The 144,179-nt window shown below is 43.2% G+C and overlaps 1 protein-coding gene across 1 annotated transcript; it reads right to left on the reverse strand.

Moving 5' to 3' along the window:
• Positions 1–19,123: 19,123 nt before the first annotated feature.
• Positions 19,124–82,570, reverse strand: LOC142652546 (immunoglobulin kappa light chain-like). Its single transcript, XM_075828194.1, has 6 exons — positions 82,531–82,570; positions 82,137–82,434; positions 22,462–22,531; positions 20,618–20,924; positions 20,073–20,132; positions 19,124–19,418 (listed from the first exon to the last, which is right to left on the reverse strand). The coding sequence occupies exons 1-6, from the start codon at positions 82,568–82,570 to the stop codon at positions 19,297–19,299; spliced, it is 897 nt and encodes a 298-aa protein (XP_075684309.1). The 3' UTR covers positions 19,124–19,296.
• Between the last annotated feature and the right edge of the window lie 61,609 nt (positions 82,571–144,179).

Raw genomic sequence — 144,179 nt, forward strand, 5'->3', positions numbered from 1 at the left:
CAGAAGTATTAAACTGGTGACAGAGCCTCTTTAAGGAGAGGTGCAGCTTTTAAGTAGCTACAGTAAATGTATATCTGAGTAGCAGGAACCATAAAGAAGTCTTTTTTTTTTTTTTTAAAGGGATTGGATAAATTGTGTATTGAACAAAAACTGTTCAACGCATCTGATATATACAGAGTTCTACAGAGCCCTGATACGGCAGACATAGGAGTTTATGGGGCCCTACTGTGCTGCTGTATGTAATTAATTTCATACAGAGACATACAGAGGTTATTTCATATCAGTCAGACAGAAAAAAATCTTTCAACAGATTGTCAAAAGGCTTCATGCATGCTGCTATATTACAGATCTGTGTTTTATGGATCTGTAATTCACTGCTAGACTGCATTGATTCTAGAGGAAAGCAGGTAATACATACTTGTTCATGCCACTTTGACTTGTGTATGAGCCCTAAAATTGAGTTGTGCTCAATAATCCCAACCAGGGGCGTAGCTAAAGGCTCATGGGCCCCGATGCAAAAATTCTTACTGGCCCCCCCCCCCCAAACTTCTCATGGCCGACGGTCCGCAGCTTTCAGCTGCATCGCTGGGTCTCCTAAGTGACCCAACAATGCAGCACTAGCAGCCGGGGGCGTCACTAAGGCTGGGTTCACACACCCTATTTACGGACGTAATTCGGGCGTTTTAGCATTGAATTACGTCCGAAAATGCGGCTCAAAAGCGTTGGCAAACATCTGCCCATTCATTTGAATGGGTCTTACGATGTTCTGTGCCGACGGTAATTTTTTTTTACGCGCCGCTGTCAAAAGGCGGCGCGTAAAAAAGACGCCCGCATCAAAGAAGTGCCTGTCACTTCTTCAGACGTAAATGGAGCCGTTTTCCATGGACTCCATAGAAAAACAGCTCCAATTACGTCCGTAATGGACGCAGCGTAAGACGCCTGCACATGCCATTACGGCTGAAATTACGGTGCTGTTTTCTCCTGAAAACAGCACCGTAATTTCAGCCGTAACAGACGCTGCCATGTGAACATACCCTCAGGGCTTAAAATGTCAGGGAAATAGCCCCAATACATATGTGTCCGCCCAAAAAAAAGTGTGTATATGAGACAGCATAGCATATCTATAGCACTACGACCCTATAAACTATGGATAGGATTAGATACAGTGGCTCAGCAGACAGTATCACACATGATAGGATTAGATACAGTGGCTCAGAAGGCAGTATCACACATGATAGGATTAGATACAGTGGCCCAGCAGACAGTATCACACATGATAGGATTAGATACAGTGGCTCAGCAGACAGTACCACACATGATAGGATTAGATACAGTGGCTCAGAAGGCAGTATCACACAAGATATGATTAGATACAGGGCCCAGCAGACAGTATCACACATGATTGGATTAGATACACAGCTCAGCAGACAGTATCACACATGATTGGATTAGATACAGGGCCCAGCTCGCTGACATTGCGTCTCCAGCGTTGGACCCAGGAAAGGTAAGAATAATAATTTTGCTTCTTTATGTGTTACTGATTATTTTTGTGTGTTTGTGTTTTTTTACAGGTTCGGTTGTTGGACTTCGGATTTGAGGACTTCAATGACGGCGTTTTTTTTATTCTCAATAAAATGGATAATGAGGGTTGTGTTTTTTTATTTCAATAAAATATTTTTTCTATGTGCTTGTATCTTTTTAAACTTTATTATCACCGCCTTAGTAATGGCCGCTGGCTGATTGACAACCTCCATTACTAAGGCGAGGCTTAATGTTAGCAGGTGCAGAGGCTACACTAACCCCCATTATTACCCCGGTACCCACCGCCACCAGGAGTACTGGGAAGAGCCGGGTACGAACCAGTACCCGTCCATCTGTAGTGACGGGCAGGCACCGGGGTGGCCGCAGGCTGGTAGTATTAGGCTGGGGAAGGCCAAAAACAGTGGCCCTTCCCACCCTTGTAATGCTGCCTGCTGCTCCTGTGTTGTATCTGGCTGGTTATGAAAATTGGGGGGGACCCCACATCGTTCTTTCCAATTATTTTTTATTTTATTTTATTTTAAATGACGTGGGGTCCCCCCCATTTTTCATAACCAGCCAGATACAATAAAGCAGCAGCAGCCTAGCATCACCAGGGTAGGAAGGGCCACTGTTTTTGGCCTTTCCCCTCCTGATAATACCAGCCTGCGGCCACCCCAGTGGCCGACCATCACTACAGATGGTCAGGTACTGGATGGTACCCGGCTCTTCCCAGCACCCCTGGTGGCGGTGGGTACCGGGGTAATAAAGGGGGTTAGTGTTAGCCTCTGCATCGGCTAACATTAAGCCCCGCCTTAGCAATGGATGCTGTCAATCAGCCGGCGGCCATTACTAAGGCGGTAGTAATATAGTTTAAAAAAAACCACAAAGACATAGAATAAATATTTTATTGAAATAAAAAATAAACCCACACAGCCCTCATGAACCATTTTATTGATAATAAAAAAAAAGCTGTCATCGAAGTAGTCCTGGAATCCGACGTAGTCCAACGACCGAACCTGTAAGAAAACACACAAAAATGATTAGTAACACGTGTGTTAGGCTTAGATACAGGGCCCATGTGTGATATTGTCTGTGGGACCCTGTATCTAAGCCTACCACAACGTAGGCTTAGATACAGGGTCCAGCAGACAGTTATCTTATACAGTATAAGATTACTGTGTGCTGGGGCCCTGTATCTAAACCTACAGTGTGGTAGGCTTATATACAGGGCCCATCAGACAGGATCACACATGGGCCATGTATCTAAGCCTACCATGTGATTGGCTTAGATACAGGGCCCAGCAGACGGGATCACGCATGGGCCATGTATCTAGGCCTACCATGAGATTGGCTTAGATACAGGGCCCAGCAGACAGGATCACACAATCTGTGATCCTGTCTCATGGGCCCCCTAAGCCTGCTACATCGTAGGCTTAGGGGTTGTACAGTCCCTAAACATTGATGGCCTATCTTCAGGATAGGCCATCAATAGCTGATGTGTCTCTCGGGACCCGCAAATCAGCTGTTTTGAAGGGGCCGCAGCACTCGTACGAGAGCTGCTTCCCCTTCATTTCACTACTTGCTCACACTGTGAATCGCCGACACGGATTCACAGTGTGGCCGGAATGAACTGACAGGAATGAAGGGGAGCAGCTCTCGTACGAGTGCTGCGGCCCCTTCAAAACAGCTGATTGGCGGGTCCCGGGAGTCGGACCCCTCCAGTCAGGGCTAACCTTACCTTCCTCTTCGGCCGCGGTGGGAGTTCTGTCGTCTTGATGCTGTGCGCGGCGCATAGCGCTGTGACGTCATGCGCTGTGCACAGCGCTTGACGTCAGGACCTCCGCTGCGATCCGGAACCAGTAAGGTAAGTAAAGTATGTTACTATAGTAACAGGGGCCCGCGGCCCGGGTTACTATAGTAACTTTTTACTGATGTGGTGCGGGGGGCTGTGGGCCCCCCTGGCTTCGGGGCCCGGTCACAATTGCGACCGCTGCGACCCCTATAGCTACGCCAGTGATCCCAACCCATTGCAATCAAGCGTAAATGATTCCTTCATAAAAACCCTTAGCCCCCATAACCCTGCTGAAAGTAAAGAAGCACTCCATTTCAAGCAATTGAAAAGTTCCTATCCCCCCCAGTCCACACCGGGAAATGGTCCTTGGCTGTTCACTAACCACCTCTCTAACTTCCGTAGTGAAATCCCAGCTCATCAAAACCACAGATCATTGGTCAAACCACTCCATCAGCCACAATCAAAGACAATATATTGAATCCAACAACTGCATAAAATTACACAGTATGTGTATAAGTCCAGTAGTGCACAGCTTAACACAGTACCAGGGCAGAGAGGGAGGAAGATGAATGATGCACCTCCCTGTCCTACCAAGCAGGCAACGATATGTGGAGCAGCAGTCATCAGAAATTTCTGCTGCACACTCTGCCAATCTTGACATTGTTGATAGCCTACCAATGAGAGACTCTTAACAGTGTAATTTTGCGTTGCAGGATTGCATACCCGATCCCGTGGCACAGGGAGTTCTGGTATCGTTATTACTATTATCCGACCACAACCTAAGGTTGACTGAAAGTCCTGTAGGAGACAGGGATAAATGTTAAATATATGCAACTGCCAGGCACCCCGGCTGTTTCTATCAATGTGTCACCCTAGGCATTGGACCATTTTGGCCTCCTTGTAAAGAGTGATGTGTGTGGCGGCAGTTCAATGGGCCACCAGAGCTGCACCCAGATATTTAACTTTGGTGGTCCATGGGCTGTGTGACAAGAACCTATTCCCATATTCCCAACATCAGCATATGCTTGATATGCTTTTATGGTGATTTGGTGTGGAAATAAATGTGATGCAAGCAATGTATGGTCTGATTCATTACCTTACATTGACAGTACTAGTCATTGGTTGACAATGGTAACTCACAGAGGAAAAGCAGGAATAGTAGTACAGTAGTTAGAGAGGGACAGTAGTACTATTACTAGCATACCTCCCAACTTTTGAATTCAGAAAAGAGGGCCATTTTTAAGCCATGCCCCCTAATCACGCCCAATATCCCGCATAAGCACATCAAATAACGACCAGATCCTTCTTCAAATAACAAGAGCATATTCTCACTGTGGATCTCTAGATTTACAAAAAAAAAAACTATGGATATCACCATTTTCAGGTTATGTCGTCTTTATGTTACTTTTCCTAACTTGGGTACAACATTTGCTCATCATGGCAGCAGCAGCTGCAGAACAAACCAAAAAGCTGAGGACAATGAAAGTCAAGAGGGAGACCCTGTGGTGGATAACTTTTCAATTGACAGGTAGCTGAGTTACATTATGGGGACATTTTTTTTCCAGTTGTGTAACTCTGCTACCGGTCATGGGAAAAATCATCCGCCAGAGGGAAAAATGTTTCCCCATGGCGAAGTACCACAAAGAAACACCTGGGAATCAGTCATGATGGGGAAACATTATTCCCTGTGGTGGATGACTTTTCAGCTAACAGGTAGCAGAGTTACATGAAGTGGAATTATTTTTCATTGATGTCTAGTTTCTATTGCAGCGCAGGGAAGGAGACAGAAGTCGCTGGAGGTGAGAAGTTTTTTTACTCTTCATATTATTAACTTTATTTTTTATGTTTTGCAGGTTCCGTTGGACTATTTGGACTACGTCGTAGATTCGTTGGACTACTGCAATGATCTACGGTTTTTGTTTAAATAAAATGGTTAGCGAGGATTGTTTGGGGGAGTTTTTATTTCAATAAAAATTATTTTCTCATGTCTCTGTTTTTTTTAAATACTTTATTAGCTCCCTGGTAATGGCATTTGTCTGATTGACAGCGTCCATTACTGAGGTGCGGCTTAGTGTGAGCCGGTAAAAAGGCTGCAACTATCCCCCCATTATTACCCATGTACCCAGTGCCACCAGGGGTGCTGGGAAGAGCTGGGTACGATCCAGTACCCGACTATCTGTAGTGATGGACTGGCACAGGGGCGGCTGCAGGCTGGTATTATGAGGCTGGGAAAGGCCAAAAACAGTGGCTGTGTTGTATTTGGCTGGTTATGAAAATAGGGGGGACACAATGTCATTTTCTTCATTTTTTTATTTTAAAAACTATGTGGGGTCCTAAATATAATATTGCCATACACTGCACCTCTAATTATAATAGCACCAAACACTGTGTTCCACACACCGTGCCCCCTATAGCTAGTGCCCCCCATAGAGCCCCCTGTAGATAGTGCCCTACATAGATCCTCCTGTAGATAGTGACCTCCATAGAGCCCCTGTAGATAGTGCCTCCCCCCATTTTTCATAACCAGCCATTACAGCAGCCTAGCATTATCAGGTTGGTGAGGGCCACGGTTTTTGGCCCTTTCCAGCTTTATAATACAAGCCTGCTGCCGCTCCAGTGCATGCCCACCACTGCAGATGGTCGGGAACTGGATCGTACCTGGCTTTTTCCAGCCCCCTTGTAAATAGCGCCACACAACCCCCCTTGTAAATAGCGCCACACACAGCCCCCTTGTAAATAGCACCACAGCCCCCCTAGTAAATAGCGAAACACAGCCCCCCCTTGTAAATAGCGCCACACAGCCCCCCTTGTAAAAAGCGCTACAAAGCCCCCCTTGTAAATAGCACCACACAGCCCCCCTTGTAAATAGCACTACACAGCCCCCTTGTAAATAATGCCACACACACCCCCTGTAGATAGTGCCACACACAGCCCCCCCTTGTAAATTGTGCCACACAACCCCCCTTGTACATAGTGCCACACAACCCCCCTCCCCCTTGTACATAGTGCCACACAACCCTTTTCCCCCCATTTACCCCAGTCAGAGTGCCGCTGCAAGACCCCCTGCTTCCTGACACTGATCACTGCTGCTTGTCCGGCATTCAGAGCGCCTGTCAGCAGGGATCAGCGTCAGCTGCTCTGCGTCCCCTCTCTCTTCTCTACCTCCGAGTTGCGCCCGGGGCACCGCCGCGCCCAGCGGGACATTTTTAAAACCGCCCAGGAGTGTGGGACAGCGGTGAGAAACCGGGACGGTCCCGCCGGATCCGGGATGGTTGGGAGCTATGCTACTAGAATTTATAGCACTACATGTCTGCTCTGTCTCTGTGAGTTGAGAGGAATGAAAGATGGGTATTATTACTACTAGTACTTTAATCTGCTCTGTCTCTGTGCGTACCTCTCTAACTTACAGAGACAGAGCAGGAAGATAGTGTACTAGTACATATCCGGAGTCATGCCATATGTCAAAAAATATCATCATTGGTGTTTAGTACCAAAGCCGACTTTACTCACGGAGGTGGGTGCTGCTATGATGTGCTCTGCTTGGCTTTGCACTGCTGTGCCCTCGTGGGCTGGCTGCTCTAGCTTTCTTCCTCCTGCTGGCTCCAAATGCATAAAGTAAGAGGAAAATCTGGAGCCATCAGGAAACTTGAAACCTGTGCCACCTTGCTCTGCCTCTCTGAGGGGGGCGGCGGCGTCACTGAAACCAGCCGCCGCCATCCCCCCCCTTCACTATAATTGTACCTGCGTCTATAAGACTCAGATACAATTAAAAGCATAAACGATGAACAGCCGGTTACGTTTCGTGCCCGGCCATTCAGTGCCTTTCAACGACTGAAGTTGCGCGATTACTTTTTTGCATCATTGAAAGAAGCTGATTGACAGGGTAAGTAATTCTGCCCTGCCAATCAGCGCCTTTCATAGATGCAAGCGGCATGGTCATCGTGCCGCTTGCGTCTATGAAAGGCGCTGATTAGCAGAGCAGAATGACTTGCCCTGTCAATCAGCACCCTTCAACGACGCAAACAAGGCGATGATGTCACCGTGCCGTGTGCGTCGTATAACCCTAACTGACCTGCTCAGAAGAGAGCAGGTCTGCATTGCCAACGGACGGCGCACGAACGGGATTAAGTTGAGTATGTAAAGTTGTTTTTTTTATCCTAATAAAAATGTGAGTGGCAATATCTACAGGGGGGGCTCTATTTACATACGTCGGCTCTATCTACAGGGGGGCTTTATACAGGGGTGGGCTATATGTGGAGCACTATAGGGGCGCTATATGTGAGGCACTATATACATTGGTGTGCTATATGTGGAGCACTATTTATAGGGGGGATATATGTAGGGCACTATCTACAGGGGTGGGCTATATGTTGGATATTATATAAAGGGGTGGGCTATATCTACAGGGGGGCTATATACAGGGGTGGGCTATATATGGAGCACTAAAGGGGAACTATATGTGAGGCACTATATACAGGGTTGTGCTATATGTGGACCACTATTTATAGGGGGGATATATGTAGGGCACTATCTACAGGGGTGGGCTATATGTTGGATATTATATAAAGGGGTGGGCTATATCTACAGGGGGGCTATATACAGGGGTGGGCATTATATGGAGCACTAAAGGGGAACTATATGTGAGGCACTATATACAGGGGTGGGCTATATGTCGAGCACTATTTATAGGGGGAGATATATGTAGGGCACTATCTACAGGGGTGGGCTTTATTTTGGACACTATCTACAGGGGTGGGCTATATGTGGAGCACTATCTACACGGGGAGCTATATGTGGGGCACTATATACAGGGGGCTATATGTGGGGCACTATATACAGGGGGCTATATGTGGGCCACTATCTACAGGGGTGGGCTATGTGTGGGGCACTATCTACAGGGGGGGTGACCTTCCATGAATCCTTTCCATGGTGAAGAAAAACTCCTTCACAACATCTACCTAAGTGAAGAACACTCTCCTGGAAGTAGGTGTATCAGTATCTAAGTCTACCATAAAGAGAAGACTTCATGAGAGCAAATACAAAAAAATCTAAAAAAAGCCAGCCCAGTTCTGGAACAGCATTATTTGGACAGATGAAACTAAGATCAACCTGTACCAGAATGATGGGAGGAAGAAAGTATGGAAAAGGCTTGGAATGGCTCATGATCCAAAGCACACCACATCGTCTGCAAAAAATGGTGGAGGCAGTGTGATGGCATAGGTATGCGTTGCTGCCAAAGGTACTGGGTCACTAGTGTTTATTGATGATGTGACTGAAGTCAGAAGCAGCCGGATGAATTCTTAAATGTTCAGGGATATACTTTCTGCTCAGATTCAACCAAATGCAGCAAGGCTGACTGTACATTGCTTCACAGTACAGATGGACACTGACCCAACACATACTGTGAAAGCAACCCAGGAGTTTTTTAAGGAAAAGAAGTGGAATATTCTGCAATGGCAAAGTCAATCACTAGATCTCAACCCGATCGAGCTGCATTTCACTTGCTTAATAGAAAACTTAAGGCAGAAAGACCCACAAACAAGCAACAACTGAAGACAGCAGCAGTAAAGGCCTGGCAAAGCATCACAAAGGAGGAAACCCAGCGTTTGGTGATGTCCATGGGTTCCAGACTTCAGGCAGTCATTGCCTGCAAAGAATTCCCTACAAAGTATTAAAAAAACATTTTATTTACGGTAATGTTAATTTGTCCAATTACTTTTGAGCCCCTGAAATGAGGAGGCGGTGTAGAAAAATGGTTGCAATTCCTAAAAGTTTCACAGGATATTTTTGTTCAACCCCTTGAATTAAACCTGAAAGTCTACACTTCAATTGCATCTCCGTTGTTTCATTTCAAATCCAATGTGGTGGAATACAGAACCCAAATCATTACGATTGTGTCACTGTCCACATATTTCTACAAATGGTTTTATGCTCGAGTTACATAAAAAAAATTGGAAAAAAATGAGACCTCATTGATTGGTAGAGAAAACAAACATGACAAGGGGGAAGGAGATGTCGGGAATGAGGCTGGGGGGGAGCAGGATCGCCAAACTAAATCTTTGCCCCGGTGCAGGAGAACCTAGCTACGCCTCTGTCCCCTCTTTCTTTTTATGGACACTATGAACTGTCTTGCGTATGGAACAACAAAGTTTAAAGCACAATCAAATTTATTCTTTGTATTTTAAAATAATTATGTATACTGTGCATATTGAGCTGCCTTTTCCCCTGAAACCCCACAGCATTCTTTGCTAGGTTTATTTTGTGAAGTGTAGATTGTATACCATTCCCACTACCGTAATCCTGGTGCCTCTTATGCCACTTATCTCCCAGGAAAAAAAAAAGTGTTTATTGCTGGGCACAGTTAATAGACTTTAGGGAGATCTCATCAAAATTAAGTATTTACCAACAAATGTCTAATACATATGGTCAGCTTTACTATGCATGGTATATCACATATTTCATTCAAATTCAAGGCTATAATCACTCCTCTATCAGTTTAATTTAAAAATCTAAAATGATATTGAACCTCTTACCCATTCATAAATCTTACACATTCATAAAGCTTACATAGTCTTGGCATAAGACCCCACCTATAGACTTAAGAAATTCCACCCAGACTATGTGTAAATGTCATAAGGAATCAGGGAGTTCCACCTACCTTATTTAGTCTTGTTCAAAGGTACATAGTTTCTGGGAGCAATTGCTTAAATTCTTAGATAATGACACGGCAGCTTTAGTAGCACTCTACCCTAAAATGTACTTATTTCTCATAGACGCTACAGAATAACATATACCTAAATGATGGCACTGCTGAGCCTAATGGCTCATGCACACAGCCATATTACAGCTCCATTTTTCTTGTAGCCGTAATAGGGTGCCTAAGGATGTATTCATGCTGTGCGATTTGAAAACCACACGATTTGCCACGATTTTGCAAATCACGGTAAAAACGCATGCGTTTTTTTATGAGGTTTTTGGGTGCACGGCAAAAAACTGTCAAAAAAACACAGCAAAAATGCAGTGTGAATATTCCCTTATGCTACATGCTACATGTTGAGTATTTTATTGCATAAAATACTCACCAAAACTGAAGCAATACGCAGGAAAATCACAGGTAAAAATCTGCACCGGATTGTGCTTTTTTTTATGCATTTTCGGTGCGGTTTTTGTCTGGGTTCCCACAGTGCAGATTTGCTGCAGATTTTGGGGTTTCTGTCCCCTTGCTCTTGTGCTTTTAGGTTTTTGCTGCAGATTTTGCCTGCATTTTGTAAGCCGAAACCATCCAGGAGAGCAGATCTATAAGTCCTTTCTTTATATATTTCTTCTGTTTCGGTTCGGTTCCTGGTTTTGGCTTAAAAAAACGCATGCAAAATCTGCCTCAAATCGGCACTATGGGAACCCAACCTTTACGTTGTGATGCATTTTCCGGAGCATTTTCATGCTGCGAGTTTTGGTCAGATTTTCCACAGCACTAGGCAGATACAATTCGCAAGTGGAAACGCAAGATAAATTGACATGCTGCGAATTCTAAAAAACGCACCTCAGGTTAATTTCCGTCGCGAAAAATACTGCAGCGTGTAATTGACTATGCTGGTACTGTATTACACTGCGGATTTGCCGCTCGCAAGCCCGCTGGACAAAACTCACATAATACACATCATGTGCATTGAGCCTTAGGGCATGACCACACGTGGCGGATTTCCTCCGCAACTGTCCGCATCAATGCCGCACCTAATCCGGGTTGCGGATTACGGCTGCGGATCTGCACAAAATGTGCAGAAAATTGATGCGGACTAGCTGCTGCGGACTGCTTCCCTTCTCCCTATCAGTGCAGGATAGAGAGAAGGGACAGCACTTTCCCTAGTGAAAGTAAACGAATTTCATACTTACCGGCCGTTGTCTTGGTGACGCGTCCCTCTTTCGGCATCCAGCCCGACCTCCCTGGATGACGCGCCAGTCCATGTGACCGCTGCAGCCTGTGCTTGGCCTGTGATTGGCTGCAGCCGTCACTTAGACTGGAACGTCATCCTGGGAGGCCGGACTGGAGACAGAAGCAGGGAGTTCTCGGTAAGTATGAACTTATATTTTTTTACAGGTTGCTGTATATTGGGATCGGTAGTCACTGTCCCGGGTGCAGAAACAGTTACTGCCGATCGCTTAACTCTTTCAGCACCCTGGACAGTGACTATTTACAGACGTCTCCTAGCAACGCTCCCGTCATTACGGGAGCCCCATTGACTTCCTCAGTCTGGCTGTAGACCTAGAAATACATAGGTCCAGCCAGAATGAAGAAATGTCATGGCAAAAAAGCAAGACGCATCCGCAGCACACATAACATGTGCATGACAGCTGCGGACTTTATTGCGGAACTTAGAATCTCCATTGAAGTCAATGGAGAAATTCCGCCATGAGTCCGCCACTGCTCCGCAACAGACAGAGCATGCTGCGGACACAAAATTCCGCTCCGCAGCCTATGCTCCGCAGCGGAATGTTACGCATCGTCTAAACGAACACTTCTAAATAGAAGTGGAAGTCAATGCAGAAACGGCTCCGCTGCGGATTAACGCTGCGGAGTGTCCGCAGCGGAATTTAAGTGAAATTCCGCCACGTGTGAACCCAGCCTTAGAGGTGCAGGAGGCTCACGTTGTACCTATTATTTCTCCGATTTGGTAAAGAGTTTTGTTATGTCAGTTTTTACACGAATGTTCCAAATAAATTTGTGGCATGCCCCATTCACTTGTTTTTACCTATTTTTTTTTTGAATGTTCATGTAGGTGTTTTGATACAGTATAATTGTTACATTTACCTCTAATTCTTAAACAATGAAAACCCACAAAGTTTAACATTTCCTCATTTATTGTGAAAAGTAAATTTTGTGAATATTTATTAAGACAGTCTACACAAGGAATTTCTGTTCTTCAACCCTAAGAACAGTTTCCCTACTCCATTTTTACTGTGTCAAAGTGGCATTGAATAGTTTACTGCCTTCTGCTTATTTCGATGCTCTCTTTTATATTTTTTTGTATGGTCTCATTCACATCCTTTTAAGGTCTTTTACTTGTTTTTTCTTTGTCTTTTTTGGTACTACTTCTAAATACTGGTATTTTCATTTACTCAGATTAATACAATATTCCTGTGCGTCATTGTGTTTGCGTTATCATGTCTCTACACCTTTTTAGAATTGTATATGGTCAAGTGTTGTATGTCATTTTGAGTACTTGCTCTGTGCCAAATTCAATGAAATGAGTTAAAAAAAAATATTTGGACCAAAAGGTTATATAAGATTAGAAGATTAGCAACTAACTAGCTGTATTGTCCTAGATTATTGCATTGGTAACCAAAAAATAGGAAATGTTTGCTTTCTTGTAGGATTTAGCAGATAATATGACACGTAAAGAAAAACCCAATAACAATAGGAACAACAGAATGAAGTTGATGATATAGAACATACTTTAGTTCTTCAAAACTGGCGACTACGCATAAGGTATGGGAAATGACTAAAAAAAAATTCACGTGTATGTTGCTTATCCCGGTGGCTTCCCTAATATTATATTGTTGTAACCACCAACTGACGTGTTGGAAACCACATAATGTTTGCAGATGTTCAGAGTAGAAAATACATAAAGAAAATCTGTTTAAATTTAGGCAAAGGCACAGAGAAAAAAAAAATCATTGGCCCACATTTATTAATCAGTTTACACCAGTTTTGTGCATATACTGAGCCCAAAAACATTGCAAAAATGTGCAACTTTTCTCAGTGCTCGCCAGTTTTGAAAAGTTTTGAGAAATGTGGGCTGAGTTACTGTAAGGAGGTGTGGCCTACAACTTTTAAACAGATTTATGATTACTAAAGCTAGAAAATGGTGCACATTTTGGCGTAACTGCTATGCTATAAGCAGGCGTAGATTTTATTTTCTGACATTTGAACAGTACAAAATGTGCTAAATTTATTAAGGGACATGTGCAATTCACTCCAGCAATCTTTTTTTTAGACTGGCAGGTTCACCTCAGAATGTGATCGGGATACATTGGCATTTTTGGATGTAAAAATCTCAAGAGGAGAAGGTGGTAGGATACTGACGGACGTTTTCAGGAAACCAACTGCTACCAACAGCCTCCTGAGGTGGGAGAGTGCCCACCCATATGCCCTGAAAAAGGGTATACCGAAGGGACAATACTTCCGCCTCAGGAGGAATTGTTCCAATATGAAAACTTTATTGGTACAAGCAAGAGATTTGAGATACAGATTTCGACAATGGGGATACCCTGATAAAATTCTGAAAGCCACATTCAATAATGCAGTGATACAGGAGAGAAGTGATCTCCTGACACCCAAAAATTCCCAAAGGGAATATGATACGCATCATAAGGACCTATGATGGCTCTCATATGCAAGTAAGGGACATAATCAATAGGCACTGGAGTATCTTGATGGAGGATGAAGATCTTAAACTTACTCTCAGTAATAGACCGTAGATCACGTTCAGACGAAACAAAAGCCTGAGGGATAAACTAGTACATAGCCATTTTGTTGAAACAATGCTGGCTAAGCAGGAAACCTCTGGGGAACTATAGATGTGGGAACTGTCTTGCATGTGATTCTGTCTTGGCCTCTAAAATGTTTACCAGTGCGAGGACAGGTAAAGAATACCTCAATAAACACTTTATCAACTGCAAGTCTAGGGGGGTGATATACTTGGCAAAGTGCACATGCCCCAAGGACTACATAGGTAAAACTAAAAGAGAGTTTAGAAGACAAATTAGAGACCACTACAATGACATCCTTAATAGAAGGGATACCACAATATCACGACATGCATGGCAGACACATCGGGGAGACCCCAAAGCCATCAAATTCCAGAGTATTCAGTAAGTTGACTCCAGCCCAAGAGGGGGAGAATGGGACAAACAGCTGCTGCAGACTGATTCGAGATGGATACATAAAATGAGATCAGTCACCCCAGAAGGAATCAATGATAATGTAAACTTTGCATGTTTCTTATAGGGCTACTTAATGGTAATGTGAAAGATTACTAGTGAAGATCTCACTGGCTGTGAGTTTCATACAATAATTATCCAGAGAGTACAATTAATTAATGAGCTGAAATGTCATGATCAGCTTCTCAGAAGTGACAGATGTAATGTTTCCCCATTATTGATATAAAAATGATGATTGTTAATAGCAACACCGGAATAGGACAATATCATATCCTTGCCTACCATGTGACCTATTGGACTAATTTTATTTACATCGGAGTGTATTGAGCCAAGATGACAGAGAGATATCATCATATACCATGTTGCCGAAAACCGTTACTTGTTTGTCATAATGAATAGTACTAATTAGATAACACACGTGTACATACGTGATTTAAGTAAATTTCTTTGTTATTGCTTCATATTTAAGGATTAAACTAACTGTTAGAAAATATTGCTTGTGAACAGCTGTTCAGAACTAGCACAGTGACTGGTATAACTATAGGCCAATAGGGATAATGCATAAATATCCCACTGATGACGCTAATAGAATCGGCCCAATGAGATGCTGGGAATCAAGAAGGGGGGATGAAGCAAGTGAACCTACCAGGTGATTGGCTATCGGATGGCCGAACCTCCGGAAGGGGAGGGTGTAACTGACACACAAAAAGACGTGGAAATGAAGTGTTTGCTGCCACTGCCAAACACCAATGAGTCAGATCACATATACTCATGACGTCTCCCTGACGAACCCAGAATAGGGTGAAACGCGTAGGAGGGGGATTTGCACACTGCACTCAGAATTTATTTAGGCAGATTAGGGTATCCGGCTTTGAGCTGAATGCAGACCCAATAATAGATAGGACAGAACGTGAATGGGAGTGTACAACTGCGCTACATGACTGAGCATGCTAGGATCCAACACTGACCACAAAGCACAGGGATTTATACCGCTGCCTCTTTGACATTTATATGTTATGTATGTCAGTATATGTTTTGTAAAGAACATGTGATGTTCCATGTTTTATTCAAGCTTAATAAAAACTACGTTTTATAAATAAATCCTTCCTCTATATTATACTATATGATAATATAGAACATACTTTCACTCCAGCAATTCACTCCAGCAATCTTTTTTTTTTATACTGGCAGTATGACTACATATGAAACGCCAGTCTTAATGAATGTGGGCCATTGTCCTTATGCAGTGCCCGAGAAAGATTTTTGATATTTTATTTAAGTACTATTTTACCATTTCGTCTCACTAGACAACAGGGCTCTATGTTCAATAAAGTGTTAATTTTTATTAATTTCTTGGACTTCTGCACAGATCCCAAAATTGACCACCAAAGGTAATCTCTTCTGTGGATCTTTCACAGCGTCTACAATAAATAATGAAAGTATTATAAGTGGCCCAAGAGGCCACATTCCAAAATGATTCAGCTGACACAGGGAGCATTTAGAGTTTCTTGTGGATAAGGCTCTAGTGAGTAGCTTCCTGATCTGTTGAAGAAAAAGCCCTATAAATTGCTTCTTTAAACCTTCAGGTAATGGCTATAGTAGAAGCTTTTTTCCCCATTATTTGTACTGGAAAAATAAATCAGTATGTTTTTATCTTTTTTAAAGCTGATGGTCTTAGAATGGTGCAGAGAAATTGCATCAGGTCAAGTGAGCTCCAGTGAGAGTTATCTTCAGAAAAGTTAGGCTAGAGAACTAGAAAAGATACTTTTGTAGAACTAGTGGGATCAGGTTGCAAGATCTTAGGACAGAGTCTATATTAATCTCCGCACTAGAATATCCCTGGAGAACCTAAATATGAAAGAGACAGACAAAGCAGCAACCTTGTCTTTAATGGTAGAAGGACTAGAAACCTTCTGAAACCTTCTTACAAGAGAAGTAGGCTGTGTTAGACACCATACAGAAAATAAACTTTTATCTCTGGAAACAAACTTATTATAAGCAAGCTGTTTGTTTTGACATAAGGTATTTATTAGGCCTCAGAAAATCTCTTTAAAGCTAATGGGGCACTATCAACCTCCATGCTGTCAGTTTCACTTTGTGAAGGTTATGACGGGGTTGACTGTCCTTAGACACCAGATTCTGTCTGAAGGGGAGTACCCAAAACTGCCAATGACTCATCTGCATGAGTAGGGTAAGCCACACTCTCTTGAACCAATATGAAATTATGGCTAAGAGTGATCTGAACTTTCTTTACCTTTTTACAGCACTTATCATCATTGCTGGAAGAAAAATGAATGCTAGACTGAACGGCCACCGGATTGACATCACATCCACTGCCAGAGGACTGTTCTCCTTGTATAGGAAGAAGAATACTGCATGTTTTGCATTCCCCACCTCTGTGGAGCTCTTCCTAGTTTAGTGCACACTCCTCTGGAGTCATTAAGTCTCTGATCAACTTGTCAGCCAGGATAGTCTAGATTCTAGAATGGACTGTTACATGATTAACGGGTAGCACTTCACTGAGATTTATTTTTTTTACCGTGGGAGTACAAGATCTATTAGCTTCCCTCTGGGAGTTTTGTAAATTACGGTAGAGATTTTTTTTCTATTCCACTAGCTCATCCAGCTTAAATTGATATATTTGAATGACGCAAGTAGCCAATGGCACTAGTCTCTCACACTGTTGCTTGCCAGGCCTGATGCTTTGTCACTATAATCAGACAAGGAAAGTTACACTCATTCCAGTATGGCCATTGACTCTCTTGGTAGGCCTGCATCAAAGTCCTTTGGAACTTTCTTGCAGAGCATTGAGAGTATTTTAGGAAGGCAAATTCACTTTAGCCTGGGCCAAAGCTGCTGCCATGTTTGAGGGCATTTTCTCCATGTCTTTTCCTCATTTGTATTAGATTAGAAAATAAAAAAACACAAACTTGCAGCAGCACCCTGCGGGCACTAAGACGTCTGCAAACATTTAATACTTTCATTATTTTAAATAGTATTAATGTTATATTTACTATACTTATAAAAGTGAAGTTCTTAACACGCATTTGAAACAAATTGTGTGAGCCCACCTGCCATAACAAGGGGGCCTCATTCAGATGGGTCCCTATGCTAAACATTATGCCTGTACAGCAGTAGACTCTATTCATAACCATCCTTTGATGATACAATGGTGTGTATAGAGAGTTTGGCTATGGCCACATCTACCTTGGAGGGTACCTGCCAGTAAAATCCCTAAAATGACTCCATGGAAAACATGAGTTTGAACTGCTTCATTATAAGAGCCTGGTCCAGGATGCTCTATTCAGCAGATATCAAAGCTGAGAGGGTATCAATAGTCAATAATGGTTAATGATGTCTATCTGCCTTCAAATAAGTATGAGTATAGTCAGTAGATACTCTAATCACTCCAGATGGTATACACTATACGCACATTTTATAACCTCGTTCCTTTTGCAGTTAAGTCCGTGTTGGCATTCTTCCAGTGAGTCGTTCGCTCTCTATACCTCCCCACACTACAGATGCCTCTCAACCACAATGCCTCTCAACACACATGAGTGTATTAGACTATGATCCAAGTGTCCTGTGAATGTAGAATGGCAGACACAATTGCATGGGACCATATTTAAAGCAGGTATCCTCACTGTTTTTTGTTACTATACTCACAATATGAGTTCTTTGTAACAAGCTTGAAAAACATTAAAATTCCAAGGATTCACAGGTATTGCCCAACTACTTTCACCTCCCGGCTTTGTCAAGGGTCAAATCCCTTGCACACCATAAAAAGGTCTCCTGGCATTAGTCACTAGTTATTAGTACTTAACCCGGAAGTTAATGTCGAGAGGCCTTTTTATGGTATTCAAGAATCACATTGATTTGATCCCAGAAGGGGTTCTATTTCCCTCAAACACGTTGTATTTTAAAAACTATTGTTTTTTATTATGTTTTATTGTTCATATACAATAAATAACTTTTACCAAACATCCGATTGACTCGTGGAGGTTTTGCGCCTGAATGGTGTCACTTTCTTACAGTGGATTCTACCTGGTCTCCATTGCTTTTATGTAACTGAATGAGTCAAAGAGCTTCAGTGAGGTTTTTGATCAATAACATTCATTTAAGCGTGACAAAGAATTTAAATGTGAGGAAATACCCTTAAAACCCTATAAAGGAATCTGGACTTTGCTGCTGGGGAACCCTAGGTCGCTACCTCTAAAGCAGTCTCCCTTGGTGATTGCTGATGTAGACAGCTGTGGTACAAAAAGAGCAAAAGACAAGGCACGCGGAAGACAAGAACTCACGGTTGGTAAAGCATAAGGTCAGGGCAGGCAGAATAGGTTCGTAACAAGTAAGAGGTCATGGCAGGCGGCAGGAAAGGATGGTTAACGCTACAGGCAGAGGTCAATCACAGGAAATCCATACAATATATAGCATAGTGTATCACTAGCGAGCTAGGACGGAACCTAATTGCTCAGGTAATTTGTCCAGGAAAGGGAGGTACTTTCATACCCAGGGAAATCTTGGTGGATAATTTGGCGGGTACTGGCTCTTTATGGCAGGGAGAGTCAGCGCATGAGCACTAGGCATCAGAAAAGCAAGGTCAGGAGGTCAGCATCGGTGTCATGGAAGGTCCCCAGCAACAGGGACCAGAGGAGAGGAGCGGCACCGTTCAGGAACCAGAAGGCACCGGGATTCGATAAGTATACGGCAGCGGCAATGAGCGCTGGCTGTTACAATCATAGATAATACATTGACTAAACAATTATTCTGGTATTCCATAACATAAACTTTAATGTTCTGTTTCAGTAAGTAAAAGCCTTTTAAATGAATAAATAGCAGTAAAAAAAAATAAAAGCAGAAATTAAAGTCATGTAATAATATTTTTAACTACTTAGCACTTTATTATATCTTTGTGTAGCCAAATATTCTAATTTCATTAGCGTTAAGCCATATAGACATATGATACTACTGCATAATTCTAAAGCGCTCATTGAAAGCATGCATTTAAGGTTCAAAAGACATAATTTACTTCGAGAAAAATAATTTCATTTTGTGAATTTGTACTTAATAACAAGCAGGAATGGGCAGTACATGAAGCATTTTAAGAGTAATAACGAATAAGTAAGTTGTGCTGCTCGAATGATCATAGACATGACATTGACACCACCTGTAAAATTTAAGATATAAAATCCATTAATGTCTTCCAAAAGCTGAGTATTTAACAAAATACAATGTTGTACACAAAATAATTATATAGCATAATAAAAAGTGTAGAAAAATGAATAAAACATATTTTATTAAGAGAGTATTTAGTGGTAACTGTGGGACATAGTAAATGCATGTGCCAAACATTTCTATAAAATATGAAAATTTTATAATATAGACATACATAGGTATAAAGCATATGAATGTTTGTTCCTATTTTATCGATGAAAGTTTAACTGTGTGCAAAGTCAATTACCTTATCTTCAAAATTGCTACATGAATTGTCCTAGTCATGGTCATTTAGAAGAAATGTTCACGTATTTCTCCTCTATAAATTCACACTATTTTCCACTCAAATTATAGAATTATGTTAAAAAAAAATCTTCTGCATTAAAAAGCTTATTCAAAAAGTTTTCACTGTTAAAATTATTGTTGAATGTGATCAGAACATGGATCCATCTTCATATAAAAATATACCATTTTTTAATTTAGAAAATAAACAATTATCATATGATACTAAGAAATGAATATGTTAATTCTGTTATACTAAATAAAATGAATGAAGAAAACTTTGTAAAATGTAACCAAATTGGAACTGAAAATAAATATTGCTCACCTGCAGAATAAGTGCAATTGCCATTTTTTCTTTCATCCTCAATGGTATCCTTTAAAATTGCTGTGAAATAGATTCATAGTATGATCAAAGCAAATCCGTTGTGTAAAGGAGGAGCATGCTATACTTTATACACACACATATACAAATTATTATATTTTATGAAAAAAATTACAAAAGTACAAGTTATACAATTCATTATTTAAAAGAATAAGGCTATGTTCGTACGTTCAGGCAAATGCGGACGTGTATTTTATAAAGAATAAAAAGCCATAGATTAGCCCCATTGAATGACAGTGAGGCTAATGCTCGTGCAGATTGGACGGCACATCGGCGCCAAAAATCCAATTGTCAGCATCGGATTTCTGCAGAGTTCATATTCTAGGTGGTTGGAATGCTCATTGTGGACAATCAAGTCCAGAAAACATTACTAAATAAAAGAATGAAGCATGACCGGTATGTAAATTCTTATTTCCTCTGCAAAAATGACATCTAAATGTCTAAAACATAGCATTAATTTGTCATTCAAAAAAGTGCTATAAATTTACCTGTATCATACTCCGTTTCTTCCCATGGTTTCTCATTTCCCTGGTGTTTGTACATGCATTTATATATTTTGCCTAGATCAGATTTTTTTATTGTAATCCAGCTGTACAATGAGTACAAGTTACTGGATACATTGTGTATAATTTCTCCCTGCTCGGATTCCAGCTCCTCATTGCTTCCTACTACATTCCACACCACTTTAATCGCATCAGGGAAGAAATTCTGTAGACTGCACAGTAAAATTGCAGATCCCGTATCCTTCACAACTTCCTTAGATGTAGCTAAGATAATCACATCTGGTTTTCTTGCCTTCTCATCTGAAAAAAAAAAGGTTTTTGCAATAAGGGCAAATGTAAACATTTGCCCCAATTTATGGATATGTATACACTACTTTTCACTGATGGATTACCTTATCCAATTTATGGATATGTATATAATGTACTGTCACTGAAGCATAGTCTTTGGTAATTTTAGCACAATTATTTATTTATTCATTTAAATATTTTAGATACATGAAATATATACATGAAAGTGTTCAACCCGATCAGATCAAGAGACAGTATAGCTTAAAAATATGTACTAAAGAGAAAAATAAATGAGAAAAATGTGAAGTGAAGCTCTACCTTTAAGATTATATAAGAAATAACAAAAAAGCATAAATAGCAATTCCTTCATACAAAGGTATATTAGTACTGCTTTGAAAGAAGGACATTTTGAGCCAGTTTGAAGAATATAATGGAAAATATCATAAATAAAGCATAAATAGCAAAAAAAAAATTATATACAATGTTATCAATGCAGCCTAATAGGGAGGTTGTACATTTCCTGAAGCTCTGAATGTTATTAACCTGCTTCAAAATGGAGATTTTTGAAATTATAACGTTATATTATAATATTTAAAGTGGTTCCAAACTAAAGTCAGTTGTTCTGAATATAATATTACTCATTATGATGTTTCTATTAGAACAGTGCTTTTTTGTGCTGAATATCAGTAATTGCTAAATGGGTTTCCAGAAGGGTTATTTCCTTGTTAGATATGGAAATTGAATAAGAACATCTTTAGCATTCTACTTTTGGTTAAACATGAAGTCACGCAGAATAATCACGGTCGCAACTTGTTTCCTATAGAAAGAAAAGCTCCAAGCAACTTTACGATCATCGCAAAAAATCTGACAATGTCACTTGGTCAGAAGGTGCAGCTATTTTTCCACAAAAGAATATGAAGGTCACTGTAATCCTGCAATTTTACTACAAATCACATGTGATGTCATGGAGCTCTAACCTCCTTGTGAAATGGGCTTAAAAAAAAAAAAATGTTTTAAAAATCAAAAATTCAAAAATATTTTTTTTAGAAGTCAACATATAGTGATTGCTTACGATTGTCCAGCAATTACAAAAAAATCGAACCGATATGGTTTGCACATTATTATTGTGTGGTTATGTGGATATATATATATATATATATATATATATATATATATATATATATATATATATATATATATATATACTTTAATAAGGTTTTAATTTTTCTTCTTTATATTATTATCTTGTTATTTTCTTACTATTTAGACATTTTACAACACTGATGATTATCATATACATATTTGTCACCGGGAATAAAGTTAAATTAAATAATCCTGGGATCATGCAGAAAACAAGTCATTTTTAATTTCATTTAGTCAATTTATTACAAGAAAGTTATTAGAAATAGAAGAAGTAAGCGTAATGGATTATATTTCACTGTATAAATTGTTAGATGTGGCCTTAATATTGTTGTACACCATTTTTAGGAATATGGATGTGTTATCAATAAGGGAATGACACAAAATTGTGACTTGATCACTTTGTTTCTATACTTACCAATCACCAAAAGTTGAGTGCCTGCACCAAATTTCTTTATGTTGGCGTCCTTACACAGTGCTGATTTTCTTAGCAAAAACTTAGTGGTGTTATTGTATAATATATAAGAGTGTATGATAAGTTAAAGCCACTATCGGTTTTTAAAATCTTTTTAGTTAACGTATTTTGGATTATGATTAATATGTTATAATATAGTGTTGATGTATCATAATTAGAATAACAAAATAATTCAGTAATTATAGGGTTCTAGCAAAAGGGCATTCAATAATTTTTTATATAATGGATTCATACTAAATTATATATCGATGTCCAATCCATATTTAAGTAAATGATGGGTAATCAATTATGCTTTATACACACCCCTGTGTTACATTATAATAGGCGAGGCCAGAAGAAGCCAAAATGCAATATGGTTCTATAGTAAAATTAATTTAATCTAGCATTAACAGAACTCAATAGGCACTTTATAGTATATATTTTGAATTCCCAGTTTGACATAGAAAATTATAAAGAAAACTTACTTTTCAGGGTAGAGACCTTCTAGGACAGTAAAAATGCTAACATCAAATATACTATTAAAATACTGAATTTTTTTAATTGGTTATTGCCTAGTCATCTATTTCTGATCTTGATTCCCATTGTTTTGTCAGACTATCAGAATTTAGGAATTATTACAATTTAGATTAAAACTAATCTACTAGTTGCTTTGTTGCATTAGTTTAGAAAACTGGAAATTTGTAGGGCACACATAAAAAGATTTACATGCATTATAGATGTTTTATCAAGAACTATCTTTTATTAATTCTGAAATATATAACATTACATAAAAATAAAAAGCTATCAGCTGCAAATTAGAGAATAAATTCACTACAATCACTAACAAAAAGACAGAAAAAGGTGAATTATTTATAACATGTGCATTGGAATTGTACCAATTAGGGCACATTCAGACGTGGCGGAATTGCTGTGGAATTCCGCTGTGGACAGTCCGCAGTGGAAATCCTTAGCAGACAGTTTGTCCATTGGTTCCCACACCTTTTTAGTTATCTTCGTGCAGACGTTGCGGAAAACTCCGCTGTGGACCATAGGCTGCGGTACAGAATTTTCCCTCCACAGCATGCACTGTCTGTTGCGGAGAAGAAGCGGAATTTCACTGCGGATTTCAGCCTTTGCAATGCAAAAACTGAAATCTGTGGCAAGTCTGCTGTGATATCTGCAACGTCTGAATGTTTGTGCAGATTCGTTGCGTAATTGCCCCAAATCTGCACCGACATTTGCAGCGGAAAGACTCCGCCACGTCTGGACGTGCCCTTAGGGTGTAGTCACACACAGCAGATTTTGCTGGAGAGGTTCAATCTAGGCGGAAAACGCCCGACTTACATCCGTAAATAAGCCGTGTGAACATACCCTAACTAAACGCTCAACAAACTTCTGACATGTCATAGTGACATGTCAGAAGTTTTGATTGGTGGAGGTCTGAGCACTGAGACCCCCACCAATCGCTAAAACTAAGCAGCAGATGCGCTCGTGTGAACGCTCAGCCGCTTAATTTCTGTTTGTTTTTTTCTGGAAATCAATGTATTAGAGTACGGGCTCAATAGAAAAACTCTGAGTCCGCACTCCGATACATCGGCTTTCCGGAAAAAGCCGAACATGAAACTAAGCAGCTCAGCGCTCACACGAGCACTTCTGCCGCTTCGTTAAAGCGATTGGTGGGGGTCTCAGTGCTCAGGCCCCCACCAATTAAAACTTCTGACATGTCACTATGACATGTCAGAAGTTTGTTGAACGTTTAGTTACCTTTTAAGGTTAAAAAAAAACAAATGTAACGATCATCAGCGTAAAAACAGCAAAACTTGATTTGTGATATGGATAATCGATAGTGAAATGTAACATATAATGAAAAAAATAAGTCTTTAATTTGTAAATGTGGTTTACGAAATTTTAATATTTTAACTGGTGTAAAACTACATAATCTATCACAAAATGTTTTATTAATAACAAATACAATTAGTTAAATAAAATATACTGACAATTGATATTCCAATTGACTCTTTTTACCAATTACCAAGAATTGACTCTGCAGTTTATTATTTTTATAGTTGCAATGTGCATTATATAGTATTTGTTATTTAAATTGAGTATGTACGCACTTACCTGTTATGAAGAGCTTTGTGCCACTGCCAAATTGTTTAATAGGAACACTGTGCAATGTTCCCTTTACAATAAATGTCAGATAAGACTTCAATACCCCACCAGAAATTCAGTGTTTAATTTAAAAAAAAATTTTTTTTATTTTAAACTGGCAGATATTCATTCTGCTCCTTGTGCAGGTGCACTTGAATTTGAAGCAAGGCATGGAAGGAATATGAACAGAAATATGACTTCAAAGAAAGCCAAGAATCACTACGGAGTTCTTATAGTTTATTTTTTGTCTTTTGTTTTTTTTGCTTTGGTGGCTTTTAATTGCTGCTTTGACACAAAGAAAACACATTTGTTATATCTTTTTTTCAGTTGCTTACATAGAATACAGAGATCTGTACAGAGATTGTCAAATCAGCCCCCAATGTGGGGTTCACAAGCTAATCTCCCTATTTTACACACACAATGGGCCCAAATTCATAGTAAAGTCCCTTTTGGAAGGGCCAATGATCTGATGAACTAGCATTCATATGAGCAAACGACGACGCGTAAATTGACTGCCTCGGCAAAGAAGTGCAGGACACTTCTTTGCAACGTAATTTGAGCCGTTCTTTATTGAAGTCAATGAAGAGCAGCTCAAGATTTCCGAGCGTCAAAGACGCCTCGCATAATGCGAGGAGGAGCTTTTACGTCTGAAACGACGCAGCTGTTTTCTCCTGAAAACAGTCTGTCTTTTCAGACGTAAAAGCCACTTTTCGTGTGCACATACCCTAAGGCTGGGTTCACACGACCTATTTTCAGGCGTAAACGAGGCGTATTATGCCTCGATTTACGCCTGAAAATACGGCTCCAATACGTCGGCAAACATCTGCCCATTCATTTGAATGGGTTTGCCGACATACTGTGCCGACGACCTGTAATTTACCCATCGTCGTTTGACAGCTGTCAAACGACGACGCGTTAAATTGACTGCCTTGTCAAAGAAGTGGACGTTTTTGGAGCCATTTTCTCATAGACTCCAATGAAAACAGCTCCAAAAACGGACGTAAAAAACTTCACGAAAACGCTGCGAAAAACGCGAGTTGCTCAAAAAACGTCTGAAAATCAGGGGCTGTTTTCCCTTGAAAACAGCTCCGTATTTTCAGACGTAATTGCAGTTATCATGTGCACATACCCTTAGGCTGGGTTCAAACGACCTATTTTCAGACGTAAACGAGGCGTATTATGCCTCGTTTTACGTCTGAAAATAGGGCTACAATACGTCGGCAAACATCTGCCCATTCATTTGAATGGGTTTGCCGACGTACTGTGCAGACAACCTGTCATTTACGCGTCGTCGTTTGACAGCTGTCAAACGACGACGCGTAAATTGACTGCCTCGGCAAAGAAGTGCAGGACACTTCTTTGCAACGTAATTTGAGCCGTTCTTTATTGAAGTCAATGAAGAGCAGCTCAAGATTTCCGAGCGTCAAAGACGCCTCGCATAATACGAGGAGGAGCTTTTACGTCTGAAACGACGCAGCTGTTTTCTCCTGAAAACAGTCTGTCTTTTCAGACGTAAAAGCCACTTTTCGTGTGCACATACCCTAAGGCTGGGTTCACACGACCTATTTTCAGGCGTAAACGAGGCGTATTATGCCTCGATTTACGCCTGAAAATACGGCTCCAATACGTCGGCAAACATCTGCCCATTCATTTGAATGGGTTTGCCGACATACTGTGCCGACGACCTGTAATTTACCCATCGTCGTTTGACAGCTGTCAAACGACGACGCGTTAAATTGACTGCCTTGTCAAAGAAGTGGACGTTTTTGGAGCCATTTTCTCATAGACTCCAATGAAAACAGCTCCAAAAACGGACGTAAAAAACTTCACGAAAAAGCTGCGAAAAACGCGAGTTGCTCAAAAAACGTCTGAAAATCAGGGGCTGTTTTCCCTTGAAAACAGCTCCGTATTTTCAGACATAATTGCAGTTATCATGTGCACATACCCTTAGGCTGGGTTCAAACTACCTATTTTCAGACGTAAACGAGGCGTATTATGCCTCGTTTTACGTCTGAAAATAGGGCTACAATACGTCGGCAAACATCTGCCAATTCATTTGAATGGGTTTGCCGACGTACTGTGCAGACAACCTGTCATTAAGGGTATGTTCACACACACTAATTACGGACGTAATTCGGGCGTTTTTGCCCCGAATTACGTCCGAAAAATGCGCCTCCATAGCGTTGACAAACATCTGCCCATTGAAAGCAATGAGCAGATGTTTGTCTGTTCACACGAGGCGTATATTTACGTGCCGCTGTCAAATGACGGCGCGTAAATAGACGCCCGCGTCAAAGAAGTGACCTGTCACTTCTTTGGGCGTAATTGGAGCCGTTATTCATTGACCCCAATGAAAAGCAGCGCCAATTACGTCCGTAATGGACGCGGCGTTCAAGCGCCTGCACATGCCGTTACGGCTGAAATTACGGGGATGTTTCCTCCTGAAAACATCCCCGTAATTTCAGCCGTTACGGACGCTGCCGTGTGAACATACCCTAACGCGTCGTTGTTTGACAGCTGGCAAACGACGACGCGTAAAAATACAGCCTCGTCAAAAGAAGTGCAGGACACTTCTTTCAGACGTAATTTGAGCCGTTCTTCATTGAACTCAATGAAGCACAGCTCAAAATTTACGGCTGTCAGAGAAGCCTCGCAAAATGCGAGGAGGAGCTTTTACTTCTGAAACGAGGCAGCTGTTTTCTCCTGAAAACAGTCTGTCTTTTCAGACGTAAAAGCCTGCTACTATGTGCACATACCCTTAGGGTATGTTCACACGCAGAGTCAAAAACGTCTCAAAATACGGAGCTGTTTTAAAGAGAAAACAGCCCCTGATTTTCAGACGTTTTTTGAGCAACTTGCGTATTTCGCTGCGTTTTCCGCTGCGTTTTCGCAGCATTTTTTACGGCCGTTTTTGGAGCTGTTTTCATTGGAGTCTATGAGAAAACTGCTCCAGGAACGTCCCAAGAACTGTCCTGCACTTCTTTTGACGAGCCGTCATTTTACGCGCCATATTTTGACAGCAACGCGTAAAATGACAGCTCGTCTGCACAGAACATCGTAAGACCCATTGCAAGCAATGGGCAGATGTTTGCCGACGTATTGGAGCAGTTTTTTCAGACATAATTCGAGGCGTAAAACGCCTCCATTATGTCTGAAAATAGGTCATGTGAACCCAGCCTTAGGCCACTCCCTGCTCTCTTTCAAACATTCCATCCCAGTCTGGGTATAGACCTCGACACACACAGGTCCAGCCTTGATCCCGTGTGTTGCGCTCACTATACCCTGCACTCGAGGTGTCCCACAATTCTGGACGGTTATGTACCTGAAAAACAAATAGACAGTGCATATTGAAGTTTGATTTGTACTTATGAATAATGTTATATATGTTATATGTTTATCTTTGTTATAATGTTTACATACTGCAGATGCTGCTATTCAGACATCAGACATACAAATAAACTAGTGAAAACATGACATAAACATGTAAAGTTACTTACAAGTAGAGATGAGCGAACCGGGACAACCGAACCCGGTTTCGGTCCGAACATGGGGAAAAGTTCGGTTCGCAGCGAATCCGAACTTCACCGGGTTCGGCCGAACACGTTTTGACCGAACCCGGTCAAAAATATTATACAAATCGGCAGCCACTTGTCTCTATCAATCACTGATAGAGAAAAGAGGCTGCTGATTAAAAATAAAATAAAAAGCATTTCATACGTACCCGGTCGTTGTCTTGGTGACGAGTCCCTCTTCTTCCTCCAGTCCGACCTTCTTTCCTGACGCGGCAGCCTGTGATTGGCTGCAGAGGCCGCTGCAGCCTGTGATTGGCTGTAGAGGCCGCGGCAGCCTGTGATTGGCTGCAGCGGTCACATGGGCTGTAACGTCATCCAGGAATGTCGGGCCGGATGTCGAGAGGGACACGTCACCAAGGCAACGGCCGGGAGACCGGACTGGAGGAAGCAGAAAGTTCTCGGTAAGTATGAACGTCTTTTTTTTTTACAGGTTACTCTATATTCTGATCGGAATTCACTGTCCAAGGTGCTGAAACAGTTACTGCCAATCAGTTAACTCTTTCAGCACCCTGGACAGTGACTATTTACTGACGTCGCCTAGCAACGCTGCCGTAATGACGGGTGCACACATGTAGCCACCCGTCATTACGGGGCCTCATGCACACGACCGTAAAAACACCCGTTATTACGGGTCGTAATTACGACCCGAAATAGCGGGCCCATAGACTTCTGTTAGCCATGGGTACCTTCCCGTTTTCTCACGGGAAGGGGCCCGTGCCGTTAAAAAGATAGAACATGTTCTATTTTTTTTTATTTTACGGGCCGTGCTCCTATACTTTATAATGGGAGCACGGCTCGGAAAACGACCGGCTGCCCGTGGCCGGCCGTACCCGGCCGTGCTCATCTCCTGAAATACTCTGTGCTGCCTTAAACTCTGTGGACAGGTCAGGATCCTGTTTCTTTTAAATGCTGCTGGGGAACCCGCTCGATCCACTATATAAGGCTGCGCTACAGTGCTTGGGAATAAGTGACTGGGGCAGAAGAGGATGGAGGCGCAGCCTTATATAGTGGATCGAGCAGGTTCCTCAGCAGCATTTAAAATAAACAGGATCCTGACCACATCTTGTGCGGGGTGGGGACTTGCCAATCATGTGAAGGTGTTATTGAGGACAGGAGTGGAGGAGAGGTAACAGACTGAGAGCTACGTAATGGTAAGAGCAGAGTTCACAGCAGCACAGAATCTGCACGCTCCTCTCCTGAAATATTCTGTGCTGCTGTGAACTCTGCTCTTACCATTACGTAGCTCTCAGTCAGACGTTTTTAGTCTAGTGTGTGAACATACCCTCACTGGTCTGTTCTGTCCCTGTCTCTAGCAAACATTCTTAGAGCTTATTCTGACGAACGGGATATATGTCCGTGCAACGCACGTGATTTTCACGAGCGTTGCACGGACCTATATTAGTCTATGGGGCCGTGCAGACAGTTGCGTGATTTTTGCGCAGCGTGAGTCCGCAGCGCATAAGTCACGACATGTCCGTCCTTTGGGCGTATTTCGCACATCACGCTCCCATTGAAGTCAATGGGTGCGTGAAAATCACGCATGCCAAACGGAAGCACTTCCGTGGGAACTGCGTTTTTCACGCAAGACTTGTTAAGTCTATGTAAATGAGTTGAGAAAACTTGGCCAAACCAGCAGAAACCAGGAAGTTGCTTTTCACTTGTTGGGCACATGCTTGATCTGGACACCGACAACTGCTGGAATGCCTCGCGCTTGTGATGTGGAGAAGCTAATTTGCCTGGTCCAGGAGAGGCCACAGTTGTGGGACACGCGGGCAGAGGCCTACCACCACCGCACGGGCAAGGAGGTCGCTTGGGATGAGGTAACGCAGACACTCTTCAGCCATGAGTGGGCTAAAGCCAGCACACGAGACCGAAAGACTTTTGGTAAGTACATTACTTTATATATGCCATGTATAAAACACACATGCTGTAGTGTATCCATGTGTTAACATGTTCACAACGGCCAACATAGCGGCTGTGTCGCAGCATCATTGAGCTTCTGTATAATGTATCTTGGTGTGTAAGGGAATGGCAAAGTTTCCAACAAGTGCAGATTTCGGTTATGTCACCGGATGACAGTATTTATCTTGTTTGTGTTCCTTTGTACAGTTGATGATGTCAAAACCCGGTGGAGGAGCTGCCGGGATCAATTCCGGCAGGAATATGGCGCCAGAGGGCGAAGTGGTGACGGTGCCACCAAAAAGCGGAAATACATATACACCCAGCAGCTGATGTTCCTCAAGGACATTACGGATATGCGGCCGTAAGTAATCACTATTCCTTGAAGAAATGTCTGTGTTCACATGTCATTCAACCAGAACATTTTGTTTGTCCCTTGTGGCAATGTTACGAATAACTTGACATGTTTATTACAGATGCAGTGACGATCTGCTGGACACTGAAGAGGAGGCTGGCCATGAAGAGGCGCACGCGCCCCAAGGCCAAAATCTCCTGCTGCCCTTAACCCCAGAAGCGTCTGCTCCGGATCCAGCCCCACAGGCGGCCAGCCAATCCCAGGTGCCACGGGACGTACCGCCTGAAACGAGCGCAGCAGCCAGGCGCAGACGCAGTCCCATTGGTTCCGCAGGTGCCCAGGTGGACTCGACGGTACTCGAGTACCTGCGGCGCTGCGGCGAGTAGGACGGCTGTGACGCCTTTGGCCACAGCATCGCCCCGCTCCTCCGGCGAGTACCGGACCACCATATGACGCGCCTCCAAGGCACCATACTCAGCCTCATAGACTCGGCCACACCTCCAAACATTCCTCGCCACTGCTTCCAGGCAATTGAGCATTGGCGTGGATTGTCGGACCCGTCGGTGCCCTTCACTGCACCTGGCCCTTCCCAGCCTGCCACCCCCTTGCCACGCCAACACTACCACCGCCCAATGCCGGCCTGCATGTCACCTGTTCATGTGCCGGTGCGTGACAGGCTGTTACCTGCCTACAACTGACTTGTCGAAACATTTTAACACGGGCCACCTCTAAGCTACCACACTCAGCATAAGCACCACTTTGCTGTTGAGGAACATCCTCTGCAGGCCCATGGACAGCATAGTGGTGCTGAAATGGGCAGCTACAACTCGCCATCCCACCGATATCAGCAATTGTAGTGCTGTGGCCGCAGCATAGTTTGTGTTCATTATTTCGAAAAGAATGTTGCTGATGTATCCCCATTGTGCATCATGTTGGTGCGTTGTTTAGGGGGACTTGTTACATTTGTTGTATGTAGTGTTTTGTTGGCCCATGACACAATAAAGTGTTATTTTTGCCTCAAAAGTGTGTGTGTTTCCCTACATATTTGTGGTGTTACAATGTTTCCCGAACATGTCCATAGGTAACGATGCAACATGCTGGCCAGGGCCCAAGATAGTTGCATGCTGTAATAGGGGTTATTAGTGTATCTTTTTGGGTTTTGCGCGAATCCAAATAGCCTTCTCTGCAGCCGTGCAGTGCTATGATAATGGACGCATTTGTGTTTGTATTTGCGAACATTGTATTTGCCAATGTTCTTCACATATAATTACTTGTTTGCCAGCAAAACAATCCTGCGAAACCCCAAAAGATATAAGCTCGAAACCCACGTCAAGGGTCCTCATGTCTTGCGAGTCCCTAATATTAAAACCCCCCTAAATTTACTAACATTGCCCTCACTGATGATAAATTGGGGCAAGAATCTCCACGATGCCACCCTTCACAGAGAATCGTCCGGCCATGGCAGTGCTCCATCGGGGCTGTCAAAATATTAGTCAAAAATGTTGCGCACTCTGATACCAGATGTTAGTGCCCTTCCTAGTGGAATTTGTGGCAGAATGGTTGATGTGGTAGCATTTCTTAGAATATATTCTGCATCAAAACCTGCGTCATGTATGCGGCTGAAGTTGTGAAGAACGACCGACGCTTGTATGACACGGGTCACATTCTGCGCCGTCAGTTGCATTGTTGTGAGAAACACACGCCATTTGTTTGTCAAAATGCCAAACGCACATTCAACACATCTTCAAGCTCGGCTTAGCCGGTAATTGAAGATGCGCCTACGGTCATCCAATCCCCTTCTTGCAAATGGACGCATTACTTGGCTTGTGAGGCCAAAACCCTCATCTGCAACGATGACATATGGGACTGGTGGTCCTCATGAGCCAGGGAGGATGCTCGGTACCGGCACAGAAAGTTGATTGCTCATAAGACGATGGCCCATTCTGGATGAGCGAAATATGCGGGCATCAGCAGAGCTTCCATACGACCCAATATGTACTATTGTAAAACAATAATTACTGTCGGCCAAGGCCAACAAGACGATGGAAAAATACTGTTTGTAATTATAGTATCTAGAGCCAGAGTGGGGGGGCTTCTTCACACGAATGTGCTTCCCGTCTAGGGCACCAATACAATGCGGAAATTGAGTGGAGGTCAGAAAATTTTCGGAAATACTAAACCAGTGTTCTGCCGTGGGCTGAGGCATCACTATGGGCTTTAATCTCTGCCACAGCACGACACAGGTGCCTGTCACAATGCCAGAAATTGTGCTCACTCCCAGAAGGAATTCAAAATGTAATGAATGGTAGCTATTTCCTGTTGCAAGAAATCTACAGGGGTGAGAAAAAAGCACAGAAACAAATATACACTTTATGTAGGACTTGTCACCCACACACCATTCTGTAAGCACTAATTGTAGAAAACACACATACCTCAAGGTCACAAGGAGTCGCTCCTCGGGGGAAATGCAGCGCCGCATGTTTGTGTCCTGGTAGGTGATTCCTGTACGAATCAGCTCCATCAGAATATCAAACGTGGCCACAGACATGCAGCAAATTGACCGAAATTTCTCGGGGTGACGGCGGAGGTCATCATAGAGGGTATGAAAGTGCCCTTTGGAGGTGCGCTGTGCCACAAGAGGATGAACCCAAATCCTCCCTCCTCTCCGCGTTCCATCCTGTAGCATGCGACGGCGCTCACCAAATCGCCGAAAAACCATCTACGATATCAGCACACGCCCCAGCGGAGTCAACGACATATTTTGGCTTCGACGCCAACAAGCCAAGAAAAAACGCAGAAAGGCAGCAAAAACGCATGCCACATGCACCTACAACGCTCGCCAAAACATCGCGTTTTTTTTGCGCGCGAAAAACGCACACGCTCGTGTGAATCCGGCCTTAGGATAATAGACCTGCAGCAATCATGAACCAAACTAGGCTCAATTATGCATTTTTTTAGTGTATTTACATCCTCAGTGGTCCTTAACATTAGGGCTTATTCAGACGAACGTGATATAGGTCCGTGCAACGCGCGTGATTTTCACGCGTCTCGCACGGACCTATATTAGTCTATGGGGCAATGCAGACAGTCTGTGATTTTTGCGCAGCTTGAGTCCGCTGCGAAAAACTCACGAAATGTCAGTTCTTTGTGCGCATTTCGCGCATCACGCACCCATTGAAGTCAATGGGTGCGTGAAAATCACGCATGGCACACGGAAGCACTTCCGTGGGACGTGCGTGATTCGCGCAACAGCAGTCAAAAGTATGAATGAAAACAGAAAAGCACCACGTGCTTTTCTGTTTGCAAACATACTAACAGAGTGTCATAATGATGGCGGCTGCGCGAAACTCACGCAGCCACGCATCATACAGGGATGACACATGGAGCTGTTAAGTGCCTTTTCCGCACGCAAAACACTGCATTTTTTGCGCGAGCAAAACGCACACGCTCGTGTGAATCCGGCCTTAGACTGCTTTTTTCTTAGCAATACTTTAAATTAGTCTAGCATATTTAGCATAGAATTGAATGCAGCACACTTATTGATTTGTCCAGCATCATAGATTTCTGTGATAGCCATTGATATCAGCCTCACAGATAGAGCGTTGGAGTAGCGCTTTTAACTAGTAGACTCCATCCCCCTCATATGACCAGCGCCAATATTGACCAATCACAGCAATCCACGTCTTTCATTGGTCACTATCAATCAGCTGTTGCCGGCTTCTGGAGGGACAGTCGGCTTCCAGGGAGATCGGGACGTCAGCACATTCCCACATGCAGGATTTCTCACAATCTGATTTTCTGCAGCACATTAAGACCTCTCACAATGAAAGACGTGATCATAGGCTAAGCCAACCAGTATCATGCTAGCAGCAAATAAATAAAAAATGCAATTGCATATATACATTTCCAGTACAGTCATGAACATAAATACAAAACTAAGTAAACCTGTTATAAACAGAGATAACAATTGTCGATGGAACAGCATGTAGATTATAAACAGCAATGTAGAGATTACTAAGAAATAAGGGCAAGTAGCCTATCTGCAGGGGGTGGAGGTGGGATGCCAGTCCTAATCAGAAATAAACAAATTCTGTGCCAAATTATAACAAAGGCAGGCCCATAATATAACAGTAGTGTAATCACAGTGGCTATAGATCTCAAAGAGCACTGTTAATATTCTGTGCAAACAAGACGATGATAGTGGTTTAGAAGCCTCGCACAAGAGTGCAGTCAGTGAAAGAACTATAACGTTACTCAGTATATCAGTTGGGGGTAATACTAAAAAAAACATCCTTGGACAGAAGGAGTATACCTCACATCAGACATTTAACATACTGTATATGACCAGTCCAGGTGAGGATTCATGATGAGATATTTTATTACTTCGAAGACTTGGTTTTCCAAGCCGTTATCCATGGTTTAAGAGGTTGTAGTGGCATCTGAGATGACACTTCAGTTGGATTTGTCTCCAAGACACTCCAGGCCTGGTCCAGGTCCATCAGGACTTTAATGATAACTCTTCTCCCATCTTTAATAAGGGTTACCCCAAAGGGATACAGCCAGTGGCATAACTACCGCTGTAGCAGCTGTAGAGGCTGCTACGGGGGCCGCAGCATGAGGGGGCCTGTGCCGCCCGCCGGCAAGGGACCACCCCATGGCCAGAAGCTTCGCTAGCAGCCGCTATGGCTGCTACAGCATGACGCCACTGAAGGGGTTGTTCCTACAAAAGACATGCATCCTTATCCACAGGATAGGGGATACATGTGTGATCGCTGGCAGCGATAAGGAGAACGGGGGACCGAAAGTCCCCTGAAGTTCTCCATGACAAACCTCGGACTTCCGGGGTCTGTCGGTAGCTCCATAGAAATTAATTGTGCACCGGTGCACATGCGTGACCAGCGCTCCTTTCATTTTTATTGAACTGCGCAGACCCCTGCGCAGACGCCGGAAGTCCGAGGTTCGTCATGGAGAACTTCGTGGGGAATTTCGGTCCCCCGTTCTCCTTATCGCTGCCAGTGATCACACACGTATCCCCTATCCTGTGGATAGGGGATACATCTCTTTTGTAGGACAAACTATAGGCCGTTTTTGTTGGGGGGGTTGGGGGCTGTATGGCGTTACCTACAGGGGGGGTTTGGGGCTGTATGGCGTTATCTACAGGGGGGTTTGGGGCTGTATGGCATTAACTACAGGGGGCTGTATGGCGTTATCTACAGGGGGCTGTATGGCGTTATCTACAGGAGGGGCTGTATGGTGTTATCTACAGGGGAGGGCTGTATGGCATTATTTACAGGGGGAGGGCTGTATGGCGTTATCTACAGGGGAGGGCTATATGGCATTATCTACAGGGGTAGGGCTGTAAGGCGTTATCTACAGGGGGCTGTGTATGGCGCTATCTACAGGGGGGCTGTGTATGGCGCTATCTACAGGGGGCTGTACGATGCTATCTATAGGGGGTGCTGTGTGGCATTATCTAGAGGGGGAGGGCTGTATGGCGTTATCTACAGGGGGAGGGCTGTAAGGCATTATCTACAGGGGGCTGTATGGCATTATCTACAGGGGGCTGTATGACGTTATCTACAGGGGGCTGTATGGCATTATCTACAGGGGAAGGGCTGTATGGCATTATCTACAGGTGGGCTGTAAGGCGTTATCTACAGGGGGCTGTGTCTGGCACTATCTATAGGGGGCTGTATGGTGATATCTATAGGGGGCGCTGTGTGGTGGAATCTATAGGGAGTTACTATCTATGAGGGGGGGTTGTGTGATACACAGGGGAGGGGGGGGCCCATTCAAAAGTTTGCTATGGGGCCCAGTCTTTCCTAGTTACGCCCCTGGATACAGCCATCTTAAAGGGAATGTGTCGCGAATTAAACCTTTTTTTTTAAGTGTCGTTACTTATTTCTATTATATTTTTTACGTTCTTTGCTGTATTTTTTTTTCTTCCATATGGTGGAAAGTATTAAAAATTAAATAATAATTTGACATATTTTCCTATGTTGGCCACCAGGGGGAGCACTTCCCAGAATTACAGCAAAGTGAATAAGGCAAAGCAACCTGATTCACAGCTGCCGTAAATGTGGGAGGGAATCTCACCCCCCCCCTCATACAAGCCAGGAATAGGTGTCTTTAAATTGCTAAGCAGTGTCTGGCAGCCATTTTGGGTGTGATTCTGCAGCTGGCAGAAGTTATAGGACACACCAAAAGGCTAAGGATATGTTCACACGCTTACTAAACAAAGGGAAACCAGATCCTGATTTTCAGCCATTTTTTAATCAAACTCGCATTTTTGGCTGTGTTTTTTTACGGCCGTTTTTGGAATTGTTTGTCTATAAAGTCAATGAAAAATGGTTCCAAAAACGTCCCAAGAAGTGATGTGCACTTCATTTTGGCGGGCATCTTTTTACGTGCCACTTTTGGAAAACGACCACGTAAAAAACGCCCCGTCGGAACAGAACGCCGTATTTCCCATTGAAACCAATGGGCAGATGCTTGTAGGCGTTCTGCTTCCAATTTCTCAGCTGAAAACATTGCGTGTGAACATACCCTTACAATGATGAAAGTGAAGTGAATGACTTTTCAGTTGACAGGTTCACACGGCGTGTATTTGCCACTTTTTTTTTTTGCACATTTTACATGCCAAAAACCACATACAAAAATGCTTGATTACACTTGATTTTGTGTGTTTGGGGGGATTTGTGTGTGTGTGTGTGGGGGTGCTCGCCGCTGATTCTTCAAAACAGCTGATAAGCAGCTATGAAGTATCAGCGGCGCCCGTGCACGCACACACACACACACACACACAGCATTGCAGACACGGGAAAAGTCTTAAAGGGGTCGTCCAGGAAAACATGGCGCCGCACCTGTCCTCAGGTCGTGTGTGGTATTACAGCTCTGTCCTATTCACTTCAATGGAGGTGAACTGCAATACCAGACACAACCTGAGGACAGGTGCGGCGCTGTGTTTCCAATCCGGACACCCCCTTCTGTCCTGAGATGACCCTACGGGGGAGGCGGGTGTCAGAGCCACCCACCGCCATCACTGCAGACAGAACCACACAACTACGGCATGAGGGCAGGGCTTGTCCTGAGGGCACTGTCTCTTGTTATGGACAGATTTATAGTCACATGAACCCATCTGCATCAGAACCGCTAACCTAGGTCCGATCACATGACAGAGGGGGATCACCAAAAAACCTGTGCACCCTTTGCCCGTCCATCCAGCCCTTTCCTGGTTGCTGGTCTTCATGATGGCGCCTGCTATCTCCCTGCAAACAGCTTCTCTGCTGTGTGACTCTGACCTGCGTCTGCGCAGTACAGAGACAGAGAGCAGATACAATGGACGGGAGCCGTTCATTGAGTCCTATGCATTGTAGCTGCCGTATTCCATCTCTGTATGAATAGACATCCCGTCCTGTCTGGAAGGAATGTCTAGTCACGGTCTAAAGACTTCAGTAACGTTAGTATGTCAGTATAAGACAGCACATAGCGAACAACCCAGTGTCACTATGCGCCGTCTAAATCTCACATACAGAGATTTAAAAAAAATGGCAGCCCCCATAGAGAAGTAAAAGTATGCAGTGGCGTAACTATAGGGGTTGCAGCGCCCCCGTTGCCATACAGCATGTTTCCTAACTAAATCTTCTGTGCCGTGAAGCCGGCACTTCCTGGTTACGGTCACATGGTACACTTAGTGTACCATGTGACGGTGTTGTCATGTGACACGTCTTCCAGACAGAGCAGAAGAGTCGGTGCGGAGGACTCCAGGTAAGCTGCAGTGTAATGTAATGTATTGTGTTGTAATGTATTGTGTTGTGATGCCTTGTAATGTATTGTGTTGTATTGTGTTGTTTGCGGTGGAGAGGGGGGTGTTAAATCACAAACTGCACAATACAACACAATACAGTATAGTACACATGACTATGAGAGCGGGGCTGCGGCTGTGTAATACAGTCACTGCCCCGCTCCTGAGTCCTGACAAGTGTGCGCCGTCAGGATGATCCGATGCGGCCGGCGCTGCACTAATGATCTGCGGCACTGAAGACAGAACATGGTGGGCGCGCTACAAAACACCCCCATGTTCTGTCTTCGGTGCCTGCGCCGCCGCTCATTAGTGCAGCGCCGGCCGCATCTCCTCATGCTGACCGCACGTGCACTTCCTGTCAGGAGCGGGGCAACGGCTGTATTACACATCCGCAGCCCCGCTCTATAACGGTGGAGATCAGAGAAACCTCTTATCTCCGCTGCTATTCTCCTGAATGCTGCGATCAATGCTGACTGCAGCATTCAGGGGAAAATGAGAAGGGGGGATGCCCCTGGATCGCATCACAGGGAATTCCCTGTGACGCGATTGAGGGACATACCATATATGGGCAGACAGCCCAGGGTCCATTGAAGGACCCCAGGGCTGTCCTACCATATTTCCTGTTGTTAGGGCATACTGAGGTATGTCCTAACAACTGCCTGTGGACTATTCATACACAGGCTAATTTACTGGCATATAGATATAGGCCAGTACATTGAAGTTTAAAAATAAAGTAAAAACAAAGTAATGTTAAATAAAAAAAATACACATGCACCTTTTTTACAATAAACATTAAAATAAGTCTCAATACATAAAACATACACATAATCGGTATTGCCACGGCCGTAATTACCTGCACAACTTTTTTTTTGCATCATTTATGATGTGTACTCTGTAAAAAAATAAAATAAAAATTGCTTTCTATCACTTAGGCCCCATTCACATGACCGTGCCCGTAATCACGGCCCGCGATTGCGGGTACGGCCGGCCGGCGACTGCCACCCGCATTTTCGGGCCGTGCTCCCATACAAAATATGGGAGCACGGCCCGCAAAATGCAAAAGAACGGACATGTTCCATAATTTTCGGAACATTTCTACGGCACGGACACCCATCCATAGCGCTACGGAAATGTGTCCGCGCTCAATGAAAGTGAATGGGTCCATTTTTGCAGACCGCAATTGCGGTCCGCAAAAATGGAGGTTATTTACGGTCATGTGCATGGGGCCTAATTGTGAGGCGCAAGGTGCGATGATGAATTTAACCTCCATGTGCCTCACATTAATAGTAATTAACCCCATCATGTACCTTACATATTAACCCATTATGACTGAGAAACATGATGAGGTTAATTACTATTAATGTGAGGCACATTCAAAATTCATCACACCTCGTGCCTCACATTAGAAAACGAAATAACTTTTTTTTTTTTGTTACTGTTGGCAAAGTAAACGAAGTATCGGTATCGAAGTCCAAATTTTGCTATCGTGACATCCCTACACTGTGGGTCGCGTCCCCCTGGGAGTTCGTGAGTCACTCACCGAGGTCTAGGTTCCAATCAATGCTGGAGCAAGGAGCTGACATCTCCTTGATCCAGCATTCACTGTGCCCTGAGCGGCTCGACGCAGGCAGGCGGGATGTAGCGACATCATCGCGTCTGCCTGCGCTGAGTCACTCATAGCACACACCGGAGGAGGCGAAGGAACGGGGATAGGTAAGTAATTATGCTATTTTTATATTATGCACATATGGGGGCATTATATTGTAAGTGGAGCTGATATTGCGGGGGGTGGGAATTATACTGTATGGGGGGCTGCTATGGGGGGGGGGCATTATACGTTATGGGGCATTATACTGTGTGGGGGCAGCTATGGGTGCATTATACTGTGTGGGGGCATTATACTATGTGGGCTGTTGGGCAAGGCGTCTGGGCATAGGCGCGCGCAGGGGTCTGATGATGATGGTGGTGTTGGGGAGGGGTAGGGGGGCCCAAGCTGATTTCTTGCACCCGGGCCCATGAGCCTTTAGCTACGCCCCTGAAAGTATGAATACTTTCAAAAGTAGAAAGTGACAACACAAATAAATAAAATTTTTATGTAGGAGATAGGGCACTTATAATGTGATGACAGAGCCTCTTAAGGGGATCTTCTTGGCTTTCAGGAGATCTGTGAAGGGCTTCTTCAATCGCCTTTTGTTCAGTGTGGTTGCCTCCAGATCTTAAAAGAACAAAAATGAGAAATCAGGATGGTCTCTTACAGTTTTCAGTATGTCAGGCAGGTCTCCCTATCGTGGAGACGACCTCAAAGAACGGTGAAAGCATTCTTTGGAGATCTGTGTGTTCTTGTCTGTGCCTAATATTCTGTAAATATTTGTGTGGCAACTTGAGTCAATTTTTCATTTGCTACAGACTGGAAGTCCTTTAATCTTCACATTTTACGCATATTTTTCTGCGATTCTGATCTTCTAGCAGAAAAATAGCTCCTTTCACCGAGTTAGCGGGAGCCATGTAATTCTCCTCCACCATATTGAAATAAATCAGCGAGACCGAGCTGGATTCCAAAGCTTCTACTCTATGGCCTATTTGGCGAATGCCCACCTTGATTGCAAAGAGTTCCTTCACCACTGGTAATAAGGCTTGGTTTAATGTTGTCTTAATAATACATTGGGAGTGAGGAGTAAAATCTAGCAAGATACTGTTTACTGTCTGAGTCGTCAGCCACGTCTGAGTCAGGCTGGAGTTTTGGCACCATTTTAAGTGAGCGAGCAGGAGAGGCCTCCGGATTTTTCCATATAAATGAGTTCCAGCTGACCTCTTTTAGATTTAAGGGTCTATGGATATTCTCTGAGATTATATTTTGCAGGCTTCACCATTTTAGAGACAAAATAAGCCACTTGTTCAGCGAGAGCTCTGGATCATGCTTCCTTCATGTAGCACAGCCCTCAGGGACCCACAAAAAAGAGGTCGCTGTGAAGTGGCAAGTAGACTTATAGAGTTTGATCAGAATGTTAACAAAGAACCTCATGTTCATGTTAATAATTTCACTAAGCAGCAATAGATGAATGTATATGAAGTAGATGTTCGGTCCATGTATTTTTTCTACAGTTTTGCAGTCAAGTACATAACAACATAGCTTTAACATTTATATTTGGGCTAAAACAATGTGTTTCGAAGCAGCACTGGTTTCTTCTTCATAAAGTGGCAATGACATTCACAATATGTAGTGTACCTAATGGAATGTATATGTCCAGATATCCCAATAGATTTAAAGCACGTGACAAGAAAGCTATTGTATTTAAAGGATACAATCACTACCACCTTATGGCAGTAACTAGCTAATCCATCATAGAACATCGTGGTGGTGATTTCTACCGGCCAACATGACTAAGCTGCTTAACATCAGGACAACCACCAATTGATCAGGAAAAAATGTATTCACTCTAAGTAAACCTATTGATTCAGCTACTAATTCTGTTCCCTACCAGTCTCCAAAATGGTTAAAGATGAAAAATAAAAGGACATAGTTGCAAAATTATATGGATGATTCTTGATTCTTGAAGAGTGAACTGGTTGCTCGGTAGCAATCTAAAACTAGCAATACTGATCATCTACCTTGTATACAAGTGAGAGCACTAATTCTAAAAGTATAATATTTTATTTTTTATTATAGAGAAACAATTTGACACAATTTTTTTTATTTAACGAAACGTTAAATTCTTAAATACATAGGGGCGAATTTACTAACTTTTCTACGCCAGTTTCCTGCTGTATAAAAGGGAAAGTGGCTCAAAGGTCACAAAAAGTGCAACTTTTGAACCGTTTCCGCCCCCTCTTGTCACTTTTCTATACAGTGGGCAGAGCTTAGCGGAAGAGGCCAGGAGCCAACTGTGGCTGGACGTGTTCATCATCATTTACGCCAGAAACTGGCTCCTGGCTGATGTAGACTTCACACAGTGGCACAAGGACACCTCAAGATGCAACAAATTTTGTGCGTCTCTTAATAAATTTGTCACATCTTATTCCAGAAAGCTAAGACTGGCGTCTAAAATTAGTAATTCGTCCTCATAGTATTCTAAAAGTTGATTTTGTATATTCATATAAAAAGCATATTGAAAATGCGGCCAGTACTCAAAGAGAAATCCTGATTCTCCTGCCCCATTCACTACCAATTGACAGCTCACCTTGTATGCATACTCATAGAGGAAAAGTTGTTAATCACTCTGTGTGGGCAAGGGGAAGCAGAACTTACAGACTTTATGAGTCCTGACAGCAGTTAAAAAACTTTTTATGTGAGATATTGAAATAAATCATAGAAAACGGTATTTCCCCGAGCTCCGTGACACCCCCTATATACTATGTTGCCTTTGGATAGGGTAGTTTAGGAGTCCTGTCAGATACACTTCAGATTTATTTTAGGTGCAAAAAACTGTAACCATTTTTTTATTATGAAAGTTGCTTTGTACATGTGAAAATTTGTCTAAGAAAAAGTTTTAAAAAAAGAAAGTGTCTATCCCTAACTTTTGACAATGTTGAAAGCACATCATTTTGTAGAATTACCAGAATGTCATTGTACACAGCAACAAAATTTACATTAAGTATTTGGGAAGAACTTATTCTCCTTGCATCAACGAGACCTACAGTATGCTATAAAAAAAAAAAAAGAGAACAAGTTCCAAATCATAGCATTCCAATGGCAGTGTGCTATACAATAATCCAGCCAATGTCTGGCATTAGACAGAGTAATACCAGACTGAGTGGCTTCTTCATCATGGAAACCCAATCCATGAAGCCCTAACCCGATTTACTGTTAATTTATGTTGATAAGAATTGCATGGTTGAACTTGTCAGCAATGAGTGTGGTTAAGATGGTCAAACTCACTTATTTATTATATTTAAAAAATAACTATAACAAACTACTACATTCCCTACACATCCCAGTACATGCTCATCTCTTGAACTTGTCATGTATACAGCTTCTGCAAAAAATGGGAGTATGTGGTTTTAACAGTGAAAGACAAACATATCTTAACGGTTAAATTGCCTTTTATGTAGTGCCTAAAATTCTTGTTTTATCTGTTGACTGGATTGACACATTGCTATTTGGACAGACTTCCCGTGGCTTTGCATCAGTGTGCGCCATCAATGATCCAGGCCTACAATAATAAGTCTTTACTTGTTAATTGATTAATGTCCTATGTATATTTGTCCTGGTTCTATACTTTTCATTGTTAATTCCATCTTCATAAGAAGGTATTTTTAATCTAATATATAAAATTCTCTTCAATCCTTCATCTTGTTTCTGTAGATACCAATGAACAACATTTGCTCTTCTGACGATACAAGTTATACGAGCTGTGGCCTGTACGTCTGCATGCTTTCTTCGAGAAATCTGTTCATGTTCTATGCTTACTTGCGCCTGTGCATCTGTATAAAATAAGTCAATGATTAGGATAAGGATTTGTGAAACATTAATAAATTACTTCTGCTTTGCATCGTTATGCTGTCAACTTAAACATATAACACTATGTAAGATTACTATAAAGAGTACAGTTTAAAAAAGATCAATGAATATTACGCAGGTCTAGCATAATATTGAATGAAAATATTATTAGCACTCACGTGTTATAAAGATAAAGATCAAAACAGACAGATACAACATTTCTTTATCTTTTAAGAAATGTTCGCCCTCTGAACAGTCAAGCTGTGTATATTTCATACATTACATTGACATTATTTCCTGTCTATTGAAGGAATCCGTCTACTATTCAGACGCATCATTTAGCATGATCATCACTACACAACAGTGACATGGATTATTTGTAAACATAATAAACAAATTAACTAAATGAGAATCACCATTTACATTCTACACAACAAAAAGTATGTAAGGCCTCATGCAATTGCGGATAGTATAGAACACATTGTATCCAATAGGCCAGTGCACACGACCAGGGATTCCACGGTCTGTGCATTGCCAGTTGCCCGGACCGCAAAAAAATAGGACATGTAATCTTACGGACCGCAATTTAAGTCAATGCATATCTTGTGTGTGCACGGTCCGTGATTGTGGACGGCCCATGGATGACCATCCTTGGGCCGTCCGTATCATAATCATGGACTGTGCACACAGCTACGGTCGTGTTCATGAGACCTAAGAATTTTAGGTTGTCATGCAAATTTGTTTTAAAATTGGATCCAAAAAGTAATAGAATGTAAAGCATTCCTTTGTAGCAGTGTTCCTCAGTATTCCTAAACCAAGTACCACAAAATCAAATACATTTCAATCATTTACAATTGTAAATAAATTTACTTAGCCAACAGCAACTTACATTGTGATGTGTCTATTAATTTCATACTGCTTCTATAGTAAGTGGAGAGACATCAAGAATGACATTTTTGCTGGTGCTGCCATACTTCTATAACAGAGCCAGTCACAATGTCCGTAGACCAATGTCAGTCACAGTGCCATCCATAATGCATTTATAAGACCAACCACACATCCCATAGCCATTGTCCTACATATTTTAACATATACGAATGATGTAAGTGTTGGATACCTTTTGTTTCATAAGTAAATGCAGTCAAAACTGTGTTATGTGTTTACTCATGTTCATCATGTTTAACCCCTTCCCGCCGCAGCCATTTTAATTTTTTCATCCGCACGTTTCAAAATCCATAACTTTTTTATTTTTTTATCGATAAAGCAATATGACGGCTTGATTTTTGTGGAACGAGTTGTCGTTTTTCATTACACCATTTATTGTACCATATAATGTACAAGGAAACAGGAAATAAAATAGTGTGGTGAAATGGGGAAAAAACTGTGATTCCTCCATTTTTTTGGGGGTCACCGTTTGGTAAAAATGACATGTTAACTTTATTCTCTGGGTCAATTACTACTTTTACAAGGAAAAAAGTACAAAATAAAATTTTGTTTTGTGTCGCCATATTTTCACAGCCATATCTTTTTTACTTTTTCGTCGATTGACCTGTATGAGGGCTTACTTTTTTGTGGGGCGAGCTGTAGTCTCTATTGGTACTATTTTGGGGGTACATTAGACTTTTGTGTGGGAGATGAGGTGACTAAATACAGCGGTTCTGGAATAAAAATTTTTTTTTACGGCATTCACCGTGTGGATTAAATAAGGTTATATTGTGATAGTTCGAACTTTTATGGACATGGCGATACGACTTATGTTAATTTTAATATATATATATATTTTTATATATAGACAAAAATAGAAAGCTGCAGCACTCACAGCGAAAAGTTGTATGGGTGCAGAGAGAGAGAGAGAGAGAAAGAGAGAGAGAGTGAGAGAGAGAAAAAATAAATAAATATTTTTCCTCTTAAGTATTCTAAAAAAAGATACAAAATTTGTTTAACTGCATCTGTAAGGGCATGGCCAGACGTAGCGGATTTGCTCTGGAATTCCGCTGCGGACACTCCGCAGCGGAAATCCGCAGCGGACCCGTTTCTCCATTGCCTTCCACAGCCTTGTGGTTGGGTTCGTTTGCACGTTGCGGACAATTCCGCTGCGGAGCATAGGCTGCGGTGCGGAATTTGGTGTCCGCAGCATACAATGGTTGTTGCGGACGTGTGGCGGACTGGTTGCGGACTCATTGTGGAATTTCTCCATTGACTTCAATGGAGATTCAAAATTCCGCAATGAAGTCCGCAGACGTAATGTAGATGTTATGTGTGCTGCGGTGCATATTGGTTTTTTAACATGACATTTCTTCATTCTGGCTGGACCTATGTATTTCTAGGTCTACAGCCAGACTGAGGAAGTCAATGGGGCTACGTGTGTGCACCCATAATTACGGGTGACTACGTGTGTGCACCCTTAATTACGGGTGACTACGTGTGTGCACCCGTAATTACGGGAGCGTTGCTAGGCGACGTCAGTAAATAGTCACTGTCCAGGGTGCTGAAAGGGTTAAGCGATCGGCAGTAACTGTTTCTGCACCCTGGACAGTGACTACTGATCACAATATACATCAACCTGTAAAAAAAATAGAAGTTCATACTTACCGAGAACTCCCTGCTTCTTCCTCCAGTCCGGTTTCCCAGGATGACGTTTCAGTCTAAGTGACGGCTGCAGCCAATCACAGGCTGCAGCGGTCACATGGACTGCCGCGTCATCCAGGGAGGTTGGGCTGGATGCCGAAAGAGGGTCGCGTCACCAAGAGAACGGCCGGTAAGTATGAATTTATTTTACTTTCACTAGGGAAAGGGCTGTCCCTTCTCTCTATCCTGCACTGATAGAGAGAAGGGAAGTACTTTCACCTCAATATGCAGTGGCTAGTCCGCATCAATTTAATGCCCATTTTGGCATTGATGCGGACAGTTGCGGAAGAAATCCGCCATATCTGGGCATGCCCTTAAAGTCCCAACTATTACAATATGGCATTATTTAACTCGCACGGCGAACGCTGTAAAAATAAAAAAATAAATGTCAGAATCGCTGTTTTTTGATCACTTCATATCCCACAAAAAAATGAAATAAAAAGTGATCAAAATGTCTCATGTAGCCCAATAAAAACTACAGCTCGCCCCACAAAATAAGCCCTCATACCCCTCAATCAACAGAAAGATAAAAATTTTATGGCTCTCAGAATGTGGCGACAAAACACAAATTATATTTTTAACAATTCGTTTCTTCCTTGTAAAAGTAGTAAAAAAACTATATAAATTTTGGTATCACCGTAATCGTATTGACTGGTAGACTAAAGTTAACATGCCATTTATACCGTATGGTGAAAGCCGTAAAAACGGAACCCCTCAAAAGAAGATCAAAAGCCATTCAGTGTGAATAATATTCAGTAATATGGGACATCTGGAACTGGACAATCATTTTGAAAAATCATAAGACTTATGTCCTTTGATTGTACACTAACCACATAACGACCAGTCCTATTTTGACCTTAACCCCTTAAGGACGCAGCCTAGTTTTGGCCTTAAGGCTTAGAGCCCATTTTTCAAATCTGACATATTTCACTTTATGTGGTAATAACGTTGGAATGCTTAAACCTACCCAAGCGATTCTGAGACTGTTTTCTCGTGACACATTGGGCTTCATGTTCGTGGTAAAATTTGGTCGATATATTCAGTGTTTATTGGTGAAAAATTGCAAAATTTAGAGAAAATTTTGAAAAAATTGCATTTTTCAGAATTTAAATGCATCTGCTTGTAAAACAGATGGTTATACCACCCAAAATAGTTACTTGTTCACATTTACCATATGTCTACTTTAGATTGGCATCGTTTTTTGAACATTCTTTTATTTTTCTTGGACGTTACAAGGCTTAGAACATAAACAGCAATTTCTCATATTTTTAAGAAAATTTCAAAAGCCTTTTTTTTTAAGGTACCTCTTGAGTTCTGAAGTGGCTTTGTGGGACCTATGTATTAGAAACCCTGATAAAACACCCCATTTTAAAAACTAGACCCCTCAAAGTATTCAAAACAGCAGTTAGAAAGTTTTTTAACCCTTCAGGCATTTTACAGGAATTAAAGCAAAGTGGAGGTGAAATTTGCAAATTTCATTTTTCTTGCTGAATTTCAATTTTATTCATTTTTTTTTCTGTAACACAGAAGGTTTTACCATAGAAACACTACTAAATATGTATTGTCCAGATTCTGCAGTTTTTAGAAATGTCCCACATGTGGCTCTAGTGCGCTAGTGGACTAAAACACAAGCCCTCGAAGCAAAGAAGCACCTAGTGCATTTTGAGTCCTTTTAGGCAGCATGCCAGGTTTGAAGAGGTGTTGAGGTGTCAAAACAGTAGGAATCCCCCAATAGTGACCCCATTTTGGAAACTACACCCCTCAAGGAATTCATTTAGGGTTGTTGTTACCATTTTGACCGCACAGTTTTTTCACAGCACGTATTTGAATTGGGCACTGAAATGAAAAAAATGACATTTTTTCCAATAAAATGTCATTTGTGATCAAAATTTCTTATTTTCACAGGGAACAAAATACCCCATTTTGTTGCCCAATTTGTCCTTAGTGTGGCAATACCCCATTTGTGGTGATAAACTGCCGTTTGGGCCCATGGGAGGGCTCAGAAGGAAAGGAGCGCTATATGTTTGTTGGAGTCCAGATTTTGTTGGATTGGTTTTCGGGTGCCATGTCGCATTTGCAGAGCCTCAGAGGTATCAAAGCAATGGAAACCCACCAAAAGTGACCCCATTTTGGAAACTACACCCCTCAAGAAATTCATTTATGGTTGTTGTTAGCATTTTGACCACACAGTTTTTTCACAGCACCTATTTCAATTGGGCTGTGACATTAAAAAAATTACATTTTTTCCAATAAGATGTAATTTTTTACCAAAATTTCTTATTTTCACAGGGAAAAAAATACTCAATTTTGTTGCCCAATTTCTCCTGAGTGCATCAATACCCCATTTGTGGCAATAAACTGCCGTTTGGGCCCATGGGAGGCCTCAGAAGGGAAGGAGCGCTGTGTGTTCTTTGGAGTACAGATTTTGCTGGTTTGGTTTTCGGGTGCCATGTCGCATTTGCAGAGCCCCAGAGGTATCAAAGCAATGGAAACCCACCAGAAGTGACCCCATTTTGGAAACTACACCCCTCAAGGAATTCATTTATGGGTGTTGTGACCATTTTGACCCCATAGTTTTTTCACAGAACTTATTTGAATTGGGCTGGGAATGAAAACAAAATTATTTTTTTCAAATAATATGTAGTTTTGGCTGAAAATTTCTTATTTTCACAAGAAACAAAATACCCCATTCTGTTGCGCAATTTTTTCTGAGTGCCGCAATACCCCATTTGTTGTGATAAACTGCCGTTTGGGCCCATGGGAGGGCTCAGAAGGAAAGGACCACCATTTGGCCTACTGGGGTTTTCTAGTGCGAAGTCATGTATGCAGAAGCCCCTGAGGTACCAGTACAGTTGAAACCCGCAAGAAGTGACCCCGTTTTAAAAACTACACCCTTAAGGCATTCATCTAGAGGTGTAGTGAGCATTTTGACCGGAGACCTACACCCCATAAACTGTAATGTGGGTTCTCCCGGGTATGGCAATACCCTACATGTGGCTGTTATCAGCTGCCTGGACACACAGCAGGGCCCAGAGGGGAAAGACGAGGGGGGATAAGCTGTGTCGAGTGCATCAGGGTAAGTAAAATTGGGGTAAATTACAAACCAAGGGATGTATGATAAATTTTAAAACACTTTCATACAGAGCTCTGGTTATTCGGGACACGTGTCACATTAATATATTGTGTCATACCTTATCACCCTCTTATAGCAGACTTTGCACCTCTTTTGACTTTTTCCCTTCTTGCCAGTTTGGGGAACTTCTCCTGGAAAGTGTTGCCCTGGTACGATGCGTGTGGGCTCGCTTCCAGAAGTACTGGGTGCCCCCCCTTCTTGGTCCCTAAAGATTAGGTTCTTGATAATCACCTCTTGAAATTCCAGGAAAGTTCCCGTCTGGCCTGCACATCGACGTAGCATGTACGCATTGTACAATGCCATCTGTATGATTTGCCCGGCCAGCTTCTTATACCACACCGCATGGCGCTGTAGGGCTTCAGGGCTTGATCTTACAAGTCCATCCCTCCCATGTACCTATTGTAGTCCAGGATGCAGTCTGGTTTGGGGGTGGCCTTTCCTTCATATATCCTAAACCTGTAGGTATACCCTGATGCACTCTCACAGCTTATACATCTTCACGCCATACCTTGCCCTCTTACCCAGCAGGTACTCGCGGAATTGAACCCTCCCTTTAAAATGTACCAGGGACTCATCAATAGAAATACACTTCTCGGGGGTGTATGCTTGGGAAAACCGGGCACTGGAACGGTCTAATAGGGGTCTCCGTTTATACAAACGGTCAAAACTGGGGTCATCTCGGGGTGGGCACGGCTCATTATCAGTATAATGTAAGAAGCGAAGTATTGCCTCATTTATTTATTTTTTTAGGTTCCAGTTCAGTTCTGAAGTTGCTTTGAGGGGCCCATATATTAGAAACCCCTATCAAATACCCCATTTTAGAAACTAGACCCCTCAAAGTATTCACAACAGCATGTAGAAAGTTTATGAACCCTTTAGGTGTTGAACAAAAATTTAAAGCAAAGTAGAGGTGAAATTTAGATTTTTTTTTTGTCAGAAAATCCTCTTTATACCATTTTTTTTATAACACAAAAGGATTTATCAGTGAAACGCAAATTAATACGTATTGCCCAGATTCTGCAGTTTTGAGAAATATCCCACATGTGGCCCTCGGGCGGTAATGGACTGAAGCACCGGCCTCCGAAGCAAAGGAGCACCTAGTGGATTTTGAGGCCTCTTTTTTATTAGGCACCATGTCCGGTTTGAAGAGGTCTTGTGGTGCCAAAACATTGGGAACCCCCCAAAAGTGACCCCAATTTGGAAACTAGACCCCTTGAGGAATCCATTGTAGTTTTCTTGGGGTGCATGCGGCTTTTTGATCAGTTTTTATTCTATTTTTAGGTGGCGTGGTGACTAAAAAACAGCAATTGTACGATTGTTTTTTTTTCGTTTTTTTTTACAGCGTTCACCGTGCGCTATAAATGACATATTCACTTTATTCTGCGGGGCGATACGATTACGGTGATACCAGATGTTTATAGGTTTTTTTTATGTCTTATGGCGTTTGCACAATAAAATACGTTTTGTAAACAATCATTCACTTTTTGTGTTACCTTATTCTAAGCGCCATAACGTTTTTATTTTTCAATCAATAAAGCCGTGCGAGGACTTATTTTTTGCGTAACGAACTGTAGTTTCCATCAGTACCATTTTTAGGTACATGCGACTTTTTGATCTCTTTTTATTCCATTTTTTGGGAGGTGAAGTGACCAAAGAATTGTGATTGTGGTTCGGTTTATTATTATTTTATTTTACGGCGTTCACCGTGCGGGATAAATAATGAAATAATTTTGTAGTTCAGGACGTTACGGACGCGGCGATACCAATTATGTATAGTTTATTTGTTTGTTTATATATTTTTATTAATAATAAATGACTGATAAGGGAAAAAGGGGGATTTTTACTTTTATTACTTTTAAATCTTTTATTTTCTTATTTTTACACATCTTTTTTTAACTTTTTTTTAACTTTATTACTTTGTCCCACTAGGGGACATGAGGGCAGGAGGCCCTGATCGCTATTCTAATACACTGCACTACATGCTTAGTGCCGTGTATTAGAACTGTCAGCTACTCACTGACAGCAAGCACAGTGGGTCCTGACGTTGTCAGGACCCACTAGGCTTCCGTCTATGGCATAGCCGGACGCCATTGTTTGGTGTCCGGTTGCCATAGTCACCATCGCCGGCCGCTATCGCGTAGCAGGCCGGCGATGGAAGTTTAACCCCTAAAAAGCCGCGATCTCTATAGAACGCGGCTTTTAAGGGGTTAATCAGCGGGGACACAGCGATCGGTCCCCGCTGTAGGAGCTGTGACAGCTGCTGAACAAGACAGCAGCCTCACAGCTCCTGTATGTGTCTGGAGGACGGCCGAAACGGCCGTTACTCCCGAGACGTACTATTACGGCATGGAGCGCGAACGATACAGCTGCCATGACGTAATAGTACGTCAAGGAGCGGGAAGGGGTTAAGGAACAAGCATTGTTTTTCATTATTTAATCGGCGCATTTCTAGAGACATAACTTTTTTTATTTTTCCATCGTCATAGCTGTATGAGGACTTGCTTTTTTGCAGAATGAGTTGTAGTTTTCAATGACATAATTTTAGGGTGCATATCATTTATTGATTAACCCTTTCATGACCAAGGGTCATTGATGCTCCTGTGTCCAGGTCAAATTTTCCATTTCTGATATGCACTTCTTTAAACGATAACATCTTTGCAACTGCATTGAATATCACAACTATTTTTACTTAGTTTGTTTTACAAGATTTATGAGGCTTTCATTTTTTAGATTAGTTTAATTAATTCCATGTTTTTAGCTTTTATTATGAGCAGACAAATCACCAAAAATGTACATTTTTATATATATTAACCTATATTATATGTGTTTATATATATATATATATATATATATATATATATATATACACACTGGCAGCGCTGTAACAATTAGTCTTCTCTCTCTGTCAGGCTGGATCGCTGTGAGGGGAGAGTGAATAGGGCTATAAGGCTATATTCACATAGTTAGTACGGCTGAAAAAATACACATGTCCGTCAAGTTCAACCAAGGGACGGGAAAGGGGAAGGGAAAAATTTCTACACATAGGAGCTAATATTTTTTTGTTCTAGGATTTTATCTAAGCCTTTTTTAAAGCCATCTACTGTCCCTGCTGTGACCAGCTCCTGTGGTAGGCTATTCCATAGATTCACAGTTCTCACAGTAAAGAAGGCTTGTCGCCTCCGCAGATTGAACCTTTTTTTCTCCACACAACGTGATTTAAAAGGCCGTTAAAAACAGATCAACTGTCAGATTTACATGGTTGCCCAAAATTTTAATCCATTTCCAGGCTGTCTGACAGTTTTTAAACACCTCATAGCCATTAAAAAAAAGGATGAATTTTATTTGTTCGTTTTCTTTGTCCCAACCCCCTAAAACACCACTGTGCCTATGTAGATAGTGCCATAGTGCTCACTGCAGATAGTGCCAGTGCCCACTGAAGATAGTTCCACCGTACCCACATAGTGCCCACATAGTGCCACAGTTCCCAGAGTAGATAATAATAATAATAGTAATAATCTTTATTTATATAGCGCCAACATATTACGCAGCACTTTACAATTTAGAGGGAACATGAAACAAACAATATCAGACATTACATAGTGATAAAGTTAATTTACAAATCAAACCAGAGGAGTGAGGACCCTGTTCGCAAGAGCTTACAATCTATGTGTGCCCATATAGTGCCACACACACAGTGCCCATGTAGATAGTGCCAGTGTGCCCTGTCGGTAGTGCCCATGTTGTGCCACAACGCCCATGTATATAGTGCTACACCCACCTGTAGATAGCACCCCTTCTATACCCAGCACCACACACCCCTGAAGATAGCACCTTACCCCCTGTAGATAGTGACACCCCCTGCAGATAGTTTCACCCCCTGCAAATAGCACCCCCCCTGTAGATAGCACCGTCCCCCCTTCCTGTACATGGTACAATCCCCCCCCTTCCGGTAGATAGAGCCAAATAAGCTCCCTCGTCCCCGGCCAGAGTGTTGTCAACGCTCTGGCTGGGGACTCCGCTTCTAGAGGGAGCCCCTGTCGTCACTGTTTATATATGGACAGAGACGTCAGGGGCTCCCTCTAGGATCCAGAGCGCTCTGTCCAGAGATTCCGCTCCTAGAGGGAGCTTAGGTGGCGCTATCTATAGGCGGGTTAGCGCTATCTACAGGGGGGTTGTGTGTGGTGCTATCTACAGGGCGGTTATGTTTGGCACTATCTGCATGTACTAGTCCTTCTCAATGAATTAGAATATCATCAAAAAGTTAATTTATTTCAGTAATTCAATTCAAAAAGTGAAACTCATATATTATATAGATTCATTACACACAGAGTGATCTATTTACAGCATTTTTTTCTCAATGTTAATGATTATGGCTAACAGTTAATGAAAACCTAAAATTAAGTCTTTCAGAAAATTAGAATATTGGGTAAAAGTTGAAGATTGTAGACTCATGGTGTCACACTCAAATCAGCTAATCAACAAAAAACACCTGCAAACACCTAAGCCTTTAAATGGTCCAACAGTCTGGTTCAGTAGGCTACACAATCATGGGGAAGACTGCTGACTTGACAGTTGTCCTGAAGACAGTCATTGACACCATCCACAAGGAGGATAAACCACAAGGACATTGCTAAAGAAGCTGGCTGTTCAGAGTGCTGTATCCAAGCATATTAATGGAAAGTTGAGGGGAAGGAAAAAGTGTGGTAGAAAAAGGTGCACAAGCAACAGGGATAACCGCAGTCTTGAAAGGATTGTCAAGAAAAGGCCATTCAAGAATCTGGGGGAGATTCACAAGAAGTGGACTGCGGCTGGAGTCAGTGCTTCAAGAGCCACCACACACAGACGTATCCAGGACATGTACTACAACTGTTGCATTCCTTGAGACAACGTCAGAAACGTCTTACCTGGGCTAAGGTAAAAAAGGACTGGTTTGTTGCTCAGTGGTCCAAAGTCCTGTTTTCAGATGAAAGTACATTTTGCATTTCATTTGGAAATCAAGGTCCCAGAGTCGGGAGGAAGAGTGGAGAGACACTGAATCCAAGTTGCTTGCAGTCCAGTGTGAAGTTTCCACAGTCAGTGATGGTTTGGGGAGCCATGTCATCTGCTGGTCACATTTTTCGCTATACATCTGGTTCTATGATTGTCACCATATGTATATGGGTCTCTAGCCTTTATTGACACCGCTTTGGGGGTCACGTTTATGACATCTTGACACATAGATGTGTACTACACACCGATTGTGCCTGTCTAAACGGTTTGATAGAGTGACGTGAACAGTTAACCTTAACAGCCCATTGTCCCTTGTCCCCTCTATACATGCTTCGTCATTGGCTGCCTACGCCCTAAGTCACTGTCTGTGACGTATTTACATCTGTGACTTATGCTAACCTTATATGATGTCTATACCTTTAATTGGTTGCGATCTCCCCAGTGACGTACTCTAACACCATTCCCATTCATGAAAAGACAGGAGGGATCCTCCAGCTCACCCACAGAACGTCTCTGTCCAGACTGCGCTTGGAGCCTGCGTGATGGCACACGGCAAGGCAATGGAAGGGAAGAAAATATCTTTGATCCAGCGCTTAGAAGTTTTAAAAAGGAAGCAATGTTCCAAGTTTATTCTAACGATTAAAAGAATTCCAAAGTGCATGGGGGTAGTTACAGCAGCCTACGCATTTCGGACAACACTTCTGTCCTTATTCATGGCTCATGTCTATTGATAATGCATTCTGTCAAGGTTTATATCCGGTCAAGTGAGAAAAGGAAACAATTATATCACACCTGGGATGGGGCGGAATTCACAAGAAATCAGGACGTCATCTTAATAAGGTAGATATTCAGGAAAACAGCAGCACAGCCACAAAAAAATTCTTCAGTGTGAAAGGACAACTCCCCAACATGGGTGGTGCACGCAGCAAAGAATACCAGGTCCAAATGTCGATTCACACATTTTTTATAAGGTTTCCTCACAAGGAACGTGTGGAGATGTTTATAAGTGTTATTATGGATGTATTTACTTCTTTATACACTTTGTTTACATGAAATGATGTACAGGAAATGATGTCACGTATTTTGTACTATATAAAGTGTGTACTGAATCTATGTAACATGCTTGATAAAGACCCATTAATGGGTTGAAACGTTGCAAGTGTTTTTATGCTTGATTAATAAATCAAATACACTTCTTTGGATTATCTTGAGTGCTGCCACTTCTTTGGATTATCTTGAGTGCTGCAGTTCCTTTCTTCGATTGCATCTTGATAAGGTAAGCAAATAAATGTATATGCTTTAAATGTTCATTGTAGAATACTGACCTGACTGTATTTGAAAAATGTATTATTATAATTGAATATAAGCTAACTTTGATGTATTTATGTATAAAGACAGAATTAGCTTTTTTTTAAGATCGGATATAATTGGCTTTACATTTGCATGGGAAAAGACATCGCGCAAGGCAATTAAAAAACAATACAAAACAGAAAGTGCATGGTGACTTTAAAATAGGTGATTAAAATAAAAACTATTCTGGAATGGTCTTGATATAGCAACAATTCAAAATATCACATATTACATGTGTCTACGTTATGCATTGTTAGAAAGTTGCAAGAATATGACATTCAATATTAAACTATATATCCTCTCAGAAGAAAATAGGTTTTTACTTTCTGGTATCAGTCTCTCTCTCCACATAATAACCTTTACGTGTTCTAAGTTTTGTCATGATTGATATATGTATATTAACACAAAGAATCTTAGATATGTGTTTACTATATGTGTGGAGACCATATCTATTTCTACTCTGGAAAAAGTAAGTGTTCAGTATAACGAATATTATTACATATTCAATAATGGAACATCAATTCTCTACGTAAATTTAGCCCCATTGGGTGTCTAGTTTTTAAACTGTAGATCCAGAAGGCCTCTCTGTCAAGAAGAGTGTGTCTAAGATTCCCTCCTCTGGTGGACCTATTAACTCTTTCAATAGCAAATGTTTTAAAGGACCTAACCGACCTATTATTTTCAGTAATGAAGTGCCTAGCCGCATTAGAGATGTTATGGATAGCAGTGTTCCTCACATATCCCAAATTTTCTAGAATTCTTGTTTTAAATTTCCTGATGGTACATCCTATATACATCAGCCTGCAATCAGTGCACTCGATAATATAAATGACATATTCGCTGTTGCAGCTGATGTATGATTTAATGGGGAACACTTTGGTATTTTCTGAATCATGAAAATTTTTGGAGGGCTGTGTGAATAGAGATATTTTACACGGATGGGACCCACATCTATAGAATCCCTGCTGCTGTAACCAGGTGGTTCTAGTTTTGCATAACTAAAAGAGGGAGGGAGACATCAAACTGCCAAGTGTTGGTGCTCTCCGTGAAACAACACGGCAACCTTGCTTAAATACAGTATCTAGATGTACATCATCTGACAATATTTGAAGTTATTTCATTATAATTTTTTTGATTTGTGTAAATTGGTCACTATACAGCAGAACCAGAGTAGGCACATCCAATTTAGCTGTATGTGGCAACTTATGTTTATCAAATAATAATTAATTTCGATTCTTGAATTTTACTATAGATTTTGCCCTGTTGAGAGTCCAATTGTTATAGCCTCTATTTAGTAATCTGTGACAAATTTGTTTCTGTTCTAATTTGAAACTATGGTTACTGCTGCAATTTATTTTCGCTCTAATCATCACACCTACCGGAATAGAAGAAATAGTTTGTTTTGGATGACTACTCTGGGCATGCAGTATGGTATCCTGTGATTGGCTTTCTATAGGTCCTGTCAATTCCAAATCCAAAAATTGAATGGTATCCTTATGGTGGGTGTGTGTGAACCTCAAATTACAATCATTGTCATTAAGGTAACTCATAAACTCCGGTATGGCAGATACATCACCCCCCCCCCCAAATCAATAGGAGGTCGTCTATGTATCTGCCATACCAATGGATATGGCCACCGACAGGATTGTCAACTGAGAAAATAGTGCGTTCCTCCCACCATGCCATAACGAGGTTTGCCAATGAGGGTGAAAATTTCGCCCCCATTGACACTCCTCTTAGCTGCAAATAAAACTGGCCATCAAATTGAAAATAATTATGTGTCAAAAGAAAAATTAGAACATCCAATATGTACACTACCGTTCAAAAGTTTGGGGTCACCCAGATAATTTTGTGTTTTCCATGAAAACTCACACTTATATTTATCAAATGAGTTGCAAAATGACTAGAAAATATAGTCAAGACATTGACAAGGTTAGAAATAATGATTTTTATTTCAAATAATAATTTTCTCCTTCAAACTTTGCTTTCGTCAAAGAATGCTCCTGTAATGACCGGGGGGTAGGGAAACGGACAAGTGAGCCCTAATCTACCCGCCACTCTGTCCCTGCCTACTTGCAACGACCCGCCCTAGGCGACGGGGTACAACTGGGCGGCGGTCCCTGCACTCAGTAAGTGCACGACAAACACGACAAACATACAAGGGAATACAAGCAAGGGAAAGGGGCAGTTGCCCACGGCAACACCGTGAGCAACCAGAGTGGTGAACGAGCCGAGTCAAGCCAGGAGTGTGCGAGGTACCAAACGAAGAGCAGAAGAGTAGTCAGTAAGCCAGGGTCTGTATGGAGCAGGAACAAAATAGAAGGAGCTGTAGCTGGGCCAGGAAACCACACGAAAAAGAATAACAAGCAAGGAGGAACAGGAAATGCAGGTATAAATAGACAGAGGGCGGGAGCTAGCTGAGTCTGGCCAGGCTGCGATAGGCTCTCCCACTCCTAAGCCTGCCAGCCTGAGTGGTGGTAGCTGGAGTCAGTCTCAGGGATGTAGATTCAGGTGCTGACTGATTAATTAAGGGAGTTAACCCCGAAGCTGTGCCTGGCAGATCCTTTACAGTACCCCCCCCCTTTTATGAGGGGCCACCGGACCCTTTCTAAGTGGACCTGGCTTACTGGGGAAACGCAGGTGGAACCTCCTGACCAATACCCCAGCGTGAACATCCCGGGCGGGTACCCAAGTCCTCTCCTCGGGCCCGTAACCTCTCCAATGGACCAGGTACTGGAGGGAGCCTTGGACCATCTTGCTGTCCACAATCCTGGCCACCTCGAATTCCACCCCCTCAGGGGTGAGGACGGGAACAGGAGGTCTCCTCGAGGGAGCCAAGGACGGGGAGCAGCGTTTAAGGAGGGAGGCATGAAACACGTCGTGTATACGAAAAGACGGGGGTAACTCCAGCCGGAAGGAGACAGGATTGAGGACCTCAATGACCTTATACGGCCCAATAAACCGGGGAGCAAACTTCTTGGACGGAACCTTGAGACGCAAGTTCCTAGACGACAACCACACCAGATCCCCGACCATAAACAGGGGGTTAGCAGAACGTTTTCTATCAGCCTGAGTTTTTTGTACGCTCTGGGACGCCTCTAGGTTCTTCTGAACCTGGGCCCAGACTGTGCACAGTTCCCGATGAACGACCTCTACCTCGGGATTGTTGGAACTACCAGGTGAAACGGAGGAGAACCGTGGATTAAACCCAAAATTACAGAAAAAGGGAGAGACCCCTGACGAGTTACTGACCCGGTTATTAAGGGAAAATTCGGCGAGGGGAATGAATGAGACCCAATCATATTGACAGTCAGAGACAAAACACCTTAAGTATTGTTCTAGAGATTGATTAGTCCTCTCCGTTTGACCATTGGTTTCAGGATGGAAGGCAGAGGAGAAGGACAGATCAATCCCCAATTTCATACAGAAGGCTCTCCAAAACAATGAAACAAATTGTACCCCTCTGTCCGAAACAATATTGACAGGGACCCCATGGAGACGCAGGATGTGTTTGACAAACAAGGTAGCCAACGTCTTGGCGTTGGGTAGTTTCTTGAGGGGCACAAAGTGGCACATCTTACTGAAGCGGTCTACCACCACCCACACCACCATCCTTCTTCCCCACGAAGAAGAAGCCAGCACCTACCGGAGAAGAAGAGGGACGAATGTAACCCTTGGCCAGGGATTCCTGGATATACTCTCTCATGGCTTCACGTTCGGGACAAGAAAGATTAAATATCCTACCCTTAGGAAGCTTAGCTCCTGGTACCAATTCGATAGCGCAATCGTATTCTCTATGAGGAGGTAACACTTCGGAAGCCTCCCTAGAGAAAACATCAGCGAAGTCCTGAACAAACTCGGGTAGCGTATTCACCTCCTCAGGGGGAGAAATAGAATTAACAGAAAAACATGACGTACAACATTCATTACCCCATTTGGTTAGCTCCCGAGTATTCCAGTCAAACGTGGGATTATGCAACTGCAACCAGGGAAGGCCTAGAACCAAATCGTACGATAATCCCTGCATCAACAGTACAGAGCATTGCTCCAAATGCATGGAGCCAACAAGGAGTTCAAAAACAGGGGTATGCTGTGTAAAATAACCATTAGCAAGAGGAGTGGAGTCGATACCCACTACCGGGACAAGTTTAGGCAAATCAATCAGAGGCATAGCAAGAGACATAGCAAATTCCACAGACATAATATTAGTAGAGGACCCTGAATCCACGAAGGCACTGCCGGTAGCAGACCTACCACCAAAAGAGACCTGAAAGGGAAGCAAGATCTTAGTACGTTTCCTATTTACTGGAAATACCTGTGCGCCCAAGTGACCTCCCCGATGATCACTTAGGCGCGGAAGTTCTCTGGCTGCATTCTTACGCTTAGGACAGTTGTTCACTTGATGCTTGTCATCCCCACAGTAGAAGCAGAGACCATTCTTCCTGCGGAATTCTCTACGTTGTTGGGGGGACACGGAGGCCCCGAGTTGCATAGGTATCTCTGAGTCTTTCCTGGAGGAACGAAGCAACGGAACTTCGGGAGGCATCATGGGGGAGTCGGAGGAGAAAACACATAAACGTTCATGTTGTCGTTCCCTGAGACGTCGGTCAAGTCGTACCGCTAAAGCCATAGCCTGGTCTAGGGAGTCAGAAGAGGGATAGCTAACTAGCAGGTCTTTCAGGGCATTCGACAGACCCAACCTAAACTGGCACCTTAAGGCAGGGTCATTCCACCGAGAAGCTACGCACCACTTCCTAAAGTCAGAGCAATACTCCTCAACAGGTCTCTTACCCTGACGTAAGGTCACCAGCTGACTCTCGGCAAAGGCAGTCCTGTCAGTCTCGTCATAAATAAGTCCGAGAGCAGAAAAGAAACAATCAACGGAGGAAAGTTCAGGGGCGTCAGGAGCCAAGGAGAAGGCCCACTCTTGGGGCCCTTCCTGGAGCCGGGACATAATTATACCCACCCGCTGGCTCTCAGAACCTGAGGAATGAGGCTTTAAACGAAAGTAAAGCCTACAACTCTCCCGAAAGGAGAGAAAAGCCCTCCGGTCCCCTGAGAACCGGTCGGGCAACTTGAGGTGGGGTTCAAGAGGTGCGGTGAGGGGAACTACCAAGGTAGCATCAGGCTGGTTGACCCTCTGAGCCAGGGCCTGGACCTGTAGGGAGAGACCCTGCATTTGCTGAGCCAGGGTCTCACGGGGGTCCATAGTGGTGTCAGGGACCAGGGTAGACTAGGTATGGGCTTGTTATTATGTAATGACCGGGGGGTAGGGAAACGGACAAGTGAGCCCTAATCTACCCGCCACTCTGTCCCTGCCTACTTGCAACGACCCGCCCTAGGCGACGGGGTACAACTGGGCGGCGGTCCCTGCACTCAGTAAGTGCACGACAAACACGACAAACATACAAGGGAATACAAGCAAGGGAAAGGGGCAGTTGCCCACGGCAACACCGTGAGCAACCAGAGTGGTGAACGAGCCGAGTCAAGCCAGGAGTGTGCGAGGTACCAAACGAAGAGCAGAAGAGTAGTCAGTAAGCCAGGGTCTGGATGGAGCAGGAACAAAATAGAAGGAGCTGTAGCTGGGCCAGGAAACCACACGAAAAAGAATAACAAGCAAGGAGGAACAGGAAATGCAGGTATAAATAGACAGAGGGCGGGAGCTAGCTGAGTCTGGCCAGGCTGCGATAGGCTCTCCCACTCCTAAGCCTGCCAGCCTGAGTGGTGGTAGCTGGAGTCAGTCTCAGGGATGTAGATTCAGGTGCTGACTGATTAATTAAGGGAGTTAACCCCGAAGCTGTGCCTGGCAGATCCTTTACAGCTCCATTTGCAGCAATTACAGCATTGCAGACCTTTGGCATTCTAGCTGTTAATTTGCTGAGGTAATCGGGAGAAATTTCACCCCATGCTTCCAGAAGCCCCTCCCACAAGTTGGATTAGCTTGATGGGCACTTCTTGCATACCATACGGTCAAGCTGCTCCCACAACAGCTCTATGGGGTTGAGATCTGGTGACCGCGCTGGCCACTCCATTACAGATAGAATACCAGCTGCCTGCTTCTTCCCTAAATAGTTCTTGCATAATTTGGAGGTGTGCTTTGGGTCATTGTCCTGTTGTAGGATGAAATTGGTTCCAATCAAGCGCTGTCCACAGGGTATGGCATGGTGTTGCAAAATGGAGTGATAGCCTTCCTTATTGAAAATCCCTTTTACCTTGTACAAATCTCCCACTTTACCAGCACCAAAGCAACCCCGGACCATCACATTACCTCCACCATGCTTGACAGATGGCGTAAGGCACTCTTCCAGCATCTTTTCAGCTGTTCTGCGTCTCCCAAATGTTCTTCTGTGTGATCCAAACACCTCAAACGTCTATTCGTCTGTCCATAACACTTTTTTCCAATCTTCCTCTGTCCAATGTCTGTGTGCTTTTGCCCATATTAATCTTTTCCTTTTATTAGCCAGTCTCAGATATGGCTTTTTCTTTGCCACTCTGCCCTGAAGGCCAGCATCCCGGAGTCGCCTCTTCACTGTAGACGTTGACACTGGCGTTTTGCGGGTACTATTTAATGAAGCTGCCAGTTGAGGACCTGTGAGGCATCTATTTCTCAAACTAGAGACTCTAATGTACTTGTCTTGTTGCTCAGTTGTGCAGCAGGGCCTCCCACTTCTCTTTCTACTCTGGTTAGAGCCTGTGTGTGCTGTCCTCTGAAGGGAGTAGTACAGACCGTTGTAGGAAATCTTCAGTTTCATGGCAATTTCTCGCATGGAATAGCCTTAATTTCTAAGAACAAGAATAGACTGTCGAGTTTCACATGAAAGCTCTCTTTTTCTAGCCATTTTGAGAGTTTAATCGAGCCCACAAATGTAATGGTCCAGATTCTCAACTAGCTCAAAGGAAGGTAAGTTTTATAGCTCCTCTAAACAGCAAAACTGTTTACAGCGGTGCTAACATAATTGCACAAGGGTTTTCAAGTGTTTTCTAATCATCCATTAGCCTTCTAACACAGTAAGCAAACACAATGTACCATTAGAACACTGGAGTGATGGTTGCTGGAAATGGGCCTCTATACACCTATGTAGATATTGCATTAAAAAACAGACGTTTGCAGCTAGAATAGTCATTTAGCACATTAACAATGTATAGAGTGTATTTCTGATTACTTTAATGTTATTTTCATTGAAAAAACCTGTGCTTTTCTTGCAAAAATAAGGAAATTTCTAAGTGACCCTAAACTTTTGAACGATAGTGTATGACTGTAATTCATGGCTGTAAATGCTGTAGTGCATAAGATGACGTTCAAGCGCCTTCAAAGCCACTGGATGTGGTATACTGGTATATAAAGATACCACATCACAGCTTAGCCATGTATATTTTGGAGACCAGATTTCATCAAAAAACGTGCATAGGACATCGCCCGTGTCTCTTAGATGACCGGGCACCCTGAGAACAAGTGGTTGCAATAATGAGTCTAGCCATTTAGATAATCTCTCAGAGAGGGATCCTATTCCTGACACTATGGGATGCATGGGTGGAGGATATGTGCCCTTGGAAATTCTACCAAAATGTAGTCAAACTGTTTTTTAGTTAGCAATCCTCCCAAAAAAACCTTCATTCAACAGGTTTTTTTTAGACTAGTATAAAAAAATATCAGTAGGGTTACTATACAATCGTCTGTATGTTTCTGTGTCTGACAATAAATGTAGAATTTGTGTTTGGTACATGTGTGCATCCATAACCGTAATACCACCGCCCTTGTCTGACATTTTTATAACAATGTCAGAATTGTCTCGTAGAGATTTTGTTGTCGCATTATGTCTAGCTAAGATGTTATATTTCCTCTTTTCCTGTTTACTGGCATCAGATAGTGTTTGTAGGTCCCTCTCAATGACGGATTGGAATTTGTCCATGGACTCATTCCTTGACTGCATAGGATAAAACCTAGGATTCGGTGTATGAAAAAGGATCCCTCTCTGAGAGATTATCTAAATGGCTAGACTCATTATTGCAACCATTTGTTCTCAGGGTGCCCGGTCATCTAAGAGACACGTGCGATGTCCTGTGCACATTTTTTTGATGAAATCTGGTCCCCAAAATATACATGGCTAAGCTATTCAATTATAATAATACATTTTTCAAATACAGTCAGGTCAGTATTCTACAATGAACATTTGAAGCATATACATTTATTTGCTTACCTTATCAAGATGACGTCCTGATTTCTTGTGAATTCCGCCCCATCCCAGGTGCGATATAATTGATTCCTTTTCTCACTCGACCGGATATAAACCTTGACAGAATGCATTATCAATAGACACGAGCCATGAATAAGGACAGAAGTGTTAAATACCTATACTGAGACAGGCCAAACGATAAACGTTATAATAAACGTCCGCACATATCAAAAGAAGAATAGACATAGAATACCCATAACTGAATGTGAGGACATATCACACCTCCACAAAGGGAAGAATAACACCAAATACAAATTGTATCTGCAAAAATGTATGAATCCTTTATTACAATAAATCATAAAAACATATGGCCATCAGGACCTAAAATGAAACAAACAATTAAAATACACTGATATGGAGAACAGAAAGGCTATTGAGAAGATAACATATACACAAAAGTGCTGTATGTATAGCAGCAAAGCGGGTCACTAAGTCAAACAAGCTGTATGTGTATAATAGAAATCTGCAAACCTCACATAAGGTTCAGACACCCCTGTCGTCACACAACAACATGAAATAGACCCACCAATATATAGAAAGGGATGGCAGCGAAAATACAGTGTGTATAAAGCTACATAGAAACTAGGTAGTCACCATGAATCAAAATAAGGTCCCAGAAACTATACCAACCCATGTGTAGCGTAAATAGCCTAAAATGAACTCCACAACAGGAGCCCCGACGCGCGATTCGCGGTAGCTTTTTCAAGGGGTACTGACAGGTAGAGTAGTTGATGTTATATTTATGCTGAGCAATAGGAGGAGTCCCTTCAAAGTAACCAATTACGGTTTAGTATTAGAAATACCTAATTGTAGGCAGCTGAATCCGGGCCAGGTGTAAAGTATCAACAGTTAAACTAATTCATATGTGAATACCTGAAAGTTGGACAATAAGTCACGAACACCGCCATCATTTCCCTATCCATGCATCGCATAATATTTTTTGTTAATTTCATTCATTTATATGTTTTTTTCTGAATCATGCCGGTTTTGTCTATCGCGGTTTGACGTTTTTCAAGGGGTATTCACTTTGTGTGTTTATACACATGACAAATACCTATAATGTGTGCATTACATATTATAGTAATTTTATAGAGAAAGATTTGTTGTAGGACATAATATCTTTATATTTGTCTGGTATAATGCACATTTGCACATACATATTGTACATATATATATTTTTATCAATTTTATCAAATTATGTATTTATTTTCGACACTCTATTGACACATATTATGGTATTTACACACTTAACTTATTTTATATTTGTATATTATTTCACATCACATTCACATTCTTTCATTCAAAGTCTATTAAATTTATACTTTTTATTCACACTTATATATTTACACTTATTCTGTTTTTATATTGTTTCACTACACTGCATTATATTATAATATTTTATAATAATATTAAATTATTGTTGTAATATTGTATGTTGATACTTTACACCTGGCCCGGCTTCAGCTGCCTACAATTAGGTATTTCTAATACTAAACCGTAAGTGGTTACTTTGAAGGGACTCCTCCTATTGCTCAGCAAAAATATAACATCAACTACTCTACCTGTCAGTACCCCTTGAAAAAGCTACTGCGAAACGCGCGTCGGGGCTCCTGTTGTGGAGTTCATTTTAGGCTATTTACGCTACACATGGGTTGGTATAGTTTCTGGGACCTTATTTTGATTCATGGTGACTACCTGGTTTCTATGTAGCTTTATACACACTGTATTTTCGCTGCAATCCCTTTCTATATATTGGTGGGTCTATTTCATGTTGTTGTGTGACGACAGGGGTGTCTGAACCTTATGTGAGGTTTGCAGATTTCTATTATACACATACAGCTTGTTTGACTTAGTGACCCGCTTTGCTGCTATACATACAGCACTTTTGTGTATATGTTATCTTCTCAATAGCCTTTCTGTTCTCCATATCAGTGTATTTTAATTGTTTGTTTCATTTTAGGTCCTGATGGCCAATATGTTTTTATGATTTATTGTAATAAAGGATTCATACATTTTTGCAGATACAATTTGTATTTGGTGTTATTCTTCCCTCAGTGGAGGTGTGATATGTCCTCACATTCAGTTATGGGTATTCTATGTCTATTCTTCTTTTGATATGTGCGGACGTTTATTATAACGTTTATCGTTTGGCCTGTCTCAGTAGGATTCCAGAGTTCCGGAGCAGAGCCTATACTAACACTCTGCCCAGGACTCTGTTTTGGGGAAGACACTGACAGCACTGTCCATATAAGGACAGCAATGTCAGGGGATTCCACATCGTCCCGAAGCAGAGCCTATACTAAAGCTCTGCCCGGGACTCCACTCTGGGGAAGATCCTGACAACACTGTCCATATATGGACAGCAATGTCAGGGAATTCCACAGAGTCCCGAAGCAGACCCTATACTAGCGCTATATATGGACAGCGATGTCAGGGGATTCCACAGATTGCTGGAGCAGAGCCTTTACAAGCGCTCTGCCCGGGACTCTGGCTCTGGGGAAGACCCTGACAACACTGTCCATCTATGGACAGCGATGTCAGGGAATTCCAGAGTCCAGGAGCAGAGCCTATGCTAGAGGCTCAGCGTCCCGCGGGCCGCAGATGACAGCCCATGGGCCTTGAGACCCCTAATCTGGATAGACCACCATGCAGGCATTGAGATCTCAGAAGTTATCGTTCATAAATTCTTGGAAGAACGCGGAAGTGTTACACAGACCAAAGGGCATAACAAGATATTTGTATGGCCCATTTTGAGTGTTGAATGCCGTCTTCCCCTCTTCACCCTGACGGATTCGGATCAAGTTGTAAGCCCCACGCAAGTCCAGCTTAGAGAAAATCTTGGCTCCTCGTATTCGATCAAATAACTCGGGGATCAGTGGCAATGTATATTTATTCTTGACCATGATCTGGTTGAGACCACGGTAGTCAATTCAGAGATCCGTCAAAGAGATCCGTCTTTCTTTTTAACAAAGAATAACCCGGCTCTGGCCGGGGAGGAGGATATTCGTATAAACCCCCTCTCAAGTTTCTCCTTGACACAGGCTGACATGGCCTGGGTCTCTGGCAAAGAGAGAGGATATACCCATCCATGGGGAGGTAAGGCATCTGGGACAAGCTCGATTGGACAGTCTTAAGACCGGTGTCACGATCTGTGGGTATGTGGACCCACAGGGCCATACCGCCGTAGTGGGATAGCAGCTGGCCAAACAGTGTACCAAGTCAATGTCTATATAGTCCAAGCACAAGGGTACCTGTAGCAGTTCAGACAATAGTAACGGCTAGGCTCAGATTGGATCTTGGCGGCACACACAAGACGTGGTGTAACACAGCAGGCATGACCGATGGCACAACACGACTCCAACTTTCTAAGGCACAGAAACAATGGTAGCAAGGGATACAGGATACAGGTAGCAGGTACGAGAACACTGGGAACAGGATAATACTATGAGACCATTTGCAATACTAACACGGGTAAACACAACAACGCTTAGGCAATGGATAAAAGGGCAGAGCACTTTTTATAGTCCAGGTTGATCATGGGTTAATTGGTGATTATTTTCATATGCGTGCGCTGGCCCTTTAAGGCCGGGCACGAGCGTGCGTGCGCACCCTACGGGACACAGCAGAACAGAGCAGAAGTGAGCGCTGGTGTCTCCTGGGGAGGAGATGCGGGCCAGCGCTCACAGATCCATGGCTGCGGCCATCGGGGTGTGAGTAATCCCGACGGTCCGCGGCCATGGACGCTACAGTGAAGAGGAAGAATTTCTTGATGAAGACGTCTACAAACTGTGCATAGTAAGTAGGTAGTCCCGCTATTGACTGGAGCAGAGGAGGCTCAACAGAACGGATCTGTGACAGGCAGCAGTGGAGACACTTGGAGCCCCATGGGAGAACTTCTCCAGAATTCCAGTCAAGAACTGGGGCATGCAGACGGAGCCAAGGCAGGCGCAGCAAAACAGGATGGCTTTAAAGAGGCTCTGTCACCACATTATAAGTTTCCTATATTATACATGATGTGATCGGCGCTGTAATGTAGATTACAGCAGTGTTTTTTATTTAGAAAAATTATCACTTTTGACGGAGTTATGACCTACAGTGAAGGAAATAAGTATTTGATCCCTTGCTGATTTTGTAAGTTTGTCCACTGTCAAAGACATGAACAGTCTAGAATTTTTAGGCTAGGTTAATTTTACCAGTGAGCGATAGATTATATAAAAAAAATAAAAAAAAATCACATTGTCAAAATTATATTTATTTATTTGCATTGTGCACAGAGAAATAACTATTTGATCCCTTTGGCAAACAAAACTTAATACTTGGTGGCAAAACCCTTGTTGGCAAGCACAGCAGTCAGACATTTTTAGTAGTTGATGATGAGGTTTGCACACATGTTAGATGGAATTTTTGCCCACTCCTCTTTGCAGATCATCTGTAAATCATTAAGATTTCGAGGCTGTCGCTTGGCAACTCGGATCTTCAGCTCCCTCCATAAGTTTTCGATGGGATTAAGGTCTGGAGACTGGCTAGGCCACTCCATGACCTTAATGTGCTTCTTTTTGAGCCACTCCTTTGTTGCCTTGGCTGTATGTTTTGGGTAATTGTCGTGCTGGAAGACCCAGCCACGAGCCATTTTTAATGTCCTGGTGGAGGGAAGGAGGTTGTCACTCAGGATTTGACGGTACATGGCTCCATCCATTCTCCCATTGATGCTGTGAAGTAGTCCTGTGCCCTTAGCAGAGAAACACCCCCAAAAGATAATGTTTCCACCTCCATGCTTGACAGTGGGGACGGTGTTCTTTGGGTCATAGGCAGCATTTCTCTTCCTCCAAAAACGGCGAGTTGAGTTAATGCCAAGGAGCTAAATTTTCGTCTCATCTGACCACAGCACCTTCTCCCAATCACTCTCAGAATCATCCAGATGTTCATTTGCAAACTTCAGACGGGCCTGTACATGTGCCTTTTTGAGCAGGGGGACCTTGCGGGCACTGCAGGATTTTAATCCATTACGGCGTAATGTGTTACCAATGGTTTTCTTGGTTACTGTGGTCCCAGCTGCCTTGAGATCATTAACAAGTTCCCCCCGTGTCATTTTCGGCTGAGCTCTCACCTTCCTCAGGATCAAGGATACCCCACGAGGTTAGATTTTGCATGGAGCCCCAGATCGATGTCGATTGACAGTCATTTTGTATGTCTGTAAAGGATCTGCCAGGCACTGCTTCGGGGTTAACTCCCAGAATTAATCAGTCAACACCTGAGTGTACATCCCTGAGACAGACACCAGCTTCCTCCACTCAGGCTGGCAGGCTTAGGAGTGGGAGAGCCTATCGCAACCTGGCCAGACTCAGCTAGCTCCCGCCCTCGGTCTATTTAAGCCTGCTCTTCCTGTCCATCTGTGCTTGTGACTTCTTTCCTTGAGGTTTCCTGGCCCAGCTACAGCTCCTGCTACTTTTTGATCCGGCTCCATACAGACCCCGGCTTACCGACTACTCTTCTGCTTTTCGCTTTGTACCTCGCACTCTCCTGGCTTGACTCGGCTCGTTCACTACTCTGTTGCTCACGGTGTTTCCGCGAGCAACTGCCCATTTCCCTTGCTTGTATTCCCTTGTTTGTTTGTCGTGTTTGTCATGCACTTACTGAGCGCAGGGACCGCCGCCCAGTTGTACCCCGTCGCCTAGGGCGGGTCGTTGCAAGTAGGCAGGGACAGAGTGGCGGGTAGATTAGGGCTCACTTGTCCGTTTCCCTACCCCCCCCCCACCATTACAAATTCACAAGCCGTATACCTAGTCTACCCTGGTCCCTGACACCATTATGGAACCCCGTGAAACCCTGGCTCAGCAAATGCAGGGTCTCTCCCTACAGGTCCAGGCCCTGGCTCAGAGGGTCAACCAGCCTGATGCTACCTTGGTAGTTCCCCTCACCGCACCCCTTGAACCCCACCTCAAGTTGCCCGACCGGTTCTCAGGTGACCGGAGGGCTTTTCTCTCCTTTCGGGAGAGTTGTAGGCTTTACTTTCGCTTAAAGCCTCACTCCTCAGGTTCTGAGAGCCAGCGGGTGGGTATAATTATGTCCCGGCTCCAGGAAGGGCCCCAAGAGTGGGCCTTCTCCTTGGCTCCTGGCGCCCCTGAACTTTCCTCCGTTGATTGTTTCTTTTCTGCCCTCGGACTTATTTATGACGAGACTGACAGAACTGCCTTTGCCGAGAGTCAGCTGGTGACCTTACGTCAGGGTAAGAGACCTGTTGAGGAGTATTGCTCTGACTTTAGGAAGTGGTGCGTAGCTTCTCGGTGGAATGACCCTGCCTTAAGGTGCCAGTTTAGGTTGGGTCTGTCGAATGCCCTGAAAGACCTGCTAGTTAGTTATCCCTCTTCTGACTCCTTAGACCAGGTTATGGCTTTAGTGGTACGACTTGACCGACGTCTCAGGGAACGACAACGTGAACGTTTATGTGTTTTTTCCTCCGACTCCCCCATGATGCCTCCCGAAGTCCCGTTGCTTCGTTTCTCCCCTAAAGACTCAGAAATACCTATGCAACTCGGGGCCTCCGTGTCCCCTCAACAACGTAGAGAATTCCGCAGGAAGAATGGTCTCTGCTTCTACTGTGGGGATGTCAAGCATCAAGTAAACAACTGTCCCAAGCGTAAGAATGCTGTCAGAGAGCTCCCGCGTCTAAGTGATCATCGGGGAGGTCACTTGGGCGCACAGGTATTTCCCGTAAATATGAAACGTACTAAGATATTGCTTCCCTTTCAGGTCTCTTTTGGTGGTAGGTCTGCTACCGGCAGTGCCTTCGTGGATTCAGGGTCCTCTACTAATATCATGTCTGTGGAATTTGCTATGTCTCTCGCTATGCCTCTGATTGATTTGCCTAAACCTGTTCCGGTAGTGGGTATCGACTCCACTCCTCTTGCTAATGGTTATTTTACACAGCATACCCCTGTTTTTGAACTCCTTGTTGGCTCCATGCATTTGGAGCAATGCTCTGTACTATTGATGCAGGGATTATCGTACGATTTGGTTCTAGGTCTTCCCTGGTTGCAGTTGCATAATCCTACGTTTGACTGGAATACTGGGGAGCTAACCAAATGGGGTAATGAATGTTGTACGTCATGTTTTTCTGTTAATTCTATTTCTCCCCCTAAGGAGGTGAATACGCTACCCGAGTTTGTTCAGGACTTCGCTGATGTTTTCTCTAAAGAGGCCTCCGAAGTATTACCGCCTCATAGAGAATACGATTGCGCTATCGAATTGGTACCAGGAGCTAAGCTTCCTAAGGGTAGGATATTTAACCTTTCTTGTCCCGAACGTGAAGCCATGAGGGAGTATATCCAGGAATCCCTGGCCAAGGGTTACATTCGTCCCTCTTCTTCTCCGGTAGGTGCTGGCTTCTTCTTCGTAGGGAAGAAGGATGGGGGTCTTAGGCCATGCATTGACTACCGTGGCCTGAATAAGGTCACGGTAAGGAACCAGTATCCCCTTCCTTTGATTCCTGATCTCTTTAATCAGGTTCAGGGGGCCCAATGGTTCTCTAAATTGGACCTACGGGGGGCGTATAACCTTATTCGCATCAAAGAGGGGGATGAGTGGAAGACTGCGTTTAACACGCCCGAAGGCCATTTCGAATACCTCGTCATGCCCTTTGGGTTGTGCAATGCCCCTGCGGTCTTCCAGAACTTCATAAATGAGATTTTGAGAAATTACCTGGGGATATTTCTTGTAGTGTACCTTGATGACATATTGGTGTTTTCCAGGGACTGGTCCTCCCACATAGAGCATGTCAGGAAAGTGCTCCAGGTCCTTCGAGAAAACAAACTGTTTGCCAAAATCGAAAAATGTGTATTTGGGGTACAGGAGATACCATTTTTAGGTCAAATCCTCACTCCTCATGATTTCCGCATGGACCCTGCCAAGGTTCAGGCTGTGGCTGAATGGGTCCAACCTGCCTCCCTGAAAGCGCTACAGTGTTTTTTGGGGTTCGCTAACTATTACAGGAGATTTATTGCTAACTTCTCGGTCGTCGCTAAGCCTCTTACGGACCTCACTCGCAAGGGTGCTGATGTCCTCCATTGGCCCCCTGAGGCCGTCCAGGCTTTTGAGACCCTCAAGAAGTGCTTTATCTCGGCCCCCGTGCTGGTTCAGCCCAACCAAAGGGAGCCATTTATTGTGGAGGTTGACGCGTCCGAGGTGGGAGTGGGGGCCGTCTTGTCCCAGGGTACCAGCTCCCTCACCCATCTCCGCCCCTGTGCTTACTTTTCTAGGAAGTTTTCGCCCACGGAGTGTAACTATGATATTGGCAACCGCGAACTTTTAGCCATTAAATGGGCATTTGAAGAGTGGCGCCACTTCCTGGAGGGGGCTAGGCACCAGGTAACGGTCCTTACCGACCACAAGAATCTGGTTTTCCTAGAATCTGCCCGGAGGCTAAACCCGAGACAAGCTCGATGGGCGTTGTTTTTTACCAGATTCAATTTTTTGGTTACCTATAGGGCCGGGTCTAAAAATATTAAGGCGGATGCACTGTCGCGTAGCTTCATGGCCAGCCCTCCTTCGGAGGAAGATCCTGTTTGTATTTTGCCTCCAGGTATAGTCATTTCCTCTATCGAGTCCGATTTAGTCTCTGAAATTGCTGCTGATCAAGGTTCAGCTCCTGGGAACCTTCCTGAGAACAAGCTGTTTGTTCCCCTGCAATTCCGGCTAAGGGTACTTAGGGAAAATCACGACTCCGCACTATCTGGCCATCCAGGCATCCTGGGTACCAAACACCTCATTACCAGAAATTATTGGTGGCCTGGTTTGCCTAAAGACGTTAAGGCCTACGTCGCCGCCTGTGAGGTTTGTGCCAGGTCCAAGACTCCCAGGTCCCGACCAGCGGGCTTACTGCGTTCGTTGCCCATTCCCCAGAGACCTTGGACACATATCTCCATGGATTTTATCACCGATTTGCCTCCATCCCAAGGCAAGTCGGTGGTGTGGGTGGTGGTAGACCGCTTCAGTAAAATGTGCCACTTTGTGCCCCTCAAGAAACTACCCAACGCCAAGACGTTGGCTACCTTGTTTATCAAACACATCCTGCGTCTCCATGGGGTCCCCGTCAATATTGTTTCTGACAGAGGGGTACAATTTGTTTCATTGTTTTGGAGAGCCTTCTGTAATAAGTTGGGGATTGATCTGTCCTTCTCCTCTGCTTTCCATCCCGAAACCAATGGCCAAACGGAGAGGACTAATCAGTCTCTAGAACAATACTTAAGATGTTTTGTCTCTGACTGTCAATTTGATTGGGTTTCTTTCATTCCCCTCGCCGAATTTTCCCTTAATAACCGGGTCAGTAACTCGTCAGGGGTCTCTCCCTTTTTCTGTAATTTTGGGTTTAATCCACGGTTCTCCTCCGTTTCACCTGGTTGTTCCAACAATCCCGAGGTGGAGGTCGTTCATCGGGATCTGTGCACAGTCTGGGCCCAGGTTCAGAAGAACCTAGAGGCGTCCCAGAGCATACAGAAGGCTCAGGCCGATAGAAGACGTTCTGCTAACCCCCTGTTTGTGGTCGGGGATCTGGTGTGGTTGTCATCCAGGAACTTGCGTCTCAAGGTTCCGTCCAAAAAGTTTGCTCCCCGGTTTATTGGGCCGTATAAGGTCATTGAGGTCCTCAGTCCTGTCTCTTTCCGGCTGGAGTTACCCCCGTCTTTTCGTATACACAACGTGTTTCATGCCTCCCTCCTGAAACGCTGCTCCCCGTCCTTGGCCCCCTCGAGGAAACCTCCTGTTCCCGTCCTCACCCCTGAGGGGGTGGAATTTGAGGTGGCCAGGATCGTGGACAGCAAGATGGTCCAAGGCTCCCTCCAGTACCTGGTCCATTGGAGAGGATACGGGCCCGAGGAGAGGACTTGGGTACCCGCCCGGGATGTTCACGCTGGGGTATTGATCAGGAGGTTCCACCTGCGTTTCCCCAGTAAGCCAGGTCCACTTAGAAAGGGTCCGGTGGCCCCTCATAAAAGGGGGGGTACTGTAAAGGATCTGCCAGGCACTGCTTCGGGGTTAACTCCCAGAATTAATCAGTCAACACCTGAGTGTACATCCCTGAGACAGACACCAGCTTCCTCCACTCAGGCTGGCAGGCTTAGGAGTGGGAGAGCCTATCGCAACCTGGCCAGACTCAGCTAGCTCCCGCCCTCGGTCTATTTAAGCCTGCTCTTCCTGTCCATCTGTGCTTGTGACTTCTTTCCTTGAGGTTTCCTGGCCCAGCTACAGCTCCTGCTACTTTTTGATCCGGCTCCATACAGACCCCGGCTTACCGACTACTCTTCTGCTTTTCGCTTTGTACCTCGCACTCTCCTGGCTTGACTCGGCTCGTTCACTACTCTGTTGCTCACGGTGTTTCCGCGAGCAACTGCCCATTTCCCTTGCTTGTATTCCCTTGTTTGTTTGTCGTGTTTGTCATGCACTTACTGAGCGCAGGGACCGCCGCCCAGTTGTACCCCGTCGCCTAGGGCGGGTCGTTGCAAGTAGGCAGGGACAGAGTGGCGGGTAGATTAGGGCTCACTTGTCCGTTTCCCTACCCCCCCCACCATTACAATGTCTTCCATTTTCTTACTATTGCACCAGCAGTTGTCTCCTTCTCACCCAGCATCTTACTTATGGTTTTGTAGCCCATTCCAGCCTTGTGCAGGTCTATGATCTTGTCCCTGACATCCTTAGAAAGCTCTTTGGTCTTGCCCATGTTGTAGAGGTTAGAGTCAGACTGATTAATTGAGTCTGTGGACAGGAGTCTTTTATACAGGTGACCATGTAAGACAGCTGTCTTTAATGCAGGCACCAAGTTGATTTGGAGCGTGTAACTGGTCTGGAGGAGGCTGAACTATTAATGGTTGGTAGGGGATCAAATACTTATTTCTCTGTGCACAATGCAAATAAATATATATAATTTTGACAATGTGATTTTCTTTTTTTTTTTTTTTTTATATAATCTATCTCTCACTGGTAAAATTAACCTAGCCTAAAACTTCTAGACTGTTCATGACTTTGACAGTGGGCAAACTTACAAAATCAGCAAGGGATCAAATACTTATTTCCTCCACTGTATATTAGCTTATGCTAATGAGTTTCTCAATGGACAACTGGACGTGTTTTACTATATGGCCAAGTGGGCGTTGTGGAGAGAAGTGTATGATGCTGACCAATCAGCGTCATACACTTCTCTCCATTCATTTATACAGCACATAGAGATAAAGCTATATCGCTATGTGCTGCCACATAAACACACAATAAGTGTTTTTGGACTTTGCAAAGGCATTTGACACTGTCCCTCATAGACATCTAATGGGTAAATTAAGGACTATAGGTTTAGAAAGTATAGTTTGTAATTGGATTGAGAATTGGCTCAAGGACCGTATCTAGAGAGTTGTGGTCAATGATTCCTACTCTGAATGGTCCCCATTTATAAGTGGTGTACCCCAGGGTTCAGTGCTGGGACCACTATTATTCAACTTATTTATTAATGATATAGAGGATGGGATTAATAGCACTATTTCTATTTTTGCAGATGACACCAAGCTATGCAATATAGTTCAGACTATGGAAGATGTTTGTGAATTGCAGGCAGATTTAAACAAACTAAGTGTTTGGGCGTCCACTTGGCAGATGAAGTTTAATGTAGATAAATGTAAAGTTATGCATCTGGGTACGAAAAACCTGCAAGCATCATATGTCCTAGGGGGAGCTACACTGGGGGAGTCAATTGTTGAGAAGGATCTGGGTGTACTTGTAAATCATAAACTAAATTTCAGCATGCAGTGTCAATCAGCTGCTTCAAAGGCCAGCAAAATATTGTCGTGTATCAAAAGAGGCATGGACTCGCGGGACAGGGATGTAATATTACGACTTTACAAAGCATTAGTGAGGCCTCATCTAGAATATGCAGTCCAGTTCTGGGCTCCAGTTCATAGAAAGGATGCCCTGGAGTTGGAAAAAATACAAAGAAGAGCAACGAAGCTAATAAGGGGCATGGAGAATCTAAGTTATGAGGAAAGATTAAAAGAACTAAACCTATTTAGCCTTGAGAAAAGACGACTAAGGGGGGGACATGATTAACTTATATAAATATATGAATGGTGCATACAAAAAATATGGTGAAATCCTGTTCCATGTAAAACCCCCTCAAAAAACAAGGGGGCACTCCCTCTGTCTGGAGAAAAAAAGGTTCAACCTGCAGAGGCGACAAGCCTTCTTTACTGTGAGAACTGTGAATCTATGGAATAGCCTACCGCAGGAGCTGGTCGCAGCAGGGACAGTAGATGGCTTTAAAAAAGGCTTAGATAATTTCCTAGAACAAAAAAATATTAACTGCTATGTGTAGAAATTTTTTACTTCCCCTTTCCCATCCCACTTCCCCTTTCCCATCCCTTGGTTGAACTTGATGGACATGTGTCTTTTTTCAACCGTACAAACTATGTAACTATGTAACTATGTAATAACATTACTGCAGTGTCATGACAATGAATATACATTACCTCCAGCCAGGACGGGATATGTATTCAGAATCCTGACCACTTCTCTGTGATTTACAGCACAGCAGGCGTTGTCTCACGGGATTACGCTGTAAGCTGTCATTTACAGCGAGATCTCGCTGTGCTGTGCTGTAAATCACAGAGAAGGGCAGAGAAGTGGTCAGGATTCTGCAACCAGTCTAGTGAACTTGCAATAGTAACTGCAGCTAGAATAAGTGGTAAAAAAATATATTACTATTTGAAACAAGCATATAAGCAAGTGTGGGAGCTTGAAAATGTGCATTGGTCTAAAGTGAGGAGTGTGTTAAAGAGGCTCTGTCACCAGATTTTGCAACCCCTATCTCCTATTGCAGCAGATCGGCGCTGCAATGTAGATAAGAGTAACATTTTTGTTTTGTTTTAAACGAGCATTTTTGGCCAAGTTATGACCATTTTTATATTTATGTAAATGAGGCTTTCTAAAGTACAACTGGGCGTGTTTAAAGTAAAATTACAACTGGGCGTGTATTATGTGCGTACATCTGGGCGTTTTTACTTCTTTTACTAGCTGGGCAGGTAAATCGATGTAGCTACTTACCTGCAAACGCTGATGCTGCTGCAGAATCAACTGTAGCCTCTGGTGCCGATGTGTCCTCGCTCGTCCGACACGATGCAGGACCTGGGGCAGGAAGTGAGTGACGTCACAGCGTGATCTCTCGAGAACACGCTGTGTCTGTGCACTGCCAGAAGCTGGGTGTTAACGAAGAGAAGTGGATGATGCTGATTCGTCAGCATCATACACTCCTATTCACAATGCCCAGCTAGTAAAAGAAGTAAAAACGCCCAGATGTACGCACACCATACACGCCCAGTTGTACTTTTACTTTAAACACGCCCAGTTGTACTTTAGAAAGCCTCATTTACATAAATATAAAAATGGTCATAACTTGGCCAAAAATGCTCGTTTTAAAAAAGAAAAACGTTACTCTTATCTACATTGCAGCGCCGATCTGCTGCAATAGGAGATAGGGGTTGCAAAATCTGGTGACAGAGCCTCTTTAAGTGTGATTTGGAATTTGGAAGGAGTTGTTACAGATGTGTCCACCCTTAGCTTTACTTGAATTTAGTTAAGTAGTCCAAATTCTCTTGAAACAAATTCAATGCAATATCGCAACATGCTAGCAAAACTCTTGACAAACCGCAATTCCGATTACAACTAATGGGTTGCCACACATAGACACATAGAAAGCATAGACATCATGTTTTTATTCAAAGCTTGTAATCTCGCTCCACATACCTCAGGGTATGTTGAGAACAGAGGAAATGTAAGAAAGGACACATCTGTTTTAGTTTACTGCTATTTGTTGTTTGTAATTGCATTTTTTTCCCCAAAACTTGTACTGTGCTGTTCATTGAATCTTGCTGTTGTAGATCACCATTGATCACAATGAACTCCACAAGTGTCAATGGTACCCAATGGTACCCAATTTTCATCTTGTGCCATGTTTGCTTTCCTTAAACATCCATTTGAGGGAGCATACCACTATGCATGGTCTATGAAAATTGGTTATCTAGAAGCCCAAATTCTGGAACTAAATGACCAACTGTCAATACTGCGGGCAATTAAGAAGATGAGGATCTTGCTGCTCACTGAACAGGTACTCACTGGGCAGATGGTCATGGGGAAGGAAGCATGGAAATTTAGGCTGATGAGGCAGCTATCTGAGTAGCAGTTAGAAGGCGGGGTAGAGGGAAGAGTGTTAGGGAGAGAAGTTCTAAACTGGAACACACTAATATGTTTGCCAAGTTAACGAATGAGGGTGATATCAGTTCAGGTATAGCACTCCTGCAGCAGGACACTTCCTCTAGCAACCACAGGAAATACTACTTATAGTAAGAAAGAGAACGTGAGCATAGCAAACGCCAGACCGGTGATGGCTGTGAATGACTCCGTTATTAGGGGAACAGATAGAGCAATATGTCACAAAGACGGAGAATGTCAAGCAGTGTGTTGTCTTCCGGGTGCTCGGATTCGGCATATCGTGGATCTGATTGACAGGTTATTGTGAGGGGCTGGTAAAGTCCAAGCAGTCAAGGTACACATTGGCACCAATATTAAAGTTAGAGGTGGTCCTTAAAAATTATTTCAGGGACTTTAGCTAAGACCGACTTTTCTGTTGGCTGCAGACTCTTTGGTAGGAATGGGCTGTACCTGAATGGAGAGGCTGCAGTAGTGTTGGGAGGGGGGGGGGAGATGGCTAGGTGGTTGGAGGAGTCTTTAAACTAGGGTACAAGAGGAAGGCAACTACAATATAGACCTGTGGCTAAGTAATGAAAATCAGGGTATAATGGAGGTTTGGGTTTGGAATAGTTAATAGGGATAAGAGGAAAATAGACACAGAAAAACACATAAAGTGCATGTATATTAATGCCAGGAGTCTCACTAAAGAGACTGTTGATTTCGATTTGATAATGTTGGAAGAGAATTATGACATAGTGGGAAAAAGTGAGACATGGCTGGATGATAGCTATGTACTGTTAATTTCCAGGGTTCACTCTGTTCAGAAATGATAACATACAAAGCATATAAGTAAAATCCTATCTATGTATGGTCCCCCTGCGTGATGATATCACTAATCATGTGTAGTCCCTATGGCTGAAAATAAAGGGAGGGAGAAAAATTAATAAAATTCTGATAGGGGTTTGTTATAAACCTCCAAATATGGTGGAAGAAACAGAATATCTACTAAATAGGCTCTGTTCACATCTGTCACAGATTTGATGGGGAAAAATTCAGCTGCATGCAGCGCTATTTATCCTGTCAAAATAACAGATTCCTCGGAAAGCACAGCGGACAATATTTCTAAGAGTATCGCAGTGAAAATAATCTTATAACGCCATAACAGCATGGGTTTATGAGGTAACGGTACTGTCAAACTAATCTGATCAGGTTTTATGAGGATGTAACTTCTAGACTGGACCTGGGTAAGGCCTCATGCCCACTTCAGTTGTTTTCTTCAGTGTGCTATCCATATTTTAACGGATAGCACACTGACACATTAATTTCTATAGAGCCGTGCACACTTCCGTTGTTTTTTGGCGGAACCTGTGTCCATTCCGACAAAAAAAGGCCAGGCTACTCCTGTCCGTATTTGATGAAACAGTCTTGGCCATTTCATTCATTTGGTCCGTTGAAACAACAGGCTGCACATGGAAGCCATATGTGTGCGGTCCGTTTTTCACTTATCTGTCATTAGCGGTTGTACTATGGGCAATGGATGTGTGCATGAGGCCTAAAGCTGCGAATGTTGTGTATGTAGACTTTGCAAAGGGATTTGATACTATGCCACATAAAAGGTTGGTACATAAAGTGAGAATTCTGGAACTGGGGAAAAATGTATGTGATTAGGTTAACAACTGGCTCAGTAAAAGAAAAAAGAGGGTGGTTATACATAATTGAAAAATACTCAAGTTAGGTCACAGTTACCAGTGGGGTACAACAGGGGACAGTATTGGGGACTCTTTTTTTTTTTGTGTTTATGAATCATGAATGTAAGACCTTGTTGAAGTCTTACAGAAAAAAATTTCAGTATTTGCAGATGATACTAAGCTCTGTAATGTAATCAGCACAGACGAGGGTAATATAATATTACTGAGGGATTTGGGGAAGCTGGAGGTTTGGCCGGAGAAATGCAAAATCAAGCTTGATGTGGATTAGGCCTCATGTACACGGACGTGCCCGTAATCACAAGTATGGGAGCATGGCCCGTAAAAATTGAAAAGCATGACATGCTCCATAATTCCCGGCACGGTTCTACGGCACGGAGACCTATCCATAGCGGTACGGAAAGGTGTCTGTGGCCAATAGAACTGGGCGGGTCCGTAATTGCGGACCATATTGCGGTCTGCAATTATGGAGTTTTTTTTACAATCATGTGCATGGGGCCTAAATGTAAGGTTATGCGCTTGAGCTGAGAAAATAAATTGTAAAATTATGTATTAAATAATTAAAAACACTGGGTAACACTGCTACTGGAAGGGACTTGTGGATATTGTTGGAGAGTAAACTTATCTTTAACAACAAGTGACGGGCATGTACCAAGGCATGTAACCATAAAAGGCGGCATCCTTTACGTCTAAAGAAAAGACGGTTTCACCATAACCACAGACCGGGGTTCTTTACTGTGAGAGCAGTGAGACTATGGAACTCTCTTCCACACAATGTTGTGTGGGTTACTTCATTGAACAAGTTGAAGAGAAGCCTAGACGCTTTTTGAGAATTTAAAATACAAAATTTTCTTTGTATTAGTTTTCTGTAGATGGTTTGTTTATTCAGGGTTTTATTCTGTTTGCAATACTTAGAGTTGGAAATTAATTTTTCCCCCTAATAGGGGTATTTGCCTTCCTCTGTATCAACACTGTAATAATAAGTATAATAAAAATAATCATCTTTATTTATATAGCGCTAACATATTCTGCTACACTTTACAATTCAGAGGGAACATGTACAGACAATATCAGACAACACAGAGAGATAAAAACAACCAATTCAAACAAGAGGAGTGAGGACCCTGCACTTACAATTTATAACATGGTAGGATAATAGGTTGGACTTCATGGACCTGTATCTTTTTTCAACCTTATCAACTATGTAACACTGCTCCTGTGTAATTACAGTCATCAGCACACTCTCAGACGAACACCTTCCTTCAGAGCAATATGGAGGAAGCAGAAGTCTGAGATATTCGTTCCCATAACTACAACCGTGATAGTGCTATTGAAGAAAAGATGTCACTGGTGAATATTAGTATTCAGCCCTGACAGTGGATTTTCATATTTTGTTACGAATTTTGTAACATATAATAATACTAAAATTCTAAATTTTTGTTTTAATTGCCATTGTGACACTTGTATGTCTACGACATATTTTTCTCAATGTGAGAGGTTATAGGTGAGAAGCAAGGATGATTAAGGCTGAATTCACACACAATGTTTACTTGTGTTTTTAGTGGCTTTTTTTTTCAAAAATACTGCAGCCACTTGTTACTTTAAAGTGTATAGTAAAATATGACAAAGCTTACATACACAGCATTTTGGTTTGTGCCATACTTGTAGCATTTTTGGTAACAGTGGCGTTTTCTTTTCCTGGTTCTTCTTCCATAGGCTTCTCTATAGGACTTCAAAAATATCAGGAAAAATGCATGCACAAATGGTAACGGAAAAAAACCGGCATTAAATATGCACGTAAAAACCGCCATTAAAAGTGTGCATTTTAAAGCGTGTCTCATTTCTTAAATGGGGCTGAGCTGCAGTGCCAGATGCTGCCGTGGATAATAGTGGCGCTGTTTCTGTGGGAAAAAAATACCCTATTTTTGACTCACATTGAATTCACATTCACAAAACTGCTGAAAAAATAGGCAATTAACATGATACATGTGTAAAAATATTTAATACCTGCACGCAAATCATTAATACAATGTATAAAATAAAATAACTCTTCTTTTGTAAATTAAGTACAACTCAGGGGAAATGACTTCCGACCATTGGAAGGAAATTGTGATACAGCCTAATGTAGCTACAAGACAGTGGTGTTCTGCCAGGCTGCACAGAAGTAAGTGCCGTCATCCATGGGTTTAATATTTGTAATACTCAAGGTGCAAGAACTTTCTGTGGCAATTTCCAGGGATATCCTTGTCTTATATTCACTTACAGCTTCAATCTTTCCAGGTTTGTAGAACAGAAGCCATTTTATGACCTTGCTGCTATCTTGATGATACCAGTGAAGACCTTGATGTATAACATAAATGCCATCAACTCCACAAGTGAATTTAGCTGTTCTTCCCGTTGGTCGTATAAGCGACTTTAATTCCTGACCGGAAACTATACAAATAACTGACAATAAATGATTAGCATACATTAATTATTACTAGTATTCTACTACATTAATAATTCACAAATGGTTTAAATGTTGTACTGAACTGTACCTACCGGTATAAAAAATGCACACAAGTACGGTATATGCCAGCATGTTGAATGTGTTCTTGATAAATTACCTTTGTAGTTGATGTCTTATTGTTGATCTTTGAGGGATTGCTCTAGCCAATGAGGTGTTTTTTCCATTTTTTTCAATTTGGTTGTCTTGAAATTCTTTCATATTCAGCAAAACCGCAAATAACAACCACACGGCTTGGTAGAGCACCTGACTCATTCGTATTGCAAACCCACAGTGTCATTTACAAGCGTTATTCTTAAAGGAACAGTGTCATCACAAATATTTTATTAATATGTTAAAGATGTTAGTGCCTTAATATAAACGTTTATTTTCATTTGTGTGTTTGTGTTTTACTGTTTCTTTTTTTCACACTTTTTTTTCCCTATGGGGGCTGCCATTTTTTGTTCCATTTCTGTGTGTGTCGATTAACGACACACACAGACATGGAATACGGCAGCCACAGTCCCATAGGGACTGCGAACGGCTCCCGTCCCATTGACTGCCGTGTACGGCGTCTGTGTGGGAACTGCGCATGCGCCGCTCCCACACAGTCCTATTCGAAATTGGCGCCGTCCGGCGCCATTTTCCTGTGGACCGGAAGTCGCGGCCGGACAGTAATATTACTACTTCCGGTCGCGGCTTCCGGACAAGTGCACATGGAACAGCGGCAGCAAAGGGAGCGGACGGGCCGCGGCGGCAGGAGCAGGTAAGCGATTTCAATGTATGTTAGTGTTTGTGTGTGTTTACTACTGCATGTAAACCTACTACACTGTGGGTTACCTCAAAAAATGGCGACGCACAGTGTAGCAGGTTAAACCTTTCAAACCCCTCGTTTATCCCGGCACTAGCCAGGATAAAGGAGGGGGGGATGCTGAGCGCTCACTAGAGCGATAGCTTTTAACCCAATGTTGCAATGCTGCAATTTTGGGAACTAGCTCCAAACAGCTCCATCTAGTGACCAAAAATGGGTAGTATTATAAATTTGAAAAAATTTATAATATTTCCTGACTCGCGAAAAAAATAAAAAAAATTTGAACAATGTTTTATCACCCACACACTAAATGTTTAAATTTTAAAAAAAAAACATGTTTTTGGGGCGACACCATGCCTTTAACACAGATTAGTAACTTGCAAATACAACCAGAGTACTTACACACACACACACACACACACACACACACATATATATAAAGTCCACAGTCCAGCAGCACCAGTCAAAGTTGTGGATGGGTGCGCGCCCTGGGAGCTTGATCACTGCTCCAGATCCAAGTATAGTCATCCAAAGACAGGCAGCACTCCAAGTTTTAGTGAGAAAATGGCTTTTATTTAGCCCTTGTGCACAAGGGCTAAATAAAAGCCATTTTCTCACTAAAACTTGGAGTGCTGCCTGTCTTTGGACTATATATATATATATATATATATATATATATATATATATATATATGTGTGTATATATATATATACAGGGTGGGCCATTTATATGGATACACCTAAATAAAATGGGAATAGTTGCTGATATTAACTTCCTGTTTGTGGCACATTAGTATATGGGAGGGGGGAAACTTTTCAAGCTGGGTGTTGACCATGGCGGCCATTTTGAAGTCTGCCATTTTGTATCCAACTTTAGTTTTTTCAATGGGAAGAGGGTCATGTGACGCATCAAACTTATTGAGAATTTCACAAGAAAAACAATGGTGTGCTTGGTTTTAACGTTACTTTATTCTTTCATGAGTTATTTACAAGTTTCTCTTTGTTTACAGCCATTGACATGTCGCAGAGGTTAACACGTGAGCAGCGGATAGAAATTGTGTTGATGTCTGGTGAACGCAGTACCCGGGTCATTGCAGCAGATTTCAATGCAAGACACCCTACGAGACCACCCATCTCCCATGCTACAGTTTGCAAACTGCTTGCCAAGTTTCGTGAAACTGGTTCAGTGTTGGATTTGCCCAAATGTGGACGCATGAAAACTGTCACTAATGAAGAAACATCAGTGGCTGTCCTAGCTTCATTCAGCAAGAGCCCACAGCGTAGCACTCGCCGCATGTCACTGGAGAGTGGCATCAGTCGAACATCCCTTCGGCGGATATTAGCTACTCACAAATGGCACCCTTACAAACTCCAGCTGCTGCAGAATCTCAACGAGGATGACCCAGATCGGCGCACTGAATTTGCAGAATGGGCAAAACAAAAATTGGAACAGGACCCTCAGTTTACGCAGAACATTTTGTTCAGTGATGAGGCAAACTTTTATGTGAATGGTGAAGTTAACAAACAAAACCACCGCTATTGGTCTGACACTAACCCACATTGGATAGATCCCTCCAAGACTGTTGGAACACAAAAATTGATGGTATCGTGTGGTATATGGGGTACAAAGATAGTGGGGCCATTCTTCATCAATGGAAACCTCAAGGCCACGGGATATCTGAAATTGCTACATGATGATGTGTTTCCCTCTTTATGCACTGAAGCTGGCATGTTCCCTGAGTTTTTCCAGCAAGATGGTGCACCACCACATTATGGGTGTCAGGTCCGAGCATTCCTAGATGAACAGTTTCCTGGAAAGTGGATTGGTCGTCGTGGGCCAGTTGAATGGCTCCCTAGGTCTCCCGATCTGACCCCCTTAGACTTTTATCTTTGGGGTCATCTGAAGGCAATTCTATGCTGTGAAGATACGAGATGTGCAGCAACTGAAACTACAGATACTGGAAGCCTGTGCTAGCATTTCTTCTGCGGTGTTGCTATCAGTGTGTGAAGAGTGGGAGAAGAGGGTTGCATTGACAATCCAACACAATGGGCAGCACTTTGAACACATTTTATAAGTGGTCAGAAACTTGTAAATAACTCATGAAATAATAAAGTAACGTTAAAACCAAGCACACCATTGTTTTTCTTGTGAAATTCTCGATAAGTTTGATGTGTCACATGACCCTCTTCCCATTGAAAAAACTCAAGTTGGATACAAAATGGCCGACTTCAAAATGGCCGCCATGGTCAACACCCAGCTTGAAAAGTTTCCCCCCTCCCATATACTAATGTGCCACAAACAGGAAGTTAATATCACCAACCATTCCCATTTTATTTAGGTGTATCCATATAAATGGCCCACCCTGTATATATATATATATTGTGAGACAGTGACAGGTAAAGTCATTGAGGGAAGGTACATTTCCCCTAGAATCCTGTCATATGTATTCTAGGCTCCAGGGAATGAGTAGTTCTTGCAATAGAAAGCTCTAGCTTTCCAATCTCGGCTTAAGGAAAAGCCGGAAAAAGGGCCTGGAGTTGGATTGGAGAAGAGCAGGGCGGGTTCCCCAATCCCTAGTCCATCTCTGTTTGTAGGACAAGGCTGCTGCTCAATTAGCTGCACCTGCAGCCTGTGTATAAAAAAGTGCAGACACAGTGTGTGGGAGTCTCACCCCTGACTCAGACTGGAGACTACTAAGTCTGGAGTAGCCTGTATTCTATGTGAGTAAAGACCTGAGTTACTTTGTGTCCAGTGCCTGGTAGGAAGGCACTTGGTATAGTTAGATAATATCTTGTTTAGTTAGTGCTCAGACGAGCAGGATTTATTTTGTATTTTGCCTTGTTGTACAAGAGGCTGTTTCTTTGACAAGAATAAAAACACAGGCAAAGCCCTGTTATGACTTTTAATGCACGGTGTCCCTGTCTCTGGCTACAAAGAAACCGCTGTACCAACCTTTCCTGATGCTAAACCCTCACTATATATATATATATATATATATATATATATATATATATATATAATAGATGTATGACGCACGTATAAGTTACATATATGTAAAATATTTTTCCTACCACTCATAGAACTCAAGCAGGTAAAAGTCCAAAACTTGTGATCTGCTAAACTTTACTAGTTGTTGTTTGATGGCTATCACAATCTTCCTATGTTACACTGCCATGAGCTTTATATTAAGTTCTATGTTAGGAAAACACCTGTTCCCTTAAGGTCGCTATGACAACCCGTCTAGCTTCTGGGCGTTTCTTCTTTTACATTGAGCCTATATCTCTTCTCTGTCTTTCTGCCAATCAGCTGTGGGGTTGTATTTATACCTGTTTTTCCCACCTGTCTTTGTTTGCTTGTGAATTTTCCTATCTCCTGGTTTCTGATCAAGTTGACGCTATTATCTCGGACAGCACCGTGCAATATTAATTGCACTGACTGGGAAAGAAGTACTTTAGGAATTCTTTTAATGTACTTTCTTTGGACGTGTTCCCTCCTTTTTTTATCCTTGTAAAAGTGATATATTTTTTCCTTGTGTTCTAGATAGGTGCTCTCTTTTCTCCCCCCTGTGACCCCCCTCCCCCTCTTTCTTTTGTTCAGGATGGCATATTGTTTAGATGCAGATGCAGAGCATTTCTCTGCATTTTTCAACTGTGAAATAAATAAAAAGGTAGAAGAAACTAATAGGGACCTATATGGTTTATTCAAAGGCCATAGGAAATTAGTGCTTAGTCACTTGTGACGTAAATGGGATATTAACAGCCTTGAGGCATACAAGGTATCGGATATGACCCCAAGGGGCTTACGTAGGAGGGTATCACCTGCATCACATCTTAGCCGTGAGGACTTTATACAAAAATGGGATATTGAATGTTTAAATCATTCAAAACTATTAATGGAGATCACCATTGAGGAGGAAAAAATCCTTTTAAAGTCGCTCACCACTGAGATCGATGCAAGTTTTTATAAAATGGAATGAATTCTGCTCTCATCCTGAGTTTGAAAAATTAAATAAAAATCTTAAAATGGATGTTGAATTAGAAAAAAAGGAATTTGCATAAAGGAAAAACAAAAATTTCAAAGGGATGTACATCATTTTGAACATAATCAGATTTTTACCTTTTAGAGGGAGGGACCTAACAGGTACAGATCCTACCCTAAGAGGGGATTATTTGTCTCCACTGATGGGGAACCACCAGTGATTTTTTGAGTGATCGTGAAATTAATAAAGGTAGAAGAATGGATAACACCCACAGTACGGTATCTCTTTAGGGGAGAGAGGAAAACCTGCAGACGAAAAAACAGCAGAAGGAACAGGCAGGCCAAACACGAGGCAGAGACGAGGCAGATAACTAATAATAATGTCATTAATCTTACGGATGTTTCCTTATCACCTTGCCATATTAGTATTTTAAATCGAGGCCTGGGGTTCTCGCCAGTCACTACGGGAAAGGAATTTGAGATATATAAAGATCTCCCCTTGTTTGTGAGAAAAATACTGTTAAGACTGTGGCATGAGGGGAAAGATAATAAAATAATGGCAGGATCACAACGAACAACATATGATTTGGATACTGGTCTAATGTTGGATCAGGATGATATTCCTGCCCTACTAGACTTGGAGGAACTATGGGACCAGTGTAATACAGATGATGACACTCTTTTTGGTGAAACTAAAACAGAGCTTCTAATTCCTGAATTTACCCACTTGAGAAATAAAAGTAAAACCATGCCAAACATAAACTTAAACAGATATACCCAAGCACTTATGGAGGCTATGTGTAGAGATTTGGGTCTCATTGACTGGTCTTCCTTCCTGGGTATGGACAACCTTAATAAAGATGAACGAATAGCCCTGAGGAAATTATGTGTATTGGAGAATGTGGTTATCAAACCTAGCTGTTCAAATTGGGCCTGATCAATAGGCTGTAAGTTGGCATGGTGTGAAAAATGTAACCGTGTCATTAGCCCCCTATACAAGCTTTGCGGTAGTGTATTTTGGCCAAAATATCACTAATAACAAATTTTTCTCAGGTAGGTCCACAATTTAAACTTTTGTTTTAATTCTAATAAAAGCTATTGTCACGATTTATGGGTATGTGGACTCACAATGCCACACCGCCGTAGTGGGGAGGCAGCTGGCCAAACAACAGAGTACCCAATCAATACAAAGTCCAGCACAAGTGTATCTGAATATCCCAGATAGTCGCAGTGACACAGATGGAACTTCAGACGGCAGAGGATGGTGGTGGAGAGTATGAGGTGTGGCAGATGACACCATACGTGGTGTATGATAGCAGGCATGACCGATGACAGAACATGACTCCAACACTCGATAGGGCTAGGAACCAACACAGCACAGGATACAGGAACAGGTAGTAGCCACGAGAAAACCTGGAAAGAGGAAAACACTGAAGGACCATTTGCTAAGACTAACATGGGAAATTAAAAATAACGCTCAGGCAGGGAGTGAAAGGGCAGGGCCCCTTTTATAGTCCAGAGTGATTAGGGCTAAATTGGAATATAATTCATGGGCGCGTGCACCCTACGGGACACAGCCGAGCGGAGCGGAAGTGAGTGCTGGTGTCTCCTGGGAAAGAGATGCCGGCCAGCACTCACAGATCCGTGGCCGTAGAATGGTGAATAGGAATGGCAGTCCGTGGCCATGGACACTACAGTATCCCCTTCTTTTTGGGACCAGAGCGAGAAAGAAATTTCTTAATGAGTTTAGGGGCATTAAGGTTCTCTTCTGGCTCCCAGGACCTCTCCTCAGGACCAAACCCTTTCCAGTCCACCAAATAAGGATAGAGCTTATAAAATATAACTTTTACTTCTTATTTGTTTAAAAATGTGCAAAAACATACACACAGGACAAATTTATAAGCTAAAAATGTGCTCTCTTTTGTGAGAGAAAACTGACATTCTGTACATTTGTACAGAGTAAATGCAAAGCTCCAAATATTACTGCATAAGGAGGAGAAGGCATAACACTATTTGCCTGGACACACATAAAAGGAAAATAGGAGGTTTCTCAGTCCCCAGCTACAGGATCAAGATGGACTTGGATACACTATAGAATGGGTAGGGGGGTGGATTACCCCAAATATACCTTTTGAAAAACCTCCTCTTTATGCAGTATTATTTGGGGCTTTGCATTTACTCTGTACAAACGTATAGAATGTCAGTTTTCCCTCACAAAAGAGAGCACATTTTTAGCTTATAAATTTGTCCTATGTGTATGTTTTTGCACATTTTTAAATAAATAAGAAGTAAAAGTTATATTTTATAAGCTCTATCCTTATTCCAGTGATTCTTTATTAATTCTAAATAGAGTATTTATACTACAAAAAACCTTTGGTGGAAGGAATAAAAACACCACCTGACATCCAGTCCACCAAATAGAAAGTTCTTCCTCTTACACTCTTGCAGTCCAGGATTTCCCTCACCTCAAACACATCGGATGAACCGCTGGGAGAAACTGCGGGGCTAGGAGTCTTACTCTTGCGGTTCAGGACCTCTGGTTTCAGGAGGAACACATGAAAGGAGTTGGGGATTCTGAGGATAGGAGGCAGCTGAAGCTTATAGGAGACAGAGTTTATCTGTTGTAGTATCTCAAAAGGTCCGAAGAACCTGGGAGCAAACATGCACAGAGGCATCTTTAAACTGATATTCCACTTCCGGTTCCGACCCCGGTATGTAGAGATGCAGGCCTGAGAGCGCTCCTGCCTTCGTTCCACATATCTCCCTGTCAGATCGTACTTACACTCTCTGGGGAAGCACAGATCACCCAGCCACCTTCCGGGCGCTGAACCCGATCGACCAGTGAGTGCATGGACAGATTTGTCTCAGTAATGGGGAAATCCAAGACGCAAAGCAAATCAGGCCGCGTGGCTGAACAACCGCCCAATATGGCGGACGGGTCTAACCCGCCTAGTGTCTCGCCTGAACACTCGGAGCTCAGCTCCTCACAAGTACTGGGCATAGGCGACACATCCTGTGTCATTGATTATAAGCAACTGGCGATACAGGTGGCACAATTAATTACCCCGGATTTGCAGGAATCCCTATCTAAAACGATAGAAATCTCATTGTCACATCTGCATACCTCTGTGACACAGCATGAGGAACGTCTAGATAAGCTGGAAATGGCGATTCAGAATATGGATTCTGGACTTGTGGAGTTACAACAACACGTACGAGATACCCGGTTGGAAAACAAGAAATTGTGGGAGTGGGTAGAGGATCTAGAGAATCGCTCTCGGCGCAGTAATCTGCGTATCGTCGGCTTACCAGAATCGGTGCCATCTAAAGATCTGAGACGTCTATGTGAGCTGGATCTGCCGGCAGCTTTGGGCATCCACCATCCATGCAGGGTGGAAAGAGCACATAGAATTGGCGCTGATCTGCGTGCGGCAAAGTTGGATAATCGCAGTGATGTGACTACAATGAGAGATCGCCCGAGGCAAGTAATTGTAAAGTACCTAGATTACTCTGACAAGATGTCTGTGCTCAAATCCTTCAAGAACAGAAAAGATGGTTTAGACTACAAAGGTCATCGTATTCTTATTTTTGGAGACTTCTCGGCGGAGGTTACTAAGAAAAGGCGAGCATTCTCTCAAATTTGCTCAGATCTGTACAAACGCCAGATGAAATTTGCTTTACTGTATCCCGCGGTTCTAAAAATTTTCCATTCGGATGGATCATTCGAATCGTGCCAGTCTCCGGAAGAGGCCCTTGCAAGCTTGAAGCCCTCAACTCCGAAGGATTCTCCTACGCCCCCTCCTCACTCGGCCCCTGGATTTCTGAGGCAGAGTGTAGAAGACAGTCAGGATATTACTACAATTCATCCATCTTCTCCGAAGCCCCAGCGGGTGGGTCGTCTGGTTTCTGCTGATACCTGACAAGATTTAGATGGCTAACACAGACGGACAGAGCCGTTCTTTATTCACCGATGATTGCCTGATTTAAGTCGTCTTTTCTACTACCTGCCAGATCAAGTGAGAATGGTCTGTATGGCGGGTCTTCCCTTCTTTTGAGCCTTGTCGATATGGAAAATGTGGTATGGACATACTAACTGTTTCATGTTGTTCTTTATTCAGCTACCCCAGTTGATTTTACTTAGGTAGGGGGGAATGGAAGGCTACTGAATGTAATTGTTCTATGATACATAACCTATATGCTTTTTTGGTAGTGTATTTCTGCCTGTCGGAAATAAGCGAAGTCTTATTGCACCAATGGGTGGGAGATAAGGTATTAATCCACACTCTCGGTGCGGGGATTGTTCTATTGTTTCCAGTTAAAAGGTTGATCTTGCAGTTTATGTTGTGGAAATCCATGCTCAGGGGCACCTATATCCGTACCGTATATTTAATTGCTCTTATATGAGAATTATATCTTGGAACGTCAAAGGACTCAGGTCTCCACATAAACGAATGATGGTACTGTGTCACCTGAAGCGTTTGCGTGCAGACATAGCGCTCTTACAAGAAACGCACTTGTCAGAGACAGATTTCTTTAGGATGAAAAGATTATGGGTAGGCCAAGTGTTCGGATCCTCGGCTGTCGATTCGAAAGCTGGAGTTCTTGTTCTTGTACACCAAAAGTTCTCCTCTACAGTGTCACAGGTGTCCAGAGACTCGGCAGGTTGCTGGATAAATGTGCTACTTACTAGCTCCACAGAACAAATCAGTCTGTACAATGTCTATGGCCCAAATACACGTAGCTCTTCCTTTTTTCATAATTTAAGCACTACAATTGGAGCAGATCGACACCCGCATAAAATTTTAGGAGGCGATCTGAATGTCGTTTTACACCCGAGCGAAGATAAGACCAACGCAGCTCAGGGCGGGAGGGTCCCCTTGCTCACAAGTGAAACGATATTAAAAAAATTCCTTACAGCCACCGATTTGACTGACATCTGGAGATTACATAACCCAGACGGTAGGGAGTTTTCCCATTATTCACATCCTCATCAATCCTGGTCTCGCATTGACTACATGTTAGCATCTCCACTTTTATTTCAACGAATGCGAGGGTGTGCAATAGAGCAGATGCTTATCTCGGATCATTCTCCTGTATTATTGGAAGTACATGATTGCTTCCCCCATGGTACTGATTACTTATGGAGATTTCCGTCTAATCTAGCTATGGAGGAATCCTTCCAAATCAAACTTAAAGGATGGTGGCAGGAGTTTGAATTGACAAATGGAGCCCATGCAGTTAACACTCAGCTTTATTGGGATACAGCAAAGGCAGTCATGCGGGGTCACATTATGGCGTATGTCACCAATTTTAAGAAAGTTACTAAGCAAAAAATTGAGAATTACAGTGCAACTCTCAGGGCATCTTACACTCTTTTCCAGAATTCGCCTTCTCCAGTTAATAGAGAATCTTGGAAAAAAGCCAAAAGCGACTACAAGTTATGGTTAGATAAGGGTGAGAAACTGAAGCGCTCGGCCTTAGAGGCGAAATTGTTTTGATTTGGCAATAAGGCCGGCAGTCTCCTGGCTAGACTCTCAAAAGGTCCATGGTCACACTCTGTTATTGCTAGGTTGAAGGATCAATTGGGTCAGATGCAGAGTCACCCCAAACAGATCAATACCATCTTGAGGGATTTTTATGCCAACCTATATGCTAGTCGCCAGAACACACCTGGTGTGACTCCTCTTTCTTTAGACTCCCTAAATTTACCTGTTCTTACTGAGGAAGAAAAAGTCTTGTTAGATTCCCCAATTACGGAAGATGAGCTCAAATCTGCTATCAATTCCTTGAAACTCAATAAAGCGCCAGGCCCCGATGGGTATACTGGGGAATATTTCAAAGCTCTGAGGGATCAAATGGCTCCATGTTTGCTTCAACTATATAATGGCTACCTGTCCGGACAGCCGATTCCACCAGCCTCTAATGTCGCATATATAAAGGTTTTGCCGAAACAGGATAAGGATCCTGCTCTAGCATCATCGTATAGACCAATCTCGTTAATTAATTTAGACCTGAAATTGATGTCTAAAATAATGGCAGATAGACTTGCCTTCATTCTTCCCAGGTTAATTTCTCCTAGCCAGGTGGGCTTCGTTAAGGGCCGTTCAGCAGTGTCAAACATACGAAAAATTCTGAGTTTCCTAGACGACGTAACTCTTAATACTTCTGCTCATCCATCCCCAGCGATCCTTACCGTGGATGCCGAAAAATCTTTTGATATGGTGGACTGGGGATGGATGGGCAGGACTTTAGATTCCGTGCACATAGTGGGCCCTTTTCGCACATACTTGACAGCACTTTACACAGAACTGTCAGCACGGGTATATACTCCTGGTTTCCTGTCACCCCCTATTCCTCTATTCAAGGGCACCAGACAAGGCTGTCCGCTTTCCCCTCTTCTTTTTAACATTGCCCTTGAACCTTTTATTAGGACATTGGAGGCTGATGGGGATATTCATGGTATAACGGTAGGCTCGACAGTAGTTAAGGCGTCATATTTTGCGGATGATGTTTTGGTCTTTTTATCAGACCCGCTTGGGGATCTTCCTCGGGTTTTTGACCTGCTGAGGGCTTTCGAGGCCTCCTCCGGATTTAAGGTTAATGTGGCGAAGTGTGAACTCCTAGATTTGTCTCGGACACGAGCCTCATCTAACTGGTCCACTCTAAACATCCCGGTGACCATTGCCAAAAGTTCGATAAAATATCTGGGAATTCATATAGGTCGTACCCCAGACTCCATATATACTCTCAACTACCCTCCCCTGTTGTCTAAAATGGTTAAGGAATTAACGAGATGGCGCAGCTTGCCATTATCTTTTATGGGAAAATGTCATTTACTTAAGATGATAAGCTTTCCCAGATTGCTGTACCCGATGCAGACTATACCCCTTCTCCTTAGACACACTGATATTCTGAAACTTAATGCTGCCTTTACTTCCTTTATTTGGTCTCAAAAACGACCAAGGATAGCGCTGAGGAAGCTTATGCTACCCAAAGACTTGGGGGGCCTTAATTTCCCTGACCTCCGTAGGTACAATTTAGCATGCCTTGCTCGTCATGGGATAGATTGGCTGCAGCGATCTAACTACTATTCCAACTATTCCCTAGAGGCAGGATTGGTATACCCGCTGCAGTTATCATCGTTATTGCATACTGCTTTTGGTATACTTCCTGACAATGTGAGACGACGCATATTATTACGGGATACTATAATGGCATGGAAGTCCCTTAGGTCTTCATTTAAGCTCCCTCAGCGCCTATCCCCACACATGAACCTATGGGGACACCCGGGTTTCTCACAGGGGAGAGAGAACTCTGATTTTCGGTATTGGCGCGCTTTGGGCATCACTACACTTAGGCACATTCTGCACCCTTCTGAAAATCGTGTAATGAACTTTCAGGAATTGGTAGATACTTTTAATGTCCCTTTGCATCATTATCTGGCTTATTGTCAGTTACATTCTTTTATACGCTCCCTAAGCCGAGATATGTCACTGGCGTGTTTGGAAAACCCTATTGATTCTATGATTGGTTCTCCTCCATCTAAAACCTCCTTATCACTTCTTTATAAAACATTTCGGGATCAACAGGGGAGGTCTACAGCAGCACTTTTGTTTAAAGCCTCGAACAGAGAGTTCCCGGTCTCAGAACTATCTCAACAAATTCTGGAAGGGTGGTTGAAAGTGAGAAAAGCGGTAGTAAATGAGCAATGGCGTGAGACACATTTTAAGTTTCTACATCGTGCTATTTATGGTTTCAATATACCACCACACCCAAATACGCCCGATAGATTGGAGGCTTGCCCAAGATGTGCCACTCCCAAAACCGATCTTCTACATGGATTATGGAAGTGTCCCAAACTCGTTCCGTATTGGACCGAGATAGTGCAATTTATAAAGGATACTTGGGAAATCTCACTTACCCTGGACCCTCTATCTCTGCTGTTCCATATCTTTCCCGATCTTCCTCGTGTACCACAAGCCCATCATGTATTTTTGCTGATTGCTAAAAGATGCTTATTGGCACAATGGCTTACGCCCCTCATACCCCCACTTACAGATCTAATGTACCAGATGAAGAAGGGTATACATATGGATAAATTAGATATAGAGCGTACACCGGAGGCCAAAGCTTCCAAATTTTTCCAGAAATGGAAGATCTTTATCTGCAAACACTATCAACAAAGCGAGATTGTGGAATTGATGGCACCATTTCATTACACGTCATGGTATTTGACCAGAGCGGTTGCAGGGACGGTAGGTAACTTGGGGCCTCAGTGAAGGTCTACTGCAAGGAGAGGGGGTACACGAAGCTTGAACATGTAGTTACATATGACTATTAGATCTGATGTCCTATTTTCGTCTATTGGTTTCTATTGGAGATTAATTGAAAACTGATGGGTCCTTGAGCTAAACGTAAGTTTGATTGTTTAGTTACTTTGTTCTAATGTTATTTGTAACAACAAGTATCTTAATGCACATTCGTGATACTGTGAATGTTGTAGAATACTGTATACTCTGTTATCTCCTATGCAATATGTTGCTGTTATTGTACATTTCCTTTTCCCATGTATCAATTTTGATATATTACATTTGTTTTTTTGTAATAATGCTATAAAACTCAATAAAATTTGTTTACAAAAAAAAAACTGATATTCCGTGAGGACAGCCAGACTTTGGTACATGGAAGATACTGAGGCGGCTCTCTTCTTTTTATATCTTCTTTTCGTTTCATGCGATCAACTGCTAGTAGAATAGAGGACCGGGTCTGTTGCAAGATTTGCAGAAAGTCCCCAAATGCAGAGTCAGCAGCGGGTACCTGAGATGTAGCCGGCACAGGAAAAGGGATTCTAGGATGTTGACCGTACACAATGTAGATTGGTGTGGAAGTGGTGGACTCGACTGTGTGATTGTTGTAAGAGAACTCGGCCCATGGAAGAAGCTGTACCCAGTCATCATGCTGCATGGAGATGAAGTGGCGGAGATAATTCTCTCCATGATCTGGTTAATCCTCTCGACTTGACCATTGGACTGGGGATGGCAGGCTGAGGAAAAGTCCAATTTCACATCCAGGAGTTTACAGAGGGCTCTCCAGAATTTTGAGGTGAACTAAATCCCCCGATCAGACAAGATGTGAAGGGGCAAGCCATGCAAGCAGAAGATGTGCTGAATGAAGAGATGAGCCAGTCGAGGAGCAGAAGGTAGGCCAGTCAGCGGAACAAAATGAGCCATCTTGGAGAACCGATCCACCACCACCCAGACTGTGTTGCATCTCGCTGAGGGAGGAAGGTCAGTGACAAAGTCCATTGCAATATGCTGCCAGGGGGCATTGGGCACAGGCAGAGGATGGAGCAGATCGGCAGGCTTGGAGTGAGCAACCTTGTTAGAAGCACACACAGTGCAGGAAGAGACAAAGTTCACAACATCCTTGGGCAGCGTGGGTCACCATAAATGATGAGTTATCAGGTCTCGAGTCTTACGAACACCCGCATATCCAGCCAGTTTGGAGCAGTGTCCCCAGCCAACCGCACAAATGTCCTCCCCGGAGGGATGTCTCTAACTTGCAGAGGATTAGCCATAATAATGCAGGACGGGTCTATGATACATTGCGGGGAGTCCACAATGTCCTCTGTTTCAAACAACCTCACATTTTTGTCAGCGGGATGGTAGTGGAGCACAAATTGGAACCAGGTGAAGAACAGCGACCACCTGACTTGACAGGGGTTTAGCTGTTGAGCCGACCGGAGATAAGTGAGGTTCTTGTGGTCGGTGTATATCAGGATGGGATGAGCTGTACCCTCTTACAGTTGTCTCCACTCCTCCAAAGCCAATTTGATGGCCAATAATTCCCAATCCCCAATAGAGTAATTGCGCTCAGCGGAGGAAAAATTTATTGAGTAATAGCCACACACCACTGCCTCTCCTTTGAAGCTTTTCTGGAACAGAAGTGCACCTGCACCAACAAAGGAAGCGTCCACCTCCAATGAGAACTGTCGATAGACATCAGGATGATGGAGGATTGAGGCTGAAGTAAAGGCACTCTTGAGGTTATTAAATGCAGATTCTGCCTCTGGAGTCCCCACCTTGGCATTCACTACCTTATTGGTAAGGGTAGAAATGGGAGCCGTCAGTGATGAGAAGTTTGGGATAAACTGCCGGTAGATGTTGGCAAATCCCAAAAAACGCTGTATGGACTGCAGGCCCTGAGGACATGGCCATTCCAGGACAGACCTTATTTTCTCATGATCCATATTGAGACCTTAATCCGAGATGATGTAGCCCAGGAAGGGCAGAGAATATTTTTTAAAGACACACTTCTCCAGCTTGGCATACAGACGATTCTCCCTTATTCGTAGTAGAACTTGACGTATATGCCTCCGATGAGTCGTCGGATCTGGACAGAAAATCAAAAGATCATCAAGATAGACCACAACACAGACATAGAGGAAATCTCGGAAGATATCATTGACAAATTCCTGGAAGACCGCGGGAGCATTACATAGACCAAAGGGCCTCACCAGGTATTCGTACTGCCCGTCTCGAGTTCTGAATGCCGTTATCCACTTGCCACCTTTATGGATTCCGATCAAATTGTAAGCACCACACAAGTCTAGTTTTGAGAAAATCCTGGCTCCTCGTATACGGTCAAACAGTTCGGATATTAGTGGCAACGGGTATTTGTTCTTGACCGTGATCTGGTTGAGACCACGGTAGTCAATGCAGGGTCGAAGACATCCATCTTTCTTCATAAGAAGAACCTGGTCCCGGCCGGGGAGGAAGATTTTCGTATGAGACCCCTCTCCAGATCCTCCTTGATGTAGGCCGACGTGGACTGAGTCTCTGGCAAGGAGAGAGGATTAACCCATCCATGGGGAGGAGAAGCATTTGGAACCAGCTCAATCGCACAGTTGTAAGACAGGTGTGGAGGAAGCATCTCAGCTTCCTTTTTCTGAAGACATATGCAAATTGGGAAAAATTAGTAGGTAATCCCGCTAATAACTGAGGCAGAGGAGGCCGGATGGGATGGATCTGTAACAGGCAGCGGAGGGGACATTTGGGACCCCATTGGATAACTTCTCCGGAATTCCAATCCAGAACTGGAGCATGCAAACGGAGCCAATGTGTCACGGTCACAGGGTATGTGGACCCACTAGGCCGCTCCGCCATAGCGGAGAGGCAGCTGACCAGGTCACGGTCTATATGAAAGTCAATAGTAGATAGTAACGCTTGGGTACCTGAGCTAGTCCAGACGGTGGCTGTGGCTTTAGCACGGATGGAGGCCGATGCAGCAGGCAGCACCAGACGTGGCGGGCAGTATCCGATGTGGCAGAAGACACTGGATGTGGCAGAAGACACTGGATGTGGCAGAAGACACGGAACGTGGCAAATGACAGCAGGTGTAGTAGACACGACTCCAACACTGGTAGGCACAGGAACAAGAACAGTATGGGATACAGAAACAGGTAACGGGGCACGGGTAACTACTGGAACGGGAAACGCTAAGGGACCATTTGCAAGACAGACTAGGTTAAACTAACAACGCTCAGGCAATGATCAGAAGGGCTGGGGCCTTCTTATAGACCAGGAAATCATGGGCCGTTGATGATGATGATTTCCTGATGTGCGCGCGTTAGCCCTTTAAGGACGGGCACGAGCGTGCGAGCGCACCCTATGGGACATAGCAGAACAGAGCGTAAGTGAGCGCTGACATCTCCTAGGAAGGAGATGGGGACCAGCGCTCACTGATCCATGGCTTGGGGCGTCGGGAGGTGAGTAAACCCAACGGTCCGTGGCCCTGGACGCTACAGTATCCCCCCTCTTACGCCCCCTCTTCTTGGGGCCAGAGTGAGAGAGGAATTTTTTAATAAGAGCAGGAGCACTGAGGTTCTCTTTGTTTTGCCATCGTCGCATTCCAAGAGCTATAACTTTTTTATTTTTGCATCGACATAGCTGTATAAGGTCTTGTTTTTTGCGGGACAAGTTGTATTTTTTAATAGCACCATTTTGAGGTACATATTATTTATTGATTAACTTTTATTAACTTTTTTGAGGAGGGAATAGAAAAAAATCAGAAAGTGGGAAGACTTGTAGTTTTTATTGGTACCATTTTGGAGTAGAAGCGACTTTTTGATCACTTTTTATCACTTTTTTTTAAAGTCAGGATTCACAGAAAACAGCAATTGTTCCAAAGTTTTTTATTACATTTTTTACAACGTTCACCGTGCGTGTTAAATAATGTAATAGCTTTATAGTCGGGGTCGTTACGGACGCGACGATACCAAATATGTGTAACTTTTTTTTACTTTATTTCAGTTTTTTAATAGTAAAGCAGTTTGTAAGGGGAAAAAGTGGGTTTTTCAATTTTTTTTCACATTATATTTTTATTAACTTTATTAAACTTTTTTTAAACTTTTTTACTAGTCCCACTAGGGGACTATAATATGCGATTCTCCGATAGCATTTATAATACACTGCAGGGGCATAGCTAGGGGGGGCAAGCGGGGCATGTGCCCCGGGCGCAGTTCAGAGGGGGGCACCAGCACCCCCTCCTGCACTATAATTGTACCTGTGTCGCAAGGACACAGGTACAATTAGAAGCAATGAATGACCGGGCACGTTCCGTGCCCGGCCATTCAGCGCCTTTCCACGAATGAAGCGACTGGTACCTTTTGTACCAGTGACGCTTCCATCGATGAAAGGCGCTGACTGACTGGCAGGGAAAGTCATCCTGCCCAGCCAATCAGCGCCTTTCATAGATGCCGCGTTCAACCCCCAGGAGACCTGCGCAGAAGAGAGCAGGTCTCCATGGCTGCCGGACGGCATGGGAGCGGGAATAAGGTGAGTTTGAATTATTTTATTTTTTTAATTGTAATAGAAGTGTTGCTGTATCTGCAGGGGGGGACTTTGTCTACACAGGGGGAATTTATCTACGGGGAGTGTCTATCTACAGGGGGACTATATCTACAGGGCTGGGCTATATACAGGGGGACTGCAGTGAAGGAAATAAGTATTTGATCCCTTGCTGATTTTGTAAGTTTGCCCACTGTCAAAGTCATGAACAGTCTAGAATTTTTAGGCTTGGAGGAGCTTGTCTTGTCGTGACTGAAGGTCTCGCATGTCTGCCTGCATGGCTTATGACATCGTCAAGGTCTTGGTTTGACCAGCGGGGTCCATGGCCTGAGCAAACTGTCACGATCTGTGGGTATGTGGACCCACTAGGCCGCCCTGCCGTAGCAGAGAGGGAGCTGGCAAAACAACAGAGAACCCAATCAATACAAAGTCCAGCACATGGGTACCTGAATTGTCCAGAAAGTCACAGTGGCTAGGCACAAATGGAACTTCAGACGGCAGAGAATGCCACACGTGGCAGAGGGTATCAGGCGTGGCGGATTACACCAGACGTGGTGTAAGATAGCAGGCATGACCGATGACAGAACACCACTTCAACACTTGACAGGGCTAGGAACCAACACGGCACAGGATACAGGAACAGGTAGTAGGGCACAGGAACACTTGGGAACAGGAAAACACTGAGGGACCATTTGCTAAGACTAACATGGGAATTACAAACAACACTCAGGCAGGGAGTGAAAGGGCAGGGCCCCTTTTATATTCCACAGTGATTATGGCTAAATTGTAATATAATTAATGTACGCCGGGCACGAGCATGTGCGCGCAGCCTACCGGACACAGCCAAGCGGAGTGGAAGTGAGTACTGGCGTCACCTAAGAAGGAGATGCCGGCCAGCACTCACAGATCCATGGCCGCAGCCGCCGAGGGTGAGTGGACGCTACAGCTATTTACAGTGTTTATGTGTTTTCTTTTGACCTACCACCCATATACACATATATTGTATATGTAGCATTGTGTGTCAAAAACGTATGCAGGACTGCCCTCTATAGCTTAAAGAGGCTCTGTCACCAGATTATAAGTGCCCTATCTCCTACATAATCTGATCGGCGCTGGAATGTAGGTAACAGCAGTGGTTTTTATTTTGAAAAACAATCATTTTTTAGCAAGTTATGAGCAATTTTAGATTTAGTTTCTTAATGCCCAACTGGGCGTGTTTTTACTTTTGACCAACTGGGTGATTGTAAACAAGAGTATATAGAAATTAGCTTACCCTCTTGTTTGCTATTTTGTCTACAAATTCCTAAATTTTTTACGGTTGGTATTGAAAATGTAGATATCGCTCAAGTTTAAGGGCTCATGCACACGACCATGTCACCCGCAGGCCACCCACAAATCACGGACTGTACACATGGCCGTGTGCATTCATTTCTATGAGCCTGTCCGTTCTTTCTGCGGTCCAGGCTCCTGGGCCATGCACGGGCCGTGGAAACCACGTCGTGTGCATGGGCCCATAGAAATGAATGGGGCTGAAATTCTCCCGTGGATTTTCGGGGGAATTGCGGCTGCAAAAGCACGTTCGTGTGCATGGGGCCTAAAGTCCACGCTTTACTTTATTGCAGTCCAGAAGTAAACAAGTGGTTATACTTCATACAAGACTTGCCTTGCAGCATATGAACAAAACAAACACCGTGCCCAGATGGTCACTAACTAAACAGCAGGTTCCTCACCTATAATAAATCATGAGTACAGTAATTATGGATCAGGCTATCCATACTATCCTTGTGTGGATTTTGAGCATCTGACACTGGACTGCATTCACTGCAACCCTAAATAGCCCAGTGAGCACACCAGTAATGATTTTGACTATGGAAAAACCATGTACTGGAGCAAGGAGGGAATGAATAGTTCCTCTACTAATCCCATCTGTCAATCCATAGACAGGGGCTATAGGTCTATAGGACACAGGTACAATTAGAAGCAATGAATTGCTGGGTACGTTCAATGCCTGGCCATTCAGCTCTTTTGTACGAGTGAAGCGGTATCGCGCTTCCGTCGCTGAAAGGCGCTGACTGACAGGGAAAGTAATTCTGCCCAGTCAATCAGCGCCTTTCATAGACGCTTCGTTCAACCCCCAGGAGACCTGCGCAGAAGAGAATAGGTCTCCATTGCTGCCGGCTGATGTGGGAGTGGGATTAAGGTGAGTTTGAATAGTTTGTCATTTTATTGTAATAAAAAAGTGTGTGACTTTATCTACATCGGGGGCTTAATCTATGGGGGGGCTTTATCTATGGGGGGCTTTATCTACAGGGGGCTTTATCTACAGGGGGGGCTATATACTGGGGTGGGCTATCTATGGAGCACTATATACACGGGTGGGCTATATCTACAGGGGGCTATATACAGGGGTGGGCTATCTATGGAGCACTATATACAGGGGCTGGCTATATCTACAGGGGGGCTATATAAAGGGGTGGGCTATCTATGGAGCACTATATACAGGGATGGGCTATATCTACAGGGGTGCTATATACAGGGGTGGACTATATGTGGAGCACTATATACAGGGGTGGACTATATGTGGAGCACTATATAAAGGGGTGGGCTATATCTACAGGGGGGGCTATATACAGGGGTGGGCTATCTGTGGAGCACTATCTATGGGAAGCACTATCTACAGGGGGCTCTATGGCAGGCACTGTCTACAGGGGGAACAGTGTGTGTGTGGGACACGGTGTATGGTGCTATAATAATTAGAGGTGCAGTCTATGGCGCTATTATATTTAGGGGCATAGTGTGTGGTATAATGAGAACTTTATCTTTATTTATAAGTGTAGAAATGTTGGAAAAGTGAGAAGCTGAAGACATCTGAGAAGGAAACTGCAGAAATGGGCTGTGACCGGGAGAAGTCATCATAGAGGTCTGGATCGGATGGAGAAAAAGAACTAGAATCTGAGACATCACTGGTGATTCACTTAATGTAAATGTTCATTCTGCCCCTAATCAGTACTGTAGTCACTGTATGATCTGCAGCGAGATGATGGTGGTATGATTATGATATGATTTATTTTTTGTGAAACACCATCTCTCAGCATATCCTTACCATTGTTCGGGCCATGCTGGGAGCTGTAGTTTTACGCCGTACATACCTATACGGCAGGGGTTGCACTAAATTGAGCTGTATCTGTGCTGGTGTTGTATTTATGTACTGAGCTTTGTTCTGGTGCTCTATATATGTACTGAGCTTGGTTCTGGGGCTGTATTTATGTACTGAGATTGGTTCTGGTATTGTGTATAGAACTATATTGCTTGTAAAATGTGCAAATGTTTTTATGCTCGAGTTACATAAAAAGAAATATGGAAAAGAAATGACACGTCATTGATTGGTAGAGAAAACAAACACGGCGAGGGGGAAGGAGATGTCGGGAAAGAGGTTGGAGGGGGCGCCAAACTGAATCTTTGCCCCGGGTGCTGGAGAACCTAGCTACGCCTCTGTCATAGAAATCCGGTTCAGATAACAGACTTAACAAAAACCTCAGCAAACTGTTTTGCTGAGAAACCTACTTTCCTCATCTCACCTATCTCAACCATCCAGGTGAGAAATACACAGCCAACAAGAGGGTAAGCTAATTTCTATACACATCCTGGATAACCCCTTTAATCGGATTATCAGAAAATGCATTCCTAGAAACCCATCTGTGTTCATTATTTAATTGGCTCTAGGTTCAAGGTGTGGGTTGTAACCAGTCAGAGCTTGGAGGCTGGGCCCCATAGCAAACATTTAAATAGGGCTCCTGTAATGATAGGGGTAGGGAAACGGACAAGTGAGCCCTAATCTACCCGCCACTCTGTCCCTGCCTACTTGCAACGATCCGCCCTAGGCGACGGGGTACAACTGGGCGGCAGTCCCTACGCTCAGTAAGTGCACGAGACAAACAGACAAGGGTACACAAAGCTAAGGGAAATGGGGCAGTTGCCCACGGCAACACCGTGAGCAACAAGAGAGGTTAACGAGCCGAGTCAAACCAGGAGTGTACGAGGTACCAAACGCAGAGCAGGAGAGCAGTCAGTAAGCCAGGGTCAGTATGGAGCAGGATCAAATAGTCAGAAGCTGTAGCTGGGCCAGGAAACCACACGAGAAGAATCACAAGCAAAGGAGGAACAGGAAAGGCAGGTATAAATAGACCGAGGGCGGGAGCTAGCTGAGTCTGGCCAGGCTGCGATAGGCTCTCCCACTCCTAAGCCTGCCAGCTTGAGTGGTGGAAGCTGGAGTCAGTCTCAGAGACATAGACTCAGGTGCCGACTGATTACCTATGGGCGTTAACCCCGAAGTTGTGCCTGACAAATCCTTTACAGCTCCAGTCACAGGACTTTTACCAGATCCATGTAAAAGTTAGGGTGAGGGAGGGGCGTGACCGGAAGCCTAAGCACATGGACGCCTGAGACCAGAGCTCCTGTCCTCAAATCTGCTGATTCTGGGCAAAACTATGAGGAAGAAAAGTGGCCAGAAACTTCTCCCGGACTCTGCTGCATCTGCCGGTGGCTTTCCTACCATGGAGCTATAACTCCTGTCTCAACGTTCGGCTTGCACACCAGGGCCGTCTTCCTCTTGCTCAATGGCCGCCCGCCATAGCTCATTGACACGTGAGCTACACTCCACTACAACTGAGTCTAGTTGTGAGAGACTCCACAGAAGCTCCACTCTCCAAGGCGGCATCATTCTCATCGGTCTCAGGGGATGAGTCTGATTCATAGCCAGTGGCTACAATTTCCAGAGCCAGAACATCGTCTCTCTCAGCTGGAGCTGCTACTTTCCACCCTGGCAGGAGAGGCCCCTGGGCCCCAGGTACGCACTACTCTTAGCACCGTTTCCTTGCCGGCTCCCCTCCATGTGTCTGAGGTGCACTCAGTGTAAATTTGTTCTGTTGTTTCTTACGGTCATATGTGGAATATCATCTTCTACATAGTATTCCATACCTTGTATTACATAAACCTGACTAGTCCATTTTGTTATGACTTTACCTGTATTTTACTGCTATATTTTTAAATATCTCTAAAAAGTATCGATAAATAAACAGTTGAAATAAAAATGAATTAGGGTGATGGCACATTTGTCGGCTGAGTCGCAGTAAAAGAACACAACTGTGAAAGTACATCTCCCAGCATGGCCTGATAAATGATGATCATCAGATTACAATGGCAGTTGCTGTTTCACAGAACAGGTATCAAAATTCTTGTAAAACTACAACTCTGCATGACCTGACAGATGATGAGCATTCTGGGACAATGATATCATACATACCATCAGCCACATAAGTGGAAAATGCATACTCCATACCATATCTCAAAATGAATTCAGATCCCAGACCACTAAATGCATCCCCCAGACCAAACCCTTAATAAACTCAGCCCTTAGACACCTAAATTAAATTATACCCCAGATTGGACCCCAAAGATTGTCAGTTGCTAGACAAGACTCCTAAATGAATTCAGACCATAGACCAGACAAGAACCCTAAATAGTTCAGACCCCAGAGCAGACCCCAAAATTAATTCAGGCCCGAGACTAGACCCTTGATATTTAAGACCCCATAAGCAGACCCCAAATTTTTTTTATTTTTTTTTATCACATTTATTTTTATTGAGTTTTGTAAATAAAGCAATGATTTTACAAAGGCAGTGAAATTCACATAATGAGTTACAGTCACTCAAATGTATGCCATTTACAACTGATTAAAAAATAAATATATATATAGCTGGGTAAAAGAAATAAACACAATTTAACAGTTCCGCAATCTTCTGCAATTTAGTTTAGCATAACCATGGAAACATAGACATCAGGGTGTAACATCTGCTTATGTAGTTACGATAGACTTGTTATGCAAAGGCAACAAATTCAGTGGTAGAGTTGGCATTGCTGTATTGTACAATGACGGCTGGAAATCCACACATCCCAGTTATTATCAAACACTTTTTTCCTATTTAATGAGGAAGCAATCATGACTTCAAACCAACAATTATTGTTTATGCCCTGTATGATTTCCGACAAGGTAGGAATTTTGTCGGATTTCCAATTTTGCACAATTTTGGACCTTGCTACAATTATAGTATGTAGAATAATCTTTCTGTGTGTTCGGTCAAAGTTATCGGCATCCATGGCTAAGAGAGCTAAGGGAGCATTCAAAATAATCGGATATCCACATACAGAAGATAAGAATTTACCAATTTCCTTCCAAAAGTTTAGGACAGGAGGGCAATCCCACCATACATGTTTCATAGTCCCTGTGGCACTACATCTCCAGCAAATATTGGAGACTTTATAGTAGCTAAAAAGTTTTGAGGGGGTAAGATACCATCTATATAAAAGCTTTCTAGCTGTTTCAATATGGTTGGTACATCTGGAAATGGAAGGGATAGCAGTAAACGCTAGGTTCCATTGGTTTTCTGAGAAAGTGGTATTCAAATCCTGCTCCCATTTATGAATATATTTCTGAAGGGCATCTGGATATGTGCTTAATATTAGTTTATAACATTGAGAGATGTTGCCTTTGGAAGTGGAGTTGAAGGTTAGCCATTTGTATAGGGGTGAGCATGTGGAAGGAAGAGGAAAGGGTAAAGAGGAGGCCGCATGTCTGATCTGCAAGTATTTATAGAAGTCATGTTTATGTATAGAATAAGTCTGAGAAAGATCTTCAAAGGACATAAATAGGTTCCCTTTCCATAAGTCTGACAAGGCATGTAGACCATTGGCCATCCAGTTTGATATGTCAAGATCTGGTATGTGAGCCATTAAAATTGTAGGATTTGATTTATTATAATTTGCTGAGAACAAGCGAGTTTTGTATCCAAAATTATTCCATAAATCCATAATTGCTTTAACTCCTTCCCGACATCCGCCGTATATATACAGCGCTGCCGGGAAGGTTTTCCCGCAAACCGCAGTACAGTTACGTCGCAGTGATGGTGCGTGCGCAGAAGCAGAGCTGGCACCATCACCGCGGGGTGACAGCTGTATTATACAGCTGGCACCCTCCTGTAAGTGCCAGGACCGGAGCTATTTTCCGATCCGGCTGATTAACCCCTCAGATGCTGCGCTCAATAGTGCGCAGCATCTGATATGTTTTAACCCCACCGGCAACCCAGTGACGCAATCACTGGGTTGCTGTGGCAATCAGAGGCCAAATAATGGCGTCCGAGTCTGTCTTGTACGGGAGCCGATGAGGACCCGCCTGCGGTGTGTCCTCATAGGCTTGCTGTCAGTGAATAACCGACAGCGCTAATACACTGCACTACGTATGTAGTGCAGTGTATTAGAGTAGCGATCGGGGCATCAGGCCCTCAAGTGCCCTAGTGGGACAAGTCAAAAAAGTAAAATAAAGTTAATAAAAATGTCGTAAAACAATAAAAACACACGTTTCAAGTAAAAAAAAAAAAAAGCTAAACTGCTTTTTTTCCCATAGTAAGACTTTTATTATGGGAAAAATCATAAAAATGGAAAAAAACTATACATAATTGGTATCGCCGCGTCCGTAACGACCCGAACTACAAAACTATTATGTAATTTATCCTGCACGGTGAACGCCGTAAAAAAAAAACATGAAAAACAACGCCAGAATCTCCTTCCAAAAAATGCTATAATTAGTGATCAAAAAGTCACATTTACTCCAAAATAGTACCAATAAAAACGACAACCCGTCTCGCAAAAAAAAAATCCCTGACACAGCTTTGTCCACGCAAAAATAAAAAAGTTATGGGTCTTAGAATATGTCGACACTGAAAACAAATGATTTTATAAAAAAAGTGATTTTATTGTGCAAAAGCTGCAATACATAAAAAAAAACAATATAAATTTGGAATCGATGTAATCGTATCGACCCGCAGAATAAAGTTAACATGTAATTTAGGGCACACTGTGGATGCCAAAAAAAAAAACCAATAAAAAACTATTCCAGAATTGCTTGTTTTTGGTAATTTCCTTTACAAAAAAATTAAATAAAAAGTGATCAAAAAGTCGTATGTGTCCAAAATGGTACCAATAAAATCTACAGCCCGTCTCGCAAAAAACAAGCCTGCACACCGCTGAATCAACTGAAAAATAAACAAGTTATGGCACTAGTAATGCGGTGATTAAAAAACATCTCAATGTGCAGGCCGGAGGGGAATATTCCTTCAGTTTCAGGGCCCTAGTATTTAGGAACTAGGAAAGGGAAGGGACATAGCACATCCGCTGGAAGCGAGGGCGCCCGTATTATACCAGCACAAAATTTTCCCAGCAAAATTTCCCAAACTACAAAGGAGAAAAAGTCCCCAAAAGGTGCAGAGTGTTACAAGAGGGGGATAAGAAAGAAAAACATTTATCAGTGTGACACCGGCCTGCGCATAACGGATCGCTTCACATCGTAACACACATCTATGGATAATTGTATTATTTACCCCATTATTATACCCTCTTATTATGCCCTGATGTACTCCGCACAGATTACATATATGCCGCTACATTATGAACTGAAATAGCAGCAAAACTCAAACAAAACTACCAAGCAAAATCCATGCTCAAAATGGCGGTCTTTCCCTTCTTAGCCATACAGTGTGCCCAAACAGCAATTTATGCCCACAAGTAAGGCATTACCATACCCGGGATAACCCGCTTAACAATTTATGGGGTAAGATTCTCTAGGGGCACAAAATATTGTGCGATGAATAGGCAGATCAGTGGAAAAATTGCAAATTTTCACTTTGCACCATCCACTGCGTATTCATTTCTGAAAAACACCTGTGGAGTCTAAATTCTCACTACACCCCTTGATAAATGGCTTTAGTTTCTAAAACGGGGTCACTTTTGTTTGGTACATCAGGGGTTTTGCAAATGCAACATGCTGTCCTCAAACCATTCCAGCAAGATCTACGCTCCAAAAGATAAATACCGCTCCTTTTCTTCTGAATGCTGCCATATATGTAAACAGCTGATTATAACCTCATATGGGGTGTTACCGTACTCGGGAGACATTGCTTTACAAGTGTTATGGTGCTTTTTCTCCTTCAGTCCTTGTGGAAATGAAAAAAAATTAGCTAAACCTACATTTTATTTGAAAAAATGTAGATTTTCATTTTCATGGCCTAGTTCCAAAAATTTTTGCAAAAAAACTGGCAGGTCAAAATGCTTGCTACACCCCTAATTAAATTCCTCGAGCGGTGTAGTTTCCCAAATGGGGTCACTTTTCGGGGGTTTCCACTGTTTTAGTTCCACAAGACTTCTTCAAAGCTGACATGGTGCCTAAAATATATTCTAATAAAAAGGAGGCCGAAAATCCACTAGGTGCTACTTTGCTTTGGAGGGTATATTTCCTAAAACTGCAGAACCTGGGCAGTAAATATTGAGTTGCATTTCTCTGGTAAAACCTTCTGGGGTACAAAAAAAATGGATTCAAAATGAATTTCTGGAAAAAAATAATGAGCTTTGTAAATGTCACCTCTACATTGCCTTAATTCCTGCGAAATGTCTAAAGGGTTAAGAAACTTTCTAAATGCTGTTTTGAATACTTTGAGGGGTGCCGTTTTTAAAATTGGGTGACTTATTGAGGGTTTCTAATATCTAAGGACCTCAAAGCCACTTCGGAACTGAACTGGCCCCTGTAAAAATAGCCTTTTGACATTTTCTTGAAAATGTGAGAAATTGCTGCTAAAGTTCTAGGCCTTGTAACGTCCTAGAGAAATAAAGGGATGTTCAAAAAACGATGCCAAACTAAAGTAGACATATGGGGGATGTTAATTAGCAACATTTTTGTGTAGTATAACTGCCTGTCTTACAAGCAGATACATTTAAATTGAGAAAAATGCTAATTTTTGCAATTTTTCACTACATTTTGGTGTTTTTCACAATTAAATACTGAATGTATCAGGCAAATTTTGCCAGTAACATAAAGTCCAATGTGTCACAAGAAAACAATCTTAGAATCGCTTGGATAGGTACAAGCATTCCGGAGTTATTACCACATAAAGTGAAACATGTCAGATTTGAAAAATGAGGCTCTGTCAGGAAGGTCAAAAGTGGCCAAAGAGGGAAGGGGTTAATAGTGGGAAGTGTGGATTGTACATGAGTACCAAATAAAGAAGAGGCAGTGAGGATATCAGAAATATGCACTTTCCCCAAGACATAGGATTTGATAGATACCCACAGCTTGGATAGATCATTAGACCATAAAGATTTTAGTTGTTCCATAATAGAGGCTCGATAATATTGTAATATCGACGGGCAACCCAGTGGCTTATAAAGAATCTCCGCCTTAACTGTCGGTTTAGTTTTGCCCCATATGAATTTCATCAGTACAGATTGTAATTTTGTAAGATATGTAATAGGCACACATATAGGAACATTTCTAAAGAAATAAAGTATTTTGGGAAGAGTTAGCATTTTGATTGCTGCAATCCTTCCCAACCAAGACACCCCGTGATGTTTGTAGTTGCGCAAGTCCTCTTCTATGACGTTTTGTAAAAGTAAATAATTTTAATTAAACATACGTGAAATAGGAAATGTTAGGTTAATTCCTAAATAAGGAAGGACTCCCTCCACCCATTTGAAAGGGAATTTATTCTTAAGATATTTAACAGTTGTCTGAGGAAGACCCATGTTTAGTATTTGGGATTTTGTCATATGAATTTTATAATAAGAGGTTTTGCTGAAATCCCAAAGGATCAATGGAGAAGAACACATTATGATAACATCATCTGCAAAAAGGCCTATTCGGTTTTCTTAAGTGCCTATGGTTATGCCTTTAATCAGATTAGATGTTCTGATCTTTTCGGCTAGAGGTTCCATGAGCAAGGCAAAAATCAGTGGGGAAAGAGGACACCTCTGTCTAGTGCCATTTGTAATTGTAAAACGAGAGGACAGAAAACCAGCCGTGTACACTGCTGCAGAAGGACCCCAAATTTAATTTAAACTCCATACTAGACCCCTAAATAATTTAAACCCCAGACTAGACCCCTAAATAATTCAGACTTCAGACCAAACTCCTAAATTTACTTTACTTACCTTTATTATCTACTCTTTAGTTCTACACCGCCACACACAAGATCCTGTCTGTGGCCAGCATCAGGACTATTTATGTGCATAGTGTCCTGACACTAGATGGTGTCAGAACCTTGAAAGCGCTTGTTGCCCACAAGGTATTAAAGCTGGCCGACTCTCTTGTAAGTGACGTTTTAACCACTTTTACTTGTATCCTTTCCATCAAAGATCATATAATTATAATATGAAGCATGGTTCAGTATGTGTTTAGTATGTATACATTTTTGTATGTAATATGAGAATTTGTAGCAGTAGCACTGCCTGAGCTTATAACTAAGGAAATTCTAAGTTTGTACATACCCTATATAGACAAAAGTATTTGGACACATTTAAACATTTAATTCAGTTTTTTCTTTGAGTCCCATTGCAGCCTGCCTTTACATATATTTGTGAAAGAATGGGCGTTCTGAAAAGCTCAATGAATTCCAGCATGGTACTTTAATAGGTTGGCACCGTTGCAACATGTCAGTTCCTCAAATTTCTGCCCTCCTAGAAATTTCATGATCAACTATGAGTGGTAGTAATGACAAGTGGAAGCATTTAGGAACCACAGCAACTCAGCCAAAAAGTGGAAGACCATGTAAAGTTAGAGAGGGGGTCACCGAGTGCTGAAGCTTATAGCGCATAAAGGTCACCAATGCTCTGCTGACTCAATAACTGCAGACTTCAAAACCTCCTCTGGCATTAACATGTGCACAAAAACTGCGGGCGCGAGTTTCATGGCATGAGTTTCCATGGCAAGCAGCTAGATACAAGCCTTACATCACCAAGCACAATGCCAAGCGTTTGATGAAGTGGTGTAAAGCACGGCGCCACTGGACTGGTGGAGCAGTGGAAATGTTTTCTGTGGAGTGACAAGTCAGGGTATGTTCACACGGGTTATTTTCAGCCATTTTTTGGTGCGTAAACGCCCCGAAAAACAGCTGAAATAATGGAAGCTGAACGCCTCCAAACATCTGCAAATTGATTTCAATGGTAAAAACAGTGTTTCGTTCCAACGGGGCATTTTTTTTACGCGGCCGTTTGAAAAAACGGCACGTGAAAAAACGCCCCGTAAACAGAAAAGCATGTCACTTCTTGAGCCATTTTTGGAGCCGTTTTTCATTGGGTCAATAGAAAAACAGCTCCAAAAAACGTTAACAAAAAAACGCCTCAAAAAACTCTTGATGCTTTAAAAACTTCTCTATCTGGCAGTCTGATGGACGAGTCTGGGTTTGGTGAATGCCAGGAGAATGTTACCTGCCTGACTGCATTATGCCAACTGTAAAGTTTGGTGGAGGAGGGATAATGCTATGGGGTTGTTTTTCAGGGGCTGGCCTAGGCCCTTAGTTCCAGTGAAGGGAAATCTTAATGCTACAGCAAACCAAGACATTTTGGACAATTGTATGCCTCCAACTTTGTGGGATCAGTTTGGGGAAAGCCCTTTTCTGTTCCAGCATGACTGTGCCCCAGTGTACAAAGCAAGGTCTCCATAAAGGCATGGTTGGGTGAGTTTGGTGTGGAAGAACTTTACTGGCCCTGACCTCAACCTCACAGAATACCTTTGGGATGAAGTAGAATGGAGATTGCGAGACAGACCCTCTCATCTAATATCAGTGTCTGACCTCACAAATGTTTTTCTGGGTGAATGGGCAAAAATTCCCAATCAAAAATCTCGTAGAAAGCCTTCCTAGAAGAGTGTAAGCTGTGTTACTGCAAAGGGGGAGAATAACTCCATATTAATGCCGATGGATGTAGAATGGGATGTCATAATAGCTCCTGTAAGTGTAATGTGTAGATGTCCCAATCCTTTTTTCCATATAGTGTAGGTCTGAATGTTCACACATAGAAAACTCTAAAATGCAGTTTAAGCATATTAACTTTCAAAGTTACAAACCAAAGGAAGTAATAGCATTTTTCTCTGGGCTTGTATATAATGGTGTACGTTATTCTCTTCTGTATGATGTGGTTGAACATAAGTAGGTCACATTTTAAAGGCCCCATGAAATAGCCTGTAAACGGAAACCTTAAATTGCAAATTTTGCATTTATAATGCAGCGTATTATTGTGAATTAAGAGTTATTTCTATCATATAAAATGATAACATATGACTAGGATATGCCATCACTTTGCGATGCGTTAAGGCCCAACTGCCGGGCTCCTTCATTGTTTTTTCCTGCACAACGGTGCTCCCAGACCACGCACTGTGCAGGGAACTGCAGCATGGCCCCTTCAAACTTAGCAATGGTGAGGTCCCAGCAGTCAGCCCCTCACCGATGACAACGGTATGGCATATCCTAGCGATGGGCAGCCTCTTTCTGGCTTTTTTCTGCCCGACTCAGCTTGATTGACAGGTCCCTCCCTATACAGAAATAAATACACTTCGCCCCGACCCCTGCTCTTAAGACTGTACGCGATCTAGTCTTAAATTGAATGTATCAGAAAATGACCTATTATTTCAATCAAGTTTTTATGTTAAACATATTTCTGTGGTTTATTTTTTTTATTTTTTTTCCATGTCATTTTATCCAGTACTGTGGAAGTTTAGCCAGTTGTGGAAGATACTCGAAAGAAAGAATGCTTTAAAAAATAGAAGTGTTAATAGTTCTTTGTTTTTTTTAAATCAATTATCAAAATACAAAGTGAATGAACAGAAGAGAAATCTAAGTGAACTCAATATTTGGTTTGACCACCCTTTGCCTTCAAAACAGCATCAATTCTTCTAGGTACACTTGCACACAGTTTTTGAAGGAACTCGGCAGGGAGGTTGTCTTAACCCCTTAGTGACCAGCCCATTTTAAGCCCTAATGACCAAGCTATTTTATTCGTTTTTCTATAGTCGCATTCAAAGAGCTATAACTTTTTTATTTTTTTGTCTACATAGCTGTATGAGGACTTCTTTTTTGCGGGATTAGTTGTACTTTTTAATAGCACCATTTTTGGGTACATATAATTTTTTAATTAACTTTTATTAACTTTTTTGGGGAAGTTTATAAAAAAAAACTGAAATTCCGCCATTGTTCTATGCGTTTTAAAATTGACGCCGTTCACTGTGCGACATAAATAACATGTTACCTTTATTCTATGGGTCGGTACGATTACGCCGATACCACATATGTAGAGGTTTCTTATGTTTTACGACTTTTGCACAATAAAAACTCTTTTGAACTAAAATTATTTGTTTTTGCATCGTCGCTTTCCAAGAGCCATAACTTTTTTATTTTTCCATCAATGTAGTGATTTTTTGGGCTGGTTTTCTGCGGGACGAGACGTAGTTTTGATTGGTACTGTTTTGGGGTGCATGGGACTTATTGATTCATTTTTATTATGACTTTTTTGGGGGGCAATGGAAAAAAATTGCAATTTCGCCATTGTTTTTTTGCGTTTTTTTTTACGGTGTTCACTTTGCGGTTTAAAATACATATTAACTTTATTAATGGAGTCATTACGGTCGCGGCGATACCATATATCTGTACTTTTATTTATTTTTTACACTTTTACTAAATAAAACCACTTTTTTACTGTACTTTTTATTAATAATCTTTATTTCACATTGATTACTTCTTTTATTAGTCCCACTAGGGGACTTTACTGTGCGATCTTCAGATCGCTGCTATAATTCTTTGGTATACTTTGTATACCAGAGCATTATTGCCTGTCAGTGTAAATCTGACAGGCAATCTGTTAGGACGTGCCTCCGGCGCGTCCTAACAGGCATATGTTCAGGACAGACCTGGGGGCTTTTATCAAGCCCCCGGCTGCCATGACACCCCATCGGAGACCCGCAATTGCATTTGCGGGCCGCCGATGGGTGACAGGGGGAGCTCACTCCCTCTGTAAACAAAGTTAAATGCCGCGGTCACTATTGACGGCGGCATTTAACGGGTTAAACGGCCGCGATCGAAGTAAACTTTGCTCGCGGGCATTGGAGCAGGAGCTCAGCTGTCATTATACAGCGGAGCCCCGGCTCCAGCCTGCACGGGAGACCCGTGCAGGACTTAGACTAGGCTCACGTGAAAAGGCGTCAGCCTAGCCTAAGGCCCCTTAGTGACGAACGTAAAAAGGCATATTGTTGGTCACTAAGGGGTTAAACATCTTGGAGAACTAACCAAAGATAATTTGTGGATGCAGGCTTCCTCAAACCCTTCTATCTCTCCATGTAATCCCAGACAGACTCAATGATGTTGAGATCAGGGCTCTGTGGGGGCCATATCATCACTTCCAGGGCTCCTTGTTCTTCTTTATGCTGACGATAGTTCATAATGACATTGGCTGTATGTTTGGGGTCGTTGTCCTGTTGCAGAATAAATCTGGAGCCAATCAGTCGCCTCCATGATGTTATTGCATGATGGATAATTATCTGCCTGTATTTCTCAGCATTGATAGTAGTGCCTCACTACTCGCACACTATCCCTCCATGTCTTACACCCTGCACTCACTCCCTATGTATCACTCATAGTTCTGACAACTATGCACTACTGCCCCCTATATTCCGGATACATTATTATCACTTGTGTATTACACACTGTATTTATTTTCTGCACTACACATTTATATCCATGCCCCACACACCACTCCCCTCAAGGCTAGTGGGAGTGGCTATTATTATTTAACACACTTTCCTTGAGCAGCATTTTTGACCTGTCTGCATCCTGCTGGGCTTATACCTGCCCAATTTGTGAGTATGGCCTCTTTTTGTGTTTTTAATCTTATTCTATGTCACACTTTTTTCTGTGGTGTAGCTTCAAGTTTGGAACGAAAAGTTCCAGTTAGGGACTCGCAAGACTGGGGACCCGTGACGTGGGTTGCAAGCTTACCGGTTTTTTGGCCAAAATCACAACCAATACCCCATGATTTTTCATGTTTATTTACATTATATACTTTTTTTCAGGACACAGCCAGGTCTTATGATGCTGGGAGGGCATGGTGTGCTGGTGTTTGGCATTGCATGCAAGGCAGCCCGCTCTGATAGCATGGGCGTTATTAATAGGCTGCTATTCGGCAGTATATGCTGTGCCTCACTACTCGGACACTATCCCTCCATGTCTTACACACTGCACTCACTCCCTATGTATCACTCATAGTTCTGACCCCTATGCACTACTGCCCCCTATATTCCGGATACATTATTATCACTTGTGTATTACACACCGTATTTATTTTGTGCACTACACATTTATATCCATGCCCCACACACTACTCCCCTCAAGGCTAGTGGGAGTGGCTATTATTATTTAACACACCTGAGCACTTTCCTTGAGCAGCATTTTTGACCTGTCTGCGTCCTGCCGGGCTTATACCTGCCCAATTTGTGAGTATGGCCTCTTTTTGGGTTATTTGGTGTTTTTAATCTTATTCTATGTCCCACTTTTTCTGTGGTGTAGATTGGGATACCATTTAATCTGACCAAATCCCGAACTCCATTTGCTGAAATGCAGCCCCAAACTTGCAAGGAATCTCCACCATAATGCAGACACTCATTATTGTACTGCTCTTTGGTCCGATGGCAAACAAACTGACTTCTGTTACAGCCAAATATTTCAAGGGAAGTAAGCATGATGTGTCTCTAATGTGCTGCACTTAGTTTCCTTGGCCGACCACTGCATCTATGATCCTCAATGTTGTCCGTTTATCTGTGCTTTTTCAAAAGTGCTTAAACAGCACATCTTGAAATCCCATTTTGATTAGAAATGTTTGCCTTGGAGATTCCTTGCTGATGCAGTATAACTTCCTTGTGTCTTGTTGCTGTGCTCAGTCTTGCCATGGTTGACCTGTGACATGAAACAGTCTTCCACAACCTCACCTTTGTAGCAGAGTTTGGCTGTTACTCACCCAGTTTTAAGTCTGCTACACAGCTGTTTCTGTTACAGTTTATGACTGTGTTTCAACCTACATATGAAAATGATGATCATTATCACCTGTTTGGTATAATTGGTTAATCATACACCTGACTGTAATCCTCCAAAATCTATGATTTTTTGCAAGTGTACCTAGAAGAATTAATGTTGTTTTGATGGCAAAGGGTGGTGAAACCAAATATTGATTTGATTTAGATTTCTCTTCTGTTCATTGACTTCGTATTTTGTTAATTAATTGATTAAAAAAAAATATTAACACTTCTATTTTTGAAAGCATTCTTACTTAAAGAGCTTAGTTCAGTTATTTCTGTCCCCCTTTTCAAAATATTCAGAGAATCTCTAGTGACTGGTATAGTGCCAAGGGACTGGCGCAGGGCAAATGTGGTGCCTATTTTCAAAAAGGGCTCTAGGTCTTCCCCGGGTAATTATAGACCAGTAAGCTTAACATCCATCGTGGGGAAAATGTTTGAGGGGCTATTGAGGGACTATATACAGGATTATGTGACAATAAATAGCATTATAAGTGACAGCCAGCACGGTTTTACTAAGGACAGAAGTTGTCAAACTAACCTAATCTGTTTTTATGAAGAGGTGAGCAGAAATCTAGACAGAGGGGCCGCTGTGGATTTAGTGTTTTTGGACTTTGCAAAGGCATTTGACACTGTCCCCCATAGACGCCTAATGGGTAAATTAAGGACTATAGGTTTAGAAAATATAGTTTGTAATTGGATTGAGAATTGGCTCAAGGACCGTATCCAGAGGGTTGTGGTCAATGATTCCTTCTCTGAATGGTCCCCGGTTATAAGTGGTGTACCCCAGGGTTCAGTGCTGGGACCACTATTATTCAACTTATTTATTAATGATATAGAGGAAGGGATTAATAGCACTATTTCTATTTTTGCAGATGACACCAAGCTATGTAATATAGTTCAGACTATGGAAGATGTTCATGAATTACAGGCAGATTTAAACAAACTAAGTGTTTGGGCGTCCACTTGGCAAATGAAGTTTAATGTAGATAAATGTAAAGTTATGCATCTTGGTACCAACAACCTGCATGCATCATATGTCCTAGGGGGCGCTACACTGGCGGATTCACTTGTTGAGAAGGATCTGGGTGTACTTGTAAATCATAAACTCAATAACAGCATGCAGTGTCAATCAGCTGCTTCAAAGGCCAGCAGGATATTGTCGTGTATTAAAAGAGGCATGGACTCGCGGGACAGGGATGTAATAATGCCACTTTACAAAGCATTAGTGAGGCCTCATCTAGAATATGCAGTTCAGTTCTGGGCTCCAGTTCATAGAAAGGATGCCCTGGAGTTGGAAAAAATACAAAGAAGAGCAACGAAGCTAATAAGGGGCATGGAGAATTTAAGTTATGAGGAAAGATTGAAAGAATTAAACCTATTTAGCCTTGAAAAAAGAAGACTAAGGGGGGACATGATTAACTTATATAAATATATTAATGGCACATACAAAAAATATGGTGAAATCCTGTTCCTTGTAAAACCCCCTCAAAAAACAAGGGGGCACTCCCTCCGTCTGGAGAAAAAAAGGTTCAAGCTGCAGAGGCGACAAGGCTTCTTTACAGTGAGAACTGTGAATTTATGGAATAGCCTACCGCAGGAGCTGGTCACAGCAGGGACAGTAGATGGCTTTAAAAAAGGGTTAGATAATTTCCTAGAACAAAAAAATATTAGCTCCTATGTGTAGAAATTTTTCCTTCCCTTTTCCCTTCCCTTGGTTGAACTTGATGGACATGTGTCTTTTTTCAGCCGTACTAACTATGTAACTATGTAACTATGTAACTATGTAACTTTGCAGCATTTTTCCACAACTGCCTAAAACTTTTGCACAGTGCTGTATATTAATAAAGAATCCAGAAATATTGCAGTTTGCACACTGACCACTTGGCCTCAGAATAGATTGGAACTTGTTCTGTAAAGATCACTTCTCAACAGCCAACTCATCCCAAAAAATTCTAATGTGTTCCATACTTCTTGTAAGATGTATTTACATGTACTGTTCCACAGGGGGCAGAAACTCCAATTATAGTTACTGCTGAAGATTAGTCAAATTCCTGTCACTCAGTTCTAATGAAGAAGATCATAGTTCAGCACCATAATTACTTATACTTATTTAGGAGCATATTGAAAGATAATCACACTGGCCTCGTCAGGAAAAGCCTGCAGGCAGAAATGGTACTGGGTGGGGGATTAGTAGCAAAGCACAGAGGTAGAGAAAGCAGGGTAAAATCTAAAATTGAACACAGTGCTTTATCTGAAGAAGATGGGAGGCTGGATTTAAGGAAAGTGTGTATAATTTACATAAAATAAATACAGCGTTGGATAAACAATCAGGTGGAGAATACGATGATTAAAAGTTATGTTTCCGCTGGAGGTATTTTTAACACAACCTGCTATCTTAAAGTGGGAAGTAGAATACTTCAGAGAATACAAATATCTGACTTGGTGAATACTCCATCCTCATTGTTAGAGAGACAGTGGAGAAGGAGATGGCTGGACTTCTTAAAGGCAGATGTCTCTTCTGAAGACCTAATTTATAATTTTGTCACAGATATTGCAGTACAAGGAACCGAAAAATTAAAAGTTCAAAGCTTTTTATTTTTTTACATCGTTTCTAGGAAAAGAAAGTGTTAACTGCCACTATAAGGCTGGATTTATATACAGTGTTTTGCTGTTTGTTTTTTTTTTTTGTTTTTATGCCATTTTAACAACGTTTTGTTGTGCCGCAAGATGTCACGTTCAAGTCTGTAGTCAAATATAAAATGAACTACATGTACTGCACCAAAAACCGCATGTGTGATTCCAGCCTTATTGCGTGTGCAATGGTGGTATTAACACCAACAGTCTACCACACTACCACACTTAAAACTGTCCTTTTTTTTCTTTCTTTCTTTCTTTCTTTCTTTCTTTCCATAAATGTATAACACACTGAAAGATTGCAACAATTTCATTAACCCCTTAAGAACTAGGCCAATTTTGGCCTTGAGGACCAGAGCATTTTCTTATTTTTCCTCTTTGAAACTCAGCGGTCATAACTTTTTTTTTTTTCGGTACGACGTAGTTATATGAGATTTTGTTTTATGCAGGACGAGTTGTACTTTATGTGGGTGCCGTGTTTTGGTACATACTAGTATACATTAGCGTTTAATTTATATACATTTTTTATTTGGCAAAATTGTAGTAAAAAAGTAGTTCCGCTGTATTTATTTATTTTTTACAGCATAGACCAATCATCATGAATGATGCTATAAATTTGTTGTGCAGGTTGTTACGGTCATGACGATTTCAAATATGTGTATATTATCTTATGTTTTGGGAAGTATATTTAATAAAGTTTATCTATTATAAAATATATATATATATATATATATATATATATATATATATATATATATATATATATATATATATATATATATATATATATATATAGTGAAGGAAATAAGTATTTAATCCCTTGCTGATTTTGTAAGTTTGCCCACTGTCAAAGACATGAACAGTCTAGAATTTTTAGGCTAGGTTAATTTTACCAGTGAGAGATAGATTATATATAAAAAAAAAAAAAAAAAAAAAAATCACATTGTCTAAATTATATATATTTATTTGCATTGTGCACAGAGAAATAAGTATTTGATCCCTTTGGCAAACAAGACTTAATACTTGGTGGCAAAACCCTTCTTGGCACGCACAGCAGTCAGACATTTTTAGTAGTTGATGATGAGGTTTGCACACATGTTAGATGGAATTTTGGCCCACTCCTCTTTGCAGATCATCTGTAAATCATTAAGATTTCGAGGCTGTCGCTTGGCAACTCGGATCTTCAGCTCCCTCCATAAGTTTTCGATGGGATTAAGGTCTGGAGACTGGCTAGGCCACTCCATGACCTTAATGTGCTTCTTTTTGAGCCACTCCTTTGTTGCCATGGCTGTATGTTTCGGGTAATTGTCGTGCTGGAAGACCCAGCCACAAGCCATTTTTAATGTCCTGGTGGAGGGAAGGAGGTTGTCACTCAGGATTTGACGGTACATGGCTCCATCCATTCTCCCATTGATGCGGTGAAGTAGTCCTGTGCCCTTAGCAGAGAAACACCCCCAAAACATAATGTTTCCACGTCCATGTTTGACAGTGGGGACGGTGTTCTTTGGGTCATAGGCAGCATTTGTCTTCCTCCAAAAACGGCGAGTTGAGTTAATGCCAAAGAGCTCAATTTTAGTCTCATCTGACCACAGCACCTTCTCAAAATCACTCTCAGAATCATCCAAATGTTCATTTGCAAACTTAAGACGGGCCTGTACATGTGCCTTCTTGAGCAGGGGGACCTTGCGGGCACTGCAGGATTTTAATCCATTACGGCGTAATGTGTTACCAATGGTTTTCTTGGTGACTGTGGTCCCAGCTGCCTTGAGATCATTAACAAGTTCCCCCTGTGTAGTTTTCGGCTGATGTCTCACCTTCCTCAGGATCAAGGATACCCCACGAGGTGAGATTTTGCATGGAGCCCCAGATCGATGTCGATTGACAGTCATTTTTTATGTCTTCCATTTTCTTACTATTGCACCAACAGTTGTCTCCTTCTCACCCAGCGTCTTACTTATAGTTTTGTAGCCCATTCCAGCCTTGTGCAGGTCTATGATCTTGTCCCTGACATCCTTAGAAAGGTCTTTGGTCTTGCCCATGTTGTAGAGGTTAGTGTCAGACTGATTATTTGAGTCTGTGGATAGGAGTCTTTTATACAGGTGACCATTTAAGACAACTGTCTATAATGCAGGCACCAAGTTGATTTGGAGCGTGTAACTGGTCTGGAGGAGGCTGAACTCTTAATGGTTGGTAGGGGATCAAATACTTATTTCTCTGTGCACAATGCAAATAAATATATATAATTTTGACAATGTGATTTTCTTTTTTTATATAATCTATCTCTCACTGGTAAAATTAACCTAGCCTAAAAATTCTAGACTGTTCATGACTTTTACAGTGGGCAAACTTACAAAATCAGCAAGGGATCAAATACTTATTTCCTCCACTGTATATATATATATATATATATATATATATATATAGTTTAGATACTTAGTTATCTGCAGCATCTCAGCTAGTATTAGGGTTTGTTAGTGTCAGGGAATCGTTCTATAAAAACAAAAAAACATTTTTTAGGTAGCAGTCTATTGCTTCTACTAGTACTAATAAAAGTATAATTTTATTTTGTTCTTGTCAAGCACACACGCTCTGCCTGTGCAAGAGAACACATTTTGCTGTATACATAATACACGTGTCTAAGCACACAATTTACACGTGTGACACATAAATAATAAAATATGTCTCAAAGGTAATTTTCTGCCAAAGAGGCCTATGCATTTCTTGCCTCTGACACAGACTCGTCAGATGGTGAGACTCTTTTATTTATCAACCTCCTCATCCAGTGATGAAGAAGAGGGACCCCCTAGGAAACGCCCCAGGACCTCCAACACAGTTGAAACCCCTGAGAGAAGTGACCCCACAAAAGTTGAAACCTCTGAGCGAAGTGACCGCATTTGGACCACCACACCAGACAATTCCGAGCACAAAATCCCTGAGTACACGGGCAGCCCAGGGATAAAATTTAATACGGCAGGGCTCAGTGAGATGGACTTTTGCAAGTTCTTTTTCACGGATGAATTTATAGAGCTTATTGTGTCCCAGACAAATTTATATGCCCAAAAGTATAGAACATAGAACCCCCCATCATTTTATGCCCTGTCCCACAGGTGGACTCCTGTAGACGCAGCAGAATTGGGCAAGTTCTGGGGACTGCTCTTGGGCACGGGGCTTTTGAAAAAGCCATCCATTAGGACCTACTGGAGTACAGACATGTTATACCACACCCCGATGTACCGCACGGCCATGTCCAGGATGCGTTATGAGGCAATACTTCACTTCTTACATTATGCTGATAATGAGCAGTGCCCACCCCGAGATGACCCCAGTTTTGACCGTTTGTATAAACTGAGACACCTATTAGACCATTTCAGTGCCCGGTTTGCCCAAGCATACACCCCCGAGAAGTGTATTTCTGTTGATGAGTCCCTTGTACATTTTAAAGGGAGGCTTCAATTCCGCCAGTACCTGCCAAGTAAGAGGGCAAGGTATCGCGTGAAAGCGAGAGCCCCCAGAATTACCCCCTTTACTGGGAATTAACACAAAAATTGTGTGGGATTTGGTGTACCCACTGCTGGACCTGGATTACCACCTCTACCTGGATAATGTTTATACCAGCATCCCACCCTTCAAGTGCCTCGCTTCCAGAAGTACTGCGGCATGCGGCACTGCTAGAAGAAATCTGAGAGGCCTCCCTAAGACTCTGCTTGGGCAAACACTCAGAAGTTGTGAGAGCAGGGCACATTCTAGCAGCAACATATTGTGTGTCAAGTACAAGGACAAGAGAGATGTCCTTGTATTGACAACAATACATGGCCACACCAGTACCCATGTACCTGTACGAAGTACCAGTACATAGACCCCCCAAACCAGACTGCATCCCAGACTACAATAGGTACATGGGAGGGGTGGACTTGTCAGATCAAGTCCTGAAGCCCTACAGCACCATGCGGTGTGGCATAAGAAGCTGGCCGTGCACATCATACAGATGGCATTGTACAATGTGTACGTGCTACATCGATGTACAGGCCAGACGGGAACTTTCCTTGAATTTCAAGAGATGGTTATTGTTAAAGGAGGTGGGGTAATAGCGGAATTCACTGGTTAGTGTCACCCACTTTTACTACCACCTTTATTATCAGGGTCACTAGGGTTATGCCTAGTTTCCCTACCTTTTCCTTATACTAACGTCGATCTAATTGCTTTTGCTGCTACTTAAGGGAATAAGACCGTATAGTAAATAAAGGTAATATTTATTAACATACAGTAATCACTCTCATATATAAAATACCGTAACTAATCACAGTAACTAATCAGTATAAACACGGTATTACAATCCTAATTATACCGCCACCCACTTACCTAACAAAAATAGAAGTTACGTTACAACACAATACACATGTTACTTGTAATTCTCACACGCTCACTATCTCTGTACCACTCCCTCCTAATATAACTGTAAATGTACACTAAGGTTTAATCAGGTAACTCAGGGACTGCAAGGGGTAGCAATGGGTTAACTTCAGGGGCTGCAAGGCTTAACTTCAGGGCAGCAATGGGTTAACTTCAGGGACTGCAGGGGTTAACTTCAGGGACAGCAAGGGTTACTGCAAAGGTTACTCAGGGACAGCAAGGGTTACTCAGGACAGCAGGGGTTAACTTAGGGACTGCAAGGGGTAGCAAGCAATGGGTTAACTTCAAGGACAGCAAGGGTTTCAGGGGTTGCTGCAAAGGTTACTCAGGGACAGCAAGGGTTACTCAGGGACAGTAAGGGCAACAAGAGTTAACTCAAGGAAGCGAGGGTTAACAGGGATTCAGGGGCACCAAGGGTTACTCAGAGACAGGGTTAACTCAGGGACTCAGGGGAAGCAAGGGTTAACTTAGGGACAGCAAGGTTTACTCAGGGATAGGGGAAGAAAGGTTTAACAGGGACAGACAGGGAGAGTCTAAAGTGTAGCCATAGCTACACTGATACCTTAGCGTGTCATTGGTGGAACAGGGGAGCAGAGGCCGGAGCCGTAACAGGAGCAGGTCGTTGGAGGAGAGAGGTGAGGTCCCAGCTGGAGAAGTGAGGTCCCAGCTGGATTGGTGGTGTCGTGGCGGGACCCAGCTAGCTCCAGCTAGCTTCAGCTGCTGAGCGTACCGACACAGGGCTATTTAACCCTGCCAGTACGCTCGCAGCGGTGGACGAGTGGCGCTCGCCCTCGGCTAGCATGGGCCGGCATGGTGATAATATATCACCAGCCGACTCATGAGCGCCCGCGCGTAATCCCGTGCACGCGCGTAATACCGCGAGACCGTCCGTGCGCGCGGGAGATTTGAAATGGAGTCAGGAGATCAAACTATCTCCTGTCTCCATGGTTTCCAAACAAAGCAGGGCAATGCTAATTGTCCTGCTTTGTTTACAACCGTATTCATGACCAGGGCTGTGTTGCTACAGCCCTGGCTCATGAGACATTATATGTATTATATATACACATACATATTATATATAAATATATAAATATATATATATAGCTATATATATATATATATATATATATATATATACATACATACATACATACATACATAAACACATATTATATATATACATATATATACAGTGGAGGAAATAAGTATTTGATCCCTTGCTGATTTTGTAAGTTTGCCCACTGTCAAAGTCATGAACAGTCTAGAATTTTTAGGCTAGGTTAATTTTACCAGTGGGAGATAGATTATATAAAAAAAAAAAAAAGAAAATCACATTGTCAAAATTATATATATTTATTTGCATTGTGCACAGAGAAATAAGTATTTGATCCCCTACCAACCATTAAGAGTTCAGCCTCCTCCAGACCAGTTACACGCTCAAAATCAACTTGGTGCCTGCATTATACACAGTTGTTGTAAAGGATCTGCCAGGCACAGCTTCGGGGTTAACTCCCTTAATTAATCAGTCAGCACCTGAATCTACATCTCTGAGACTGACTCCAGCTTCCACCACTCAGGCTGGCAGGCTTAGGAGTGGGAGAGCCTATCGCAACCTGGCCAGACTCAGCTAGCTCCCGCCCTCGGTCTATTTAAGCCTGCCCTTCCTGTCCCTCAGTGCTTGTGATTCTTTTTCGTGTGGTTTCCTGGCCCAGCTACAGCTCCTTCTATTTTGTTCCTGCTCCATACAGACCCTGGCTTACTGACTACTCTTCTGCTCTTCGTTTGGTACCTTGCACTCTCCTGGCTTGACTCGGCTCGTTCACCACTCTGGTTGCTCACGGTGTTGCCGTGGGCAACTTCCCCTCTCCCTTGCTTGTATTCCCTTGTATGTTTGTCGTGTTTGTCGTGCACTTACTGAGTGCAGGGACCGCCGCCCAGTTGTACCCCGTCGCCTAGGGCGGGTCGTTGCAAGTAGGCAGGGACAGAGTGGCGGGTAGATTAGGGCTCACTTGTCCGTTTCCCTACCCCCCGGTCTTTACATAATCACAAGCCCATACCTAGTCTACCCTGGTCCCTGACACCACTATGGACCCCCGTGAGACCCTGGCTCAGCAAATGCAGGGTCTCTCCCTACAGGTCCAGGCCCTGGCTCAGAGGGTCAACCAGCCTGATGCTACCTTGGTAGTTCCCCTCACCGCACCTCTTGAACCCCACCTCAAGTTGCCCGACCGGTTCTCAGGGGACCGGAGGGCTTTTCTCTCCTTTCGGGAGAGTTGTAGGCTTTACTTTCCTTTAAAGCCTCATTCCTCAGGTTCTGAGAGCCAGCGGGTGGGTATAATTATGTCCCGGCTCCAGGAAGGGCCCCAAGAGTGGGCCTTCTCCTTGGCTCCTGACGCCCCTGAACTTTCCTCCGTTGATTGTTTCTTTTCTGCTCTCGGACTTATTTATGACGAGACTGACAGGACTGCCTTTGCCGAGAGTCAGCTGGTGACCTTACGTCAGGGTAAGAGACCTGTTGAGGAGTATTGCTCTGACTTTCGGAAGTGGTGCGTAGCTTCTCGGTGGAATGACCCTGCCTTAAGGTGCAAGTTTAGGTTGGGTCTGTCGAATGCCCTGAAAGACCTGCTAGTTAGCTATCCCTCTTCTGACTCCCTAGACCAGGCTATGGCTTTAGCGGTACGACTTGACCGACGTCTCAGGGAACGACAACGTGAACGTTTATGTGTTTTCTCCTCCGACTCCCCCATGATGCCTCCCGAAGTTCCGTTGCTTCGTTCCTCCCCGAAAGACTCAGAGATACCTATGCAACTCGGGGCCTCCGTGTCCCCCCAACAACGTAGAGAATTCCGCAGGAAGAATGGTCTCTGCTTCTACTGTGGGGATGACAAGCATCAAGTGAACAACTGTCCTAAGCGTAAGAATGCAGCCCGAGAACTTCCGCGCCTAAGTGATCATCGGGGAGGTCACTTGGGCGCACAGGTATTTCCAGTAAAGAGGAAACATACTAAGATCTTGCTTCCCTTTCAGGTCTCTTTTGGTGGTAGGTCTGCTACCGGCAGTGCCTTCGTGGATTCAGGGTCCTCTACTAATATTATGTCTGTGGAATTTGCTATGTCTCTTGCTATGCCTCTGATTGATTTGCCTAAACCTGTCCCGGTAGTGGGTATCGACTCCACTCCTCTTGCTAATGGTTATTTTACACAGCATACCCCTGTTTTTGAACTCCTTGTTGGCTCCATGCATTTGGAGCAATGCTCTGTACTGTTGATGCAGGGATTATCGTACGATTTGGTTCTAGGCCTTCCCTGGTTGCAGTTGCATAATCCCACGTTTGACTGGAATACTGGGGAGCTAACCAAATGGGGTAATGAATGTTGTACGTCATGTTTTTCTGTTAATTCTATTTCTCCCCCTGAGGAGGCGAATACGCTACCCGAGTTTGTTCAAGACTTCGCTGATGTTTTCTCTAGGGAGGCCTCCGAAGTGTTACCTCCTCATAGAGAATACGATTGCGCTATCGAATTGGTACCAGGAGCTAAGCTTCCTAAGGGTAGGATATTTAATCTTTCTTGTCCCGAACGTGAAGCCATGAGAGAGTATATCCAGGAATCCCTGGCCAAGGGTTACATTCGTCCCTCTTCTTCTCCGGTAGGTGCTGGCGTCTTCTTCGTGGGGAAGAAGGATGGGGGTCTTAGGCCATGCATTGACTACCGTAGCCTGAATAAGGTCACGGTAAGGAACCAGTATCCCCTTCCTTTGATTCCTGATCTCTTTAATCAGGTTCAGGGGGCCCAATGGTTCTCTAAATTGGATCTACGGGGGGCGTATAACCTTATCCGCATCAAAGAGGGGGATGAGTGGAAGACTGCGTTTAACACGCCCGAAGGCCATTTCGAATACCTCGTCATGCCCTTTGGGTTGTGTAATGCCCCTGCGGTCTTCCAGAATTTCATAAATGAGATTTTGAGAAATTACCTGGGGATATTTCTTGTAGTGTACCTTGATGACATACTGGTGTTTTCCAAGGACTGGTCCTCCCACATTGAGCATGTCAGGAAGGTGCTCCAGGTCCTTCGGGAAAACAAACTGTTTGCCAAAACCAAAAAATGCGTGTTTGGGGTACAGGAGATACCATTTTTGGGTCAAATCCTCACTCCTCATGAATTCCGCATGGACCCCGCCAAGGTTCAGGCTGTGGCGGAATGGGTCCAACCTGCCTCCCTGAAGGCGTTACAGTGTTTTTTGGGGTTCGCTAATTATTACAGGAGATTCATTGCTAACTTCTCGGTCATCGTTAAGCCTCTTACGGACCTCACTCGCAAAGGTGCTGATCTCCTCCACTGGCCTCCTGAGGCTGTCCAGGCTTTTGAGGTCCTTAAGAAGTGCTTTATCTCGGCCCCGGTGCTGGTTCAGCCCAACCAAATGGAGCCATTTATCGTGGAAGTTGACGCATCTGAGGTGGGAGTGGGGGCTGTCTTGTCCCAGGGTACCAGGTCCCTCACCCATCTCCGCCCCTGTGCCTACTTCTCCAGGAAGTTTTCGCCAACTGAGAGTAACTATGATATTGGCAACTGCGAACTCTTAGCCATTAAATGGGCATTTGAAGAGTGGCGCCACTTCCTGGAGGGGGCTAGACACCAGGTAACGGTCCTTACCGACCACAAGAATCTGGTTTTCCTAGAATCTGCCCGGAGGCTAAACCCGAGACAAGCTCGATGGGCGTTATTTTTTACCAGATTCAATTTTTTGGTTACCTATAGGGCTGGGTCTAAAAATATTAAGGCTGATGCACTGTCGCGTAGCTTCATGGCCAGCCCTCCTTCGGAGGAAGATCCTGCTTGTATTTTGCCTCCAGGTATAATCATTTCCTCGATCGATTCTGATTTAGTCTCTGAAATTGCTGCTGATCAAGGTTCAGCTCCCGGGAACCTTCCTGAGAACAAGCTGTTTGTTCCCCTGCAATTCCGGCTAAGGGTACTTAGGGAAAATCATGACTCCGCACTATCTGGTCATCCAGGCATCCTGGGTACCAAACACCTCATTACCAGAAATTATTGGTGGCCTGGGTTGCCTAAAGACGTTAAGGCCTACGTCGCCGCTTGTGAGGTTTGTGCTAGGTCCAAGAATCCCAGGTCCCGACCAGCGGGCTTACTGCGTTCGTTGCCCATTCCCCAGAGACCTTGGACACATATCTCCATGGATTTTATCACCGATTTGCCTCCATCCCAAGGAAAGTCGGTGGTGTGGGTGGTGGTAGACCGCTTCAGTAAGATGTGCCACTTTGTGCCCCTCAAGAAACTACCCAACGCCAACACGTTGGCTACCTTGTTTGTCAAACACATCCTGCGTCTCCATGGGGTCCCTGTCAATATTGTTTCGGACAGAGGGGTAATATTTGTTTCATTGTTTTGGAGAGCCTTCTGTATGAAGTTGGGGATTGATCTGTCCTTCTCCTGTGCCTTCCATCCTGAAACCAATGGCCAAACGGAGAGGACTTATCAATCTCTAGAACAATACTTAAGATGTTTTGTCTCTGACTGTCAATATGATTGGGTCTCATTCATTCCCCTCGCCGAATTTTCCCTTAATAACTGGGTCAGTAACTCGTCAGGGGTCTCTCCCTTTTTCTGTAATTTTGGGTTTAATCCACGGTTCTCCTCCGTTTCACCTGGTAGTTCCAACAATCCCGAGGTAGAGGTCGTTCATCGGGAACTGTGCACAGTCTGGGCCCAGGTTCAGAAGAACCTAGAGGCGTCCCAGAGCGTACAAAAAACTCAGGCTGATAGAAAACGTTCTGCTAACCCCCTGTTTATGGTCGGGGATCTGGTGTGGTTGTCGTCTAGGAACTTGCGTCTCAAGGTTCCGTCCAAGAAGTTTGGTCCCCGGTTTATTGGGCCATATAAGGTCATTGAGGTCCTCAATCCTGTCTCCTTCCGGCTGGAGTTACCCCCGTCTTTTCGTATACACGACGTGTTTCATGCCACCCTCCTTAAACGCTGCTCCCCCGTCCTTGGCTCCCTCGAGGAGACCTCCTGTTCCCGTCCTCACCCCTGAGGGGGTGGAATTCGAGGTGGCCAGGATTGTGGACAGCAAGATGGTCCAAGGCTCCCTCCAGTACCTGGTCCATTGGTGAGGATACGGGCCTGAGGAGAGGACTTGGGTGCCCGCCCGGGATGTTCACGCTGGGGTATTGGTCAGGAAGTTCCACCTTCGTTTCCCCAGTAAACCAGGTCCACTTAGAAAGGGTCCGGTGACCCCTCATAAAAGGGGGGTACTGTAAAGGATCTGCCAGGCACAGCTTCGGGGTTAACTCCCATAGGTAATCAGTCTACACCTGAATCTACGTCTCTGAGACTGACTCCATCTTCCACCACTCAGGATGGCAGGCTTAGGAGTGGGAGAGCCTATCGCAGCCTGGCCAGACGGAGCTAGCTCCCGCCCTCTGTCTATTTATACCTGCCTTTCCTGTTCCTCCTTGCTTGTGATTCTTTCTGCGTGGTTTCCTGGCCCAGCTACAGCTCCTAACTATTTGATCCTCCTCCATACTGACCCTGGCTTACTGACTACTCTCCTGCTCTGAGTTTGGTACCTCGTGCTCTCCTGGTTTGACTTGGCTCGTTCACCACTCTTGTTGCTCACGGTGTTGCCGTGGGCAACTGCCCCTTTCCCTTTGCTTTGTATTCCCTTGTATGTTTGTCTCGTGCACTTACTGAGCGTAGGGACCGCCGCCCAGTTGTACCCCGTCGCCTAGGGCGGGTCGTTGCAAGTAGGCAGGGACAGAGTGGCGGGTAGATTAGGGCTCACTTGTTCGTTTCCCTACCCCCGTCGTTACAAGAACCCATGAACGGAAAGACAACACTGATGCGAACAGGTCCTAAATGAGACCTATAAAAAAAAAGGGATATCAGCTCCAATTTTAAATAACGTGAAAATGCTATATGTCCTGCAAAAAAGAAAAATATGGGGATAATAACTACATAAATGAATAAATAATTGCCGTAGAATGCAACATTCGAAATGTGGTGAAATTTTGCTCTGGGTCCAAAACACGCCTAGTTATGAAAGAATTAATGGACAATACACATGCTTGCGAAGGTTTTCTGATATAATGGTAGCGTGATAATGCCAGGAAGCCGAAGGACACCATAGTTTTGAAATAAATAAAGCTTATATAAGAAGCATTACCTGATCAGCTGATGTGGAAGAGGAAATAACCAAAACAGTATCCTTGTGCAATATTAGGACAAATGAACATCATGGGAAGAGATCCCAGCTCTGGGACCCCCTGTATTACCCAAAATTATACAAAGTAATACAAAGTAAAAGTGTGCTTTGACAGAATCAGTGTAACCATGTATTATAGTAGCTCTACGCTTACTCTGCGGTAAATGTGGATATGCCGGAAGCTGATCACAGGGGTCATCGAAACAAAGACAGCTGGTAAACAAAAGCGAGGTGACTCCTAAAATGAGGTAGTCCTTGGAGGAAAACCCCTTTAATCTTCATAACAGCAAATGTTAATGATAGTAATAGAATTTCAAACTGTACTTAATGTAACAGAATGGAAATAATGGCATTTACTACTATAATCATTGTTTTTCTTTCCGGACTTATATGCGGCTGTACAATAGTATGTATTATGCTTGCTCGGAGGTTGCCATAGTAACTTCAATAGAGTAACTTGCTTGTCCGTGGACTTTCTGTCATGTGACCTGCATTCTTCTGAATGTTTCCTTCTCACATGACTAGGTTTCTATGCACAGAAGTGTTGAGTCTTTTGAGGTCACCATGTTAATATTAAAACAATGTTTACATGACTGCAGTGGTTAGGATATAAGGATGAGGAGAGAAAAACGAAACAAGAAGTATACAAGTGTAATTATTTTAAATTTAAAATGTACACACACTCAATTTTTTTAAATATACAATATCTCTTTAACCCCTTAAGGACTGAGCCTGTTTTGGCCTTAAGGACACAGCCTATTTTTTCAAATCTGACGTGTGTCACTTTATGTGGTAATAACTCCGGAATGCTTTTACCTATCCAAGCGATTCTGAGATTGTTTTCTCGTGACACATTGGACTTTATGTTACTGGCAAAATTTGCTCGATACATTAAGTATTTAATTGTGAAAAACACCAAAATTTAGCAAAAAATTGCAAAAATTAGCATTTTTCTAAATTTATATGTATCTGCTTGTAAGACAGATAGTAATACCACACAATATTGTTGCTAATTAACATCACCCATATGTCTACTTTAGATTGGCATCGTTTTTTGAACATCCTTTTATTTTTCTATGACATCACAAGGCTTAGAACTTTAGCAGCAATTTCTCACATTTTCAAGAAAATTTCAAAAGGCTATTTTTACAGGGGCCAGTTCAGTTGTGAAGTGGATTTTAGGGCCTTATATATTAGAAACCCTCGATAAGTCACCCCATTTTAAAAACTTCACCCCTCAAAGTATTCAAAACAGCATTTAGAAAGTTTCTTAACCCTTTAGATGTTTCACAGGAATTAAGGCAAAGTAGATGTGAAATGTTCAAATTTCTTTTTTTTTTTTGGAGAAATTCATTTTTCATCTATTTTTTTTGTAACACAGAAGTTTTTACCAGAGAAACGCAACTCAATATCTATTGCCCAGATTCTGCAGTTTTTAGAAATACCCCACATGTGGCCCTAGTGCACTTATTGACTGAAGCACCGGCCTCAGAATCAAAGGAGCACCTAGAGGATTTTGGGGCCTCCTTTTTATTAGAAAATATTTTAGGCTCCATGTCGGGTCTGAAAGGCTCTTGCGGCGCCCAAAACAGTGAAAATCCCCCAAAAATGACCCCATTTTGGAAACTATACCCCTTGAGGAAATTATCTATGGGTATAGTGAGCATTTTGACCCCACAGGTTTTTTGCAGAAATTACTGGAAGTAGGCCGTGAAAATGAAAATCGACATTCTTTCAAAGAAAATGTAGGTTTAGCTAACTTTTTCTAATATCCACAAGGACTAAAAGGAGAAAATGCACCACTTCTTTTGTAAAGCAATTTCTCCCGAGTAAAACAATACCCCGCATATGGTCATAAACGACTGTTTGGACACACGGCGGAGCTTAGAAGGGAAAGAGTGCCATTTGGCTTTTGGAGCTCAAATTTTACAGGAATGGTTTGCGGAGACCATGTCGCATTTGCAAAGCCCCTAAGGGACCAAAACAGTGAAAACACCAAAAAAGTGACTCCATTTAGGAAACGACACCTGTTGAAGAATCCATCTAGGGGTGTAGTGAGCATTTTGAACCCACAGAGGTTTCATAGATTTTATTAGAATTGGGCAGTGAAAATAAAAAAAAACCTTTTTCTTCAATAAGACGTAGTTTTAGCTGAAAATTTTTCATATTCTCAACAAATAAATGAAAAAAAGCACCCCAACACTTGTAAAGCAACTTCTCCTGTTTACGGCAATACCACATATGTGGTCATAAACTGCTGTTTGGGCACAGAGTAGGGCTCAGAAGGGAAGGAGGCCATTTGGCTTTTGGAGTACAGATTTTGCTGGATTGGTTTCTGGTCGCTATGTCGCATTTGCAAAGTCCCTGTGGGACAAAAACAGTGGAAACCCCCCAGAAGTGACCCCATTTTGGAAACTAAACCCCTCAAGGTATTCACCTAGTGGTGTAGTGAGCATATTAACCCCACAGGTGATTGGCAGAAAGTGGTGTGCACTCGATGTTGCAGAGTGAAAATGGTTTTTCAATAGATATGCCAATATGTGGCGCCCAGCTTGTGCCACTGGAGACACACAACCCAAAAATTGTTAAAAGGGTTCTCCCGGGTATGGCGATGCCATATATGTGGAAGTAAACTGCTGTTTGGGTACACTGTAGGGTTGAGAAGGGAGGTAGCGCCATTTGGCTTTTGGAGCGTGGATTTTGCTTGTAGTAGTTTTGTTTTGAGTCTTACTGGTGTTTCCATTTATAATGTGGGGGTACATGTAAGGCGGGCGGAGTATATAAGGGGCATAGCCAGGTGGTATAGTGGGGTAAAAAAAACCAATAAAATAATCCATAGATGTGTGTTATGCTGTGACACAATCCTTTCTGCACAGGCCGGTGTCGCACTAATAAATGGTCTTTACTTATTCCCCTTTTGGTCCACACTCGGCACCTTTGATAATTCGCCACTTGAAACAGAAGAAACGTTCCCCTCGGGCCGGCACAACTGCATATTTTTATTTCCTGGCTTAGTGGTGCCTTGACTAATTTTATTTTTCCATAGACGTAGTGGTATGAGGGCTGGTTTGTTGTGGGACGAGCTGTAGTTTTTATTGGTACCATTTTGTGGTACATGCGACTTTTTGATCACTTGTTATCCTTTTTTTTTTTGGGAGGCAAGGTGACCAAAAAACAGCAATTCTGGCATATTTTTTTAGTTTTTTTTATACAGCGTTCACCACGCATTAAAGATTACATGTTAGCTTTATTCTGCGGGTCAGTCCGATTCCGGTAATACCTCATTTATAGCACTTTATGTTTTACAACTTTTTGCACAATAAAATAACTTTTGTAAAGAGAATGGATTTTTTCTGTCGCCAAGTTGTGAGAGCCATAGCGGTTTTACATTTTTCGTCGACGGAGCTGTATGAGGGCTTGTTTTTAGCGAGACGAGTTATAGTTTTTATAGGTACCATTTTTAGGTACATGCGACTTTTTGAGCAAGACAAAGTGACCAAAAAATTGTAATTATGTCAGTATTTTTTAGATTGTTTTTTTTTACGGCGTTCACTGTGCGGAATAAATAACATAATATTTTTATAGTTAAGGTCGTTACGGTCGCAGCGATACCAAATATGTATGGCTTTATTTTTTTTTTCAATAATAAATGACTTGATAAGGGAAAAAGGGCGATTGTGTTTTGTGTTATTATTTGAAACTTTTATTGTATTTTTTAAAACTTTTATTTTTACACTTTTTTTTTACACTTTTCTTTAGTCCCACTAGGGGACTTGAAGGTCCAACTGTTTGTTTGATGTTCTAATACATTGCACTACCTATGTAGTGCAATGTATTAGAACTGTCAGTTGTTCACTGACAGCAAGCCGATCAGGCTCCGCCTCCGGGCGTGGCCTAATCGGCTAACGTAATGGCAGATAGGAAGCCATTGTTAGGCATCCTGTTGCCATAGTAGCAGTCGCCAGCCTTGCCATCGCATGGCAAGGCTGCCGATTGCATACAAACCACTTTGATGCAGCGATTGCATTGAATCGCTGCATTGAAGGGGTTAATGGCAGGAATCGGAGCTAGCTCAGGTTCCTGCCGATAGATCGGGGTGTCCGCTGTAACATACAGCGGACACCCACTGCTGATGACGACGGCTCAGCTTCTGAGCCGAAGGCTGAGCCGGCGCCATCTTGCCGATGGTACCAGAAGCCTCCTGGGCCCCGCCGACGACGGGGCATAGGAGGATTCCATTACTGGCGGACCGGGAGGTAAGTATTAGCCCTCCGATCGCCTTTGCAGCCACCGGCAACCCAGCGATCACGTTGCTGGGGTGCCGGTGGCTATAAACTCCTCACATGCTGCGATCTCTATTGAACGCAGCATGTGAGGGGGTTAATCGGTCGGATCGGAGGCTAGCTCCGGTCCTGGCCGATACCTCAGGGTGCCAGCTGTAACATACAGCTGTCACCCGGCGGTGATGTCGCTGGCTCAGCTCCTGAGCCAGCTCCATCTCCTTCACGTACAGTTACGTGGAGATGCGCGAAAAGGCCATCTCCCATGACGTAACTGTACGTGAAATGGCGCAAAGGGGTTAACACATAATACACACAGCCATAGCTTATCACACAGCCATAGCTCATCACACAGCCATAGCTCATCACACAGCCATAGCTCATCACACAGCCATAGCTCATCACACAGCCTGTTTACACGATTATTCACCTAATAATGGAGAACAGTTGGTTTCTGATAGTCGTTTTCGGGATCATCATAATATGGACTAGGGAAAGTATCCTATAGTGTTCATTCCGGATACTTTTGGAGCACTGTGCATAAAACAAGAGGTCTGGCTAAGGCACAAATCTTATGTCCATAAAAGTCTATGCTCAGGGACATATTTGTGCATTGCCTCTCAAGAGAATAGGTGTCATGCCCATGGGCGCGGGCCGTCAGGCTCACTCACCTCCTGATGCCCGCAGCCATGGATCTGCGAGTGCTGGCCCCAGTCTCCTCCTCAGGAGATGCCAGCGCTCACTTCCGCTCACCTCGGCTGATTCCCGTAGGGTGCGCGCGTACGCACGTGCCCGCTCTTAAATTAGCCCATAGCACCCTGGAATATAAGAAGGGGCCAGCCCCTTCCTCCCATGCCTGAGCGATGTTGTCGTACCCAACGTTTGTCTATGCAAATGGTCTCCTAGTGTTTCCCAGTTCTCCGTGTTCCCTGTTCCTGTATCCTGTTACCTGTATCCCATGCTATCCTGGTCAAGTGCCATGCTGAGCTGAAGTCGTGCTGTGCTGCATACCACACCTGTCCTGCTACACCACGCCTGACGTCTATCTGCTGCCTAGTCCCAACCGAGCCTGCCTTGCTACTGTCCGAGCTGCCACAGGTACCCTATACGAACTATAGACTATAACCTGCACCCTGTTAGCCAGCTGCCATACCGCCAAGGTGGTACGGCCCAGTGGGTCCACGTACCCAACGTGACCGTACGCTCAGGCCATGGACCCCGCTGGTCGATCCAAGACCAAGATGACATCACAAGAGATGCGGACGGATATGCTGGACCTCCGGTCTCATCAAGACCAACACCTCCAGGCCTTGAACATTCTCGCACATCGGCAGGAGGCACAAGCTGCCGTTCCTCCTATTACACCTTCTGGCAGTGTTGATCCCCTTTTTTCTTTGCCACTTCCTGACCGCAATGATGTTGACGCAGGTACCGGTCGGAGACTTTTGAACCAGTGCCAGATCCACTTCAGCCTGTATGCAAGGACATTTTCGTCTAATGGCGCAAGGGTCGCTTTCATCATCTCTCTTCTCACTGGCAAGGCTCTTGCATGGGCAAATCCTATCTGGGAGAGAAAAGGACCAGAGACCCGTGACTTGCAACGCTTCCTCTGGACTTTTCGCATGGTGTTTGAGGAGCCTGGACGAGTCTTATCTGCAGGGGCTTCCTTGCTTAACCTATGCCAAGGAGACACCTCCGTGAGCGAGTACGCTATCCACTTCCACACCCTGGCGAGAGAACTGTTGTGGAACAATGAGCCCTGGTGGCTACATTCTGGCAGGGTCTGTCTCCTAATATTAAGGATGAACTTGCCGCTCGAGATCTACCGTCTACCCTGGATGACCTCATCCTTCTGTCCACCCGGATCGATATGAGGATCCGAGAACGCCTCCAAGAGGCTCGTCGTTAGGGAGGCCTTCCCAGTCCGGTCCCACCCTTGCAGCAACCTCTGCTGTCCTCAGGTGCCGATCCTCCTAAGAAGTCTGTGAGGATGGACCAGTGTAAGCTATCCACCCAGGAGAAACAACGCAGACGCACTTCGGAACTCTGTCTATATTGCAGCCTCGGAGGCCATCTTGTGCGTCTATGTCTCCAAAAATCCCAAAGCCTAGGGTTGCTAGGAGAGACATCCTTGGATAAAAAAGGACTTCCGTCTAAATTGTCCATACCAGTGACAATAGTGTGACCATAGTGTTCAGCGAGAGAACGCATCAGGTCTCTGCGTATCTGGACTCTGGATCCGCTGCTAATTTCATTTGTAGAGACCTGGTGGATCTTCTTCAATTACCCACCACCCCTCTGGACTACCTCTGCCAGATCTAGTTTTTGCTGTGACCAAGCTGCTGAGGCTCCAAGTGCGAGTTCTCCACTCCGAGCTGTTCTCGTTCTTTGTCTTGTCCAAGGCCGTTAACCCAGTGCTGCTGCACCTGCCTTTGCTCTGATTACATGCCCCAGTCCTGGACTGGAACTCTGGAGAGGTTTTCCAGTGCGGTCCCGAGTGTCACAACCGTTGCCTGGGACAGATTCGTTCAGTTCAGCCTCCTCTGCCTCTGTCATTGGCAGGATTGCCTGGTCATTATGCTGCATTTTCGGATGTCTTCAGCAAGAGGGAGGCAGAGACGCTGTCCACTCATCGGGCGTATGACTGCCCTATCGAGCTGATTCCTGGTGCATCCCTTCCCCGTGGTAGGGTATATTCTCTCTCCTTACCAGAGACTCAGTCCATGTCTGCCTATGTTAAAGAGAACTTGGAGAAGGGCTTCATACGGAAGTCTTCCTCCCTGGCAGGAGCCGGGTTCTTTTTCGTCAAGAAAAAGGATGATTCTCTACGTCCCTGTATTGACTACCGTGTCTCAACCAGATCATGGTGAAAAATAAGTGTCCGTTGCCACTGATCTCAGAACTGTTTGATCATGTATGTGATGCCAAGATTTTTTCCAAACTAGACCTGCGTGGGGCTTACAACCTAATCCGGATTTGCCGGGGTGACGAGTGCATTTTACACCCGTGATGGACACTATGAATATCTAGTAATGCCCTTCGGTCTGTGTAATGCTCTTGCGGTCTTCCAGGAGTTGTTAATGACATCTTCCGTGACCTCCTCTATGTTTGTGTTGTGGTCTATCTTGATGACATCTTGATTTTTTCTCCAGATCCTATGACTCATCAGAGACATGTACGTCAAGTTTTGCTGCGGTTAATGCAGAATCATCTGTACGCTAAGTTGGAGAAGTGCGTGTTTGAGAAAGATGCTCTACCCTTCCTGGGCTACATCGTCTCAAATCGAGGTCTCAAGATGGATCCTGAAAAGCTAAAAGGTTTGAGGGCCATACAGCGCTTTCTGGGATTCGCCAATTTTTACAGACATTTTATCCCAAACTTCTCCTCACTGACTCTCCTCCTATCTCTAACCTCACCAAGAAGGGCATGTATGCCAAGGTGTGAACTCCTGAGGCAGAATCCGCATTCAATAGCCTGAAGAATGCCTTCACGTCAGCCTCTATCCTCAATCATCCAGATGTTTCCCTACGGTTCTCGTTGGAGGTGGACGCCTCCTCTCAGTGCTGGTGCACTTCTGTTCCAGATAGGTTCCAAGGGCAAGTCAATGGTATGTGGATATTTTTGTAAGCTCTTCTCTTCCGCAGAACAAACTACTCGATTAGGGATCGGGAGTTACTGGCCATCAAATTGGCTCATGAGGTGTGGAGACATCTACTAGAGGGCGCAGCTCATCCTATCCTAATTTTTACGGACCACGAGAATCTCACCTATCTCCAGATAGTCCAATGGCTGAATCCTTGTCAGGCCAGGTGGTCGCTGTTCTTTACTAGGCTCCAGTTTGAGCTCCATTATCGCCCGGCTGACAAAAATGTGAGGGCCGATGCCTTGTCCAGGTCTTTCGAGACAGAAGACACCATGGAGATTCCACAGAACATTATTGATCCGTCTTTCATTGTCTCTGTCAACCCTCTGCAAGTTGGGGACATTCCTCCAGGGAGGACTTTTGTGCGCCTGACAGAGAGGGAGAATCCTTCGCTGGAGACACTCCTCTAGACTGGCAGGCCACGCGGCTACCCGTTCGACCCAAGATCTGATTGCCCATCATTTCTGGTGGCCCACGATGCCCAAAGATATTATGGACTTTGTGTCTTCCTGTTCAGTGTGTGCAGCTAACAAGGTCGCTCACTCCTGACCTGCTGGCCTGCTCCACCCATTGCCTGTGCCCGATTCTTTACATCCCCCAGTAATCACCTCCTCTGCCACCTTAAGCCATGTGTCTGCTTTGTCAGTTAACCCATGGTCGCCCAACCAACGTTTATTCATTTTTATTAAATCTTTCCACTTTTGCACATCCAAACAACCATCCTTCAACATGCCTGCCTTTTTAAACATTTTGCACAGTTTGTTATAGCGTCTTTCCCTGCCTTATTTGTCACAATTTCCTTGGCTGTATGCCACTGGGTTGCCCCTGTTGCTCTGGTCCCTGAGTTTCCCATGATCAGGACTTAACCGCAGAAGTCCTTGCCGTACTACAGGATATTACCTACGAATATCCAACCTGTCACCTACGGACGGATTCTGCCCCCTATGGGCAGATTGTGTCGTCTACGGACATGTACAGTATGTTTCGTCGGGCGTCCCCAACACTCAGCAGTCTCAGAACAAACGGGCAACCGGGTGACCTACTCTTTGATCCTTAACAATTTTCCACATCAGCCAAACAACAAATAAATTCACCAACACCACGCCTCTAACACTACAACACAAATCCAGCAACCACTAATCCATTGCAGAGTTGTTCTACAAAGCCTTCATCTTCTTCACCTTCCCACCAAGTATAAGGGACCACACTTAAAGGACACACAAGTGAACCTCTGAAATTAGGTCTCTTTATCAGTACAATTTTTTCCAACTGGCTCAGCTGTAATCCTTTCACAACATCAAAAACCCTTATGTGTAGGTTAAAACTCATATCAACCATGTGCTCAGTACGATAGAAATACAGTGTAGGCGTCTGACAGTCCTCATACACTGAAACAATCTTATACTTCTGTGCACCCTCACTTCTGGCTCGCACAGAACACTTGCATTGCCGGCACCACCCTCTTACAACATTTATACCATCAACTCACTTATGCTATGTCTGCAATCATTCATCACACAAAACTTTTAAAAATTACCAACATACCTCTGAACAGGTGACTGCATCCAGGAGGTTTAATTCTTCAATAATAGCTAATACGAGGCGTCAAAGATATATGAGTGAAACAGTTGTAAGAATAAGCTCCTTACTCACCGGTTTTGATGTTTCACTGATTCACCAATGACCACCTCCCAGCGACAGCTATCAGACAATTAGTAATATAAATTCCTCTTGAGGACTTTAATTGCTTCAATTTCTGCCCTGATGTACACCACCAAATTAAATTAGACAAATGAAAAGGGAAAGGGAAGAGAGGGGAAAAGGAAGGGCAAGAAGCATGAAGATCAACTGATCTATTGAATTTAATTATTAAATTCTGTATTAAAATTGCCAGCTTAGAGAGGTATAGTATACCCGACAGGGATGGAGTGAACGGTCCCTCATTAAAGTACACCCCATATAATTGATAGACCCAGTCAACATATGTATGATAAGATGGTTGGGTGGAAATGAAGGGAGAACAATGCATCCATCAAGTATCAGATAAGTGAAGTGGAGTGCACAAAAGGGCAAAACATATGGTAATGTCTATGTCCCCGAGGCACACCACAATATTGTGATCTGATACTAATAGATGCCTGTGGAATGAGTCTGTATGGGATCGCATTAATAATACCTAGAGATATATCAGGTATATCCCACCAGATATCATAAAGCAGCCAGTAGCACACATTAGTGTAATGAAGTGTGCCACAGACAACAAACAAATTGAATGGTCAGTGGCAATCTGATAAAATGATTTCCACAGCAAGGTGAAGCAGGACCTGTGATGCACTTTATGTCAGTAACATCTGATATTTATTATGAATGTCTTGCAGCTGAGCTAATATTCAGCTATGAATTATAGTAGCCACATAGGAAACAGTAGGAACAGTATTGTTGGAGAAGATGAATGCCAAGCAACAGGCCAGACGCTTGGGACTGTTAAAGGGAAGGTGTCATGATTTTTTTTTATTATTATTATATTGCTTTTAATAAAATATTAATAAAAATGTTATTTAATTGTGTTGTCATTTTTTACTTTTTAATATATTTTTACTTTTACTTCTCTATGGGGGCTGCCATTTTTTTTTCATCTATGTATGTGTCGATTAACAACACATATTGAGATGGAATACGACACATACAACCCCATAGAGAATGCGAACGGCAGCCGTTCCATTCTCAGAAGCGTACGCCGTCTGTGTGGGAACGGCGCATGCGCCGCTCCCACACAGACCAAAACGAAGCTGTATTGCAGTATATCATGATTATGACAGGCATCTATTAAGCCCTGCCAGAGGCAAGGCTTAATAAGTGCACAAGGATGGCGGACCTGGGGGCCTTCATTAGGCCCCCAGGCACCCATAGCAACCCCCGCGATTGCGTTGCGGGGGGCACGATTAGCTGTTAGAGTGCCTCGCCCCCCCCTCTTTCTAACGATTTAAATGCTGCGGTCGCTATTGACCGCAGCATTTAACAAGTTAAACGAGCGGGATCGTGCTACACACTTCAAGGGAATTATCTAGGGGTATAGTGAGCATTTTGACCGCACAGGTTTTTTACAGAAATTAATGGAAGTAGGCCGTGAAAATTAAAATCTAAATTTTTTCAAAGAAAATGTAGGATTAGCGATTTTTTTTTCTCATTTCTACAAGGACTAAAGAAGAAAAAGCACCGCAAAATTTGTAAAGCATTTTCTCCCGAGTAAAACAATACCCCACATGTGGTAATAAACACATGGCAGGGCTTAGAAGGGAAAGAGCGCTATTTGGCTTTTGGAGCTCAAATTTAGCAGGAATGGTTTGCGGACGTCATGTCACATTTACAAAGCCCCTGAGGGGACAAAAGAGTGTAAACCCCCCCCACAAGTGACCCCATTTTGGAAACTACACCCATTGAGGAAATTATCTAGGGGTATACTGAGTGTTTTTACCCCAAAGGTTTTTTGCAGAAATTATAGGAAGTAGGCCCTGAAAATGACAATCTAAATTTTTTCAAAGAAAATGTAGGTTTAGCACATTTTTTTCTCATTTCCACAAGGACTGAAGGAGAAAAAGCACTGCAAAATTTGTAAAGGAATTTCTCCCGAGTAAAACAATACCCCACATGTGGTAATAAACGACTGTTTGGACACACGGCAGGGCTTAGAAGGGAAAGAGCGCTATTTGGCTTTTGGAGATCACATTTAGCAGGAATGGTTTGCAGAGGCCATGTCATATTTGCAAAGCCCCTGAGGGGACAAAACAATGTAAACGCCCAAAAAGTGACTCCATTTAGGAAACTACACCTCTTAAGGATCCATCTAGGGTTGTAGTAAGCATTTTGACCCCACAGATGTTTCATAGAATTTATTAGAATTGAGCAGTGAAAATAAAAACAATCCTTTTTCTTCAATAAGACGTAGCTTTAGCGCAAAATTTTTCATTTTCTCAACGAATAAAGAAAAAAAAGAACCCAACATTTGTAAAGCAATTTCTCCCGAGCACGGCAATACCCCAAACTGGTGTTTGGGCACACGGCAGGACTCAGAAGGGAAGGACCGCCATTTGGAGTGCAGATGTTGCTGGATTGGTTTCTGGGCGCCTATGGGCCCAAAACAGTGGAAACCCCCCAGAAGTGACCCCATTTTGGAAACTACACCCCTTAATGCATTTACCTAGGAGTGTAGTAAGCATTTTAACCCTGCAGGTGTTTTGTAGAAATTAGTGTGCACTCGATGTTACAGAGTGAAAATTGGATTTTTTCCCATAGATATGCTGATATGTGGTGCCCAGCTTGTGCCACCATAACAAGACAGCTCTCTAATTATTATGCAGTGTTTCCCGGTTTTAGAAACACCCTACATGGGGCACTAATCTTTTGCCTGGACATTCGACCAGGCTCAGGAGTGAGAGAGTACCATGTAAAATTGAGGCCTAATTTGGCGATTTACAAAGTATTGGTTCACAACTGCAGAGGCTCAGATGTGAAATAATAAAAAGAAACCCCTGAGAAGGGACCCCATTTGGAAACTACACCCCTCAAGGCATTTATTAAGGGGTGTAGTGAGCATTTTCACCCCACGTGTCTTTTCCATAAATGATTGCACTGCGCATGATGCAAATTAAAAATTTATATTTTTCCCTAGATATGCCATTTCAGTGACAAATATGTCATGCCCAGCTTATGCCACTGGAGACACACACCACAAAAATTATTAAAAGGGTTCTTCCGGGTATGACTATGCCATATATGTGGAAGGAAACTGCTGTTTGGGCACATTGTAGAGTTCAGTGCGGAGGGAGCGCCATTTGGCTTTTGGAGAGCGGATTTTGCTTGGTAGTAGATTTTTTGAGTATTGCTGGTGTTTCCATTTATAATGTGGGGGTACACGTAAGCTGGGCAGAGTACATCAGGGGC

This window comes from Rhinoderma darwinii, chromosome 5 (genome assembly GCF_050947455.1).
Source record: "Rhinoderma darwinii isolate aRhiDar2 chromosome 5, aRhiDar2.hap1, whole genome shotgun sequence".
NCBI classification, from domain to species: domain Eukaryota; kingdom Metazoa; phylum Chordata; class Amphibia; order Anura; family Rhinodermatidae; genus Rhinoderma; species Rhinoderma darwinii.

What these genes read in the sequence shown, in the direction of transcription:
- LOC142652546 (XM_075828194.1), bottom strand. Translation starts at nt 82,570, where the DNA reads ATGCTGGCATATACCGTACTTGTGTGCATTTTTTATACCG. An exon ending in TACTTCTGTGCAGCCTGGCA is followed by an intron (nt 22,532 to 82,136) that starts GAACACCACTGT and finishes ATCAGCACTGTG; the next exon opens with TAAGGACGCCAACATAAAGA. An exon ending in AGAAACGGAGTATGATACAG is followed by an intron (nt 20,133 to 20,617) that starts GTAAATTTATAG and finishes TCTATTTCACAG; the next exon opens with CAATTTTAAAGGATACCATT.